Raw genomic sequence first — 112,160 nt, 5'->3', positions numbered from 1 at the left:
TGTAGGAACTAAATAAAATGAAAGCATACAAATAGTCAATGTCTTAGGAACTTGGAAGTTTTCACGAACAAGCTCGCTGGATACATTTTAATTTCACGCGTTTCATTTGTATAATTTTTCACGCGTTTCGTTTGTGCATTCTCCATTTATTTTTATAAATGGAGAGGATTTTACTCCTAATTCACTATGGCCAACTATTAGAAGATAGAAATTTTGAAGGAGTGGATGATGAAATGAAGAAAAAAAGGTAAGAGAAAAAGATGAATTTAAAATGTGTTGTTTTTTCCTTCTTCAATCAAACCTTAACGAAGAGAAATGATAAATTAGCTTCTGATGTGAATCTAATTTTTTTAAGAAGGTAAATTAATTCATTAAAATTGAGTCTAACAAGAATCAAATATGAAAATGAAACTTTGACAAGAGCACACTTTAAAATCTTAAGTCAACATATCAGACTAATTTAAGTAGATTTTTTAAATGATTATAATATTTAAATGTCACATTAAATAAACTTGTATTTGTCCCGTGAGCATAGCTCAGTTGGTAGGACAATGTATTATTATATGCAGGGGTTGGGGTTCGAACCCCAGACACCCCACTTATTCACCTTATAAGGTGAATTTTAGCCACTAGACTACCTGACAAAAAAAAAACTTGTATTTAAATAGAATCTAAACAGCCCTTTAAAAAATAAAAGGAAACTCACCTTATAAGGTGAATCCTAGCCACTAGACTACCTGACAAAAAAAAAAACTTGTATTTAAATAGAATCTAAACAGCCCTTTAAAAAATAAAAGGAAACAATAAACAAAATAAAGACAACAATTTAAGAAAAAGGATACCTCCAAATCCTTCTACTTTAGGATAGAAATTTCATTTTTTATTTTTTATATTACTTTAAATTGGGTCAAGAAGAAATTTTGGTCTCCTCTTTTTTCCTCTCACCATTTTTCAAAAAAATTTAATCAGATACTACCTAAGTTTAAAATAATGATTCTCCTTTCCTTATCTCTTCTATTCTTCTCAAGTAAACAAACACTAAAACATCATTATATTACTTGTATGGAAAATGAGCGAGTCTTTTAATATGAATCTAACCATATATATTATTCCTTAATAAAAAAAACATATTAATAAGAGTGGGTCCATATAGTCGCCAATGAACTTAGCTCATTTGATAAGGGATAATGCACAATATGTGGAGGGGCCGAGGTTCGAACCTTGGACACCCCACTTATTCATCTTTAAGATGAATTTCTCTCGCCACTAGGCTACTTGACCAAAAAAAAAAGAGTGGGTCCATATACAATATCAGAAAAAAGAGTGGGTCCATATACAATATCAGTGTTTTTATTTTTTTTTAATTGATGTTAACATCAGGTGTTTTATCGGGATGTTCTTACTTAATTACTAAATTAGGCATACAATATCGGTGCATTATTTTACACAAGATAGTCGAAATGATAAAGTCATTATAAACTCACACACATAAGTGGAGGCGTCAAGATTCGAACTCCGATCATGACGTCCGACCTAACAATTTCGACATTTTACGAGTTGAGTTAGAGGTTCTAGACAAAATGTCAGGCTTTTTACTCGCTATACATTTGATGCTAAATTTTGATGTTGTTAACAATTGAGAAACTTATATGACAATCGAATTGATGATTTATATTTTAGTGAATCCTAACTTAGCAATTCTTGCTCAAAAAAAAAAACTTAGCAATTCGTTTTCATGGCATCAAAATATACAATTGAGAAACTTACCAATTTTGATATAAGATATTGTCTAGTTAGTTGAATACTCACTTAAAAACTCATTTTTGGTCACAAACACATTTGACATATAATTTCATTTATGCTTTTATATATGTTTAGTCCCTGCAAATAGAGGTTATTTGAAATTTGGTCCCTGAACTTACTAATTATTTTAAATCGCCACTGCAAAATTTTTAATCATTTGAAATTTAGTCCCTCAACCCATCTAATTACTTGTGATTTACTTGAAGAAATTGGGCTGAAATTTGTGCAATTGAAGTTTGGAGAAATTTGGAAGAGAGAGTTGAGTTGTGTTGTGTTTCTGGAAAATGGGTTTACTGATGTTTATGTTATGGTTTAATTCTAGATCTCAGCGGTAGTTAACTACAGCCGGTTTGCTCTACCGTTGAGGTAGTTTCGTAACTTCCATGTGTTTTTAGGAAGTTATTGAAGTCAAAAAAACAATTTTCTAGAACAAAAATGAGTTAGTGTGGGCCTGTAACCAAAGGGTCTATTGTGATATTCGTTGGTCATGAAACTATAGTTTTGTAGACATTCTGACAAATGGAAAGATGTTATGAGCAGCGAGGGATTTGAATACTCATTTAGAGATTATCATAACACGATTGCCAATACCGTTGAAAAATCCCACACTTTATCGAGTGTTCAGATTGTCATCGCACAATTGAAGTGTTAATCGGCTACAGGTGCTGCCATAATGGTTAGCATTAAACAGTTTTGTGGATTTTAGCATTGGCAAAGTATGTACTATGTTTGATTATTGCATTTTAAAAAGGTTTCTGTGGTTAGTTGTTTGAGTGTGGGATCACTATGTACCCCAAGAGTCGTGCATTATCGTTGATCACGGTAAGATCACGAATGCAACTAAAAGAAAGCTGTTTGTTAACTTGTCTAATCATGTTATATGAATTAAGTGTTATTTACGTTATGTGTGCACTTAATTTCACCTTTGAAATTTTTAACTCTGCTTCACGCTTAAAGCAACATGTTAACAAGGGAAGGTGATAATTCACATTTGCAATTTCTCCAGATATAAGATGTTAACAACTATTTGTGACACCCGACTTAGCCAACGCCCTTCCTTTGTTGCAATAACAAAGCAAAGGGACATAGCTAACATCGTAATTAAGGAGCAGAATGAACTCTCCAGATGAGGCTAAATAAATTTGTAAAAAAAGGATGCAAGAAGAATATAAAAAGTACTATCTGAGCTTTTTCCAAAAGTAACCTAAAAGACTAAGCTTAATGATTTAAGCAGGCAAATAGTGGATACTATGCCACCAACATTCAGCTAAAATATTAGCTGCTTTGGTTATTCAATGAAAGCAAATGTACCACATTAATCAAATAAAATATAAGTACTCGTAAACAAAGGCTTTAGGATAGCAGAATTGACAATTTCGTCTAAAGATGCAAGAAGAATATCAATAAGAATGAGTATTTTATGTTTTATTCTAAATAATATTCAATACATTAAGAATGAGATAAATATGTCTTATTTGTCAGACATGTGTATTTAATACACGAAAAATGGGAAAAATATGTATTTTTTACAAGATATATATGTGATTTATACATGTAGTTGGTGGTGGTATTTGTGATTGAAATATATGACACCAGGAGTCATATTTAATACATTAAGAATGCGATAAATATGTATTATTTGCAGTAATATTGGTGGTTCATCCATGTAATTGGTAGAGTTGTTTGTGATTGAAATGCATGACTCCAACAATCATGTTTAATTCATGATAATTGGAGAAAATCAATTGTGTGTGATTTATCAAATTTTCAAGTTATTTTTTAATTTAAACTTAGGGTGCGTTTGGCCCTACTTTTTTGAGGTCTAAAAGTTACTTTGATAATAAAGTTGTAAATTAAAACTTTAAAGTTAAAGCTAAAGTCGTTTGGTATTTGTTGTTTTTTCCAACTTAATTAGTAAAACTCTTTAAGGTTGTCTAAGATAGACCTCTCAAAAATAGTCCCAAGATAGACATTTACAATTGATAGATGTTAAAAAAATTAGCATAAATTTTATGATAATAAAAAAACTGAAAAAATTATAGTAAAGCATAAGTTTACTTTAATAACGTTTTATTAAAGTTTGCTAAAAAGATGATGGTCTATTATTGTTGGACGGGATACATATTAGACAAAATCTTTTTTTTTTTAATATTTTCATTGAAAGTCTTGATCTTAATTGATAAAGGAAATTAAAAGATATGAATTTTGCATGTGATAAATAAAATTTCATAAATAAATTTATTAAACACACACAAAATATTTTACAAGAGTAATTATTTTGAAGAGAATTCAATAATATATTATCTTTTTTTGAAGAATAATATATTATCTATAAATATAATAATACCCTGCAACATATTTAACGATTTTGATAATTAATATTTTGATAATATCTGGTCAAGAAATTAGATAGCCTAACATGTATATAGTACTATAATATTTTCCTCAAAAGAAATTATATAGTTTTTTTTTAGTTGTATACATACGTTGCTATTGAAATTATTAGAAAATAAAAACGTTGGCGTTTGGCTATGCGTTAGCATTTTTAATTAATATAAAAATAAAAAATAAAACTAAAATAATTAATGCTTGGAGCTGGGTGGGCACCAGCAAGATTTGAAATGAGGTACACAATAAATAATAAAATAAAAGTAAAAATGTTCCATGTAGGTATCGAATGGTGAACCAAATATGTAAAATGCCGTGTAAGTAGTTTTGAAGTTGATTTCAACACCTTATTTTCAAAGTTACTTCTATGTGGTTTTCTTCCTTACAAATAAGTTACTTTTTTTAGAAAGAGTTTTATTGAAATTGTGTTTGGCCCTACTTCTCCTTATAAGTGGAAGATAAGTAGAAAATAAGGAGGGCCAAACATGCTCTTAATGATATATGAATTGTATATTTTTATATATTTTAATTAATAAAATATGCATTCACTATGGTTATTGGTTTCTAAAATACTTCTCTTTGTTAGTTGATCCAAGCAAGTTGTGAATCAATTCGCAGCCACTTTAAATGTTGTAATGACCAGTTTCTTAGCAAAATTTAATTTGTTTACATTTTAGGTCATTTAATATAAGCTAAATATAAATAAAATTTATTGGGACTTATACTTGGTCAGTTTTAATATAAATATTTTTTTGTGTTGTTGTGTTATGACATTTCTCATATTTATTTGTTTTTTCTTTATTTTAACTGAATTTTTCATGCTCTAGGAACCCCCATGTAACTCAAGGTGTCCAACCTAGCTCCACAATAAATTTAAAATTTGGCATAAAATCCTTCAGGGCACCATTAGCCCCGAACTCAAAGACAACTCTGTTGACTATATCAGGGGACCAGGAGTTTATAATGTACCATCTGGACAAGAATGAGAAGATCAACCAACATTTGATCTTGTTCAAATATCTGAGGTATTGCATTATGACTCAAGGGATGGGAAGAAGCCCAATAGATAGATTCTATTTGAAAGTGTGATTTTTGAGCTGCTCTATCAAGGGTAAATAATTCCATTTGAAAGTTGTCACTGTGACAAACTTAATATGATTCGTAAACTTCAAGTTTTCAATAGTATGTGCTAGTCAATCCATATGAAAAGACATGTAACTTTTTCACTGCATTTATTTTTTCTAAAATTTGTCATGTAATATAGAGATATGAAACATCTCTTTCGTTTTTATTTCAATATGTTGTCAATTTAAAAGAATAGTCTTGAAACTTAATAAAATTATACGAGACTTATAGGAATATATTACATTCTAAATATGTAACTATATTCCCCAATGTCAATATATTGGCTTTTCTGGAGTCTTCAATAATTTTAATTTGTAGTGTCAAAAATATATTAATAAGAGTAGATCCAAATACAATATTAGTACGTTTACTGTACCTCACGTCACATTTTTATTTCTCATTTTTTTAAATTTACAATTTTGACCGGTCCCTTAGTTTTTAAAAATATTTACTCGTTTGGCATTTAATGTTAAATTTTGATGATGTGACAAATAAGAAAGATGTTTATGTAACAATTGAATTACTGTATTGCGTGTACATCACAAATCAACCTTAACAGTCTGTTTGGTTGAAGAGAAATAAGGAAGAGAGAAAGAGAGAAGAGAGAAAGAGAGAAGAGAGACTAACTTTCTCTTGTTTGAAATGAAGAGAAACAGGGAAGAGAGATTAAAAAAGTGTGGGACCCACCACCTTTTTATGTCTCCTCACAATAGAGAAGAAAGTGGGGAGAGAAGGCTTTTACCCTTGTTGTTCCTTTTTTACCCTTGTATTGAAATATTATATCCAATTTTTTACCCTTGTTCCTATTTAATCTTGTTGTTCCTTCTATAATCTCTCGGCACTGTGTATGAAGTGTTTCTATATTACTGGAAAAGCAAGTGATAGTTTAGTAGATAGACCAACATTGGAAATGGATTTATGAGTTGATTTAGTTAACTATTTTTTTACCAGAACTAAATTATTTAAACCTTGTCAAAAAACTAAAAATAATTAATCTAATCAAATTAAAAAAAAAATTATTAGTTTGTAGTTTAATAAATAAATTCACATACATAAATAAATTAGTATATGTTGATTGAAGGATTTTAATTTGGATTTATGAAAGAAAAAAAATTTCCTTAAAATTTTTTTTTTTAATTTGGGGCATTTTAGTACTTTCAAAAGTAATCAACACTTCTTTCTTCTCTATTTCTTCTATCTTTCTCTTCTAACAAACAATCCATCAAATCTACTCTATTTCTCACTTATTTCTCTCTTCTCTTATGCTCTCTCACCTATTTCTCTCTTCACAACTTCTATTCACAACCAAACAAAGTGTAAGTGACTTATTTTACATAAAGTGGTGAACCAATAATCAAATTCCAATGTGCGAATATAGTTAGGGTCGAAATGTGTGTTTCTAAAACATTTTGCATTTTTATTCTTCTCTTACAATCACATTATTATCAATCTATTACATTTATATCACGTCTAAGTTCTAACATCTCGTATCTCTTTTTCTTATATGGGTATACGCCAAATATTTTCCATAACAAAATTCTAAAATGGAGACGACTATTCAAGATGTGTGACGCTGAGCTGAACTCATAAACAAGACATTTGCGAAAGAAACCGTGTTTCGAAAACGAACCACCCACACTTTAACGAACCCCACAAGCATCTTAGTTTATGCTCCTTGCCGTAATTATTTTCTCAACTAGTAGTATAATCTAATGTAAGACTATTACACGCGTTTTTTCACTTGTTCTTTCTTGTTAGCTTCTCACCTCTCTTCTTATCTACTCCAAGTGGAACATTTTCCATTCATACCTCCCCTTCTATTAATATTACTATTAAAATCATTACTTAATTTGTATATATATACGTATACTTTTCTCACACTTTTTCATATCACAAACTAGGACAAGTTTATTACAAGTCCTCCGTTATTTTTCTCTCGTACATCTTTTTCTTTCCGCACTTTCTTTTCTTCTCTAAATTGCTTTAGCCATGCATGAGAAACAACAACTAAACGGAGCCTACTACGGCCCAGCAATCCCTCCACCAACAAGATCCTACAACCGTCCATCTCGTGGCGGCGGTTTCGACTGCTGCTGCGGCTGTATCTTCAACCTAATATTCAAACTCATCCTCACCGTCATAATAATCATCGGCATCGCAGTCTTCATCTTCTGGCTCATAGTTCGTCCCAACGCTGTCAAAGTCCACGTCACAGACGCAACCTTAACCCAATTCAACTACACAAACAACAACAGCAACCTCAACTACAATCTTGCTCTAAATATAACAATCCGCAACCCGAACAAAAGACTTGGCATCTACTACGACTACATCGAAGCTAGGGCTTTATACCATGATGCTAGGGTTGACTCTATTTTTCTTGATCCTTTTTATCAAGGACATAAAACAACTAATTTTTTGAACCCTTCCTTTAAGGGTGAGAAAGTTGTTGTTCTTAGTGGTGATCAAAGTTTGGAGCTGAATAAAGAGAAGGATTCAGGTGTTTATGAGATTGATGTGAAGATGTATCTTAAGGTGAGGTTTAAGTTGGGAGTTTTTAAGACAAGGAAGATGAAGCCAAAGATTACATGTGAGTTACGTGTTCCTTTGAATTCTGGCGGTGGTTCGCCGGCGGGTGGTAGGTTTGAGGCTACCAAGTGTGATTGGGATCGTTGATGGATTCTTTTGGATCTTTGTGTTTGACCCGATTCTATGACTATTCTATTTGTTTTGTATGATATGCTTATTTGTTTGTAGTTTATTGGTTGGACCAGTTTTGGTCTTTTGGACATAGTCATACTTATTCTAGAGGGTTATTTCCGGGATTTTATATTTTCATTATGTGTATTATTTATATCCTCCTATAATGCTTGCATTTGGTGGAGGGTATTTTATTTTTGGCTTATCATTTATATCATATATATATATACTTGTTATTTTGTTAAATAAATAAATAAATATATTTCTCCCTTATTGTTAATTAATATTATAACCAAACCAAAGCTAAAGTAATGGGCATGTATGCATGATTCTGAATTGTTTGAGTTTTCACGTATTTGAGCAAATCTAAATCGCTTGAGCAAGATCCATCGACTCATAATACATCAATAATCATGTGGCTAATTCTAGTTGGGAGAGGCCCAAATTGGATGGGGTGATTTTTGAACGTATATCCGAAGAGGAAAGGGCGTCCTTGGTTGCTCCTTTTTCCTTGGAGGAAATTGAGGTGGTGGTTAGAGATAGTGATGGTACTAAAAGTCCGGGCCCGGATGGCTTCAATTTTACTTTCGTTAAAGAATTTTGGTACTTGATCAAAAATGAGGTTAGGATTATGTTTGATCAATTCCATGCTAATGAGGTGTTGCCGAAGTGTATGTTGGCATATTTTGTGACCCTTATTCCTAAGGGGTCGTCTCCGTTGGAGTTGAAGGATTTTAGGCCAATTTCCTTGCTAGGGAGTCTATATAAGTTATTATCTAAGGTGCTAGCGAGGAGATTGGCGGGTGTTATGAACTCTATTATCTCTCCAACTCAATCGGCCTTTCTCAAGGGGCGAAACTTGGTGGATGGGGTGTTGGTGGTAAATGAGTTGGTGGACTTTGCTAAACGAGCCAAGAAGGAATGTTTGATTTTTAAGGTGGATTTTGAGAAGGCGTATGATTCGGTGGATTGGGGTTTCTTGGAGTATATGCTATACCGGGTGGGGATGTGTGATAAGTGGGTGGCGTGGATGAAAGCTTGTGTGTGTGGAGGTTCTATGTCTATCCTTGTTAATGGGTGCCCTACGGAGGAGATAAGCATTCATCGTGGTCTTAAGCAAGGGGATCCCCTTGCGCCTTTCTTGTTCCTTTTGGTGGCGGAGGGTCTTAGTGGTATGATGAGGAAAGCTAGGGAGGCCAATCTGTTTGAAGGGTTTGATATAGGGGATAATGGTTTGGTGGTCTCTCATTTACAATATGCCGATGACACGCTTTGTATAGGGAAAGCTACGGTTGAGAACCTTTGGGCGATGAAAGCAATCCTTCGCGGTTTTGAGATGGTTTCGGGATTGAAGATTAATTTTCACAAGAGTTCCTTGATTGGTGTGAATGTTAGGGAGGATTTTATGGAGATGGCGTGCAATTTTTTGAATTGTAGTAGAGGGTTTCTCCCTTTTAAGTACTTGGGGTTACCGGTGGGTGCTAATGGGAGAAGAGTGTCTACTTGGGACTCCTTGATTGAGATTTTGAATAGGAGGTTGAATAGTTGGGGTCATAAGTATATTAGCTTTGGAGGTAGAATTGTTCTCTTGAATTCGGTTCTTAATTCAATTCCGATTTTTTATTTGTCTTTCCTTAAGATGCCGGTTAAGGACTTAAGGTGTGGAAGAAGATTGTGCGAATTCAAAGAGAGTTTCTATGGGGAGGTGTTGGAGGTGGGAAGAAGATTAGTTGGGTGAAGTGGGAGACGGTGTGCCAATCCAAGTCTAATGGAGGGTTGGGGGTTAAAGATATCCGAGTGATGAATGTGAGCCTTTTAGCCAAATGGCGTTGGAGATTGTTAGATGGGGAGAGATGTTTGTGGAAGGATGTGGTAGAGGAAAGGTATGGGCCGTGTGTTGGGAGGTTGTTGGAGGGGTTTAACTATTCTTGTCCTAGAGGGGCATCTCTTTGGTGGAAGGATTTGTTGAAGTTAGGTGACGTTGGTGTGGATGGGTGGTTTAACTCGGAGGTGGTGCGTAGAGTAGGTAATGGTATGAAGACTAGCTTTTGGAACGATAAGTGGATGAGTGATCCTTGTTTTAGACATAAATATCCTAGATTGTATTTGCTTTCTACTCAAAGAGAGGCTATGGTGGGGGAGGTGGGTGGGGTGGCGGAAGACGGGAGGGAGTGGGAATTTGTTTGGAGAAGGCGACCATTTGTGTGGGAGGAGGAATTGATTTTGAGTCTTAGGGAGGACTTGGGTGGCATGAGATGGTCCACCGTTGAAGATGAGTGGAGGTGGAGTTTAGAAGATACGGGGGTTTTTTCGGTTAAGTCGGCTTATGAGCGATTGTTGAGTTTGTTGGTTGTGGAGGATCATTGGGGAGTGGGTGAAAAGAGGGTGTTTGGGACTCTTTGGAAGTGCCCGGCTCCGTCGAAAGTGGTGGCGCTTGGTTGGAAGGTGTTTCATAATCGTGTGCCGACGAAGGATAATCTTGCTTTGAGGCATGTTCTTGATCCGGGGGTGTCCTCATCTTGTGTGTTATGTCATGGAGCCACTGAAACATCTTATCACCTCTTCCTTCACTGTCATTTCGTTACTCGGTTTGGTCCTCATTGATGCTTTGGGTCGATTGGTACTTCTTAACTCCGCCTAACCTTTTTGTCCATTGGGAGTGTTGGAATGGGAGGGGAGGCTCTAAAAATAGGAGGCGAGGATTGGGTTTGATTTGGCTAACAACGATTTGGATGGTGTGGAAAGCTAGGAATGATAGAATTTTTAAAGGGATTAGTAGAGAGATTGATGAGGTTGTTGAGGAGATAAAGGTGTTGTCGTGGCGGTGGATGTTGGAAAGAATGAATATTCCGGCTTGTCTTTACTACGAGTGGAGTTGGAATCCTATCCTTTGTCTTGACAGAATTTCGGTGACTGTGTAGTTCTGGTAGGTGTGGCAGCCTGTTCTGGTGGTAGGTGTCGCTGCTGGGTCTTGTGTGCGGGGTTCTTTTTGGTGATGTGCAGCTGCTGGTGTTGCTGCTGGGCCTGTTCCCTTTTGTTGTGGTTTCTCTGGCCGAAGGTTGTGGTGTTGCTTGAGTTTGGTGTGTGGCGGTAGCTGGGCAGCAGCTGCTGTTCGCTGGTTTTGGAGCATTTTCTCTGTTTTTGCTGGCAGGGAACCTGGTGCGGATCTGGTGTGTTTTTGTTGGCTTTGGGAGGCTTCTGCAGGGTTTAGGAGCAGTTTCAGGCTGCTATTGTGTAGGCTTCGTTTGTGTTGGTTTTGACGCAGGGGTATGCTAGTGTTTGTCAGTTGCATAAGCCTGCGTCATTACTTTTTTGGGCTGTGCCTTTTTGTTTAGGGGTGGTTTTTTAGGGGTTTTTGTTCGAGCCTGGTGATTGTTAGGCAACCGATTTCCCCTTGTATTCTTTTTTTCCCACCCGAGCTTATTAGTGCTTCTTGCACGGGCTCGTTGGTTAATAATATTTTGCCATTTCAAAAAAAAAAAAATGAAAGGAAAAGGCATTTAAATTTTTGAATGGCCAAGATAATCCTGAAGTCCCGGTGACTGCAAGGAATCCAATTTTGATTAAGTTACACTTATTAGTATTAGCACACAAAAACTCGGGGTCATCTAATATGGGTCTAAAGAAATTTAAACGTCGACCCTTATATGATTAACTTTTTTAGTAAAGAAGGTAAGATAGAGGATTTTATCTCATAAAAAGCTTACCATTGTTGTGATCCAAACTCTAAAAATAATTACTGCAATTTAGGCTCCAAAAGTATAGAGATGTTAGTTAAATTCTAAAAAATACATTAGTAAAAAAAAATCTAAAATATATACACTCGTATTGTATGAATGAATGTAACGTCATATGGAGTTTTTTTTTTTTTGAAAGCGTTAATGGAGTATTTAAATAGTAACAATAAAACCCACAAAATAGTTGAAAATATTTAAAATAATTTTAGTTGATTACTGACTAATGCCAAACCGCCCACTGAAATGAATATAGTAGTTTAGTACTACTTTTATTTTTCTTACAAAGGCAAAAAAGTCCGTATGTAACATGTTATAATAGCGAAAGACTTTGCTTATGTCTACGGCTAATATAAAACCTTTTTCTTTACCAGTGATAACTAGATTGATGACCCGTGCGCCGCACGGGTCTTATGAGCTGTAATGCATTCACTATTAGTAAAATGCAATAGTTATTTGAAAATAGACTTTTGACCCGTGCAACCCATGAGTATTTTAGATTTAAAATGATAGTATTTTTATAACAATTGAAAAAGCATGGATAGATTTGAAATAATTAATATATGATTTCCAAAATTCAATTAGAAACCGTGCAAAGGAATGGGACAATTTGATTTTTCCGTTTAGCATATTCTTGTGGCTGTAATTTAGAATACTATAATAAAAAATTAACTAAGGGACGTACACCTAATTTAGATTTATCAATGTCATCTAATGAACCATTGTGACAAACAGTTGTTGTGCTGTTTTTGGCAAAACAGTGTCAAACAAATATGTAGTAGAACCACAAAACAACCTTAACAATGATTGATGATTGATCACTACATCAATAAGTTAAAGCACAGTGTGAATTAATCATAGAACAAAACTGATTTTGAATATAGGATGGACACATAGTCAATGGAGCGCCGAAGACAAAGGATTCATGTTGCTTAACGATAAAATCGTATTTGTAGTCTCGCCACCGGAATATACATAACGAAAAGTAGAGAAGAAAGTTAGCGTTCACATAGATGGACCTCTCAATCTAAATCTCAACATTGGTAACACTCCAACATAATCAACACTTTTATAAGATAATCATAATTTCTCATGTATCTTTGAATGCAAAATGAATGACCAAATAAAAATGAATGACACATAGAGAAATCAAAATCACAAACTCCCTTGCATTCTGTAGATGCTTGAACCTCAATAATACATATTATGATGTTGTTGTTATAGCACAAACTCCCTTGCATTATATGAAAATAATTTCAAGCTTGAAGACTATATCATCTATGTTCTCAAAAAATCACACGATGACTAAAACAACTAAAAAGAATTAAATCTAGAAGCATTTGTTTTGTCCACTGAAGCTATAGACAGAACAAAAAAAAAAAACACACAAACTTTAAAAAAAAATATTAACAGAGGAAATAAGTGAGTTACGAACACTTCAAATTATTTCATATCATTCTTGGCTTCCTTTATATCTGCCTTCTAACCATCCAACCTGTCATATACAAAAATAAGTATTTTCAAATTAAAAACTTAGAAAATATAATATCATTAAGATTTTGGTTTTTAATTTGCAGTTTGTAGGAATTGAATTCTAAATCTCAACACATAATGGATATTTAGCATAATTAATTATATGGTGGGATAATTTGCAAGCAAGATCCTTCATTACATGAAGCACATATTTAAAATGCAAATTAGGATGCTTGAGAAGTAGAAAACAAAAATAAGATAGACAGTAGACCCATTAATGTAACAATTATATTTCAACTAAAGAAACTAAGGTATAGGTGGTTCTACCTTTGTATCTTTGTTTCGAATAATGGCTGTGGGAGAAGAAATGTCAAACTCAAAGCATTTTTAACCTCCATAATCTGAGCATCAATATCCTTAAGATTCTTTTCAAAAACTTCAAAATGCTCTTTCAATGCTTCCTCCTCAAATATCTCATCAGAAAAATTTGGTCGGTCCATAAGCAAAAACGGTTGCTGCAATGAAATAAGCATGCAATGATTATGTAATGCAAAGTTTCTATGAGAGGCACAAATCATATGGAAGGACAGAATAACATTCTTTACTGAGTGGATATTAAATGTGTTAGTGTGCATGGGGTATTTCAAGGGAGAGGAATAACAGAAGCTTATGTTTTGAAATTCAAACCGGAAGCTAATTGTGCTAAAAGAATTCCTTAATAAATGCATAGAAAGTGGGATGTGCGTAACAAATGCTACCACATTGTTTTTTGTATATGACGATCCAACAAACACTCCTATCACTAAGGCTCAGTTAATGCTCACAAAAAATAGGAAAAATAACAGATTGCAATGCAAAATTTTAAAATTCAAATTCAAACCTAAGGAGGGAAATATTTTTAGGGTTGATTAGAAATTAATGAGATGTGATTTAGAGGGAAAAAATTAGGTTTAGTGATAAGCTAGACCTAATAAGCTTTAAGGATACCTGGTTATGTTTGAAGAAAATGAAGTGCATAAATATTCTCGGTATGGAAGATTCAAGGATTCAAGGAATAAATAATGATGTGTTTGATTCCATTTTGTTTTGGAAAGTGGAGAGGGAGGGTGGAGAGCTACATATATATGCTTTGGAAACAACTAAACGTGTGCTGAGTGGAGATTTGAAATTCAAGCCTCGGTAAATGGAAAATAACAAATGGCAAGGCAAAATTTGAAATTTAAATTTAACATATAGAAGGAGGGAAATATTTGTAGGGTTAAAGTGATTAGCAATTAATGACATGGAATTAGAGGGAAAAAATTAGGTTTAGTTGTAGCTAGACCTAATAAGCTTTAAGAATAAGTGATATAAAACTATGTCTTACTGAAAACAACTGATTATATATGCATATGGAAAAATTACATATCTGTTTTTTCTTGCATATTACTATGTAGTGTATAAATATAATAAGGTTGACTTTTGGAAAAGGTTCGTATATGGTACTGTACTTCCAGAAATATTCTTATACATACACTTCCCCAAGAAAGGTTTTTTTTTTCCTTCCATTTCTTAGAAATATAAATATAGGCCAAATACCACTTTTGGTCATTTTAGTTTGACAGAATTCCCAAGTTAGTCCTTCGAGTTTCGAAAGTTTCAATTATGTCCTTTTAGTTTGACAGAATTCCCAAGTTAGTCCTTTAAGTTTCAAAAGTTTCAAATAGGTCCTTTTAGTTGATAAACTATTTCACCGTCACAGTTTCAAAAGTTTCGAATAGGTCCTTTTAGTTTGGAACTTTTGAAACTTAAAGGACTAACTTGAGAATTATGTCAAACTAAAAGGACCTATTTGAAACTTTTGAAACTTAAAGGACTAACTTGGGAATTTTGTCAAACTAAAAGGACATATTTGAAACTTTCGAAATTTAAAGGACTTACTTGGAAATTCTATCGGACTAAAAGTGGTATTTGACCATAAATATATTTATAATTGGAAGAGATGCCAAATTTTTCGTATTGTGGGCTGTGGCATACATATTGAGAACTTCTAATGGGGGAGAGGTTGTGACTGCGTTTTCAATGTTCTTAGCATGTGTTTGGTTAACTGCAGTTCGTAGTTGGTGTCTCGGATTTCAATTGATAGTTTATAAATACTTTGTTTTGGTGATTAGTCATTTTGTTGAAAAATTAAACTTTTTTTTGGAATATATTAAAGAGGATTGCAAGTTTACATCCACTAACTAAAAAAATTGCTGATCCATTTGGGCTCATTTTTTATTTTTTAAAAAAAATAACATATTTGGGATCGTTCGATGGCGGTCGCTTGAAACTTTTGGGTGTGGTTCTTTCAAAGTCTCAAGTTTGATTTTCTTTGATGTTAATTTTGGTGGTCTAGTTTGACTTTTTAAAAAAATACTCAAAATTATTAACTAGTGATAGATCTAGAAATTTTCAGCAGTGGGAGCACTATATATACAAATGTTTACCAAGAAACATATATAACAAGCATAAAATATACATCGTAAACATTAATTGATTTTCTCATTTTAAATATCGATAAAAATATATCTTTATATGTAAGTAACTAGATAATAAATAATGACTAACTCATTCATCTCATGCGATTTCGCATCAGATTCTCGAAGAAATTCTTAGCAGCGAAAGCTCTTTCAACTATTATATAGTTGCCAATAGTAATATAAAAAATATCACTACTAAAAAACAAAAATTAATGAGGGAAATTAAGTGAGGGAAAACGTGAAATCCCTCTCAAATTCCATCACTAAATTTTGCGACCAAGGAATTTGTGAGAGATTTCATTTTTTCCGTCACTAATTTTCCTCCCTAATTTTGCTTTTTCTAATAGTGTATCTCTAATAATACATATATCAACAAATATAAAACATTTTCTAGTTTACATATACTTAGAGAAAAATCACTATTCCTCATTTTGGGCTTTTTGTGCCACATACATCTTCAATTGTTTGGGAAAGAATTCTGCTCTTTAACCAAACGGTTCTGCTCATTCCCAAAGTAAAAGTCTAAAATGCCCCTACGCAACTTAACTTGCGCTAGTGTATTCTGAGCTTATGTTAAGTTGTGGTGAGAATACACTAGCGCAACTTAACATGAGCTCAGAATACACTAGCGCAACTTAAGTTGCGCAACATGAGCTCAGAATACACTAGCGCAACTTAACATGCGCTAGTGTATTTCTGTTTTATTGCTCAGAATACACTAGCGCAAGTTATGTTGCGTAGGGGCATTTTGAACTTTTATTTTGGGAATGAGTAGAACCGTTTGGGTAAAGAGCAGAATTCTTTGGGAAATTAGTCCAACTTTATTTTGGATAGAAAATTTGGTTCAACTTTCATTCTAAAGCATAAATAGATGATGATATGTAGAATGTAGCAGTACTTACGAACAAATTATTCAAAACATAGTAGGGGCACCAACCCCCATATAACATGGCTCAGTCTCCGGTGGGAGACCTGAATAGGTCTCCTACGGTAGGAGACATGGTTTTTTTTTTTTTTTGGTAAAATGAATATGAACCATTAGATAAGGATTGATCAACCTTTGGATTATAAAAGTCTATGAGTCTTACTATATGCTATCAACACTCAATAATTTCTTTTATTTCATCATCATTGTCTGAGACAATTTGTCTCTCTCCTATCATCTCTTGTGCATTTTTTCTTTCTCTGTCTTGACAATTCTGATCTGCAGCAACCAACAACAAAGAGCTTGGATCATTGATGGTCCAGTGGCAAGAAACATGCTTGAATGGAGGGGATGTTAGAGAGGGGCGCAGACTGCAGCTAAAATCTGCACCAAACAATATGGGATGAAGAAAAATGCTCTCTTTAATTGTTGAAAGATTTGCTTTTTTGGTAGTAATTTTTATGGGATGTGTTCTTGATTGCAGATGTAATATTTTCTCTTAAGTGTATATAAAAGTGTGAATCTTGTTATTGCTTTGTTTTTTTATTGCATATCAAAGATTTGTTCTTTTATCTTTTAATTTATTTATGAGAGTGTGAATCCTTTTTAAGTTCATGCCATATCTTGGCACTAATTTTCCATACACATGGAAAATTAGTTTAATACAACGTTAGATTGAACTAGAACAATGAAGGCCAATATTGAATTTTACATGACTGATAAATCTGCATTGAATGTTATTGATATTGTGGAGGAAAAAAACAGGTGGAGAATGAGATTGAAAGGGATGAATGAACAGTGATCTGAGAGGGATTGCAATGGAAGGACCGATGTTGTGGCTGTCTCATATAACTCAACTAGTGGGAGACAAATAAAAATAATCAAGTGTATTTTGCTTATAGTATAATCTAGTGTGCTTGATGAATCTAATGGTTTTAAAAGGTCATGCACCGATAGGAGACCTATTAAGGTCCTCCACCCTAGACAGAGCCACATAACATAGATCCGTCCTTGTTACTAGCCGATGCTTTTCTTGTTTTTTTTAATTAAAAAAATTGAGGTGTGGGTTGAGTCACGGGAGTTCACCTGAATCATGACATACCTCAAGATTTAAGAGTGCTAGGAGAGATGCTTAACGAAGTTCATATTTACAAAGACAGCAGGGACTGAATCCACCATTTACATGATATGAGTCAACTACTTATTAACTGAATTAATCTCTTTTGACAAATGATACTCCCTCCGTTTCAAAATGAGTGTCGCTTTAGCCAAAAAAAATTGTTTCAAAATGAATGTCACTTTCAGATTCCAATGCAATAATAACTTTTTCTTTTCAATTGTACCCTCCAATTAATACTCTGCACACTACTTCCAAAATATTACTTTTAAAACTAACCCATAGTTAATAAGGATAATTTGGTAAAATAACCATTTGCTTTCTTTTAATCATTGCATTTCTTAATATGTGTGTAAACACCTAAAACGACACTCATTTTGAAACGGAGGGAGTATCTATTATGACACACATTAGTTATAAAAATTAAGATTAAAGATTTTCATTGAAAATAAATTTTGAAAACCAGAGATCCATTAAACCAATGTCTAGCTAGTCACAGAGGTGTCAAACTCCTACTCACTCTCTTTATGTTGATGAGATTACGATTTTTGTCAAGATACTTAAAGGAATTTAAAAAATGTTATGTCTTTGTTCAAGCTCAATGGTGACACAGCTGGTCAACATGTTAATCCTCAAAAATACAAATTTTACTCTAGTGTTTTGTCAGCAAGTAAAAGCATGATATCTCTGTATATCATTCTTCGCGCTTTGCACCTGGTGAGTTTCCTTTTAATTACCTTGATGTTCCTATCTTCAAGAGCAAGCCGAAAGAAAACACTTTGTATAATCTTGACAAGGTTGCCTTTTGTCTATCATGGGTAGAGTCCAATTAGTGAAATATGTTATTCAAGGCATGACTTTATACACTTTTCACATTTATGCACGGCCTAAAAATCTACTCAAGGTTCTCGATACTTAGGTGAGAATTTTTATTTGGTCATTAGATATTTTTACTAGGAAGGTTTTCATTGTTACCTATAACAAAATGCGCCTCCATGTAGATAATGGTGGTATATACATCAGACCTCTAAAGCAAGTCATTGAAGTTGCATGCTTGAAATTTTGGTGGAATGTTTACTCTTCTACCAAAAATTGGGCTTTTTTTTGTAGACCTCAACTCTTGAAAAATAGTAGTCCTAAACTTTATCATGCCAAATCCTCTATATGGTCCGGCATTAAAAAGGTTTTTGATATATAGTTTGTAATGGAGCTGTTTGGAAAATTGGCAATAGAAACAAAGCAAAATTTTGGACAATCAAGTGGCTATCGGAACCTATTGCATACGCCACTAACCTGTCTCATATAATACTGCATGTGGGCTGAGCAATCTAATATTGCATTGGTGGTGATATCTGATTTTGTCTTCAATGGCAAAATTCAAATCCCTACTTTAATTGTTGAAAATTTCCCTAATTTAGCCTAGGAAATGCATAAGTATATCCTTCCTAACAGGTTTGTTTACGTTAAAAAATACTTTTGGATCACCACAACATTCTAATTCAGGTTTGATTTGAAAGTAACAATCTCTTTGATCCGAATAACTACTTTTATGAGAGGATCAACAATAATTGTATAAATTAAATTAAAAGTGATATTATTTTAATATAAAAATTACATCATTTGTAACGGCTAATATAATTACAAGAGAGGAAAAAAAAAGTAAAAAACATCATATCTATAAACCGTGTAGAAATGCAGTGTTAAGACAACCAAATTGGATGTCCTTGTAACATTAATGACACTGCAAACCAAGGTCCCTCCTTTTAATTTGGATACCTTGGACGAATCATAAGATGGTGTCCTGTAAAAAAAATTAACAAAAAATACACAAGGATAAAAGAAATGAACCAAAAAGATTATTGCACATTTTCATTTGTCACTATGTAAAAAGAACACAAGTATGAGTCTTTAAAATGTGAACCAACTGACATATACTCCAAAGTCTACACTTGACACTTGAAAATTTATTAACTAAAGAGAGCATGTCTTCCACAATAGTACACATTGATCACAATTCAATGTTTATATTCATAAATAAAGCACTATAAAAAGACTTCATCTTCTTCCTCCTACTTCTTCTCTAAGAAATCGTTTGATTTTTTACTAATATATCTATATAAAAAAATTATATGACTATTAAATAAATAAATGGATCGTCATGGTACCTACTCTTAAGAAACTATATTATATGTATACGACGCCGGCACTAATGCTTTTGGCCGTTGTCGAATGTCAATGACTTATGTTCTTGTGTTACCAAAATTGAGATGGAGAGATTGAAGATTAAGAATTAGAAAGAAATGATCACATAAACTCGGGTAAAATAATATGACTTTAGAGTGTTAATATATAAGACCTAAAAATATGAGTCTTAAATTATTCATACCCCGTATAATTATTCTAATTTTAGTGCCCAATTGTTAGCAAGTATTTTATATAATTTAAATAATATAAAATTCTCTTCAAAGAGAACTTAGTATTACCCTTTAAAAATAAACACTTTTTTTAGAGGAACAATAACAATTGTTTTGATGAAATTGAAACTTGGTACTACCCTTTAAAAAGGTCTTACAAACAAAAAGTTTCACTCAAAATTCGTTTTAAATCTCAGAATGGATCCTCTTAATTTGTTTCTCTCAAGTCTCTCATTTTATAGATCTCACCATTGAATGAGAAAAGGTGCAATGAGTTTTAATATAAAAATTAAGAGTATACAAGTTAGGAAAATTTTACAAAATCTAGATTTGAGAACTCGTAAATTTTTTTTTTTTGAAGTAACTCGTAATTTTTATAGATCACATATTATACTTTCATTATATGACATGGTAGTAAAATAAGCTGTTTTCTTTCAAAAAAAAAAAAGTAAAATAAGCTGTTTTAATCACACACGTGAATCCAATCCATTGTTTCAACTCCTAGCTTGTAAGCCAGGCAGAAAGTGTCAACATGTGCAAACGGTGACAAAAACATAAGAATTGTTTTTAGCTGTGCAGCACGTTATGTAGGGAACCCTCGTCCCTTGAATGTCCGACCCAGCACTACTATTTGCACCCGTACCTTCCCACACTATGAACGCATTTAGTCATTGTCTATTTATTTGGGAATTTTTGTGTTCAACTGTTAATCCTCCTGCTCCTCATAGAAAAAGGGTCATGACTAATCTAGACGTAAATATAAGTAAAATATATTTCATAATATATTTCTGATAATCAATGTTGCATGTATCATTTGATTTGTATTGAATGGATCCAGCAACCAATCAAACACTTAATTGAACGGTTAAAAAGGAAGTGCAGTGCACACTTTTCATTAGGGATCAAGCATTTTTTTAGTACGCTAACATCATCATTTTCAATATATGCATCCAATGAAAATGTTAAATGTGTGCAATGTGAATGCACACTTTATGAATTATTAAGTTGGATTCCACTCATTTGTCAAAAGTTTGTAATTATATGATGAAAATCGTTAGATCAAGATTAGACAGTGGTTTTTGTGGAGATTTGTTGGCACCGAATTATTAATCTGACAATCTGTTGTGTGATCCTTGTGCAGATCCTAAAATGCTCACATATTTTTTAGGAAGGACACAGTTGGTGGATATGGTTAAGTTCATCTCATGGAAGTGGTTTTTAGGAAAATATTCTAGTTACACATGTTCCTTCTATGAGTGCGATGATGAACTCATTCTCTGTTGGCACAGATAGTGTCTTGTGGCGGATTTGTCTAAGGGTTGGTTGACTGAGGGGTTTTGCTCATAATCTTTCTCTTGTTCGGCTGTCGTTGGATGTTCCTATTAGGAGTTTTGAGTTTCCGTTGTGGTTTTAGTTTTTGCTCTTGTTTTTCTGTGGGAGCGATTCATTGATTTTGTTATCGCTTGACCTACGTACTTCTTGTACTCAAATTTGTATGTATGATATATGAGCAGTAAATTCTTAGCCCTACATTATGTTCTTGAAAATTATGGTCAATACATGATATATGAGCGGAGACTTCAAATTCAGAGATTAAACTTACTCTAACCATTTTAGGTAGGGTAGAGTTTGTTAATTTCATTTAACCACTCAAGCTATAAGCTAAACCTCGCTACAATCCAAACAGATGCCTGTCTTTCCTGCTACAACTACTATACATTTCATAGCATTTTTCTGAATCATTCGATGCAGTTAAAAAGTAGTGATTGGAATGACTTGTGCTTCTGCTGTATATATATGATCAAGTCACTAGACGAAGTAAGTTATAATATGTGCATGTGACAAATAGCAACAAAGTAGTAATTTGGCATTGTTTGACCTAGTATGTCGGTATCACATAAAACAAAATAATACTGCTATGCCATACAATGACTACATGTAACGTTTAGCAACATGGAGGACCGCATCTATTATTAGTATTGCCATTCTCAAATTTGATATCTAGCTGAAACATGAGCTTACTATATCATGTGACAATTTCATTTATTAGAGTTCAAACAAGAAACGCAAATAACGCAACACAACACAGAAGCCACAATACAACAACGAATAATAAGGAACTCACCGCTTTACTTTACTTACCTCACACGTGAAAGAAAACTTTTTTTTTTCTTTTTCGAAAGAACATGCTCTTTTAGCTTATGTATTTCATAAAGGAAAACGCAAAAATAAACTAAGAATATGTTCATGACATGTGCAGCAGGTCTTTTTTGGGAATCACTCCATGCCAGGCAATGATCATAATATCATTCTTTTTTTGACTGAGATCATAATACCATATTCGTTTCCTCTGTTTTACTTTTTTAGGTTGTGTTACTATTTTATTTTATTTTTTGCTCAAAAAAACTTACTACTTCTTTTCAATTATTGAATATTTAGGATGTGAAAAAGATTCAACTAGTAACCTTTTTTTAGAAAATTATTATCTTCTTATTAGTTTATATCAACATGATTTTATTCAAAATAGTCTCTCCTTCTCCTTTCTTCTAAAATACGTGCATTTCTCTTTTGATTTCTATTTAGAGAAAAAATAAACACAAATCGTAAATGAAAGAGATGATTCCGCTCCAATTTTATGTGGTATATCACTTTGTCTAAGAGAATTAAATAAAAATGCTTTATATATATATATATATATATATATATTGTCCATTATTAATTTCTCAACTTTAAACACCAAAAGTAATGTTACATGTTCCTACTTTATATATACTTGATTTGATTTGATAAACTGATGAGTAAGCATACATTTATTTATTTATGTAAATTTAAATTAACTTTTGGTAACTTTATGCAAAAGTAAATAATTAAAAAAAAGTCAAGGGGGTAATCTTATGCTTACACCATTGACCCAATAAACAATAGAAAAAATCATAAATAATAAACTTAGCCGCCACGCCGCATCGTAGATTCGATGACCACCGTGATTTCATTTTCAACGGCGTAGAATTAGCTACCACATGTTCACATGCAACAGTATAATTTCCAATCTGTCATCAAAACTTAAAAAAAACTAAGCACTTTTTTCACAACTTTGAGGTCCAAATCCAAATCTATCATTTTCCAAATCATACTCAACGTTAAAATTCTGCTGCTGATAATTCCCCAAAATAATCGCCGGACCACCACTTCTCTCCGGAGCTGAAACTCCGTCGGTTATAACAGTCAAACAAGCAACCTCACCATCACCAACTAAAGAAAAATAATTCTCAACCGGTAACTTCATTTTTGCACCCCCCTTAAACTGAAACACTAACTCCGGAAACGGCACTGTTTTCACTCCGGTGAAGTTATAACAAAGACTCAACCCTGATTCGCCTTCAACATCTTTCGCTCTAGTGAAATTCGAAAGCTGTTTTTCAAATTCTTTTGCCACCAAATCGTAGATTTTACGTTCCATGAAAGTGAACGTTGATCCAGAATCAACGATAGTGCCACCATTACCGTCGGTTCGAATTTCCGGAATCTTAACACGTTTTCCTCCGATGACGACACTACGTAGATTCACGTAATAGTATTCAAGAAATGCAGTGTTGCTCGTTGATGGGTTTTTTCTAAACGGTGTGTAGCTTAATCCGTTTGTTTTTGTATCGCCGGTGGAAGAAACTTGCAAAACGAGGTTACTGCTTTCCGGCGAGTCATCGAATTGATGAGAAAGTAAACAATAAGAGAATCTTTTAAGACCCATTTGCGATGGAAGAGAATCTTCTCCACGACCAAATCCAGCGATGCCAGAGGGTTGTCTATCAGATACCATGGAACAACCTAGGAGAAAATTTGCTACGGTTTTGCTAGGAAAGTTGAGGTTGTCTAATAGTAAGACACCAGCGGTTAAACCTAAACCGTATTGAACTAAATAAGAAGGGCAAGTGATGTTGTTACAGTTTTGTGTATGTGGATTGCAACCTTGGCAACGAGATTGGATGTCGGGTCCGAAAACATAACCGCATTTGGGGTTTGTGCAGCCTAGGATTTTGGTGGTTGATGACTTTCTTGGGATGAAAGCTGGGATTTTTGTTGGGTTGATGTTTGGGAAGTTGCAATTGGAACATAGGTAGTGAGAGGTACATGGGGACCAAACAAGGCTGCTACCGGTGTCTAGGACAAATGATAAGGTTTGTGGTGGTGTTCCAAAATTGAGGTTTATTGAGTAACCACCATAGCTTTTGGCGAAAATTTTTGTGTTGGCGGAGGAAGATGATTTGGATTTGTTGTGATTTGATTTTGGGGTTTTGAGGTGGTGTGCTCTTGTTAGAGAAGATGTAGCGGCGGTTTTGAGAGAGTCCAAGAGATTTGAGGATGGGGATTTGGTGAATAGAGGGGAAAGAGGGAGGGTAATGGTGTTTTCGTTTGAAGAAGAGAATGTGAGGAGGGGAAAGAGAAGAGAAAGGGTGAAGAGAATGTTAGGATAAGCCATTGGAAACGGTGTTTGTGGAGGGAGTGTGTGTCCTTTAATTTGAGAAGTGTAGATAGAATGGAATGAAATGAATTATGGGATTTCTGTTTATAAATGCATTATTAGTTTGGGTTTTTACATTAGCAAGCAGCCAAGCAACCCCAACGGACACATAAGGGAATTATTTTTAGGGGAATTAGTCACTTTAGTCCCTGAATGGAAAATGAGTTGTCACTTTAGTCCCTGAATGCAGAGAAATTGCAAAATAGTCCCTGAATATAGACTCTGTTAGTCAATTTCAGGGACTAAAGTGACTAACAGAGTCTAGATTCAGGGACTAAATTGACTAACAAAGTCTGTATTCAGGGACTAAATTGACTATCAGAGTATACATTCAAAGACTATTTTGCAATTTATATGCATTCAGGGACTAAAGTGACGACTCATTTCCTATTCAGGGACTAAAGTGACTAATCTCCCTTATTTTTATTAATAATAAAAATTTAAAAAAATGGGTATCATCTATGAGCTATTGTAAAGATTAATAATCTTCCAAATCGGATATGGTTGTAATGGATAACATAGATCTTCCTCAATAGTTTAACGTTTGATTTTTGAGGATTAGTGGTTTAAATCTAATTCATTTGATTAAGTTGGAAGACATACACTTTATCATGTTAGCGTTCTTGAATAAATAGAGGAGTTGTTTAATGAAAGAAAGAAAAAATATTGGGGAATTAGTCACTTTAGTCCCTGAATCGGAAGGGATTCGTCATTTTAGTCCCTGAATGCAGATAAATTGCAAAATAGTCCCTGAATGTAGACTTTGTTAGTCAATTTAGTCCCTGAATGCAAACTTCGTTAGTCAATTTAGTCCCTGAATGTAGACTCCGTTAGTCACTTTAGTCCCTGAAATTGACCATGCAGGGACTGTTTTGCAATTTCTCTTCATTCAGGGACTAAAGTGACGAATCCTCTCCCATTCAGGGACTAAAGTGACTAATTCCCCAAAAAATATTAAACTCAAGTCTTAGTTGAATTAAGATAAAGTCAGATTAGAGTTTAGAAAAAAAATGACATTCATCATATTAGAAACCAATTTTGTTAAGATAAGTTAGTCACGATATAAAAATAAATTTAATGTGGTATCAAAGATCAATTTCACCCACCAAAAGTTATTAGAGTTTACAAAAATTGATATTATTCATTTTATAAATCGGTTTTGTAAGAATAGATTAAATCCAATATATATGGGGTTTGGGTATTTGGATTTCGGTCAATTACTTTTTGTACATACATTTAGACGCCCCAACGGTAACAGTGGAATTTGAGGTTTCACGTTGTTGTTGCTATGGACTCGAATACTGAGTGCTAACACACTCTGAATGTACACATGCACCTCTCCATTTTTGGGTTCTATTGCAAGATAAAATTGGCATATCCGTCAATTAGAGATGGAGATTAGGAGAACTAAAAAATTACTACATGTGCTATGAGGAGAAATAAAGATAAATGGGATAAATGATAGAAAAAGATGTGTGAGCATAAAAATACGATGATATTTATTATTTATAAAGGACAATCACTTCCAATTTTTTTCATGATCGTAAGTTTGAAACATTCAGTTCAGGTACTTTTTATATTCAATTCATGTTCACTAACACACATAATGTACGTGTGTTCTTAAAAAAAGAAAACATAATGTACGTGTGTGTACACACTTAACTATGCGTATAAAAATCAAAATTGATAAGTTATTTGTATCACTTACTTATAAAATCAGCACTTTATACTATCAACAATGGATTTACCGAAGTTGTAAATGACTTATATTAAGCAAGTGATTAAGAGTTTGATTTCTATTTTTGCGTAAGGAAATAATCGACTGGGAGGGAAGAAAGTCAACTTATGTGACGAAGATTAATCATCGTCAAATATATGTGAAAACTTCATATCTATAACATGATAAATAAATAACCTCTCAAAAAAAAAAACATGATAAATAAGAAAGTAAAGTATAATTTTAAGAGAAATGATATTTTGACAACCATTTTTTGACAACTTTTGGACAACTTAATGTTGTTATCCTCTCTCTTCCTTTTTCTCTCTCTATTGTTTTTGACCAATAAGAAGTGAGAAAAACAAGGTTGTCAACAAAGTTATCATCAAATAGATGTCAAAATATCATTACTCTAATTTTAAAGATGTACGTCAAGTGTTTAACCTAGTGATAAAACGACATGTTTTAGAGATTTCACGATTGAGTCTGCTAATGTTATTGGAGGAAGATTTTTTTTTTTGAGCAAGTTATTGGAGGAAGATAAATATAAACCATTTGGTAAGTTTTCGTTCAGCTTAATAAGTGGAATAATATGCACGTACTCCCTCCGTTTCAAAATATAAGCAAAATTCACTTTTTAGGTTCATTCATTTAATGATGTATGTGGTTCATAATATGGACCACATACATCATTAAATGAATGAATCTAAAAAGTAAATTTTGCTTATATTTTGAAACGGAGGGAGTATGTTATTAAGTTCAACTCTAAATTTAATGTAGGTTTTTCTGTTTGGTTACAAAATTTAATGCACGTTGAAATGTATGACTTGCTAATTAATGTACACCTAAGTAAAAAGAAGGAGCAACTTATTTTTTTCTTTGACAAAAGACAAAATGTGCGTGACTATTAAGGATGAGAATTGACCACCCTACAATCTGGCCTACGTGTACGTGAGACTTAAGTTAGGTTGGATTTTCTTAGAAAAGGTTAAGGTTTTTTTTTTTAGATGTCTGTTGTTTAATTAAAAAAAAAAAAAAAAACTAGCCACGAATCGTCGTAAGAAAAGTATTTTAGGATGACCATATCGGCATATTTAAGTAAATTGGCAATATTTTTTTTACTATTATTATATTAAATTTTATACTTTTAATTAAATTATAAATTTGTTAAATTTTTAAATTTAATCTTATTTCTTTTTTGGGTTAATTATGTTTCTAGTCCCTATAAAATAGCGGCCTTGTAAGTTTAGTCCCTACTTAATTTTAATAGCATTTTTAGTCCCTAATTTTGTTTTTCTGCACTGAGTATTAGTCCCTACTCAATTCAAATTTGCTTAATTTATGCTTAAACTCTTAAATTTTTGAACAATTTTTTGCAGACATGTTTAGAACATTACTAAAAGTTCGTCCGCAAAAAATTATTCCAAAATTTGATTTCTACATCCAGATTTTATTACTTTTTATCTTTAACTTTTGTCGTTTTAAAAAAATCATATTTAATTCATTTCATGTCAGAAAATTCTAAATTTTAGTAAACGAACCTTTCATAGTTTTCTAATCTTGTCTCAAAAAAATCGTTCAAAAATTTAAGAGTTTAAGGATAATTAATCAAACTTTGTTTTAGCAGGGACTAAAATTATAAGTAATTTTTTTTTATAGGGACTAAAAATGCTATTAAAATTAAGTAGGGACTAAACTTACAAGGTCGCTATTTTATAGGGACTAGAAACATAATTAACCCTTCTTTTTTTTTAAGGAGAATTTAAGCTTATTTCTCTATATTAGTTTTCGTTTATTTAAATGTATTACTGTAAACTAGAATTAAAATATAATATATGATATCAAATATGTTCAATTTTTTTAAAATATCATGTTAAATATCAAAAGGGTGTTCGAGCGCTTTGATCATTTAGTTTGTCAATCTGTTTAAATTTATATCAGATTACTTATTTAAATACATCTATATGTTATAGTGTTGTAATCAGACTAACAAGTAATATCATCTTGTCAAAAAAAAAAGTAATATCATATTTTTTAAAGAACTCATACCTAAAATACAAGTCTTTGACAAGCTACGGACCATCTTTAGAACCTAGATTTTTTGATAGATTAGACTTTGGTCTTGCAAAACTTAACTCAGTCCAGCCTAGGGGTGTTCATGTTCAATCCAATCCAATGCAAACCACAATAGCCGAACCGAAAAACCAAAAACAAAAAAAAAACGCACTTTTAAATGGATTGGATTGGTTTTCGGTTCCCTTTGTATAAATTGATCCAATCCAATCCAAACCAAAATATATACTTGTATATATATTATTATATGAAATTTTTATAAATGTTTCCTTAATTTACAATCTTTTAACTATTTTCTAGACTTGTACTTTAATAATGTTGATTTTTTTCTTTCTTTTAAAAAATATTATTAATTTATGATTTTGTAACTATTTTACTTAACCTGCTATTTTATTTGCTTTATGTCACTTTTATTTTCTACTTATTAATCTTTTTCGTAACCTTACATTCTTATGAAATGTTATAAAATTATACAACAATGAAAACCGAAAACCAATCCAATCCAAACCGAAAAAATTTGGATCGCATTGGATTGGATTTGATTTTAAAACCAAACCAATTGGATGAACAAATAACAAAATCGAAGTAGTTGGATCGGATGGTTTTTCCTCCCAAAATCGAACCAATCCAATCCGCGAACACCCCTAGTCCAGTCTATTTCCACCTCTAGTGACTATAATTAATCCACAAATTTAAGATAAAATAAAATCAAATAATTGGTAATATGACTTGTAGAAAAGTAGTTATCATTGAGATTTTCATTTCAAATAAAAATATATCAGTTAATTTAAATATACAATATTACGGTTTAATTTGTATAACGTAAACAATTGATTGTGTTAAGGAATTAAAATATAAGTAAAAATAAGTCATTTAAAAAAATTGATTTTAGGAAAAGAACATTAAATTGATCACTAAAGCTTTAGATAAATATTTTCTTAGTACAAAAAAACTAGTTTCACCTACTTTCATCTATTATAGGGTGTCCCCTATAAATTAAATACTAAAAGAGTTGTCCCCATAAAATATAGTGTTCCCCTACTATTTCTAGAAAGATGAGTGTTATTTGAACAACCAATTTGGTGACAACTTACTTGACAACCATATTTTACAAAGAAAAAAGTGGTATTGGCACGGAAATCATAGCAATGGAGAGATAAAGTAAAAAGTAATGTGAGTATGAGAGAGAAAGTTGTTGCAAAAGTTGTCATTAAATAGATATTCAAATATCATTTCTCTTCTAGAAAAACTATTTCCATCTGCCCTATGTCACAATTTTCTAAAATATATCCAAGTCTTACACATTGATCATGACTTGCGATTATTTTTATAAGTGTGGAAAATACAGGATAGCCCACCTCTAGGGTGTGCATGGTTAACCAAATCATAGAACCAGTTTTTCACAAGGGTTTGTCTAATATGTGCAATATTACACATGTTAAAACCATTAATAGTACGGAGTAGTAATTTTTTCTTGGAAAACAACAATAATTTATTCAAAATATTTATATTTAATAGTAAATGTACAAGTTCCAATACAAAATTTCTATTGTAAACTTGTTAACGTGTGCATGGAAAAACCATTTTCATAAAACCCGATTTATGAACAAAGTGATTGCAATCCGGTTCAAATCCAGTCCAAAATAGACCCTGATTTCAATACCACAATTTTATATTGACTAATACCTCAAATTCGTCCTTGAATTTCAAAAAATCGGCCAAATTCATCCCTGAATTTTACAAAATAGCTATTTAGTCCCTGAATTTACAAAATGTCAATCAAATCAGTCCCTCTGTTAAGTTGGTCTGTTAACGGAGGTGACGTGTAACGTTAACCTCTTACAAGGCTTATCACGTGAGATGCCACGCAAGCAGGGACCAAATTTGATTGATTTACAGAAAATTGCCAAGGACCAAATTGATGGATTTTCAGAAAATTGCCAACGGCTCTTTCTCCTCTTTCTCATTAACGGTTCTTTATCATCTTCCTCATTAACGACTCTTTCTTCCCCAAATATATAAATTTGGAACCCTAATGTTATAATTTGTCACCTAGAGTTCAAAATCCCCCAAAATTCTTCCATGAATTGATGTCAATGTTTTTCCTCAATTCAAAAAACTTCAAACCTTAATTTTTTTTATTCAATTCGAGATTCAAAAATCAGTGGTCATTGTTGAAGATTCGGTGTTCAGAAATGATGGGTGGTGGGTGTATGGGCAAAAACAATTACAACAGTCGGTCTTCATCTTCGAGCTCTATGTACAATGATGAGGTGAGAGAGCTTCAATGTTGGTGTCCTAGAATTTGTGTTGTAAGAAAATCCAACACTGTCAATAACCCAGGAAGGCCTTTCTATGCATGCCCTCTTCTAGGCCTTCATCTTCAATGTTGGCTACAATGATGAATCAAACCCTTCTGTCAAAAAATTTCAATTAAATTGGTCCTTGAATTATATGCATATCCATTATATCGATCCTCAAATTAGTGAAAATACCATCAAATAGGTCCTTGAAATTTCTCAACAGATATCATTGTGATCCTTGGTTCATACATTTGCTTAACAAAGTAAAAAGTAATAGACAGACACTTTGATTATAAAAAGACAGACATTTGCATACCATCATAAGTCATATATTTGATGTTCATAAGTCATTACATAGCCAAAAAAATAACATTACATAGCCATCAAGTCATCAAATCATTTGATGTTCTTAAGTGATTACATATCCAAAAAAGCATAAACTAAACAAGTCCAAAAAACAATAATTAAACTTGTCCAAAAGCATAATTTAAACAAGCATTAATGCTTTGGAAATCCTGGAGTTGGGATAAACTCCATGTATTGGGGTTGAGTAGAAGCGGATGACCCGTAATTTGGATTTGGAACTTTAATAACTCCAGGAGCAGTTGGATTTTGTGGAGCATGACCCCTCAGTGGTGTTTGTTTATGCCTGTCATTTGAAATCACTGGTCATCTCATGCCATATTTCCTTGTACTCATTCCCTAAAATAAAATCAATCAAATCAGACCTTAAATTATAACACTATCCATCAAATCAGTCACGTGTCTGCCTTGTTGACACGTGTACAGGACAACACAGCATGCAAGAGGACACGTCATCACCACTAACGGAGCTTTTGGACGGAGGGACCATTTTGATGGACGTCTGTAAAATTCAAGGACTAAATAGATATTTCGCAAAAATCAGGGACGAATTTGGCCGATTTTTTAAAATTCAAGGACGAATTTGAGGTATTAGTCATTTTATATTAAACAAAAAATTTAAAACTGTCTTGAGATTTGAACCCTCCGATCAATTGAATTCCACTCGAAACACAGGAGAAACCAAAGGAACCATGGCTAGAAAATGCGAGCTTAGGAGAGCACTTTCATCAATTGTGTAATGTGACTGAAGATAAAGAAGTAATGGTATTAGATATTTGTCAAGTAGGAAATGGGAGATTGGAATGAACGAGAGATGGAGGAGGCAGCCATTTCAATGAGATGAACAATTATTTGATGAGCTCACGACAGTTGTGGGCAGAATGGAGATGATGGTAGCAGGCGATGGCATTTGGATATGAAAGGAAGGTTCGCTGCAATATTTTGCAATCAATATAGCAGGGTTGAAACAGTTATAGGCAGCATGTTTTCTTTATGTAGTGTAAGGAATATAAGTTGATTGTTATCCTCTGAAGTCTGAACTACATTTATATCAGTCATTGGTACATTATGGATCAGGCAAAATAAAAGTGCTCAAAACAGAAAACGAACTAACTAAACCAAAAAAATAGTCCATCAGAGAGCCATATGAACAATCTACCAAATGAAAATAAAGAAAACCATAACAAAGTGCACTATAATTACAATTCAAAACAAAAACCAAAGAAGTAGAAGAAACCTATCTGCAAATAATCTTTTATAGGAACACATGATATCCTTATCACTCCAACCCCTATACCGTTGCCCAAATCACCAAGTCACCTTATCACTCCCTAGCCTTTTGATCAAATGATACCAACACTTGTATCAATTAAGGAGACACAAGTACAAAAAGAAGATGGTAGAGAACTTCTTCCAAGGGGAGTACCAACCTCATAATCAGTGTGAAGGGGAAACAAAAGATCTTAATCCTAACCGAGTAATCTCTCAGCTTCATCAACACAGTTTCATCACAATTTTCAGAAGAAAATAGACACTGATATATGGTCACCAGTTTCATATCTAGGAAAGATCAGACCGAAACTATCACCTAATTTATTAAATGTTCACAAATAAAAAGCGCAAGATGTGCTTATAATAGAATGAGATAACATAATAAAGTTGTTATGAGAAATCTCTCCTGTGATGTTTCCATGATAACATACTCTCAGATGAAAAACTTTATGTATTTTGAGCATTTACGTATTAACATGTATACAAGTTCAAAATGTTCTCTACTACTTATAGTACTTGCTAAGAAGCTTGAAGCATCAGTGGAAAACTACATAATATTGCAACTGCGCATCACAACTCTCAGAGTCAATAGTGAGAATCCCCTTATCCAAGCTTCTCAAATTGAGAAGGATTTATTCATCATCGTCTCTCATACATGTTTAGAAGTACTTTCATACCAGAGACTGCATAGTCGAGGAAACAACAACTCTTAAAAGGTGCAAGAAGCTTTAGCATCCTAACTGCTAATTAAAACAATTTCTGAAATAATCAGACAACTCACCTTTTGAGTTTGCATATTAAATTTGATTTACAATGTCAGTGCGTAACAAATAAAATCAATGAAAAATTACAATAGAATAATGTATATAATATCGAATAGATGTATTGGCCTAGCGGCAAAGTTGTTTTCATTGTCCCTGTGTTTTTGAATTGAATCCATGTTGCGCCGCTTTTGTAATTTTTAAAAGCATAATTTCTATAGTCACGTCACTAATCAAACTTGGCCACATTAACATTTCAACGCCTTCAACGCCTCATTCAGACATTCTAGTCTTGTCAAAAAAAATTAATGCATATAGGCGAACATTAGAAATGTGCAGAACTAAAATGAAACTTTAAATAAAACTTAAAATCAACTTAATTGACCAAATTTAGATTTCTTTTTTGACGATCATGAACTAAAGTTAGATGTGTATTTGCACACCCTCAAATGCATACAGGGCCACAGTTAATATTGATACATAAGGAAAGTGAAACAAAAGTTTAAACAAAAAAGTGATGATAATAATGAGAATGAGAATTATGATAACAAATAATATGTAACAAACATTACAATCACATAGTAAATACAGCACAAATATGCAGATATATCAACCTAAAAAAAATAAAACAAAAACCAAATAGTGGCAAGCCGTGCGTAATATAGTACCTTAGAAATTCTCAGGACTATCATCCAATTGTTTTTCGTTTTCTATGTCAACCTCTAAAATCTCCTGAAACCAAAACATAAAAAGTAAACAAGTTTTGTAATCTTGAAGTTTGCTTTTGCATTTTGGGTGAAAAATAACAAGACTAAGAAAGAAGCACAAGAGAGAAGAGGCTTACAGGAATTCTCTGTTTGAGATAATTAGCAAGTCTGGCAAGGACAGTTGAACGTTTGTGCCAAAACCGACCCTTCAAGCTAATGGTCACGTAAGGTCCATCCAACTCAACCAGTTCAACTACACCTGTCATACCAACAGAAGTGTCAAAGATCTGACCAAGCTCACCTCGAGCATCGACCAAAGCCTGTCTTACGTTGTCTTCTGTGAGGTCAAGTGGCGGTTCAACTGAAAGAGATGCTGATAAAGGCTTCAACTTCCTTCGCAGTATACACCCTGTTGTACTCATGAGAAGTGGATAATTGAGCATGTGGGTGTTGGGTGTCATGAATGGAGGTTGTTGTGTAGAGTAACTGGTAGGGTGGCATAGTTTAAGTGAGCTACAACACAGTGACAGTGCCTTCTGGGATAGAGACATACTCCTTCAATCTGCACTTGCTATATGCCTGAATTTCTATAGCAAGAGTTTCAGACACGAAACAGCTCAACCAAAGGAGTGTTGGGAATAGGATATGGATAATGAACACAGAACACCCGTAAGCACTCAACTAAACAAAAGTACAACTGTCTGACTCAGCCAGTAAATAAGTTCACTAAAAATATTACTACTATCTTTTTAGTTTTTAAAAAAAAAAAAAGTGGGGTTTTTCTCACAAATGAGATCAAAAAGAATTTTGAGTAATTAAAACTATTCTCATAATGCGTTCGACACATCTTCGGTGGGTCAAGATTATACGGTCAAAATTTTAAGCTCAATGTTTACTATTTTAAAATAAATTAAAAATTTAATTGAAATATAAATTGTTTGATCTTGATTAAACGATCACAGATGTGTCAAATATGTGAGCGCAAAATACTTTTTATACAGCCTAGAATTTGATTTACTCTAGTTTGTAGGATGTTCAATGGAATCATTGGTAAGTAAGACCGTAATTTCAATGGATTCCAACTAATAGTAAATTGTTTCATTGAGTGATTTGAAAGAACATATGATGCTTAAAAGATATAAACACTGCCAAAAGAGAAGACGTTATAGATAGTCAGATAGAGCCTAATGTAATAACTACAAGCACCGTGTGGCGTAACCCATCGTACTTTCAGAACATATGTTAACTACAAGCACCATGTGAACTAGTCAAGGAGAGAGTAACGATAAAGACAATGACCTACCTAGTTACACGTTACATGTACTTACCTGGTAGTGGTGAGCGGTAACATTCTTTTTATTTTTCCGCATAAGTTACTTACACATGATGTAGCTTCTAAGTACACCTAAAATTGGTTTCTTATTCTTTAGATGAAATAGCTCCTTGCTTACTTAAATCACAGAACAAGGGCAACTTAAAGTTCCATTATAAATGAAAGTATTATTCGTACACATTCATGATATACAGATAAGAACAGAAGAAATGGAATATTAATACATAATTCACTCCAAAATCAAGGTGTACACCGATATGCTTTAATAACAACACTTTTGCGCATCATAACTTAAAATGGCTTGAATTAGATAAAACAAAAACCTTTTACATCCCCAATCGATACAGATGAGCAGTTAATACTCTTAAGTGCTACTATTAGCCACACTACACCGCAGAAAAGTACTCTTTGCTAAGTTTAGGGTCTGGTTTCATGGACTTCTCACCAGGCTTCCACCCAGCAGGGCAAACTTCATCGGGGTTCTCCTGCACGTATTGCAAGGCCTGCAAGTCCAATGCATATATGGGGACAAACATATTATTCAAGAGTAGAACATAGAAAGATAAAAGGAAGAAGAGAAAAAAAAAACAGATGACTAAATGTGGTCATTCCTGGTATGGTGCATTGGTGCAAGCTACATATAATTACCTGGAGTGTTCTCTTTGTCTCATCAACACTTCTACCAATTCCGAGGTTGTTGATGGTAGAATGTTGGATAACCCCTTCCTTGTCAATAATGAACAATCCTCTCAATGCTATCCCCTAAATCATCGAAACATTTGCAATCATCGACACAGATCCGAAAAAAAGTGGAATAAAAAAAACAGTTCACAATGTCGCATTTGAAGCTACAGCCTAGACAAAGCTATTCACTACTTCATGCAAGATACTAAAGCTATTACCTTGAAAGCATCCTATATTTCATTCCAGATAATATATTGAAATTAAAGTACAAAAGACATTGAATTTGATAGGAAGAAAATGAATAGACCACAGTTTAGATCGTGGTGTCAAAATTTACCTGATCAGGAATGAGAACACCATAAGATTTTGATATGGATTTGGTGACATCAGATACTAAAGGATAGTTCAAGTCACCGAGACCACCGGACTTTCTGTCTGTTTGAACCCATGCAAGGTGCGAGAACTACAAATATAACAATAGCACCGATAATCAAGAAGAAGCAGACTTTAGGAGTGCCTTTGGATTGGACATAAAAAGATAATTGTGACTGTAGACATAGTATAACATTACATAATGCATGCATGTGCTAGTAGGAAATTTGTGTCACACTACATCTGTAGTCAGAAGATCAAGGAAAACACATTTGCAATTAACAAATTTTGAATGAGTTCACCAACTGATATTTTGACTTTCCATTATTTAGGAAGGAACTTCCCCAAACTATTCTATTCTTCCATACGGATGTAGCCGGTTGCAGAGGAAAATTAAAACTAAGGAGTCCAGTGGCGGAGCTTGATTGAAATTTGTAAGAGTGACATATATATATATATATATATATATATATATATATATATATATATATATATATGAGTTAGGATCCGTTTGACACCAGGTGTCAACGAATTCGTTGACACCAAATCCTAACCATTCTTTGTTTTGATCTTAATGGCTCACATTTATTCATTTCATTGTTAAGGTGGGGACTCTTCAAAGAAAAACATATCACACTCTCATCTTCTTCCTCCCTATGTCTGGTATCCTTACGGTCAGGTTCTTCCACACAATCAAATACCAATTGATCATAGCAAAAAAAACAGATTCAATATAAACAGAATCATAGCAATAAAATATAAACTTATTACGTTCTTTCTGTAGCAATAAAACGTGAATCTGCTACCATAGTTTCATCGTCTTTCTTGCCTACTCAAATCCAATTCCTTAATTTGATCCCAATCTCATAGCTCCCATGTTTCTTAATTAGATTTAATTATTTTAATTGAATCGAATAGTGGAATCCCATGTCAATAATAATACATATTATAACTTTTTTGCAATCAAATATTGAATTGATTGTGGCTATTGCACCACACCACCAGTGAAGAAGAATCTGAATTGTTGTTGGCCATGGATACACGAAGTTAATTCTTACAAAGTAGAATTGAGTAATTCATGGACGTTGGTGTGTCTCCAAAGAGATGGTGTAGAAAATTTTGGGGATAATTAGGCGGAGATTAAACAAGGCAACAACTAGTATGCGAGTCACCTCACATTAGCAATTTAGGGAATAATTAGACACCATTAGATTAATTAAATGGATGGATCAGATTTGGTGTCAACGAATCCGTTGACACCTGGTGTCAACGGATCCTGTCTCTATATATATATATATATATATATATATATATATATATATATATATATATATATATATATATATATATATCAGTATTGCTTATTATTTATAAATTAGTTTGCTGGTCTAGTGGTTAGTTTTGCTGCGATTTTAACCTATACAAACTGAGTTTAAAACTGACACTCAGCATTTTTGCTAAAGAAAATGTAAATAAAAGGGTTCAGACTGACTTGAACCCTCAACCTAGAAACTACACAACGCACTTAACCACTGTCAGGTGCAAATTTCATGTCACAATTTGCCTAGATTAGTATATATAAAAAACGTGAAGGGTGCCACGGCATTAACCCGGCCCATAGAAGCCCCGCCACTGAAGGAGTCCATGCAGATTTCCCTAGAACTCCTAATCATGAACTATACATGTGCGGAAAATATGTAAGACAGTAAGTGGACCAAATCTTTGAACACTCTTTATTTTCTTCGGTAGCAGATATGCATAGGCATGCAGAAGTAACTCATATCAAGATAAGAAATGACAGCAAGCAATGACATTTTTCACTAGACAAAATCAGCAACATGAACCAACAATGTCATATCAATAAATTATAAATGTCTGGGGAAAAAATTATATATAAGAGTTAACAATAGAAGGACTAATTATTAAAATTAAGGTCAAAACTAACCACACTGTCAACTGAAACACCCAATATCTCTGTATTAAGTTCCGCAAATTCTGCATGGCGGTCACTGAAAGCAGTGATTTCTGTAGACGAGAAACAAATGTTAGGGTGAACAAGAAAATATTTGGCATCTACAACTATAGTTTACTAAAGGGTCGACCAACCTGTGGGGCAAACAAATGTGAAGTCCAATGGGTAGAAAAAGAGGATAACATATTTCTTCCCAATATATTCAGATAGTTTAACCTGAAAAGACATTGCTTTAGTTAAAGATAAATAAATTATGAAATAAAACAATTCATAAGCAAATGTCTGTCTACCTTGATAAACTCCTGATCAAAAACAGCCTCAGCTTCAAAATCTGGCGCAGCGTTCCCAACTAATGGTAGTTCGCTCTTTGATATAAAAAAAATAAAAAATTAATTCACAGATAAAAGCAAGAGAAAAAGTATGCTCTATAGCTTGTGCTCTCAACTTTAGTAATGAAGTTACAACAGTCAATAATTGGAGATGAAGACCAGCACGCAAATGAATGAAATATTCTAGAGATTCCATTTCAACGCTTATAAGCCTCAAGGAGGAAGAGTCGGGAATGCCATCTTGTTTTTAATTATTCAAATTCTAATTACAAAATTTACAATCATTACAAAAAAAAAATGTATTCACTGCAATGCAACAATGGCTCATATTTGTTACGCGTCTCACATTGGAAGATATAAGGTCTGAACATGGGTTTATAAGTGAGTGCAATCTTCACCTTACGAGTCGGTTTTGTAAGGTAAAGTTTGTCCCAACCTAAAATTCTAAGATGGTATCAAAGTCTATCCAAAGATTCATTGGGCTACCTAATGTTGTGCATGTGTCCATGAAAGCAATGTCTCTAATACGTTTTCATTTACCATTTTACCCTATACATCTTAGCCTCTATTTGGTAAAAGTTAGCGAATAGCTGATAAGCTAGCTTATAGCTGATAGCAGATAAGCTAGCCGATTGAATTTGTAGTGTTTGGTTAATAAGCTAGCCGATTGAATTTGTAAAAGATAGTAAATTAGCCGTTGTACTAGCTTATAAATATGAAATGACATAAAGATAATATATTTAGTTGATATTTATTTTTTTTCAATTAAGAATACATGGGTAAAATTTGAATAGATAATGATAAGTTATAAGCTATAAGCTTAAAGCTACTTGAATTAGCTTATCAAAAAACGTTATAAGCTCATAAGAAAGCGATTGTTACCAAACGGGTCATTTTTAGTCAAATGGACTTATAAGACATAAGCTATAAGCTAAAAAATTGGACTTGCCAGATAGACCCTTATACTACATTATAAAAAGTCATACAAATTACTCATTCAAAAGCACTTTTGATAAGTACTAAACAAATTACATTATGTGATACATATAATTGAGAAAAGTTATCCAAACTCATTTTAATGAAACTTAATTTTGCAAAAACAAGTATAACCGAAAGTAATTTTATAAACTCAAATCCAAACATAGACTATCGCATCTATCAATTGATAAACTGGACAATGCTCTGCAAACAGAAATTCAACCATAACAAAACACATAAGCTCAACAAAGAGGGGTTGTTGAAGAGCTTACAGAAGCTTTAACGACGAAACTGCGGCGAGAAGAAGAGGAGCGGTTGAGGGAAAGAGGGAGGGAAGTGCGTAGTTTAGGGAGAGAATTGGAGGAATTGGGGATGGAGAGAGAAGAAAGATGTGGTGGAGAAGATAATTTGGGAGAGAAGAGGATGTTAGGGTTTGAAGATAAGAGAGAAGCAGATGGAGCTGAGCAGGCCATGTTTGAGTGAGTGTGATGAGCCTGTGAGGTAGAAGAAGCCAAAGATAGAGAGATAAAGTATATTATACCTCAGAGGCTCCAACCCCACCTAAAAAATAAGATGGATGTTACTATGCTTCACCTCCACCCATTCGGACACTATTTCAAGTTTCAACTCACTTTGTTTCATCAAATACTCTTTGTCTCCTAGGATAGCACGTTTAACTTAACAATTTCGGCATTTTTTTTTTATTAAGGTAGAACTTTTTTTTTTTTTGACAAGATTCAGGTGGAACTTGTGAACTCCCTTACTAGAAGTATTTGTTATTTGAAAAATGGTGTTTATACAACCATATAAGAAAATTCTCAACAACAAAAAAAATAGTTTTATTTATAAGAAAATGTCACAATTTTTAAAGTATAGTTATTGTTTATAAGACTTTTGTATCCTTTATTTAATGACTGTCTTTTTAATATTAATGGATGTGTTTAATGTTTCACAATTTTTTACTATAAAGGTATATTTGTAAAAATATTCAAAAAGTTATAACAATTAATAATTGTATTGTTTTTATGTTTTTGTTTTTCTTCTTACGATAAGAACCGAAGGGAGTAGTATATTAGTAGTATCTTAGAAAAATTCACATAAAAATGTACATATTCACTAACCATTTTTCAATAGTCGTTGGTGTCACTTTTTTTTTTGTTACAATATTGCAAACAGAAACAGAAGAAAACAGGAAAAAAGAAAGAAAACAGAAAAAGAAAAAAAACAGCTAGCTCCTAATAAAGAAGGTGCCTAGCGCATCAGCTTGGGGAGGAGGTCGGCTGGAGGCGATTGGTGGACGACAATATCAACATCTGAATTAGCTCCGAATTTAGCAAAAAAATCTGCACATTGATTTCCCTCTCTTAGAGTGTGATGAAGAGAGATGTTCCGGTTAGCTAGCAAGTCCTTGATATTTTGTATAAGAACGGCGTAGATGTGGTATTTCGGGGTGTTATTCATGATTAGATTAATGGCTAGGAGAGAGTCCGAGTAGCACATTAAATCATTCATGTTCGTTTCAATAACCAAATTCAACCCTTGGTAAATAGCAGTTAGTTCAGCCAGCAAGATGTATGTCGCGTTTGGGATGAAACCAGAGAAGTCTGTGATGTAAAAGCCCGCGCTATTGCGGACAATACCACTGTAACCAGTGCGAGAAGGAGTTCCTATGCAGCCGCCATCAACATTAAGAATGTAATTTTGGTGATTTCTGTTTTTCCATTTAACAAAGCGGTCAGAATGTGTCGAATTGTCTTCACTTTCAAAAGTCGAAATGATTGCATCAACTGTTGAAGTATTGTTGTTGCACAACTGAAATAGAGACAAGTTTTCATTATTAAGGCACATTAAGTTTCGGTGTCTCCAAACCCACCAAAGATCGGTTATACTAGTGCGGGAGCCAGATATACCGAATTTGATCCAGTCATAAGCTGATGACGCAATGACGAAGTCGTTACCTGAAAAACCAATTTTCTGCCAGATGCACCTAGAAAATCGACAGTCCCTAACACAGTGGATGATCGTTTCTTCTTCTTCTCTGCAACGAGCGCAGGTGGGAGAGGGAGCCATGTTCCTGTGGTGAAGCAGGGATAGAGTGGGAACAACATTTTGACAGGCAAGCCAGATGAGGAATTTATACCTCTCTTGAACCTTTAGGCTCTGTTTGGTAAGCCCACCAAATGAGCTTATAGCTTATAGCTTATAAGCTCGTTTGACAAAAAAAGCTCTGTTTGGTAACGATCTTTTACCACGAGCTTATAGCTTATTTCCCGAATTTCCACGAGCTTATAAGCTATTTTTCAGAAGCTACTTCAAGTAGCGTTTGAGCTTATAGCTTTTAGCTTTTTATCTTTTGTTCCATTTTTACCCTTATTATTTTAACTAAAAGTCATATTTGCCCTTTATCATTTATTTATTATACTTAAAAACAACTGCTGCTGGACGGCGTACATGCTTCTCTTTAACATGTTCGGTATCACAACAACGCTAGTGACATATGATTTTCCTAAAAAAAAAAAATGACCTATGATTTTTATAGGTATGCATATATTATAGATTGCGTATTTTCCCGTCAACTTTTTTTTTTTTACGTAATTTATGTTTCTGGTGCTATTCTTTTAACACTTATTTCTTTTATCATTTTGAATCCTATTGATAGAGATTACGTATTTTATGTTTTTGTTGCTATTCTTTTAAAACTTATTTGTTTTATCATTTATAATCCTATTGATAGATTATTATTTTTTTTGGTTTTATCCTTCGTTTTTTTAACAATTTTTTAATCTTATGAATTGATTATTTTTTATTTTATTCTTAAAATAAATTCGTAAACTTTAGTTTTTTTATTAATGTATAATAACTGGAAACTGAATCGAAATAAATTGAAAATAATTTTTTACCGAAAAACAATAATTTAATAAAATACAAACAGTTATTAAATTTAAAATATTTAAATTATCAAATATCTTAGTATAAATTTTATATGAATTAATAATGTCCTTTTATGTAATTTTACATTTATCAGCTAGTTCAACCGCTATTTTACCAAACACTTCAACTAGCTTATCAGTCATCAGCTAGCTTATCAGCTATCCGCTATTTTTACCAAACAGAGCCTTAATCTCTGAATCCAAGACCAAGAGAGGTGAGTGATGGGATCAGATGTCGGATCTCTGTGAGTGATAAGCCAATTGTAGCCGCTTTTTGTGGAGTACGTGCCATTTTTGTTTTGAGACCAGATTAAAGCATCCTCAATGTTGTCAATAAACTGAATATGAATATTGTTTATGTGATTCTCGACAGCTGATGGGAGATTAGTGTAAAGCATCTGAGTGCGATTCACATTAGAGGGAAGAACATCTCTAACAGATAATTGGAGATCATGAATAACAACGGCAGGAACATAATTACCAATTGGGTCGTGAGAGTTCCAATTGCTAAACCAAAAAGATGAGGATCCCGAACCAATACGCCAAGTGTACCCCTCCTTGAGAATATTTTCGGCACGGATAATTGAAGACCAAGTTGGGGAGCTATTGTCGTTGGTGTCATTTAGCACAAAAAGGAATAGTAATAAATCTTATTTTCAATTTAAAAAATAATTTTTATTATTTTGTCAAAATAATTTTTAAAATGAAACTTAAAAATTTTATGTGAAATATAAAGGGACAAAAGTCGCACATAGCTCATACAACAAAGGCCAAAAATATAATTAAAAAATCAAAATAATAAACATTAACATGAAAATACAAATAACATTTATTTTTTAAATGGTATGGAAAAGAAAATAATAGAATGGAAAATGTTAACTTGTACTCTTAAGGTACAAGTTAATGAGTCAAAAGTGAAAATATTTTGTTGTAATAAATGCATTTAAATTTAATTTTTTCACTTTTAATTAATTAAATGTGCAAAATTTAAAATAATGTTTTTATTTTTTGGTTACTTAACATGTGCTCTTAGGGCATAAATTAGCATGACCTTGATGAAAAAGGTGTTTGTGCTTGGAAGGTCTATTATTGAGTGGCTTCTACATTATTCATGTAAAAGATCCACTATCAATACAAGCTGCAAATAAAGAAATCAAGGAAACTTAAGACACTGATATCGCACCATTAAATGATTGTTTTAATAAGTTTCATCACAACATGCCTTTCCTTTATTTTGTACCAGACCACAATGTATTGGGTTAGCTAAATAACTTTGTATAACTTTGTACTATTTTTTAAAGAGTAAATAGTAATTTTACTTTCTGACTCTGTACCTTGCTGTCACAATGTATTGCTCTCACTTTAGCCTCTAACGTTAAATAATTCTTTTTTTGAGAGAACGTTAAATAATTCTGTTAAGTAATAATGTGACACAAGTTATACGATGACATGACATATGATATGTCATATAGACCAAAATGAAAGTAGAAAATAGTCATTTGATCCCTAAACCAAAAATCAATATCCCCAAATTGAAATATTTATTTATAAATTTTCATTTTCTTTAGCACACTTTGTGCTAGGAAAGCCTTTTTGATGTGGTAATATATTTCATTTTAACCTCTTCAAAAAAAAATATTAATTTGGTAAAATTGTTTTTTTTTTTGAAGGAATAATTTGGTAAAATTGTTGATTTGTCTATTTATTTATAAATTTTCCTTTTCTTTTTTTGACTAAATTTATAATTTTTCTTTTTCTTTTTTGGGGCAAAATTTATAATTTTCTTATTAGGAAAAATAGATGAAGCGAATTGGAATAAGCTTTAATGGAAATAAGCTATAGTAGGAAAAATAATAATCCGTGACGAATCACAAACCAATCAAAATTGCCAAACACGTGATTGAGAATCTGAATTTAATTAATGCACCCTTATTTTAGAATTAGTAATAGTATTCAACTTGGAGCGTAGAGGAGAATCTGAATTATTATGGAAAAAAAGATAAAGACAAAAATAAAAACATAAAAAATAATTCAAACAATTGATAAAGACAGCATCAATATTTTATATTTATTTAAATATTTTCATTTTCATTGTGCAGTATTTATCACCGTGTCTTGTTTTCCTCATTTTTTGTTTCATTCAGTCATTCCAAATCACGTGTTTCTCGCAACTTAAAACATGGCTGATTCCACCACTGCCACCGCAGCCGTCAAATCACCCCTCCGCCGCCATAACTCCATATCGGCGATAACACCAACAAAGCCACCAATACGCACATCAAGCTTGGATTTAGAGCTTCTTCTACTCAAATCTCCTTCTTCTTTCACTTCATACACATCACTCAGAGACATGCTTCCTTCTCCTCACGCCGTCAATTCTCCGACCGCCTCCTCTGCCACCATGAACTCCGGCTATGAGATCTCAATCCGCAACCGTCTTGTTAAGCAAGCTGCTAGGTCTTATCTCCAGCCCATGTCATCTTCCGTCGGGAACTCCTCTGCTCCTAATTTCCTCCGCCGCCTTTGGTACCGTCTCTCCTCCGCCAACCACCTTACGGATTGTTTCAGCTCCATGGTTTCGGGTTTTACCCAGATTTTTTATCGGATACTCCATGCTTTCAGTGGCCAAGTAAGAACATAGCACACTATCCTTCATAATAATAATGGAGTGGAGTAGTGGACTCTTATTTTGTAATCCATTGCTTTTTCTTAGATTGACTTTCAATATTGAAGAACATATACGTTATGTTTCTCAATTTTTATTTTTATTTTCTACTATTTCCCTTTGCATAGAGTTTGTATAGTTTTTGCATATGGTTCTCAATTGTTATTATGCCTCAAAATCAGAGTGAAATCTAATAAAAGAATAGTCATTTGATCACAATTCACAATGGAAATGGACAAAAACAAAAGAAATCAATCAATCTTCAGAAACACAATGTTAATGTTGCTCTTTACAAGAAAGCATCAGCAATGGTCAAATGGTCAATTTTTTTTTTTTTTCTTTCTTCCATTGCTGGGCTTGATTTGAGTATGTACAAAAATGTTACACTTCAACAAGAAGTGGACTTAATAGGCTTCCAGATTGGGCTGTATCACTGTATTGATGTGGGTTAGTTCAACTTAGTTGGACTTTGGAGGTCCCTTACTTCTTCTTGCGGCCCACGAAATCATTTTGGTGGAGTTCAAACAATGCTGATCGTATTTCAGGCAATGGTGGGGCACTAGGAACAGGATTCATCCCATCTTTTTTCTGCAAAATAATATTATCCTTAGTAACAGTACTGGCAACAACGATTTAAACATTAAAAAATGACAAGCAAGCAATGATTTAAAATTGATGGTCAAATGTATGTAATATACTATGCTTGTTCTGTGATTGTGACCTGATTCAGTATGTTTTGTTTGGCAACTACTATGTTTTTTTGTACTCTGTTATTACTTATAGACAGTTGAGATTAAGCCATTTGGAAACGTTTTAAATTAGCTATTGGCTATGAAGCACTACTGGACAGGTTGAGTCGTCGACACCGGTGATGATTTTAAAAAATGAATTAATTGAATGTAAGCATATGTGTTGATGTTATGTCGGTGTCGGACACCAACACATGTCGAAGTGTCAGTCACGAGGTGACTTTGCTTCATTAGTCAATTTAAAAATGGTTTAGAAGTTTCTGCAACTCACCTTCTTGGAGGATTTGCCGGATAATCTCTTGGATTGAGCAGCCAAGTGATCAATAACTTGAAAAAATGCAGTTTGCCCCAACTCAGTGCAATTTTGCCAGTAAAAAATTGCCAAATCCCATCCTCTAACTCTCCACTCTTGAAACTTCTTGTCAAAGTCAATTTCATTCTTAGATACATATGGTCTCAACACTTTATTATAAACATATCCTGTCCCCTACATCAAGCAACATTTATCTCATTATCTAACTGAAGATTAAACATAACTTTCACTTTCCTTGGTAAATGTAAAAGAAATTAAACACAAAAAAGTGTTGAGAAAAAGAGAATATGTTAAAGTTGCCCAATAGTTACTGTCTTAAGCATATGTTATGTTCTTCTTACCTTAGTTTTGGGATACCACATGTATATGAACAGGGCAAGCTTCAATTCTCCATACATGGGCAACCTTCAAAAAGTTCCAACGTTAATTTTTTGTACAAATCTTATTAATCAAAATTGATCAATATACAAATGACTAAAAAAACTCAAGCACTCACCATCCAATAACCACATCTGCAAACTTTTCCAGTACTGTGAAAAAAGCTACAATGATCCTACAAATTAAGGATGAACAAACACATAAATCCAACAATGATTATTAACTCCATTTGCATAGCATATAATTATGCATACTACAACTAAGTGCTTAAAATGAATACTACCAAACATGCTTCTGAAAAAGGTGCACATGGTTCTATTCAATGATTGAACCGCTTTTTAAGTTATTGACCTTGATTTAACCATTTAAAAAGCAGATCTGTTTCTTGGCACAAACTCAGGGACTTATTCTTAATCATTAGTAAAGCTCTTTACCTATTTCTTTTTACTTTAAACATTCGCTGCAAACATGTTTGCCACGATCCACAACAATTTCAGTGCAATTTTATCATGTAAATTTATTTAGTGACACTAATTATATCAAAACAATCACACAAACAAGAACATTTCAGAACTGTATTTTCAATGAAGATGTAGAAGAAGAAGGTGAATGATGATTATATTTATACCAGTATTGACACCAGAAACGAAGTTCATCCATTTCAACCTTGTTTCTCTCAACGGTTTTGTAGCATTCAAATCCAGGATATGCATATCCAAGAAGCAATCTGAAATTAAAAATGAAACAAAAGCTTTAGATTATAATTATACATGTAATTAACATCATCAACATTTAATTTATTGAACTATGCAGAGAAGAATCAGAAAATGGAAACAAGAAGAAATTGAAAAAGTAGCAGTATACTTACATAAGACAACGAGTAATGAAATCCCCTAACATTTTGAAACCTTAGAACAGCACCAACAACAACAATTCATCAAAATTCCGAAACACAAAGCATGAAATAAATAGTATAATGATGTTAAGCATTTACCTGTTGGTTCTTTTGTTTATTTATTAGTCCCACACGCGTTTGACAGAGTCCGAAACTGAAACCGCTTAACTGTTGAAGAAAATTGACAAGTTCAAATGAGAGTTTGAAACTTTGGATTTGGGAAAAAAGGTTTAATAGTCTTGTATTATTCTATATGGAAGAAGGCCTGATGAAGAGAGAATGAAAATGATAAGTCAGATCAGAGGAGGAATAACTAACTTCCACCGTCTAATATATAAAGGAATTTTGTTTTACTTTTCTCAATTGAAATGATAAAATAAATTAAAAAATCAAAAGGAAGAGAGAGAGAGAGAGAGATTTCTTGCCACGTACGCTTTGATTTTCTTTAATCTTAGACGCCACTCTTGCTTGCTTGGGGTTTTGGTTTGGGGATATTCTTTCTGTTCGTATCATAGAATCACCGTTTCGCAGTTAATGCACGTACCGATCTATTTAAACCCCATTTCGTATACATTATACAATTATCACTTGTTACTTGTGAGTTTTGTTTGTTAATCATTTCTACCGTTTCCTTTATGACAATGATGTTTTTACATGTATACACGACACCGTATAAAATATATTGGCACAAAATTGACATTAAAATACGGTGTCAGTGTCAAATTCTAATGTCTAAAAAATGTTCCAAAAATACTTTAGCGGGTCACAATTAAACCCCTGAAGTGTATATTTTGGTCTTAACCATATGATTTTTAGGGAAAAGAACTTGTGTTGAAACAAGTTTTTTCCTTGCTCATAATATTATTTAAAAATGAAGAAAATGTCCACACACGTAAAAATAAATGGAATTGGCTTTCTTTATTTAAAAAGAAAATTAAATGGAATGGATGGAGAGGTTAGGTTGGGATGTTGGGGGGAGGGCGTGGGTGTGGAGGCGCCGATTATTGGCGTGGGAGGAGGAGAGTGTGGTGGAGTGCTCTGTTATGCTTCTCAACGTTGTTTTGCATGAAACAGTTCAGGATACATGGCGGTGGCTTCCCGACCCTATTCACGGTTACTCGGTTCGGGGAGCTTATCACTTTATCACTACTTCAGGGGCAGTTGTTGACAGACATTTAGTTGATGACGTTTGGCATAAGACTATTCCTTCGAAGGTGTCGTTGTTTGTGTGGCGTCTCCTTCGAGACAGATTGCCTACCAAAGATAATTTGGCAACGCGGAGGGTCATTCAAGCAACTGATACGGGGTGTACAGCAGCATGCGGCAACACGGAAACAACAAAACATTTGTTTTTGGGGTGTGATATTTACAGTTCTCTTTGGTTTTTAGTGTTACATTGGTTAGGGATTTCATCGGTTTTTGCGGATGAGCTTCGACATCATTTTTTGCAGTTTATGCATATGGCTGTTTGCCTAGATTTACACATAATTATTTCAGAGTAACTTGGTTTGCTTCTGTTTGGGTGATTTGGAAGGAAAGAAACAACCGCGTGTTCAATAACGTGGCACATATCCCTTCTGTTCTCCTGGAAAAGGTCAAGTTAAATTCTTTCTTATGGTTGAAATCGCAAAAGGCAGTTTTTAGTTACAGTTATCATGATTGGTGGAAACATCCGCTCTTGTGCATGGGTGTCCACTAGATTTTTTGTCTTTGGTGGGTGTTTTTTGTTAGCCCTTGCTATGTAAATATTGTTGGGTGTTTCACTCTTTGCACACCTTGTGCGGGGTGATTCATCGTTGTTAATATATATCATTTTAGTTTGTTAAAAAAAAAAAGACTAGACTAAATCAGTGTTGTTTTAGGAAGGTAGATTAGTTAGTTGATATAACGCGCATTGACTTGTTCATAAAGAGAAGGGTTGTTGAGCCAACTAAGCAACTATATATGTCGTATAATAAAGCTTTTTACTGGTTTTTGTCATTACGTGTTCGTCATCACTTACCTTCATATATCCATCGTAGCGGCGAAACCCAATAAAATTGTGTGATTCGTTAAGTTATTAGAGTATATTTAAGTGAAGGATAGGGATAATAAAAGTTTCATTCATAAGTTATTATAGTTCATGATGTCATCCTAAACACAAGATAAGTATCAAAGTTGGACCAGTGATTTCAACTTGAATTGAAGGAGAAAACTTCCACGAACTTTTCACACAAAATTATGGAATGGAATAGTATATAATAATGCATGAAAATTTTAAATTTTAGTAGTAAACTTCCCCGGACCCCGAAACTTTCCCACGAAAGTCAGTATTATTAATATGAGAAATGTTAACTTGTGCCCTAAAGGCACAAGTTAATGATTCAAATATAAAAAAAATTTATTGGAATGTGTGTATTACATTTAATATTTAAATTTTTAATCATTTAAATACACAAAATTTTAGAGAAAATTTCTTCTTTTAGGTTTCTTAACATGCGTCCTAAAGGCACAAGTTAACACTATCCTATTAATATATACAAGTGGTCTATTATACTTATGGTTTTCGGATAATCATTGTTGGAAAAACATAATAAAAAAAGAAAGTGGTGAAGATGACGAGGGAGCAATTTTAATTGTATAAGAGTTCATTTTAAGACTTGTTAATGGATGAGGAGGACTATGTTCTCTAATTGAGTATGAGAAATGATATTTGTACAACCAATTTTTGACAACTGTTGTGACAACCCGCTCTCTCATACTCACATGTGTTTTTATTCTCTCTCTTCTTCATTCTCTCTCTATTCTTTTTATCCAATAAAAAGAGAGAAAAAGGGTTGTCACACAAGTTGTACAACAATTGGTTGTACAAATATCACTCCTCATTGAGTATTCCAGTATCTAGTAATGAAAGGTCGAATGATATTATTACTTTAAAATGTCAATGGTGTTCAGGTGGAAGGGGTGTCAAATGTTAGAGCCATTGTATTGAATTTTTTTCCTATTCATTTAACCTTACATTCAACGACTCCAATTTAGAAGGTGGCGGACTCATTAGTCTTGATGGAATTAAGTATGATGGAATTTAAAAACAATTATTTTATGTTAATTCTTTTAATTTTAATTTTTTGGTTTTGGAGTGCCATGTGGCATGAATTAATTGGGCCACGTGGAACTCTGTTAGTTTTGTTTTTTTTTTTTTAACATTGAATTAACAGAAGGACTAAAACCAATTTTTTTACAAACTACAAGGACCAAAACCAAACAAAAAAAAGTGTAGGGACCAATCCCAAAAACTGATGAAAATGCAAGGACCAAACACACATTTAAGCCTATTTTTAATGCTAATGGGGTGGTGGATGAGACACGCAAATTAAAGGAGTTATTGTTATTTAAAGTGTATTTTGAAGAAGTTTACAATTTGGTTGATTGGAATTGTCTCCAAGTGCTATCGAGGAAAATGAATTTTCCAATGTTGCGGCATAAGTGGATAATTGAATATGTGTGTCTAGGACAACAACATCGATTCTTTGTAAACGGTAGTCCCACCAATGATTTTTCTTTGGAAAGAGTGTTAGGACAAGGTGATCCTCTATCCCCATTTTTTTTTATAGTAGTTGAAGGGTTGAATGTAATGTTAAACACTGCTGTAGAAGTTGGTTTGTTTTCCGATTATATAATCGTTTAGGCAGAGGGGGTGAGAATCTCTCACCTACAATTTGCTGACAGCACTTTAATCGGATAAAAGCTAAGAAAACGTTAGAGCTCTGAGTGCCAATCTCTTTCTCTTTGAATAATTTCGAGACTGAAGGTGAATTTTAATAAAAGTATATTGGTAGGGGTGAACGCGGACAACTCATGGTTGACTGAAGCGTCGATGGTTATGAATTGCAAAATTGATTGCATCCCTATTGTGTGTCTTGGTCTCCCAATTGGTAAAGATTATTGTTGGTTAAATTTTTGACAACTTATGCCTGATCGTAATAAAAAGAGGTTGTTTGGATGGAAAACCATAAGCAATGATTATTTACACGTTGGATATTTGTTCTGCTTGCAATACGAGCACCCAAAGCATGAAGTTGAGATTAGTTCTTTAGACATGTAGATGTATTTTTTGTTTAGTGTGAGAGATCCTAAATTAATTTTTTTTCATTATTCATATTTCTATCATGTTGCACCACACACGATGACAAAATAAGAAACCTTGGGAGCACCACCACCTACTCATTTACAACCAACACCACCTTCATGACCACCTCCGATCAGAGTTTCATTTCTAAAGTATGATGCAGGAACCAATAAGCCTGATTTTATGTCGTTTTTCTAAATCTAGGAAATCAACCTAAAAATCCTATTCATGATAATAGAGCTTATATTTTTTTAGTGATTGTATTTTGGATGATTGTATTTAAGTATGACACTAGTATTTAGACCCGTGCGATGCACGGGAGGTTAGATATGACATTAATTAATAAATAAGGTAATCGTAAATGAAACAATAATAGTTGTAAGTGAGCATGAATTAACGTGTCCAAAATAAAACCAATAAAACCCTGAAGTAATTTAGAATTCTCATTATCACATTGGATAGACAAATAAAAATAACCAAATGCAACTACTAATATAAGTTTGTCTTGAGTAATAATATACAAATTTGTGGATAATAGAGACGTATCAATTCTCAACAATTGAATCGGTAAAACTCAGTTTTGTGTCCATGACTTTTGCTGATTCCAAATCAAAAATTCATCATAAAGATGATGATCAACCTGGCATGAAATAAAATAAATTTGTATGATTATGCACGATTATTTTAAATGGCATAAGGTATAAAGAGAAATACAAATTACATAACCATATAAAAAAGTATAAGAAAAATGCATAACATAATGTTAATTTGTGAAACAAATTTAGTTGATAAGTTTTGACTTTTTTGTCAACAACAAAATTCTAAATATTATTTTTTACACACGCGTGTGCGCCCACACACACACACACACACACACACACACACACATATATATATATATATATATATATATAGTTCGGAAGAAAGGCATTATTTTAAATAAAAGTGTTTTGAAAAACATAGCTAGATGCACGCAACAATAAACAAATAAAAAATATATACGAATATGTATATGTGTAAATTACCTATCTTAAATTCTGAAAGACTTCTTTGTAGACAACATTATTAGTTTTGTTGGAGACACGTCCTTCGTCATCGCAAATCAGCATCATCAACCCAGCACGTGAAGTAACGCGTGAAAGAGCAACATATAACTGTCCGTGTGAAAATATGGGTTTTGGAAGATATATTCCAACATTTTTAAGAGATTGTCCTTGGCTCTTATTGATAGTCATCGCAAATGAGACCATAATAGGAAACTGTTTACGTTGAAACGTGAAAGGAAGTTTTGTATCAGATGGAGATGGAGACAAAGTCAATCTTGGGATATATACCTTTTGTCCAATATTGTTCCCTGATATTATCTTTGCCTCAAGTACGAAATTCCCCATTTGCATAATTATAAGGCGCGTACCATTGCATAATCCTAATGGTTGATCAATATTTCTCAATAACATAATTGGAACTCCAACCTGGAGATTTAACTCATGGTTTGGCAAACCTGAAGATTTGACGGTGTTCAAAAATTCTGGAGTGAGAATCTGATCAGGACCATTAATATTTTCATCCTGTGTAGACGGACTATCAGCACTTAAGTATGTTTTTTTCTCACCAGGAATCATCGATAAAATGTAATTGTTCAGTGAATCATCAATATCATTGGTAGGTGCTAAAATTGCCCTATCTTGAAAAAATGAAATATCACTCATATTCTCCAAAAGTGATGGATATGTGCTATTAACAATTGAAGAAATTAGGTCACCTGAGTTCTTGATCAACATGTCATCTGGTATTTCAATTTTAGCTTCCCCATCATTGTTGTCTCTAATATTTCCATCTCCAACATTTAAAATCCAGTCAGCGAACTCTTTGAGTTCATTGACATCAGAACATGAAGAACCAGTTTGAAGCCTCATGTTTTTGGTCAATTTTAGGACTCGCCAATGTTTCCAAAGGCGCGATGAATTAATGCTAGCATCAACAACATCATGTCTTGGTGCTCTTGGAATGACCGGAAGAATTTGCCTGAAATCACCACCCAAGACAACCACTTTTCCTCCAAAAGGAATATCCGCACTTCCAAGATTAGAGTCACGAAGTATATCCCTAAAAGTCTTATCAACTGCTTCAAAGCAATGCCTATGAAGCATCAGAGCTTCATCCCAAATAATAAGTTTTGACTCAACGATTAGTTGCGCTAAAGGATCATCTGGCTTGATAGGGAAAGTCGAATTCTCGAATAAGTAATGTGTTGTCCTGCCACCTGGAATAAGTAATGCTGCTATCCCATTTGATGCTATCGTCAAAACAATTTCTCCTCTGGATCTAATTGCTGCAGATATCGCTCTCCAAATGAAGGTTTTACCGGTTCCGCCATACCCATCAATGAAGAAAAAAACCACCGATGTTCGCATCCACAAAACTCATGATTGTGTCGTATATGCTCCTTTGTTCTTCAGTCATTCTGGAAGTTAATTTTTTGTGCTCCAGAATTAGATCACGATGATTATAGTAAGCTCGTTAGAAATAAGTTGATTGTAAGATTCAGGATTCAAAGGCATGTTCACTTGAGGCATGGTTTCAAAAAAAAAATAGACTTTTGTTCCTTCTCCGCAACAATTTTTCTATCTCCACCAAAGTTAAATTTTTCAATTCATCTTCAGTCAAAACCAAATCTGTTATATAGAGTAAAAACATAAGTTAAATATGATAATAGTAAAATTCAATATTATAAACAATGAAGCAAAAGAAATAATGAGAATTGAATATACCTGGAATTTTCAGGTGTCTTCGTTGCCTATATAAAATGTCATCACTTAAATACTTTCAGGTATTTATCCAAACATAATCTGGACTTGGAATTTCATTTGACAGCAATAAAGTTGTAAATAAGATCCTTAGAAAACTACCTGTGCCCCACTGAGCTGCTTCTTTAATTACATCAATCTGCTCTTTGTCATCAAACAAAAAACAAATAAGATTATGAAAGAAAAAAAAACAAAAAAAAACAAACTAAGATTATGGAAGAAAAAACGTATTTAGTAGTTTATGGCACAAATTAAACAAAAGTTTGTTCAATTGCTTAAATATATATTATTAAATAGTAATGTGAAAGAAAAACAAAATAAAATTATGAAAGAAAGAAAAAAAACAAACTAAGAGTATGGAAGGAAAAAAAACGTATTTAGTAGTTTATGGCACAAATTTAGCAAAAGTTTGTTCAATTGCTTAAATTTTTTTTAGCAAAAGTTTGTTTAGAAAAACATAGTTAACAAAAACAAAAAAACATATGGGGATCGGTGTTTATATTGCCAAATAGATAGAGAAAATAGCACTACCAAAAAAATAGAGAAAATAGAAAACAAACTATGCTGTCCATCAAACAAAAACAAAATAAGATTACGAAAGAAAAAAACCAAAAAAAACAAACTAAGATTATGGAAGAAAAAAAAACGTATTTAGTAGTTTATGGCACAAATTTAACAAATGTTTGTTCAATTGCTTAAATATATATTATTAAATAGTAATGTGAAAGAAAAACAAAATAAAATTATGAAAGAAAAAAAAAGAAAAAAAAACTATATATTATTAAATAGTAATGTGAAAGAAAAACAAAATAAAATTATGAAAGAAAAAAAAAGAAAAAAAAACAAACTAAGATTATGGAAAGAAAAAAAAACGTATTTAGTAGTTTATGGCACAAATTTAGCAAAAGTTTGTTCAATTTCTTAAATCTTTTTTAGCAAAAGTTTGTTTAGAAAAACATAGTTAACAAAAACAAAAAAACATATGGGGATCGGTGTTTATATTGCCAAATAAATAGAGAAAATAACACTACCAAAAAAATAGAGAAAATAGAAAACAAACTATGATGTCCATCAAACAAAAAACAAAATAAGATTATGAAAGAAAAAAACCAAAAAAAACAAACTAAGATTATGGAAGAAAAAAACGTATTTAGTAGTTTATGGCACAAATTTAACAAATGTTTGTTCAATTGCTTAAATATATATTATTAAATAGTAATGTGAAAGAAAAACAAAATAAAATTATGAAAGAAAAAAAAAGAAAAAAAAACAAACTAAGATTATGGAAGAAAAAAAAACGTATTTAGTAGTTTATGGCACAAATTTAGCAAAAGTTTAGCAAAAGTTTGTTCAATTGCTTAAATCTTTTTTAGCAAAAGTTTGTTTAGAAAAACATAGTTAACAAAAACAAAAAAACATATGGGGGTCGGTGTTTATATTGCCAAATAAATAGAGAAAATAGCACTACCAAAAAAATAGAGAAAATAGAAAACAAACTATGATGTCCATCAAACAAAAAACAAAATAAGATTATGAAAGAAAAAAACCAAAAAAAACAAACTAAGATTATGGAAGAAAAAAAACGTATTTAGTAGTTTATGGCACAAATTTAACAAATGTTTGTTCAATTGCTTAAATATATATTATTAAATAGTAATGTGAAAGAAAAACAAAAATAAAATTATGAAAGAAAAAAAAACAAACTAAGATTATGGAAGAAAAAAAACGTATTTAGTAGTTTATGGCACAAATTTAGCAAAAGTTTGTTCAATTGCTTAAATCTTTTTTAGCAAAAGTTTGTTTAGAAAAACATAGTTAACAAAAACAAAAAAAACATATGGGGGTCGGTGTTTATATTGCCAAATAAATAGAGAAAATAGCACTACCAAAAAAATAGAGAAAATAGAAAACAAAATATGATGTCCATCAAACAAAAAACAAAATAAGATTATGAAAGAAAAAAAAAAACAAACTAAGATTATGGAAGAAAAAAAAATGTATTTAGTAGTTTATTGCACAAAGTTAGCAAAAGCTTGTTCAATTGCTTAAATATATATTAAATAAATGATAATAATAATGAGATGTCAATATTAAATTTAGCAAAAGTTTGTTCAATTCAATTACTTAAATATATATTAAATATTAAATAATTAAATAACAATAATAATGAGATTTCAATATGAAAATGACATAATTAACCTCAATTTTTGGCTCCAAAAAGTTGTTTAAGACAACTTAAGACCTTTTATAAATAAGATGTTATACTGGATGACTCTATTTTGGTGATGATTTAGATTTGTTTGGATCATGTATTTTGCAATATTGGATGACAATGTTACTAATTATCTCTATATACTATTTCTTTCATCTCTTTTTAACGGTTACTTTAGCATTTTTTCTCTGCTATAATTGTCATTTTAGAATATTAATATTATTATTTTTCCTACTAATATACATTTATTTATTGAATTTTATCAAATTTAATTACTCAACTAACTGCAATTAATCAGAGTGTTTTAGTAAATCTTATTTACTAAAGCTTAACCCGTAAAGCTAACCCTAAACCTAATTTTTTCCCCCCATTTTTTCATCCACTTTTCTAAACCATTGGATCTTGCGCATTTAGGCGCCATTCAATTTTAGCCATTGATCATATTATATTTATCTCTTCTATTTTCCGAAACAACTATTTCGTATTTATCTCTTCTATTTTCCGAAACAACTATTTCATATTTATCTCTAATTATAATTTTGGTCATATCCGAAATTTGTTATCAATTCACTTAAATCCGAAATTTGTTTTCCTATAGTTTTGGCCATCCGAATCCTTATTTATTAATTAACCTAACAAATTTCCCTTTCAAAAAAAAAAATTAACCTAACAAATTTCATTCGTATCCTCCTTTTTTTTTTTTGAAACAAATATTTTCTACACTTTTACGATTGCAATTTAACATAACAAATTCCATCTAAAAAAATGCATCGCACAAATTTTATTCTTATCCTCGCCTATTTTTTATGAAGCAAATATTTTGGTTATATATACGAAGCCCTAAACCTGTTTCTCTCGATAAAAATAAACCCTAAACCGTGGTAAATGTTTAATCCGTAAAGCTAACCCTAAACCTAATTTTTTCCCCCATTTTTTCATCCACTTTACTAAGAACACAAAGGTGTTGTTTGTTACTTCTTTCTTTCATACGGTATAACTATAAATACACATGACCATGGCTGTGAATGTCACCTTCATCCTTGAATTTTCTTATCCATGAAAAAGAAGAAGAAATGGTAGGTGAGAAAGCATGAGTGTGGCCTGATAAATTCTTTCTAAAGAGGACCATAGTTTTTTTTTTCTTTTGATAATAAGTGGTTTGTTGTTGTTCATGTTGTAAGATGTTGAACTGCTGACATCGTTGTTTGTGTTTTAGATGAAGATTGTCACGTGCGCCCCTTCCCATTACCTTTTTCTTTTTTGTTTCTTTAATTATAATATACACATGTGGCTTTTTCTTTTAAATTTAATTGAAAAATAATGCATGTGGCGTCCAACTCACTTAAGTGATGAGCCACGTGGGCGTTGATAGAGTCAAGATTAAGGGGACCTTAAAGTTGAAAAAAATGGGTAAACTTAGGGGGTTAAAAAGTGGTTTTTTTAACAGGGGACCAAAATTGCAACTATGATAAAGTTAGGGGCCAAAAGTGCGTTTAAGTCTTTTAAATAAGATTTGGGTAGAAGAAAATCCAAAAGAAATTTGGGATCCATTTCCAATTAATATAATCCTTCTTTTATTTTTCAAAAAAAATATATAAAATCAATTCAATCAAACTCAATTTTGGTTACCGCATAATCAAACACATGCATAGTAGCTTCTAAAATTGTTTAGTTTAAGTCGATTCTCCAACATGGGTATAATCCGTTTGTCGCCCTTTTTCATATTTATATTCATGATTTCATATTACTATGATATTTAACTATTGTTATTGTCACACTAAATATCGTATAAGAAATTTTCCCTTTCTTAACCATTAATTAAAATAATATTTAAACGAATTTAAAAACACGGTAATAAAATATAGTATATATAGACATAATTATATTTTTAATTTTTAATTTATTTACATACTTTATATTTAACTTATTACAATTTATAGTTTCTTTATCTATATCTAATGAAATTTTATGTTTATAAATAAATATGTTTAGTTCCTATAAAATCACGACATTTTTAAGTTTACTCTGGAATTTTAAACGGTTGCGTGACTATTCATTTGTTTGCTAACAAATCTGTTTGCTGGTATTCTCCTAATATAATTTTTGGTATACTTTTTTAATTTTATAATTGAAACTATGGTTCCCTTACTAAATTAGTTACTAATCAATCAATGTATGGTAACTGATCTGTTCGGTGAGGAATCGATGGAGGCAACAGTGGTGAAAAGTGTTCTGATACAGTGGCGATGAGTCTTTACGGTGGAATGGAAGGTGCATGCAGGCACGTTAGCTCTACGAGACTAAAGTCAGTAGAGAAACAAATACAATTAATAACTCCGATGATGGATCTGTTGTTGAGCTTAGTGTGGATTGTGCTGCGCCAAACAATTCAAATGTTCAGATGGTAATTATTACATTAATCTTTCATGAGTCCGTAAAGGTTTAATCCGTAACACAATTGATCAAATTGTTTGCCGCCAATGTCTGCAGGATGTACTAGAGGCTGAGGACTCATGCAGCAATACATGTGTGATTGACACACCAACCACCAAAACAGGTGCTAAGAGGTCCTCTAATAGCATTGACTATGTGGCTGTTGATGATGATGAAGCTGGCCAGACGTCGGCCACAAAACCTACCAGAGTTGTTCGTGTCAAAATTGAGCACAAGGACGACAAAGATGTTTAGCTTGCTCGAATGCTAGAGCCGTTTGCTTTGTTATCGAATTCCTTCAATCTGCATAAATCAGACATTAAATAATCTGTGTTTTTTCCTTTTGTTTTTTACAGTTTGGTTTTTAATTTTCTTCAAGTTGCTGTGTCGGCTATATTTACTTAGCTAAGGAAACTTTTTCCAGTCCACCTAAATAAATTTATTCATTGCCATAAGTATTAATTCAACAATTTATTATCATTATCTTTTATTAGCGCTTCGACCTCTAAATGTACGAAATTTATTTTTAGATTTACCTCCGGAAGGTGTTAATATTTTTCTGAATGTTAGATAGTCATTCACCAAGTTGGTATGCTTGATGAAGAAAACCCAATACTGATTTGGCTTGAGTAACTAGATCCCACACATTCACATGTTAAATTAAAAGTACAGATTGATAAAACCAAGTTAGTATGCTTGCCTTTGCTTAGTATGTGTTTAAGCGAAGAAACATTTTATAATGTTTTAAACATGTATGTAACAGATCATTAAAAAATTTAAAATTTTAAGCATAATTAAATAAATTTTAATTTAGGCTTAATTGCACTTTTGCCCCCTATATTTTGCCAATTGTGCGATTTTGGTCCCCATAGTTTGAAACGAGCGATTTTGGTCCCCATCGTTTTCCCCCTTTCTGATTTTATGGTCCCCATGACATTTGGTGCTGATGTGTCTTTTTTTAATCAATTAATGAGTGCCACGTGTGTAATTCTATTATTTAAAAAATTAAAAAAATCTAAAAAACGAAAAAAATACCGAATTTTTTTTAAAAAATTGGAAAAATTAATAAAAATGAAAACAAAAATCTGGAAAATTTTAAAAATAAAAAATAAAATCTGGAAAATTCTGGAAAAATACCGAAATTTTTTAAAAAAATTGGAAAAATTAATATAAATGAAAACAAAAATCTGAAAAATTTTAAAAATAAAAAATACAATCTGGAAAATTTAAAAAATAATAATTTTTTTAAAAAAAAAATTCTGGAAAAATACCGAAATTTTTTTAAAAAAATTCGAATTTTTTTAAGGATGTTTTTAAGGGAAAATTGTATAATTATTAGTATTATTATATTTCCTAAAAAAGGTATTTAAATATTATATATTCCTTAAAAAAATATATATAATTATTTTTTAAGGGAAAAATGTATAATTATTATGTTTTTAAGGGAATTTTTTTAAGGGTGTTTTTAAGGGAAAATTGCATAATTATTAGTATTATTATATTTCCTAAAAAAGGTAATTAAATATTATTTTCATATGAATTAAAAATTATTGTATTAATTAAGAAGATTTGATGTACTTTGCCAGACACATTTATAACTAAAAAAAATAATTTTAAAATTTATTTAATGTCGAATGTATTTGATTTAAAAATTGAAAAAAATTCTGGAAAAATACCGAAATTTTAAAAAAAATTCGGTATTTTTTTCGTTTCCAGAATTTTAAAAAAATTATTTTAAATAATTTTTCCAATTTTTTTAAAAAAATTTCGGTATTTTTCCAGAATTTTTTTTTAAAAAATTATTATTTTTAAAATTTTGCAGATTTTATTTTTTATTTTTAAAATTTTCCAGATTTTTGTTTTCATTTTTATTAATTTTTCCAATTTTTTTAAAAAATTCGGTATTTTTTTTTGTTTTTTAGATTTTTTTAATTTTTTAAATAATAGAATTACACACGTGGCACTCATTAATTGATTAAAAAAAGACACATCAGCACCAAATGTCATGGGGACCATAAAATCAGAAAGGGGGAAAACTATGGGGACCAAAATCGCTCGTTTCAAACTATGGGGACCAAAATCACACAATTGGCAAAATATAGGGGGCAAAAGTGCAATTAAGCCTTTAATTTAATAGGGACTAAACTACGTGCTGAAATTTTTTATAGAAACCAAAATCTATCAAAAAAATTTACGAGGACTAAAAACTAAATTTGATATATTTATAGGGACTAAAAACTTTATTAATTATTCGTTTTATTATGTATCAAATTATTCCGGCCCGTGAGACCCGTGCGTTGCACGGGTCGGCGTTCTAGTTATAGTAATAATTTTACCATTAAAATTAACACAACTAATCATTTTCTTACAAACTGTACACAACCTTAAAACGACTATTAAAATAAGATGGAAGGAGTACTTACTTAAGTATATTATTGCCATAACCTTTTTGACAGTGTCACATAAACAGATTGTATTAACCAAGCAAACTAATGGAAGGGCTAATTAACAATTTCATAAGTATTTTTGCCTCTTCTATAATTTGAAGAAGGTATTTGTAAGCATTTACAATTTTTTTTTTTTTTGGCTATTTATTTATTTAATAAACTTAAAACAAACCCCCTTAAGAAATAAATCAATTTTTTCAGAAGGATTAAGAAATAAATTTATGTTCATTCGTTTTTGTTGCAGTGCATAAAAATTATGAATTCCTCCTTCAAAAAAAAAAAAAATTATGAATTCCAGATGTTAAACTCACGTCTTGCATATTGGACTACTCGACCAAGAACACTCTCTCACTCTCTTCCGCTTTTTCCTTCTTCTACTTCCAGGTTAGATAGTTAGTTACTACCTCATTGCATTTCGAATCTGTTACATTTTCAATAACATAGAATATCCCTAATTTAATCTTTAAGATTTGTCTCATACTTCGATTCATTTAATTTACCACACAAACCTTATTATAGGACAAGGTTTAGTGCAAAGTGCTTGAAAGTGGAAATGAGTGAAGAAAATAATTTGCTTTCCAAGGATAGAAAGCGTGCTAATTTTCGATTATGCAGTTTATCAAAGTATGTAATAGTTATATTATCTTTGAATTTGACAACAATGTTATTTATTAATTTTTTTTTTATAGTTTATGATTTATGAATTACTCTGTAATTTTATTTAGTTATACATCTGAAATACTGGAGATACAAGCTGATGCTCCAAGTTTGCATATTCTCTTTGTTCCTGGAAACCCAGGTATGGCTTTGATTTGTTTCTCCGTGCAATTATATTTATTTAGCTATGTGGTTATCAAATCAAGATTCCAAGACTTACTATTGAAATTGTGAATCGAATCTTATTATGAATAGTGAGATACATTACTACTAAAAGTATGACATTTGTAAGTAAAATAAAATTACATAAACAAAATTATAAGCTCATACACCATATATGTACCTAAAAATAATTCAATGTTCAAGTCATAAATTAAACGACAAAAGAAAAGTGGTTGGTTACACTATGTTTAGGCGGTGATTCATTAGAATGAATCGAGATTCATCGTAATGAATAGGAATTCAAAATGAGATTTGTATTCAATTAAAATAGATATACATTAAAGATTCGTATTGATTGGGTTTAGTTTTGTATCAAATCGAAATACAACTCACATGTATCGTAGATACTGATAACCAATGTGACATTTGGTGTCTTTGGTTACTGCAGGTGTTATTTTATTCTACAAGGACTTTGTGGAGTTTCTATATGAACTTCTTGGGGGAACGGCATCTGTCACAGGCAAGTAATGGTTGTTCTTTTTTTATTGTTACTTATAATGTTGAACTCTGATCAACTAGTATATGCTTACTATTCGTGTTTATCTGTCACTTATCAGCTATTGGCAACGTCTCCCACTCAAGAAAGGTACATGCATTTTGTTTTGTTTCATATGTCAGTGGCATTCGTGTGTTTCTTATACAGTGTTTTGTTGCTAGGATTGGGAGCATGGACGGTTGTTCTCTTTACAAGACCAAATTGATCATAAGGTATGCCCAATATTTTGATCTTCACATATCATTAGCTGTTAAGTGTAGGTAGTTTGACAAATGAGTTTGAATGTTCATTTACTAGTTGGCAACATCATATGTACATTGGGAGCATGTGTATTGTGTACTAAAATTGAATAATTTAGTAACCAGAAGAGTTTAATTAGAAATCATCCATTTTTTGTACGTCTATGTAAATTTATTGATTTTTGAGTGGATGGTATGGAAACAGTGGCAGAATTTAGTTTTACTTGATGTATTGATGGATGGTAAGAATTATCATTCTGTAATTGTTTCTTGTAATTACAATGCAATATAACATTCCTGTATTTGTTTTCTGGTTTAACGGGGATACTTTTATGCTTACCATTTTTCTCCATTCTTGATTCAGATAAATGTACCTTAATATTGTATTGATCTGTAACAGTAGTCTTCACTTCTGTGCTTTTGTAGATTGATTTTATCAAAGAGGAACTGCAAAATGTCGAGATTCCTATAATACTGGTGGGTTCTTTTACATCAACACCTCCAATAGTTTTCTCCAGTGTCATTCTGATTTGCAGAGTTGTATGATCTATAAAACCAATTTGCTGCAAACTGATTAATCTCCTTTCCCCTTTGAGGATAAGGAATGAAGGATGTATCTAGAAATACCGAATTCAAAACTTACTTGCATGTGTCAGCTAACATCCGTTTATTTGTTAAAAGAGAACAGTGTTGGATAAAATGGACCAAACAAATGTGGTTCTTAGCTAAACTATTTGAAAGCAATTGTCATAATGTCATCTGTGTTTTCCCAACATAAATATCTATTGGATTAAGAAACCAGCAACTTTTTAACAAGAGGGTTTAATTATATTCTTCAAGTAAGGGTTTAATTATATTCTTCAAGTAAAACTTGTTTTATGACTTTTATCCAAAAAATGTTCTGCATACAGAAAAGTTTTATAACTTTTATTCAAATGAAGTTTTGATAACTAATTTAGAGTTTTCTTACCAGGTTGGGCACTCTATTGGTTCATACATATCTATTGAAATGTTCAAGAAGAATCTAGGGAAGGTGACTGGATTTCTGCATATTTCATTAACCACGAACACATCATTCCACCTGTCCATAATTTCTGATCTTATTGAATTGTTTGCTTGCGTTTTTCCTGGGATCTGCAGGTGAAATACTATGTTGGACTTTATCCATTTTTGACATTAAACCCACACTCAACAACACAGTTAATTATTGCAAAAATTGCACAGTAAGTGTGGCATTTCCTCTTCAAAGTCACTCCTCAAAGTCAAACCCCTTTGATATTGCCTTTTTTGTCAGATATGACATGAACTAGTAGTGATATTACAAGCTTAGATATAACATTTTTGACATGGTTCACACTCTCTTTCTTGCCTCATGAGTCATGAGATTCAATTTACACATAAAACAATTTTTATAGTTTAATCTGACTAATGGTTAATGGGATTTCAGATCCCAAATTCTAGCTGCTGCTCTTAGCTACCTGACAGCATCATTAGGATTGTTACCGGCCAAGGCTTTGAGGTTTATTGTCAGAAAATCTCTTGGGAAGTCATGGTCTGCCAATGCAGTTGAGGCTGCATGCTCTCACTTGTCACAGGTTAGCTTTACTCCTGAATGAAGAAGGGCTTCAATGTTAGATCACATAAAACATGTAAATTACTCTATATTTCAAAACTTTGGTTGTTTAAAGTATTTGCACATAGATTAACAAATTACTTAATCGATGTGTACCAATACCAAAATACCCCTTTTCAAATCGTTAAATGTTTTACAAATACCTAATTATCTCAAATAATCTTGCAAAAAGCAAATGATGTTAATCATATTTAGTGGTATATTTGGAAGGAGAAAGTCAAATATGTCTTGAATTTCTAAAAAACACAAAGTTTTGTAACAAAACTAAAATGCTAAGACAGCCAAAGTTTTGGAATAGAGGGGAGTTGTGGTTTACCCTTTTTTAGTATTTTGATCCCTTTTCTTATATAGTTATATTTGCATCTTTTTTTATGATGATTTTCTGTAACATTGTTAACTTAACAGTACCATACCATGCGGAACGTCCTCTATATGGCCATGTCTGAATTCAAAAAGGTAAATTGCTTCCACCCTATGAATGTCTCGTTTATATTTACCATTTAGCATTTTTTTTTTCTTCATAATCCTTGTTTGAAACAAAGCATCATAACATTGTTTGACCCATGCAATTAATCTCACTGTGGGAAAATTTTATTTGGTGTTGTATGACATTGTTTTGTAATCCCTTAGTTCCACAATGAGTAACCCATTTGACTATTTCACACTCATTGATAAAAATGTATAAATGTAGGAGACATAATAATACTTTTACTAATTTACCCTTATCAATATTGATGTATTCAGCCTTCTTGTATTCTGGAAGATCAAGCGTACAAATCTTTTTTTGAAGTTTGAACACAAATTTAGTAGTGCTTATATTTGACAATGTTAACTGCATTGATAGTCATGTCATGTGCTTACTTTGTTAGTTAGCGGAGACACCAGATTGGACATTTTTAAGAGAAAGGAAGGGTCAATGTGCATTTTTATTTGGTGTTGATGATCACTGGGGCCCACTTCATTTGCTTGAAGAGGTATGTTATAATTTATTTTGGTCACTGTAATTATCATCTGGACAGCTTTTGCATCTTCTCAAGGAAGATTTGTGCCTCAAGCATAGTCCGGGACCTCGAGTGGCTCCTTCTGAGTGTTTGTGTGTGTAGGATTACATGCTTGAGTTTGTATCATAGTCTTTGGTGATCATTTATGGTCCCAAAAAGGTGCAACAAAATGATTAAAGTTGAGTGTCCTTTTTGTCATTGAAGAAATATTTTTTGTATAAAAAATTGCAGAAATTTTCTCCCTAAATATTAAAAGTAAAAAAAGCAAGAACCTTTGTTTCAACTTGAAGCAAGAAGAACCTTATCTTTGGTTTTTAAGAATAACTTTATAGCTATAGTTTTTGTTTACAATATGTAAGCTTACAGCTGTCCATACCATTAAGCTGAAGGTTTGGTTTGTGCTGAGATCTTTACCAGAACTATGATCTGATGATTCTGATCTTCCCCATTCCTCTTATTTCCCTACTATAAGCTGTGGACCTTCAACTATACACAACGAGAGTCTAATTAAATTTCTCCATTTTCAGTTTAGTCATTAATATTAAAATATATAAAATAACAGATGCATGTAAAGGTGCAATACACATGGTACTACAGAATATACATTGACGATGCCTGAAGCACTTTCTTTTTACCCATTCTCTTTGTTGTTTCAAAGAAATGGACGTATGTAGTTTGGAAAAACCAATGAACCGCTGTTTCGCATAAATGATACTGCCCTAGTCCCCCAGCTGCCCAAAGTTGGATATTAGAGGGTGTTCCAGGGTTACTCTACATCACCTTTCATGTTTTCTGAGTGAATTAGGCTGCTGGTTAGAGTAAAAACTTTCTAGTAAAATATTCATACTTTCAGGAAGAGAAATGCAAATCATCATGTTCCTGATTTTATTTTAAAATTTTGCAGTGATAAATGCCGTGTTAACATTAAATTATGGGAAAAGAGTGGGTAAATAATTTTTTGTAATAAAGATAAGCATTGATTGAAATTCTTGCCATGATTGCAGTACTTCTGTTTCTTTCATAAGCTTCCATAGTAATTTATGTTTGTTTTCAAGTCTTATTCGTTGTTTTTGAAGTATTGAATTATTATCACCACATAACTTATAGTTTATTCTGGTCACAGATATCAAACCAGGTTCCGGGTATTGCTTTATCCGTTGAACGAGAAAACCACACCCATGGTTTCTGTTGCACTGAGGCTGGTTCACTTTGGGTGGCTCAGCATGTGGCAAACTTAATTAAGAATCAGATGGCATGTACAAACTAACGAGGTCCGACTCTTTGGCTATTGACTTGTATAATGTGAGCTTCCAAGTTAAAAGGATTGAATATTTGATAAATTTCATAATGATAGCTCAGAAAAGCTTACTTGAATTTCTTCATCAATGCTACTAGTGCATTTGTTTTCTTCATGCTTATCATCACGAAGAGTGTTCAATGACTTTATAGCTCTCATCTCCTAATGTAGTAGTAAAAATCAGAATTTGACTACTTAAGAAAATGATGGATTTTGGAGGGTGAAATGTACAAGTACATTGTTGATTGAAAAACCAACAGGGTAGAATATTATAATTTCATAATTTGTTATACTACATTACATTTATACAACAATCAAAGCTATTAGGGTTTTTGAAATGAAGAGAATGTTTGAGAAAAGTGAATGAAGTAATTATGTGGTTTTATTTGAATAAGAAAAAGGCTTAATTGCAGTTTTAGCCCCCTAACTTTTCCAAAGTTGCGATTTTGGCCCCCTAAGAAAAAAAACTACAAAACCGCCCCCTAAGTTTTGCAACTGTGGCAGTTTTGGCCCCCAGGGCCAATTTTGACTCGGTCTACGCTGACGTGGCACCCTAAGTGAGGTGCCACGTGTCATTTTTATTATTATTTTTTCTGCCTTGGGGGGCCAAAACTGCTACAGTTGCAAAACTTAGGGGGCGGTTTTGTAGTTTTTTTTCTTAGGGGGCCAAAATCGCAACTTTGGGAAAGTTAGGGGGTAAAACTGCAATTAAGCCTAAGAAAAACCAATCCAGATGAATACCGAATCAATATTTAGGGGGCGTTTGGAAGAGTGTATATATACTTATCCTGTGACTTATAAGTACTTTGTAAGTGTTTAAAAGAACTTCTACAGATAGCTAAAGATATGGCTATAGGTTGTTTCCAGTTTATTTTCCTAAGCTCCTTAGTTAACTTATAGAAATAACTTATACAAAATCTATGTAGAGGCTACCCTCATTTCCTAAACTCTTATAGAAGTGCTTATTGAAAAACGCTGAATTAAGTTGTTTACTCAAACACCTCTTTATAGAGATACAAGTAGTTTGCTTAATGCTCTAATTAATTGAATTCCAACAGGACTGTAACAGCTAATAGAGTTAGCTAGAAGGCTTGGTACCTAGGAGTGTGCTCCTCTCTAGGTCTCAGGTTCGAATTTCCTAGGTGGCAACGATTCCTGTGTTGGGATTCAATTGAGCCCTTCGCTTGTGGACGGTGGGATTGGTCCCCCCGGAGTAGTCGGTCCTTGGACTGGATACCGAGTTTCCAAAAAAAAGTTAGGTAGATCTACTAACTACTCAAACATGAGCAACTATACAAACGCGACACACACTATCAGATGCCAACTGCATTCTATGAAATTGTAGCTCCCTGTCGTAAAAAGTGAAAACCACCTTAGTTGTAAAAGAGTGGGGTAAATACTTTTGTAGTAAATACAACTAGCCATGATCATTGTGTTTCTGTTTCTTTGATAAGCTCCCCTAGTAATTTCTTTTTGTTCTTAAGTTTTTTTTTTTCCTCATTTAGTATGACATAGAATGATTATTGTGGCATAATATATAGTTTATTCTTGCCAGAGATTTCAAAGCAGGTTCCAAGTAGCAGGTATTGCCATATTGCAGGAGAAAACTACACATGTGGTTTCCATTGCACTGAGGCTGGTTCTTTATGGGTGGCTCAACATGTGGCAAACATTATCAAGGATCCGACAGCATGTACAAACCAATAAGGTCTGATTCTTTTGCTATTATTGGCCAATGTTATGTGAGTTTTAAGTTAATCACAAAAGATTGATAAATTTGAAACATTTATAGCTTAAAAATGAGTTACATTTCTTTATCGGTGTCAAGAGTGCATTTGTTTCTCACAATTTTAATATTTTATCATGGCCAACTTTATTCTACTGTGACAATGTTGGTGTCGTCTCCCAGTAGTAAATCACATAATTTGAGTAAATCACATAATTCAGTATGTGTCGGTGTCGGACACAACACATGTCCGACACCGGGACATATTTAATCCGAGGAGTGTCCGTGCTTTATAGTCTCCCAATAGTAAATTTAGAGTGAAATCAATTGAAAAACCAACTGGATAAATTTAAACTTCAAAGTCTGTAGGCTGAGCACCACGCACTTGTAGAATTTACCATTCTTTGACAAGTGTTACTGCGGGTAAGTTTTTGGTGGCAAACACCACAATAAACTCACACAAAGTGGAAGATCCCGAGTTTGAATCCGAGACACCATGGAAGATATCCAACCTAACAATGTCGATTGTGCTAGGCCTTACAGATTTTGTAGTATCATCTTTACTTTACAATTTATGCTCATTGTAATATTTTGATAACAAAATACTAACTTGATTCCTTCAAAAAAAATACTAACTTGATAAAAGTATTAATTAAAATAATGACCTAAAATAATTAATGCCATCAATGACAGGTAACCAAAATTGGTGATGAAGATAAGCAAAATCACGAGTGTCTTTCAGAAAGCTTAATCTAAATTAGCTTGTACCCCGTGACTACATGTGATTGTTCAAACAAAATGTTTTTTTTAATTACCTTAATTTTTCTTTATATGAGTAAACAGGATTCCTTTCTAAATACATGCATGCACGCATAGGCAACAATAGTGTGTGACAAACTAAGGTGCTTTTTTCTTTTAATAACATTAGTAACAATCAATTCATTGTCGGCTGTTCATGATGAGAGTAACTTACTTTGCTTTCTTTAATTGATCACAAATTTTCATCAGTTGGATCTTTGAGAAATAAGTCTCCAATTGTGTCAAATTGGGCACGTGAAATGTATGGCTGCCACTTATAACATTGAAATCGGAATATTTTGGAAAACTCGTTTGTTGCTGCTTACAAGCAACGAAACAACGGCAACATGATCACCAAAAAAAGGATTAATCACATTATGTACACCGTTATAAAAAGAGCAATGTTATATCTCTAGAAAAATAACATCAAGAATTCTTCAAGAATAAAGAGTAGCCAACCACAATGCACTATTTGCCACAATTCAAGGAGGTGTGGCTGGAAAATAGGAAGTGGACAAATAAATCATCCAATTAAAATTTGTCAACTGTGTCTTGAAAAATTCTTGAAGCTATTTTTCTTGAAAAGTAGCATTTTCCTTATAAAAATGATATTTTTTTTGTATTCATAAATAAATGATTTTTTTTTTTTTAATGATACCCTTCTCATTTACGTCAAGAAAAGACTCCTCAAATGATCCTATTCAAGTTCAACGACTTCATATTAATGACGTTTTACTATGCACACATAGAACTGAGTATGGAGCTGAGATACTTCTCATTTTTCAAAAGAAATGAAGAGCACTTGTACACACATAAAATCATATTGGAACTCCATTTTTTAGAAATAGAATGGATCTATACTGCAAAGTATACCATGAATGAATTGTACAACTTTCTCCTTAACTGTAATATAACCTCTAATACGAAGCATTGATATATTTTAGGATTGAAGTATATCATTTCATTCATGATATTTATTTACATGCAATAATTTCTATTAGAAATTACACACAGGACATAATTGTATTAATCCTCAAATGAAAGTCTAACATTTAAAAGGAAAACCAACTCAATAGATATTTTATATATTTAAATGAATAATTTTGGTTTTCCTCTTGTATCTAATGTTTCATTCCTCTGTATTTTTACAGGCTCTATCATGGCCACAATATACAGAACTGCAGTGCGATTATCAGATTTGTTTTTCTTTCTCCTATCTTTGAAAGAGATCGAATTAAATAACAAATATCTAAAAAATATAAAACAAAACGGATATTCCTATCCGTACAAATTTTAAATATTGTGAAGAAAAAAAAATGCCTAAAAATTTATATTGCTCTGCTGTCATATCAGCTGTACTTGTCATTAAAGACAAGATCTTCCAAATCTCATATTTAAATTCATAGTTAAGTAGGCATTTTTTTATTTAGGGGAAGTAGGCATATTTATTATTTTCAAAATCAAAACCTATCACGTTAGCAAGACAATTAAATGACCACCTTGTGAATATTCAATTCATACCATGCGCAAATGCCTCTGATTCTCAATGCATGCCATCAAATGGCCAAATCTTTTAGCTACATCTATCAACTTGGAGTATTTTATTTCAAAGGAAAAACGAAGTGGCCATATTTTTGTCCTTAAACGAGTGAGATACCGTTATTATAATCTATGAATGTATCACAATAAAAAATGCATGTCAAGTGTCTCTTTTATTAATAATTTTATGTATCAACTTTGTTAATTAAAAACATATTTGAAGGCTAGAATAACTTATAAAAAGCACAATTTTGTAATAATTAACAAACCACGCCTTTAAATATAGGAAAATGCTTGTTGGCACGATGGCCAACAAGCACGACACACACACACGGCGTTTTAGATCACAAATATTTACATTTTTTCTCCATTTATTATTTAATTTCTATCTCTATGTATTCTTTGCCATCACTATAATTTCCGTCGAATTTCTGGGGGCAATAGTGGCATGCTATATAGCATTTTCCTTAAATATATTACTATAACACATTTAAGGACTAAAATGATGGTTTCCTTTAAAAAAAATCTATGGTCCAGATCACTTTGCTGTCCACAAAGTTAACCAAGCAAATGAAAAGAAAGCATCCTTTATTAGTTCACGTGCAACACTAACATTTAAGACCTCCTTACGGTCCTCATCACAAACTCATCTCCATAAATAAATAGCCACTTTCTAAAGCAACACTATACCCTTTGACTTAGGCAACCTTCTTCCATTCCTTTTATCTCTTTTCATATTCTAATTCCCAAACAGTCACATAAAACAGAAAAACATAGCAATGTCTGGTTCAAGAAAGAAGCTTCTTCTGAACACTGTGTCGGTGAAACTAGGTTGTGGAAGCTGCAGAAGGCTAAAACTGAGTAACATATTCAGCCCAAAACCAAAATCCAAGAACCCCACTTACCAAAAACACAAACTTTACAATAACCAGTACTCTTCATCTGGTCCTTGGACTGAAGACAAATATGACAGTACAAGCACCCCAAACACTACAACCACAAACACTGCCACCACATTTTCACCATACTATTCCTCAAATTTTTCTGATTCAGATGCTTATGCAAAGGACCAAAGGAGAGTAGGTGGTTTAGGAAGAGCTGGAGGAGAAGGTGTGGCGGTGGAGAAAGATTCTGAAGATCCTTATCTTGATTTCAGGCATTCCATGCTTCAAATGATATTGGAGAATGAAATATACTCTAAAGATGACCTTAGAGAGCTTTTGAACTGTTTTCTTCAGCTGAATGCACCTTATCATCATGGTGTTATTGTTAGAGCTTTTACTGAGATTTGGAATGGAGTTTCAACTATGAGGCCTAGTTCACCCAGTTTGCATACATCTCGTACCCGTACCCGTACCCGTAAGCCACGTCAACATTAACTATAAAGTGTGTATTTGGTATTAGGGTGGGTTTGACAAATTCCTGATAGCACCGTGATTTTGTAGAAGCTACAAAATGTAGCTTTTGTAAAATCACGGTGGCTGCCAAACTCACTCTGATACCAAACAAGCTTTAAGTTCTCTAGTGCAAGGTCTTTTGTTAACCAAGTAGTTGTGTAAAAAGCTGCACTATGTACTATGTATTAGGTTGAATGTAGTCCAGCTATATCATATTAGGAGCTATGCTAATTAATGAAGTTGCTAACGTTGTATTGTGCTGAACATTTTGGTGATTATCATCCAAGTGTTAAAAATGGTACTTTTGTTTGTACTTGTTGGAAATTAAGATTTTAAGTTGCATTTGCTATCATGTAATGATGCTTAATTGTTTTTAGAATTAGAACTATCAAGGATTTCTCTTCATATTTCGGTTAAATGTTGTGAGTTTCCTTATCATTGCTCTAAACCGCAGTTTGCAATTGTAACCACAATATAAAAGGTTTAAAGATCTCCATCCGCAATAACATTGCAACACTACTATATCTGCAGTATCAAAATTTGTAGCGTAACCACAATTTAAAATCAGACTCCTTAAACTTATCTCCTAAGCCATGATTGTTTGCAGATTTTTAAATTGAAGTCTGTAATTGCAATTGCAGCTGCAATGTAAAGGATTTGAGGTCTCCACAACGGCATTGCAACCGTAATATTAATCACATAATACTCTTAATTTTAAAACCCTGTTTGCGTCTTTGCTTGACCATTCATGATAAAATTTCCAAAACTCAAGCACCAAATGGTCCTTTTGAGTGTTTAGAACGACCACATCACTAATGTTTTTGTCACTTTCATGCTGTGGTTGTAGAAACATGAAAAAAACCTTTGATGATGCGACAACAATTGTTAAATTTGTTAGTACTCCCTCCGTCCCGGTTTAATTGACCTACTTTGGTTTTTCACACAGATTAAGAAAAGTGTATAAATAAAGGGGAAAGTGGAATATATTGTATTGGGAATGATAAAAGTAGTATTATTTAGTGTTATATTGTATTGGAAATGATGAAAGTTGTATTGAAAATTGAAATGAGTCAGTTATTTTGGGACACTTTTTTTTAGAAAATAGGTCAGTTATTCCGGGACGGAGGGAGTATTAGCTAGTCCGTTAGAAATTAATTAGAAGTTAGTTACTAAATTAGTTGATATATTTGAGCTCTATATATAAATAGGACTAGTATTATGTATAAGATTTGCTACTTTTATCAATCAAAATTATTTCTTGAGCTTTTATCTCATGATGAGTATTTTTATGCTCCTTTTCTCTATTATGCGCATGCATATATGATCTATAATCCTATCATTCCATCCCATGATTCTTCACAACAATCATGGAATTTGATATTCCTTGAGTGCAAAGTGGAATTCTTCTTCTTTGTCTCATTCTTTTTGTTTACTTACAGCTACGAAGCTGAGTTGAATTTCCCTAGAAATCATAAAATGACAAGTTATAGTAGAGTAATTAAGAATTGATTAATGTGATAATTTCCTATTTTCATGGACCATGTTGTGTTTGTATACACAATACACAATGGATTAGGACCCGTATCCATGTATGTAACTGTGTCTGATTCCTTGAGCTGAGTTGAGTTTTGGCGTGTAGGGTTTTGGTCAAAGTAAATGCTTAGTTTTAAGTGGAGTATGGTATTGGTATGGTACTGCTAATACGGATGGTGGTGGGAAAATATAGACATCGGGATTTGAATTTTATAATATAAGAAGAATGGTCTGATGGACTAGGGACAGATGGTTTAATGCCCTTTCAATGAGATGAGAATAGAAACTTTAGGGTCTGACATCACTGCATTTTCCAATGGAAGATATTTAAGGTCTTTTCTGTGTTTTCAGTAATATACTTACTTGCCAAGTTGGCATAATACTTGCCACTTGCCACTTGCATTTCTCTCTCAATCTATGTGTGATTTAATTCTAGGGTTAAATAAGTAAAGGGTCATGTTAACCAGTGCCCTCGGGGCACTAGTTAAGAAAACCATAAAGAGAAAGTTTTTAATTAAAAAAGACACTTTAATCCCCCTAAAATATTCTTGAGGCTTTTGATCCCTCTAAAAATTTTCATTTATGAAATTAATCCATGCCCTAGTGTAATACTCAATGTAGAGCAGAGACTAATTTCATAAATGAAAAATTTTAGAGGGACCAAAAGTCTCAAGAATATTTTAGGGGGACTAAAATCAAATGTTGGTATATTTAGAGGGACTATTTACTTATTTAACCCTTAATTCTATATCTCATATTTTCACTTGTTTATGGAATTCTTCTCTTTTTACTAGTTTTTTTATCTCCTAATATTTTAAAACCCAAAATGGTGAAGTAGAAAGTTTTTGTGTTGATGTGGCATGAAACATAATCAGCCGGTTTGATATGAAGTCAATAAAAACTCAACAAATCACCACATTTGGTTAAAACTTCTGAGCAACCAATCATAGAAGATAGATTTTAAAAAGGAGGGACTAATTCCGTGATCGAGAGATAATAGGAGATTAAAGTTGCAGTTAAACTTTTTATGAACACAAATTTAGATGACGTAAGTCTTGAGGGATCATAAGGATCAAGAAAAATCTAAGACTTTGACAGTACTTATATAGATTCTTTTATATTAATCTTCAGGTTCTTTGTAAGATTTGAGCTTAATCTTTACCAACTTAACAACCTACATTTACTGTTTTTTGTAAGATTGCTTCAATTAAAGTATGTGTCCCAGTAGTATCAGTTTTCACTTCTCATTACTACTGTGACAGTGCATGCGTCCAATTCAACTTCGTATATTAACTTAAGCATTGATAATATATCTGCAGGAAGCTTTAATTGTGTATTTAAACTACACAAGGGGGTAGAGTGTGTAATAGATGATAAAGGTCAGGGAGCATTTAAATCATGACAGCAAAGACTTCAATTTTCTTTGTTAATTAACAATGATATTAGATTAGCTGAGTAATTTTTAATAACAATAAACAATCCACATAGATCTTTTAATGTGTTTTTTTAATTAGATTCATGATCATTAGAAGGATTGAAATATATGGTGTGTTTCCAGTTCCAACCAAAGAAGAGCATCACTCTTCTTACCAGAGAAACACTTCTATTCATAAGCTTTCATATTACCAACAAACTGAATGCAATATCAAACAAACAGTCATTGCGTGACTCAATGGTTAAACCTACCATTGGTTTGCCTCACAATCCTATGTTCAAATCTGTTTGGACACTATTTTTTCGCATATTAATTTTTTCGCACACGCCACTTGGGTTTATATCATCGGGGAATGTTAAAATGTGTTTTAAAGGCACATATTTTAGGACATATGTTAAAGAACTTAATGCAGTAACAAGTCTTAAAGTCGTGCACATAATGTTTCAAAAGTCAAAAGAACGTTTATATCAATACAAAATTGCTTCTTTTGAAATCATTAACGCATGTCCTTGAGACACAAGTTAACAAGACCCTATGTCATTAATTTGATTTAACCATTGCTTCTTTCTCAAAAATCCAAATAGTAATTAGACATTTACACTTCAACTTCGGCTACACAAATGAAAATTTCTAGCTAGTTGCAACTTAGAACTAGATTTTCCATTTCGGATCCTCCTGCTGTTGGATTTTTGAAATAATGGCAATTAATTGAATGAGGGAAAAGAAATATCATCATTTGGCATAGTTGTCGTCAGGTTCTGCAAACATTGAAGTAAGATGACAATTGATTTTATGGAAGCAAAGCATTGAAGACTATAGTTAATACATACAACTTTAATTAAAGTGAGACGGGACCTTCATCATCATGAGTCGCTAGTCTTTGCATATTTTGAGTATAGTTATTTTATCAAAAAATAGAGATGCTTTTACGTGAACTTGTGATACGGTATTAACTTTAACATTATTGTTCTGTTTAGTTTGATAGAAAATAAACTGAGATATATAAAAAGAAAAAGAAAAACGTAAAATGGTTGTCTTGTTGTTTGATATAATGAATAATACAATGTCAATAAAAATTGATTCAGTTCATAAGGATTTGAATCAATATCATGCAAAGATGTAGATTTAACTCTTGCGGTGATGATATTTTTGACTTTGATGATTCGTAAGTACTTTTATAAATGCTTTTTGAAACATGATGTTAACCTTTAACATTATTGTTCTCTCAAAAAAAAAAAACCTTGATGAGCTGCAGGACCTAACCATAAACTTTTTGTTAACCAAAATGTGACAAATAATTTTTTTTAGGAGTAGTGACAAATGAAATTATTGTTTCTTTTTTTTTTTCTGTGTAGAAAATAAAATAAAAAATATTTATGAGATTAAATAAAATATATAAATAAAAAATCAACTCTTTTTTTTAAGGAAAATAAAAAATCAACTCAGAATTCAGTTTTTAGGTACACATTTAGGTTATTAAAATTTATTATTTTATTAAATTTTCATCACTTAAACCAACTCAAGGTACTAAATCTTTCACATTACTACCGATAAACTCTACCACCTCTACTTAAAAAATTTGGGCTGCATTATAGGCCCAACTGAAGGTACTTTAAAAGTTTTTTTATGTGCTTTAAAAATGATGTACTTTAGAAATTAAAGACAAATAACCTTAAAAGTTATTTTCCTTGAAAAAAAACAAAACTTTAAAAGTTTTTTTTTTCGACCAAAAACACCCTTAAAAGTTTTATATAGGTAGGGGTGTAAGTGATTCGGTCAAAACCAACGAAACCGAAAGTCCAAACCGAACCAAACTGAAAAAATATCCGACCTTGTTTGGTTTGGTTTGAAACCGATCCGAACCAATCGAAACTGATCTAGTTTGGTTTAGTTCATGGTTTTTCATTTCGAGATCCGTGAAACCGATGAACCAATCCGATGATAACCACACTTCTTATTTTACTAATATTATCCTACCTCACATAAACTTATGGTTAGGCCCAAAATTAAAGTCCAACATAAAATAGTTTTTAATCCATTCATTTTCTCTCATCTTTATCTCATGTCATCAGTCAGCCCCTTTAATTGAAGAATGATGGATGGATGAATCTTGGATCATATGTATGAAATATTGAGTAAGGTTAGTTATAAAAAGTTGTTAGAAAAATAGAGAAAAACAATGAAATACAATTATACAAAGTTCTAACAAATATTTTGTGAGAATATGAATTTTTTTAATTGTATTTTTAAACAAACCGATCAACCGAACCAATCCAAACCAAACCAAACCGATTAGTTTGGTTTGGTCTCTTTTTTGAAAAACAGTGAAAACCGAACCATTACAAACCGATGAAGGTTATATCGGTTCGGACATTTTTTTGACTGAAAACCAATCCAAACCGAACCGTTACATATAGGAATTGATCTTACAAGTTTTTTCTTTTTTGAGGATTTGCTACCCTATTTTTCTCTTCAAACCCCTCCGTTTTTAAAGTATTTTCGTAAATACTCTCACATACGGTGACTCATGTGTGGAGGTAACTTAGCTGATGACTGATAGCTGATAGCTTATAGCTGATGACTGATGACTTATAGCTGATAAGCTAATTGAAGTGTTTGGTAAAATTAGCGGTTCAACTAACTGATAAATGTAAAATGACATAAAAGGACATTCTTAATTCATAATAAGTATTAATAATTTAGTAATTTAAAATTATTAATTTAATATCCTCTCAAAAAAAAATTATTAATTTAATATATTTTTTATATATAATGAAATTAATTTTTATTTGCTAAAATTTTATGCTCTATTTTTTATTTTATTTAAGTGTTTATACTTACAAAAACTAAACATAATAATGGAATGTATTATTTAATTTTAAAAAAATGAAATGTATTATCATCTATATGTATTTTTTTAACGATCTGTATGTATTTTTTTTTAAAGATTAACAATCTATATGTATTATTATATACCAAAATTATATAGGTATTTGTTTCCAAAAAAACTACATATGTACTATCTATACTTCTTTAAAGAAGATGTCCTTGAATAATAAAAACTTTCTACGACTATACGCTTTTTTAAAGGATTGTACATTATTTTTTTAGAGGTGGACGATTATACGTATAAAAAACGATGGAGTCCATTTTTTTTTTATAATGCATGTTTATCGAAAAAAAGGGATAATTATTGAATTATTATATTTATTTTGAATCATTATGAGTGCATTCAAAATGTCAAAAAAGTAAATGACTGCATTTATAACATACACAATTTATTTTAAATTACAATAGAGTATAAAGGGTAAATATGGATATTAATTAAAATAACAAGGGTAATAATGGAAGAAAAAACAAAAAGCTATAAGCTATAAGCTCAAACGCTACTTGGAGTAGCTTCTGAAAAATAGCTTATAAGCTCTTTGAAATTCGTGAAATAAGCTATAAGCTCATTGTAAAAAAAGTTACCAAACAGAGCTTTTTTTGTCAAATGAGCTTATAAGCTATAAGCTCTTTTGGTGGCCTTACCAAACAGACGATTTGTTTGGCTTCTTTCTGTTCAATGAAATGTCAGAAGATTTTACATTGTATTGTATCGCAACAATTATACCCACAAGCCACAACCTTATATTTTGTGTGAACTGTCCATTTTGAAAACTTATTGTGGCAGCTCTATCGTCTGACTCCCAAGCCCCTCCATTATGGAAAACAATATAAAAGCCCTAACTAGATTTTAGGGAGGGAGAATGAGGGAGAAAAAAATTACAGTGTATATAATCTATCACAAAACATAGTGAAATATATATATAGTGGTGGTACAATATGGATTGTGTATAGTCATAATAATTAATGTGACACACGCAATCACACATCTCGATTGTCCGATCAATATTAGATGATTCAAATTTAAAGTTCAATTTGTTATATTTTAAAAAATCAAAAAGTTTTTAAAATCTTAACCGTTTGATCTTGATCGGATGAGTAAGATGAATGCATATAACAGGGGCAAATGCATTATATAGCTTGGTGTGGCTATAACCACACCAAATTTTTCCCAAATTAAAACTATTTACATGCGAATGATGTCTATAATATGAATGTTACAAGTTGGTGACTCATTTTGTTCTATTTTAATATTTGTTAAAGTTACAAATGGATTTGGATTAATAAAATTAGCCAAAAAAAACTACTAAAATTATTTATTTTAAATTAAATAGTACATAATTTTTTTATTTTATTTGACTACTTTTTATGACTATTATTTTAGTCACACCAAAAACTTAGGCTTAGATCCACCTCCGACATATTATCAGACTGTCTCTAAACCAAATATGTGGTGGTGCACAATAGAATTTGCACAAGTTCGTGCAGACAAAATTTCTTTAGAGCGAACATTTCATTTTTTTTTTTTTTTGAAATTAAGATAAATGCAAAATTTCAAATCATCAAAACCACACATAGAATGTTAAAACAATCACTCTTCTGAATTTACTTTCACTTTACGTAAACACTTCTTGTTTTGAACCAATTAGAATGCCTAATACCGTGAAGCCACGTGGATCCAACCCATCGGTACAAGACGTACCACTCTGAGGGAACACACTAGTTTTGGTGTGGATCACCGTATTGGAACACACCCACTTCTCTCCCTTACACACTGCCTCCGAAGGTTCCATGATAAGGTGCCTCATTTCACAGAAGCCATTAGCGCCTCTTTCTCCTATATAAAGGTGACTCAGCGTCACCTTGAAGGTACAATTCATATTCTCACATAGACTCACACATATATATATTCAACCTCATTTTTCATACCGACTGGTGTTGGAGTGCTAACGTGCTTGCAGACAACTTTCGATCTACTGTGGAAGCTACACCGTCGATGTACTGAAGCATCACACATTACTGTTGCCTTTATCTGATCGTTACCCGATATATCACTTCTTAATTATTTTGGCCAAACAAATCACAATTTAAAAGAGTGGTAATTTATTTTACAAGATTAAAGAGTGGTAATGTTTAGTTTGACATTTCTTAATCTAAAAAAGATTTGACATTTTTCTCTCTTACTAGTACTCGTGCGTTAATTAAGTTTTTAATCCCTATAAATATTAACAGTTTTGTTTTTAGTCTCTACAAAATAAATGCTGATGAAAATTTTTGACAGGGACTAAAATGCTGATGAAAATTTTTGACAGGGACTAAAATGCTGATGGATATAGGGACTAAAAATGTTGACGGAAAATTTTATAGAGACTAAAAAGTACGATTTTATTTTATAAAGACTAAAAATAAAATTCTAAATATTTATAGGGATCATTTACTTAATTAACACTTTATTTTTTTGCGTTGATGCATGTTTGAAATCACCCAGTAACGCAATAAAAGAAGGTGTGTTGTTGTGCATTTTCCAAAAACGCAAAAGGGCCAACCTGGGATAGTGAATTGTGCTCAGACGTGCATTTAATGCAAAACTACAGAAAGCAATGAGATGAGAAACACAATTTATAGAGGAAATTATTTCAATATTAAATTTCTCGGAAAATGAGGGTGTCATTGTAAGGTCATTACCTCACTAAATAACATTGTTTATGGCATGGATGGAGTACTCAACATTAAAGTTTGCATCCCGGATTGGTTTCCCCCAAGCTCTTAATTACTCAAGTAAAACCTGCTGTGTGTTTATTTGTCTTCAAGAGGAAAAAATCATGAGTTTAGTGGAGTACTATTTGGTAAAGGGATATTGCAACATAGGTAGAGGTGGAGTTTAAACCTCAACACTTTATTTTTTTTCATTTTAAATGTGAATTTCTAATAGCTAGATTACTTGACTAAAAAAAATAATTGAATCAAATTTATTTTTTTGGGTAAATAAACGAAATGAGAAAGCATTATAAACTCACACATAAAAATAAAAATGTCGGGGTCGAAATTCCGATTATAGTGTAGTGTTCGATCTAACAATTTTCATGATTTTGTGGTTGAACCAGCAATTTAAATAGCAGTATTACTTTCTTCTTCCCTTAATATAGGCATTCAGTTATTTTATTTATAATAATAAATTGAGAAATGATATTTGGCATCAAATACGGTATTCTTTGGTTTTTATGTGTCATCCTAACGTTTGAAGAATTTTTTTGAACTTCTTCGGATTGTCTTAGGTTTAGTTGTGTTGTATCAATATTTCGAGGCACTTTGAGTTTTCTTCACTATAACAGGTTTGGTCTTTTGATGTGTATTAAGGGTTTGTGCTGTAATTTTGAGAGGGTTTACAAATATTTTGTGAAGGTATGCAGTAAGTTTGAGAGGGTCTACAAACATTTTGTAGAGAGATTGTGGATAGTTGTCTTTTTTTTCTTCTTCTAATTGTCTTTTGTAGACGTGACTCGTATATCTACAATGTCTTATAAATTTAGTCGAAGATGTGATATCTTGATTTTTTTTATCATTAATCCGTTATTATTCTTAATGTTCATTCGAACTGAACCAACCCTACCAACATTTTGAATATAAGTTTATTTTTTATAAAACTTTTCAAATTTAATCTACAAAACAAGATATCAACAAATAGTATTAAATTTGTGCTTGCCTTCCTGGATATTTAGAAGCTACTATGCGTAAAATTTTAGGTTTACTTGGGGAGTATTTGTAAAATGGATTTTTTATATTTATTTTATAGAATCCAGGTTTAGAAACTTCGATCGGTGCTTGCATAAATCATAGGCTAGGAATCTAATGTTTTAAGTCAAAACAAAGCAAGTTGAGATAGGCATAAGGGGACACTAGAATTTGGAGTTAGCAACCTATTAGTAATTTATTACTTACACTTTTCTCGAAGTTTGGTTTGGTGAAGGTATGCAGTAACTTTGAGAGGGTCTGTAAATATTTTGTTGAGAGATTGTTGATAGTTTGTCTTTTTTTTTTCTTCTCTTCTAGTTGTGTTTTGTCAACGTGATTCATATATCTAATGTTTCTCATGAATTTTGTTAGAGATGTGTTATCTTGATCTCTATGATTTTTTTTATCATTAGTCCGTGATTACTCTCATATTCATCCGAACAAAACCAATCCTACCAATATTTTGAATAAAAGCTTATTTTTATAAAACTTTTCAAATATAATCTAGTACAAAACAAGATTTATAGAATCCAGGTTTAGAAACTTCGATCGGTGCTTGACATAAATCATAGGCTAGGAATCTATGTTTTAAGCCAAAACAAAGCAAGTTGAGATAGGCATAAGGGGACACTAGAGTTTGGAGTTAGCAACCTATTAGTTCTTTATTTCTTACACTTATCTCTAAGTTTGGTTTGGTTTTCTTAATTTGTTTAAGTTCGGTGATCCCAATTTCACATCTCAACCATTTGTTTATACTGCATGCATTTTAATTGATTGTAACTAGTAACGGCCTTCTATTTTGTAAAAAGAAAAGGAACACATGCATGTTAAAATATATATTGGTCAATGCATATATTAAAGAATTATGCTAGCAACATACTCTCTAATTGGTTGGATTTTAAATGAATCCTACTAAATTTATGCGGGTATATATGATTTAGCCGGGTCCATTTAAATTTCAATCAATTTGAGAAGCTGTGTTGAAAGAATGTGTTGCTAACACTCGTCTAAATTAAACGCATTTTGACGTGGCGTTGAAAAATAGCAACATATGGTAAAGTTAAACTAATTGAAACTGCATGTGGCAGTGATTTTGTTTTTGAATTTGAATAGCTAGCTCTGTCTTAAGATAAGTTAGAGGTATAGTTTAGATTCACTTGCAAGGTACAAAACATTGAGCACAAACTCACACAAATGACAAAACTAGTATATTTTGAAGACCAATAATGCACTTGGTTTTACAAGTATTTTCATTTTACTATTTCGAGGGAGGATAGAGAGGGACTTTTGTAGGTGCTGGATTTAGTAAAGATATTTCATTGTTATTAATAAAATCATGAGGGACAGCAAATTTAAAGAGTGTGTTCCTTTCATCCTCTCAATAACATGTCGCCTCTCTTGTTTTTTACATCAACCACTAGTATTCTTGAAAATGAGTGACAATGATTTCAGTTCTTTAGCACTATTAGGTGGATAATTCAGGATAATGATATGAAATTATTCTGTGAGATTATTATTAAATTATTGTGAGAATTGAATCTATATACCATGAGTATAAAGGAATTGAATCTATTTTGTTTTAAATACAAATTTGGCTTTTAGAATACAACTTTTTTTTCAAAAAATAAAATAAAAAATAAAAACATACAAAAAGAATATAAAAACTAAACCAACAATAAATTGGTCTAAATAGTAAGGGATTTTGAGCCCTTCTACAAATAGTTTACAGTTCAATTTCTATCTGGCTTCCTTGTTAGAGATTAATTATTGTTAAACTTGGTAGAAAATTAGTACCAATAATATGGAAATAAAAAATATATAAAAACTGAAATTTAGATATGTTATACAACTAAATAAAATTTTAAATTAAAACAGATTTCATACAGTAAAAAAAAGCAGATTGACACCATGTTTTTCTGCTGGTCTGAATAATTAAATTTGTCATTTGCAAAGCTGAATTGAATGGCAGATTTTTTGTATGATTCCTAAATCTTGCAGTGAAGGCAGCTAAATATTAGATTCGAAAACATGAATTCCATTTCAAATTAAATTGAGACATAATATAGATAGACTAGAGACATATAGAGTAGAGACAATGTTTTTCAACACAAGTGGTGTGATATATATAGATAAAGGCTTATATAGATTCTGAGTTTCTTTCTCTGGCCCAATTAGACCTTGCATGATAATGTTGTTGCAGTTGCAGTTGCAGGTGCAGAGGACGTGAGTTAAGCAGGACCATTCCAAAATTCTGCGCTGGATTTGTACCCATCATTTGATAATGACTACATAATTCAAAACTAACGGCTCTGATCATCCTCATATTTTCCAATGGTAGATGTCCCACTTGTGGGGTAACTACGTACGTAAGTTTGAGTTGCACACAATCACTGTTTTTTTGCTGATATGTGGGTATTTCCTACGTAATTTTTTTGTTGTTTAAAATAATGAGGCGATAAAACTACACACACAAAGTGTGGTAAAGAGGGTTGTTATGAACTCGAGTCGTGTTCCAACATAGCAAATGTTTTCATATATTTTTTTTACCATCCCACAAAAAATGTAAATGTAGTTACAAAGTGTAAGAATTTATTTCAAAAATTACTATTTAATACATGGAATACTTCTCGTTGAGTATGAGTTATAGGTAGTGTCAAATGGGTAGAGGGCGAGGGAAGATAGCGAGTAGGGTAAGGTTGGATCCAAATGAATTGTAATATTCAGAGTGTCACTTATTTCGCAAATAATTAATCATGTGTATCTCATCTAGACCAAGCATATTGATGTGAGGTTTTACAAGATCCGAGAGTTACATGCATTTGGACAAATGTTACATGAAAACGTTTATATATACTTCATATAATGCAAATTTGTGACAAATTCAAGTTGCTACATGTTTCTAAGTGTTAAGAAGGAGTTGAGAATAATCATAAGTAGTGCAAGTAGGCATGGGAAAGTGAGTGTGGCGAATGGAGTAAACTTCACCTCTGCCTTTGTTGTTTGGCCTAACTGTTTGTTTACGGAGTGAGTGTGCACCCCCTCAGTACAGTTCAGATCAGTGTTGTTGTATTATGAACCGTAGTATTTATATAAGATTTGTAAATTGTCACTATTCCATTCAACCAAAGTAATACTTATAGGAAACTACATTTGCTTTGTAGTCAGCGAAGTATGCATAATTGAACGAATTTTGTAACCAAACATCATCATGTGTTCATTGTTTTACGACTTCCCTTTCTTTACTAACAAATATTATATAATTCCAATAAAAACTCTTATTTTTTTAATTCTTTAATAAGTGTTTGAAACTGATCAAGAATAGAAAATGAAGGCTTTGGTTGTGGTTGTACAAGAAGTTTGAATAAAAAATTCAAAAGAAATAAAAAATAAACAAAATTAATTAAAAATCAGCTATTTTTTGTAAAACTTCTGTTTTTTTTGTCTCCCCACTTAACAAAACCTTTGCCATATTTAATCATTGGTAGGACAACAAGTTACAGGTTACCCGCATGGAAGTGTGTATGTCATAAATTATTGAATGCCGTTGAAGCAAAACACTAACCTAACAATCTACCATATTCATAATACAATAATATCGTACATTTATTAATTTCTATAAATAAAGTCATGTTCGGATAGAAAAATAATGTTCAAAATGAGAAAAGAGGATACACTGTCTATCTCAGTGAAAGCAATAGAGGATTTGCTGTCATATAGCTACATAAAAAAGTATATAGATTTACAAAAGATAATGACCATACATAAATGGTACGCATGGCATAATTAATCGAGACAAAATTAGAAATTTCCACAACTATTTCTTCACATTCAGTATCAAAAGGAAATAGAAAGTGACCATCTCAAATACTCAAATCAAATATACCCTCGCACGGTTGCATTTTCAACCACACGTGTGACCACTAACACAAACTCAAATAGACATTATCTAAAAGAGGATTCGCACTCACATAGTCAATAGTCAAGAGTCAAGACATCGATGATCATTCAGTCAAGATCAGATGATCTTGAAACAAATGCAGATTATACTTCTGATTTTATTATTCAAAATATCATTCTACTATATGAATGCAAAGAATCTCGACGTGCAAATAACCAAAGACTAAAATAAAAGAGTGAAATTAACATGAAAAATCATGAAACAAAAAATGTTACTTTATAATACACTACCAGGACCATTTGGTATACATAATTAAAATCATTCCCCTCAACCTTAAATTAAGTACTTGAAGACGAAGATGAAGTTGAAGCTTGAGTTTCTGAAGCTTCAACTTCATCTTCGCAATCAATCTCCTCCCTAACTTGTTCTAACAACAAAGAAGAACTAGGAGTATCAACCTCATCCTCGCGAATTTCCGAACAAGAAACACAACGAGTGCTATAAGAGGAAGACAAAGAAGAACTATAAAACGATAAAGGAGAAGAAGGAGAACGAGAAGACGAAGAAGATGAAGTAGAAAATGACGACGAAGTTGAAGCAAATGCAAGACCAACCAATAAATCAACAAAAGCACCAACAATATAGCCATGATTGATTTTCTCATTGACCTTCAAATACCAACTCAAAAGCTCTTGAAGACCTTCCCAATCTTTAACATCATGAGCTTCTACTATTTCCTCCATAGACTTTCGAAAATCGATATAAGGATCTCGAGATTCCATAGATAAAACTACACTGTCTTTGAACGGCAAGCTTTGAGTTTCACCACCTCCTATTGCAGCAGCTTTATTATTAACCTCTAAGATGGAGTTGGTCTCATCTGGCTCGAAGAAAAACCGATCAGAAGATAATCCTCGAATCACAGTTTCGATGGAATCAACTTGTTTGGATTCTTGATCATTAGAAGCTTTTGAAAAGCTAGAATCACAGTTTGGAGAAACAGTGGAGAAAGATTCAGAAGCTTCCAAGTAAACTGAGTTAATGGTTTTGAAAGTGTCATCTTTGTTGATGTTATCAGCTCTAAAAGAGAGTGTTTTTGGTTGGTGACAATATGGCCATGGCCATGATGAAGAAGATGAATATTTGAGTTCTGTGTTTTTGAGAAGAGAAGAGATGTTCAATGTTTTTTTCTTCCCCATCTCTATAGTTTTTTTTTTTTCTTCTTAGGGGGAAGAAATTAAAGAAGGGATGGGAAATGAATAAATTTAGTTTCAAATGAAATTTGAAGGTTGAGAAGAAATGAGTATTGAAGTTAGATTGGGGGCATTAATGGCAAGTCAGATGTGGTTATCTGCTTGTAGGGGGAAGATTTTAAAGATGTGGTGGGACAATTTAGAGAGCTGTACATTACTTGCTGGGGTCACCTTACAGTAGTTTCTTATTTAATTTTTACAGGCTTTAGAAGTAAATGCATGGACAATACTACAAATATTACAATTTTTAACATAAATTTTTTGCCTAAAAAAACATTTCTATTTATCCTGTAAAATAACATATTTTTATTAATTTGTTGAATATGAAACATTTTTATTATACTTTTTAAGTTTATAAATAACGAAGTGATTGGACTCAAGTAGTATTAAGGAGTTCTATGTAAATAATTCTAAAGAACGCTAAATTAAAATTTTGAATGAAATAATTATTAGTTCGACTTACTTATTTTCTAGTCAAATTTTAGATTATGAGTGTCTCTTTCTCTGGAGAAAAAAAACTGTTAAAACCCTAAATGACATATTACATATGTGTGTGAACTGAATTAAGGAGATAAATATAAGCAGACATGTCATCATATAATCTTTCAATAATAAAAAATGTTGATGATAATTTTTTTTAAGAGAATAAAGTGTTGATGATAATTTGTACCAAAAAAAAATGTTGATGATAATGATATTGAAAGAAATGCTAACATGTACCCTTAAGCACATGTTTATTTTTAAGAAATAAGGACACATATTTTTTTTTGGTAGAAAATATAAGGACACATATTAAAATACCAAAGATGAAAATTATGTATTTGAAATTGTGCCGATTTATGTTTCAAACTTTTGATAATAATGTTTTTTAATAAATAGATACTATTGGTATGGATAAAATGTTAGCATGACCTATATTTTTATCCATATAAATATTTTACATTTATTTAACATTAAAGGATATCAAACCCCATAATTGAATTTAGTGAGGTAACTGCGTTACGCAGTTACATATCCTGACTGTCCGATCTAAAACTGACGTACGCGGTTGTTTATAGTTGATTTTGACAGTGTTTGATATGAACCCTTCAATTCAAAATCATTGGCTGCAAATAGAAACAATGTGTAACTATGTGTTTTTGCAATTCAATATTAAAGGATATCAGTCTTGCTAGGGTGTTCACCCACTACTAGAAAAATCGATTTTAGAGAGGGTAGCAATCCGTCACTAAACTACCATTATTCCCTCACTAATGAATTTAGTGACGGATTTAGTGACGACCGGTAATCCCTTAAGAATATTGGCCTTGCTAAATATTAGTGAGGGATTTTGGTTTCCGTCCCTAATTGACACGGATAAAATCCCTCACTAATTATATAAATTCGTCACTAAAATATGAACCATAAATGTTCTAAAACTAGGACAAATCCGTCAGTAATTAGTGAGGGATTCTTGTTCCCTCTATAATTGTGAGGGATCATTCCAACACTTATTACCAATATTTCCGTCACTAATTAATGATGGATTGGTTTTCCCTCTCAAATTGTGAGGGTATATTTCATCACTAATTGTAATGAAACTGAATTCCCTCACAAACTACAAACAAATTTGATTCCATAACTAATTAGTGAGGAAATTCAAACAGAAAATTGTATTATTGATTTAATATTCAATTTCCTACCAGATTTCATTAATTAATTATATTAATAATGCAAATGCATTTACTATATTAAAGCATAAGAAATACAATTAAAAACACTTGATAAATTGTCTTCATACCCATCACATACATTCATCACCGTTTACAACAATTGTTCAGCACTCTCAAAATACATAGAGTCATAAGGAACCTCTCAAAATAAGTTTCATAAGAAACACTTCCAACATTTTTAATGGTACTACAAGTAGCAACCAAGCTATCAAAATAACCATATATTATACATATTATATATCTATATATCAAGTAGATGGATGTGGATGTAGATGACGTTGAGAGACCATTTCCAATTTAGTCATTTGCTCCCTAAGAAAACAGAATTCACACATTCAAACTGGTTAGAATGGATTACTGATCTTAGCCTCTCTGCCACAATAACCACTACTGATAGCTCTACGTGAAAAAATGTTCTGCACCGACTACAATTTATCCAACTGATTAACTGCAATATTAATTCAATTTTGATTGTCTAATTAATTCGCCCTATTGGGCCTGGCCCTCATCTAATGTTTTTTTTCTTTCTAATAAGAGATCTAACACAAGAATAAAAAAATCATCATAAATTAATTATACATGTTCACCATGTTGCATATAAATTATTGAGCTCTGTAGTGGAATGTACAAAGAAATACCTTATTTTTTATCAACCTATATGCGCCATTGACTAACAATTTTTGCTATATCTCTATTCTGGCTTTGAACGGCAACGTGCTATGGGGTCCAACCTTCCTGAGAGATTATTAATAGTAAATAACCAATATACAACAAGTAAAACTGAAGAACTTATTTATAGTTAGAAAATGCTTGTGTTTATAAAAACGCTCACATTATCTGCCACATTGACACCAACGTTGTATTTGATCAATAATTTCATAGTTTGCTTTGCACCAATTTGAACTGCATAATGAAGTGGAGTAGCTCCATCCTGCCATATCAATAAATATAAACACATACTCACACTTGCAGAACGCAGTCAACAGTATATGAACATAAGTAATTTATCCACACCTTATCCTTGACATGAGGACTTGCACCTTTCGGAAAAAGATGGCTATAAGTGCAGTGAGACCTTCATGTCGATCAAATTATCTTATTTACAGCTAGGCAAATATTATGTAAAAATTGACATACATATAATATAAAAAAACGCACCTTATTCAGGAAATCAATATCATGACCACTTTCAAGAAGCTTGTCCATACTAAAAATCTGAAATGATAAGGCAAGAGAGTGCAGTGGGCTCCATTTTTCCTGAATACATCAAAATAAGAGCTCAAATGCAGATAAGAACACAAGACTCTAGGAGAGACAATGCTGAGTTATAGACTTACAGATGATAGGTTCAAGTTGGGATGTGCAAAAAATGGTACCCCCAACTAAGCTTCGCAAGATTCATAATTACCTCACATATTCAGAACCCTTTTTCATGCAATCATCAATTATTATTTTAGAAACCAGAATAGATACACACTAAACATACAGCAGCCGCAGCACAAAAACAATGAAATAAACCTATAACTGAGCACCAACAAGCAGACTGCAGCAACAACACAAGGCTGACAACCACAAACAAACATCCAACAGTGACAACAGCCGCGACAGATTGCCAAAATAGATGCTGCTGCCCACCAGAAAAACCGTAGGCCAAGGCACAGACAACTACCAGCCACACACCTACAAAACTCAGCCACCAAAGCTAAGTTGTTTATATCTGTATATCATTTCCTCAAAAAAAATCTATATATCTATATACATAACTATAAGTATACAATACAGACACACACAGAGATTGTTGAATGTCTGTTTACATGACTATAAAGTTTGACCATTGTTTATATTTTCATTTATCTCTATGGACTATTGAATGTGAAATATTTATCTCTAATTTTAGTTTGAGAATTTATTAGATTATCAGATGGTTTCTTCTCTTTCAATTGGTTTTCAAACACACTTTCTTCATTTTTTTAAACAAAAATCCAATGAAATATCATTATAAACAACCAAATTGCAGGACCTATACAATAATCTATAATCTAAAACAAGTCTCATACTACCAATCTTCAACAAAATCAAAAGTTATATAATCCAGTCTTCAACAATCAGTCAAAATCCAAAATTGAAAATCAAAATCAAAATTAATAACAAACAGAAGGAAGAGTTTGGATTCACCTGTTTCAGAGAAAGTGAGTGAGCAAGTTCACTGATTCACTTTTGGATTCAGAAAGGAGAGTGAGTTCACTGTAACCCCCACAAAACCCAAATCAGATTACAATAAATATAAAAAATTAATAAATAAATATAAATTCTTAGATTGAGAGAGAGAGGTTACTGTGAGTTCATCGATGAGAAGGAAAGATTTTAGTGATGGAAATTCTGAGTTTCACTGAAGATTTGAGATTCAGCGAAGATTTGAAGAAACGATATTGGGAGAAGGAAGGATTCAGTGAAGATTCGATTTTAGGAGTGAGATTCAGCAAAGATTTGTGGTTTACGAGTTGATTTGAGAGAGGTTCAGAGAAGAATGTTACTAAGGAAGGATTCGATTTTCATCTTTGAGATTCGATTTGAAGTTTTTAGAAGGAAGGATTCAATTTTGAAGGAAGGGTTCAATTTGTGGGTTCAGTGAATTTGGGGGAAAATTCAACTTTGCGTGGGTTCTGCGTTCAGAGGCAAATTTTTGGGGGAAAAATTTATTTTAGGGTTTGTGAGAAAACAAAAGAGGGGGAATGTTTTAGTATGAGAGGAGCGAAAGCCAAAATCTGAAATAATTGGGGGGAATAATTCAGTTTTTCATTATTATTATCGATAATAATTAATTTATGAAAATTGTTTGTGAGGGATTAATTTCCTCACCAACTATTTAGTTGACATTAGTGATGGATTTAGTGAGGGAAACATTGGAGAAGGACCAATTCCGTGTCAAAGTCCGTAACAAATATTCAGCTAATCAGTTTAGGGATGGATTTAGTGACGGATATTTTGTGAGGGATTTTTTGTGAGGGATGTTTAAACCATTCCCTCACTAATATTTGGCAATTCAATTTTTGTGGTTAACATAAGAATCCGTCTCTAAATCCGTCACAATTAGTGAGGGAATTTTGTCCTTCCCTAAAATCCGTCTCTAATTTGCGTTTTTCTAGTAGTGACCTTTCATTTATTTGCATGAAGTTATTATATATCATTCAAATGTATAACCTTATATTCAACAAAATTATTCAATTATGTTGAATCCTTGAACTGCGATTTTCATTGTACAGTATAGTGTTTATTTACTACAGTCTTCAGGCTAAATTGAATACTCTCAACAACCACATTTAATACAAAACCATAAACCAAATAACGTTATAGCTAGACGTTGGTCGATACTCCATCAATCTGTTTTGGGCGGGAAGAAGTACTTGTTTATACCTTACCGGTGAACTTGAAATTAAGTAGGTTTTCTTCAAAGAGATTGTGTATTGCCTTTTATGATCTGGTGATCCAACTCCATTCTAGCAACTAGATACTACTTATGATGCATAAGAAAATAGAGAAAGGTTAAAGTTTTGTTTAGGGTCGGACTAGTGATTTTCAATAGTAAGTGAGGTCAAAAACAAATGTTAATATATGAGACATTTTTTGTCTGCATATGAGGTATTTTTTTATTTTTTTAGTTGGTGGATGGACCTAAAATGAAAGGATTTAGTACCATCCCTTTTGCAACGACCCTGGTCTTATTTTGTGATTTGATAATAAAATGTGGCAAATGTCATTAACGGTGGATCAATTTGAAAATTCCGTAAAAGAAAAATGCTAACAGTACACACTTTAATACATTATTTCAAAAAAAAACATATTTTTTTAATACACTCTATCTTTGATTGATTAAAATTTTACATGGACTCCATATTGGGAAAAACCCAAAGTCCCACATCGGATAGATAAAACTATTGAGAAGGGCTTATAAAGAGGAGGCAATCCTCACCTCACAAGCCGGTTTTGTATGGATGAGTTAGTCCCCGATTTTCGTTACATGGTATCAGAGCTTGTCGAATTCAAGGGCAGCCTAAACCCATTCACACTCCAAGCCCAAAGAGTGTTGGGCGTGAGGGGGGTGTATTGTGAAAAACCCAAGTCTCACATCGGATAGATAAGACTCTTGAGAAGAGTTTATAAAGAGGAGGCAATCCTCACCTCACAAGCCGGTTTTGTATGGATGAATTAGACCCCGATTTTCGTTACACTCCATCAAATCATATGGGTCATATATAAATTTGATGAGACTCGTATAAATTTTAATCAATGAAAAGGAATATGTTAAAAAGTGTGCATCAAACCATGTAATGCGCATTATCATACTTTTTTTTTTTTTAACGACCATTATCATACTTAAAAAAATTTGCCTGCGGCTGATGTCGCCATTTTAAGTAGAATTTTGGGATTCTAAGCATCCTTATGACCATAAGTCACAATTTCAGTTGTAAGGAAGACTATCTATATCTACCATAAGCTTCAACTTACAAAGAGCAATACTATATGATTGTTAGAATTTTGAATAATTTTCAATGATCAGTTCACCACATATATAAGAAACATTAAAAATGAGTTGTATTCAGCTTTAAAATTATCATTATCTGGTCTGCTATATACATAATATTTATATATTATAATGGGATTTTATTTAAAAATTTATTAAGTGTAAATTGTCATTGTAAGTAAGTTAGTTGTACGCTTACGTCTTATGAAAGTCCTCTGTTTCTAAATTTTCTATTGTTAATCTTTAAAACATAATTATAAAGGATTTTACTAGAAGCCACCCATGAAGGTATCTTTTAGCAACCCACACCTTGAGGTGTGATTTCCACTTTTTAGTTATAACTTTACTAAAAGACACCTTCATAAAAATTAGTTGGTGTCTTTTAGCAAATGCTCATAGAATAAAAGACACCTTCATAAAATGTGTCTTCTAGCAAAACCCAATTATAAAGTATGAATGTATGATGATGTGACAACATTAGGAGTGTACAACAGTTTATGAGACAGGCTCAACAACTTAGAGAAGGTTCAACATTTTTTTTTAGGGACGAGGAGGAGGTTCAACATGATGACTCAAACTAACACAATTGTATTTTATTTAAATTCGTTCAAATTTGAGTCCAATCGTTTAAATTTATGATGGTTCAGGTAATAGGTTCATGATTCTAAACCCGTAAACAACAAACCCTATACACATTAAAAAAATAATGAGATTTACGTTTTTTTATTATATAAAAGATTGTTGATTAAAAAGTGTTTCGAATTAATTTCAAGTGTTAAAATTTTAAATTATAAAATTTATTTTAAGTGTTAATTTTTTTATCAAATAGAATATAATTGATTTGGTTCATATTTGACAGAAAAAATACAAAATTTTGAACAAAATCCAAACCAATGATCATATTTAAAGTTTGAAATTCTTTCTATGGATATACCTTTACATTTTTTAATTATCACATGTTTTCATTTCATTTACACTATCAAACACATTGTAACAAAAAAAAAAAAAACACTAGCAAACACATTTCACATGTGAAACAGTCAAATGATAAATTCTTCTCTTATATAGCAATATTCTCAAGTACTGAAACATCTCATATTAAGATAAATTCCAGTGTCTGTGAAATGAAACAACAAAGAAACAAAGGAATTAGAGAAAGGCACTAAGGTCTCATGTGAGTAACACCAAGTGCATCAGTCAACAACAGATGACTAATTTGAGAAATTTAGTGTACATGATATATTGCATTTACTATCATACGATATGATTTGAACGTGCCTCAACATTATCAAGCCATGTCCTACTTAGATCTTACTCTTAATCAAACTCTTATAATCAGGTTTAATAGGGTCTAGGTTTGGCTAGGAACTACAAATTTGACTGGATAAAAATTTAGGTCGAGGGAAAGTCAACTGTAAGTCCTCACTCATATAGACATTGGGCGCAAGACCCAAATCCCCTTAGAACTTGGTGGGCCAGCTAGGGCCCATGTACACAACTTGGAATATCCTTGAACATGGGGACCAGTTGGATAGAAAAGACCCCAAGCGTCCGAGTCATGCCCCTAGCTATGCCTAGCTAGACAATCTTGATTAATGATTAATTATAGGCTAAAATATGATATTGGTCCCTGCAAAATAGGTCAGTTTTGGTTTTAGTCCCTGCAAATTTTTTTTATGGTTTTTGGTCTCTGCAAAAATAGGCCAGTTTTGATTTTAGTCCCTGCAAATTTTTTTATAGTTTTTGGTCCCTGCAAAAATAGGTCAGTTTTGGTTTTAATCCCTGCAAAAAAATTTTTTTTATTGTTTTTGGTCTCTGCAAAAATTTTTGTTTTTGAAAATAGTCTCTGACCCCAATTATGTGATGATTTGTCACTTTCGTGCATATGTGGCATACGTGCTTACTTAATAAAAAGAAAATTATTTTTTATAATTTATATAACAATAATTATTTTTTAATTAAAAAATAATAATAAAACAGATACAATAATTATTTTTTAATTTATAAAAGTGACAAATCATCACATAAATGGGGTCAGTGACTATTTCCAAAAATAAAAATTTTTGCAGGGACCAAAAACTATAAAAAAAAATTGCAGGGACTAAAACCAAAACTGACCTATTTTTGCAGGGACCAAAAACTATAAAAAAAATTTGCAGAGATTAAAACCAAAACTGACCTACTTTTAGGGGTGTTCATGGTTCTAAACTGCATTGGAACTGAACCACATTAATGGATACAATTCAGTTTTTAAAACCACTTTAAAAAAAAAAACTGGTTTATTTTTCAAACCAGTTCCAGTTCGGTTTAAAACCGGTTCAGAACCGGTTTACAGTTTTGAACCGGTTTATTTATTTCGAACCAGTTTCGAACCGGTTTACAGTTTTAAACCAGTTTTTGAACCAGATTATTCTCGAACTGGTTTTCAAACCGAATTTTAGTCATTGTTTATTAGGATATCCTTTTTCAAAACAACTTATTTACGTAAAACAGCTTATTAGGATCTCCTTTTTCGAAATAACTTATTCAAAAAAGCTTATTTACGTAAAACAGCTTATTAGGATCTCCTTTTTCAAAACAAATTTTTCAAAACAACTTATTTATGCAAAACAGCTTATTAGGATCTCTTTTTTCAAAACAAATTATTCAAAATAGCTTATTTATGCAAAACGACTTATTAGGATCCCTTTTTCAAAATAACTTATTCAAAACAGCTTATTTATGCAAAACGGCTTATTAGGATCTCTTTTTTCAAAACAACTTATTCAAAACACCTTATTTATGCAAAACAGCTTATTAGTATCTCTTTTTTCAAAATAACTTATTCAAAAGGGCTTATTTATGCAAAACAGCTTATCAAGATCTCTTTTTTCAAAATAACTTATTCAAAAAGGCTTATTTACGTAAAACAGCTTATTAGGATCTCCTTTTTCAAAACAACTTATTTATGCAAAACAGCTTATTGGGATCTCTTTTTTCAAAACAAATTATTCAAAACAGCTTATTTATGCAAAACAGCTTATTAGGATCCCTTTTTTCAAAATAACTTATTCAAAACAGCTTATTTATGCAAAACGACTTATTAGGATCTCTTTTTTCAAAACAACTTATTTATGCAAAACGACATATTAGGATCTCTTTTTTCAAAATAACTTATTCAAAACAGCTTATATATGCAAAACAACTTATCAAGATCTCTTTTTCAAAATAACTTATTCAAAACAGCTTATTTATGCAAAACAGCTTATTAGGATCTCCTTTTTCGAAATAACTTATTCAAAACAGCTTATTTATGCAAAACGACTTATTAGGATCTCTTTTTTCAAAACAACTTATTCAAAACAGCTTATTTATGCAAAACAATTTATTAGTATCCCTTTTTTCAAAATAACTTATTCAAAACAGCTTATTTATGCAAAACAGCTTATGGGGATCTCTGTTTTGAATAAGTTATTTTTAAAAAAGTGATCCTAATAAGCTGTTTTGTGTAAATAAGCTGTTTTGAACAAGTTTTTTTGAAAAAAGAGATCCTAATAAGTCGTTTTGCATAAATAAGCTGTTTTGAATAAGTTTTTTTTTTGAAAAAAGTGATCCTAATAAGCTATTTTGCGTAAATAAGCTGTTTTGAATAAGTTATTTTGTAGAAAGTGATCCTAATAAGCCGTTTTACGTAAATAAGTTGTTTTGAATAAGTTTTATTGAAAAAAGATATCGTAATAAGTTGTTTTGTGTAAATAAGCTGTTTTGAATAAGTTATTTTGAAAAAGGAGATCGTAATAAGCTGTTTTGCATAAATAAGCTGTTTTGAATAAGTTATTTTGAAAAAAGTGATCCTAATAAGCTGTTTTGTGTAAATAAGCTGTTTTGAATAAGTTTTTTTGAAAAAAGAGATCCTAATAAGTCGTTTTGCATAAATAAGCTGTTTTGAATAAGTTTTTTTTTGAAAAAAGTGATCCTAATAAGCTATTTTGCGTAAATAAGCTGTTTTGAATAAGTTATTTTGTAAAAAGTGATCCTAATAAGCCGTTTTACGTAAATAAGTTGTTTTGAATAAGTTTTTTTGAAAAAGATATCGTAATAAGTTGTATTGTGTATATAAGCTGTTTTGAATAAGTTATTTTGAAAAAGGAGATCGTAATAAGCTGTTTTGCATAAATAAGCTGTCTTGAATAAGTTATTTTGAAAAAAGTGATCCTAATAAGCTATTTTGCGTAAATAAGCTGTTTTGAATAAGTTATTTTGTAAAAAAGTGATCCTAATAAGCCGTTTTACGTAAATAAGCTGTTTTGAATAAGTTTTTTTGAAAAAAGATATCGTAATAAGCTTCTTTGTGTAAATAAGCTGTTTTGAATAAGTTATTTTGTAAAAAGTGATCCTAATAAGCCGTTTTACGTAAATAAGCTGTTTTGAATAAGTTTTTTTGAAAAAAGATATCGTAATAAGTTGTTTTGTGTAAATAAGCTGTTTTGAATAAGTTATTTTGAAAAAGGAGATCGTAATAAGCTGTTTTGCATAAATAAGATGTTTTGAATAAGTTATTTTGAAAAAAGTGATCCTAATAAGCTATTTTGCGTAAATAAGTTGTTTTGAATAAGCTGTTTTTGAAAAAGAGATCCTAATAAGTTGTTTTTCATAAATAAGTTGTTTCGAATAAGCGGATTTTTATAAAAAGAGATCCTAATAAGCTGTTTTGCATAAATAAGTTGTTTTGAATAAACAGTTTTTGAAAAAAAGGTCCTAATAAAATTTTAAATTATTTTTATATATTAAAGTATTTAATTAAAAATTAATATAAAAATTTGAAGAAAAGAAAGTGTACTAAAAAAATATGGTTCAAATATATTAAACTAGTTCCGAACCGGTTTTAAAATTGAACTGAATTGTTTTTGAATTATGGTTCAGTTCATAAACCATTTAAATGGTGCAGTTTTTTTTGGTCCAGTTTGGTTCAGTTTATGGATACAATTCAGTTAACCACATTTTTTGCACACCCCTACCGCTATTTTACAAGGACCAATACCATATTTAAGCCTTAATTATATCACTCTTCACTAGAATCCAAACAACATACATCACATAAATTTATCTTCAAATTTTATTTTTGTTTTACTTAAAAATTATCTACATTGTACCAAAATAATATCTATATAGGCGACGGTGGTGGTGGGTACATGTAACAACTTTAACTTTCATGCAACTATTAGAGAGTCATAGAGGTGGAAAATGATTGAGATCAAACTATTTATAGGTTATATACATCTGAATGAGTGAAGAAGAGAGTGACCGTTGTTCCCGTTATATTGTGATTTGAGATTGAAACAGTAAATTATTAGATTATTCCAGTAAAAACACTAGAGGAGATTTTGAGACGTGAATAATGGATATTGTTTCAAATCAATTTAGTGTATGTTCCAATTATTAGAGTGCATGTTCCAATTATTAGAGAAGTTTGATAGAATTGCAGCCGTGTAAAAGATAAATGACTTTAAAGTTTCAACAAAATCGCAATGCATATGCATCGAAACAAATATAATGTGTGAATCATTATGTGTTTAGAATAACAGTAACTTTATTATAATTATAGCGAGTTGCTATAGTTTTGACAAAAAAAAACTATTTTAGAGCTTCACAAGATAAATTTGCAAAACTCCCAACAATCCAAATATACATCACTTATATGAATGGGGCAGGAGGGTAAACCAATTAAAAGATACCTCGCTCGGGTGATAGTAATATGATATGATATATTAATGTCAAAATATGATAGATTATGAGGAGACATGGATAGGTGGGGATGCATAGTTTTATAACTTGTTATTATAAGATAGCTCTTCACGTGCCTTGTGATAAAAGGTCCAGAGAGTCGATGGAGACCTTTGAGGGAGAGACACATAACTAAGAATTGACTAACTGACTTGTACTCAGCCAGAAGAAATAAAAAAAATATAAAAAATGTAAGTTCTCTTTCATTATTAACTACTTCGTTTCATAGTCTCGTATTTAATGGGGTTTTGGGTGCTTTCTGAACCTCCAAACATTAGTCACATTCAAAAAAATAATTGTTGTATCTCTTCTATTCTGCAGTCAATTCATGAGTTTGTTAAGATCTGGTATATTTATGGTTTGACCAAACCATGTCAATGCATGGCATAGTAGTTAAGGATAATAAACGGGGTTATATGAATAAGATGAATCTTATGGGACCTTATTTGTTAAGCATATGCTATAGTATTTTGATAAATAATAATCCGACAAAATTAAAAGATGGGGACCCTGTTTCTTTCTAATCCCAACATTGTAGGACATAAATCATATTATCCCCATGAAATATTTTCCACACCACAATGAAACAAAAGTATAGTAGGGATATACTCGTATGCATTTTTCCCCGGTCCCTAGCTACTACTACCACGCAAATCTTTTTCGTGATGACCATTATTTGCAACTTGCAGCTAGGATCAATTATTTTGTATAAATTGATCTTATAATTAGAGAATAAGTTGATCTTATAATTAAAGAACGAGGTAGGGATGGTCATTTAACCCTCAAACGTGAAATATATCACCTGCGTCCACCTGCAATTTGTTCATGTTTTTAGCAGAAAACACAAACTGAAATAAAAACAGTGGGAGGGCAGCCAAAGATTGGTGTCGTTTTTTCTGTCCACGGACTGTAACTTCTTTGGAGTAACTTTCTCGTCCTACATACTTCCCAAAGCTTTTGAGCATCACAAAATGCACTCTCAATCTTATCATGCTTCTTTTCTTCTTTGTTAAGGCATATCTTACCATGCTACAACTAAAGACCAGGAAAGATTCTCAATCTACTGCCTCAACACATGGTCGGAGTGTGTCTAAACAAATAAAATAAGGGACCATGAGGATTGAGAAATGCTGGATAATGACATGTCGACCCACACTGAAAGAGACATTCTTCTAATATTTTGATATTTTCTTTTGGTTTTATGAACATTCAAACACAGATGCATACACAAAATATGCCGATACTCATGCATGTGAAACAATTTCATAGCAAACATAAATCAACCCATCAAGCTGTAGCGGTAATTCCAATCCTAAAGAAACAAGATTCATGCAAGTATCATTTGCCAATCAAAAACCCCCCAACCATACACTCTTTGTTGAGGCTTGTACCAAGAAAACAAAATTAATCATATTCCAGTCACTCCTCAGCTCTGGCAGTAGAGTACTAGAGTTAACTAATTTTTCAAATAATCAAAAATAAATCCTGGACTTTTTTTTAAAAAATGTCAAAATTTATTAAAAACACAATGAACAAAGTACAAGACATAAGGAAGGGAAAAACAATATTGTCATAAACCAAACAAAAACAAAGCTAAAACCACTCCCAAAAACTCCAAGAACACAACACCAAAACAAACACAAGAAGCAATTAACCAAGAAGTGAAACACTTCTCCTGGCCACCTAAATTCAAAATTGCCCCACGAATTACCCCTGCAAACACAGAGGAAAAACAAACTCAGTCTTACTGCCAGCTCAAAAACAGCCCCTGAACAAAGAAAATAGGAGAAATGGAAAATAAGGCCACCCTATCAGCAGCAAAATACTCCATATTCAACCAATAACAGGTCGATCAAAAAGCCAGCAACTGTAACAGAAACCCCCAAGACTAGCAGAACAGACAATCAACCAGAGTACCAGACAGTGTTACATTCTCTTAAAACAATTTCTAAAATCCCAGACAGAATTCCTTGAACAACCCACAGGTGCAATTTTGTGAATAAGCATAGTAGAATTCAGATTTCAACTATGACAAAACAAATTGTCTGACCATATTCATCAATAATGCAAACCACGTTAAATAACATGGTGCAAGATGCACAAAAACATTTCAAGACATCGTCCAACAGTTTTCAATAGTTTAATGCCAAATTAGATGATGAACTTGACATGAAAATTGTGATACCATTTGACCATTCCATAGGTAGCAGAATAATATAACAGCATTAATAAATTTATCAAGCAAACTAGTATATGTTTCTAGTTTAACTAAAATTGTAATGCCATTTTACCATTCCAAAGGAGGCAAATAGTAGAGCAAACTAGTACTTCCTCCAGTACCTATTATAAGTAAAAAAAAAAAATCACTATTTAGATTCGTTGAATAATTGATGTATCTGGTCTATATAACAGACTAGATACATCAGTTGTTTGATGAACCTAAAAATTGATTTTTTTGCGTATAATAGTGACCGGAGGAAGTGCATGCTTCTAGTTAAATCCTAAACCCTAATTTAAAAAGCAAACTACTACATGTTTCAAGTTAGAAGAAAGTGGAAACAAGATACCTATCTAAGGACAAACATTCACTTTCAACAACTAAATATTCCTATAACATCACGGCCTATGTACATGCACCATAAAACCAGATTTTTGTTAAAGCAAGAAAGACAATTTGACTGTTCATGGTAAAACCCAGCTCTTCTAAACTGCATGAAATCCACCAGAATTTTCTTATGCAAGCAAGAAAGACAAATTGACAGTTCATGGAAGAAGTCTGCCCTTCCAAACTTAATGAAATCCACAGGGAAATTGGTCCTGGGCTATATCACATTTAGCCTAATAGATGCAACAAGCAACTCAAAGTTTCAATAATAGCAAGTAGGATACTAAAGACAATCAAAATAAACTTCTGATCACAAATTACATGATCCCATCTGTGACTTTTAACTTTTTAATGCTTTTACTTTATTTGGGTTTTAAAACTAGAGAGAAGTTACTCTGAAATGGGGAGTGGAATGATAAATATAAATGTGGAAAAACCAACAAAATGATCATTTCATTGAAAATGAATCACGAATAGCAAAAATGAATGAGCAAATAAAGTTATTGAACACACAGGATCCTATAAAACCATGGTGAAATTCCAAATGTCCTCAGTAAATAAGTAACATTAGACGAAGGATGTAATAGCAGACAATAAAAGCAACCCAGCCAAACTAAGAGAAAACATACTTAGGATTCCAAATTCATCTCAGTAACTTACAAATGCACTTTATCTAATCAGTAGGTAGTGACATTAACGGTGTCCATTTATCTGAAGTCAGTGATCGAACAATGTTCAGCATTTTTTTTTACTTTAAATCCCCCTCCCTCCCCCCTTGCCTTTTCCCATCGGAAGTTTGCCATAAATCAGTTATCATCATGAGTACATGCAGGAATCATGTTTATCCCAATAAACCAGCTCAAATACAAGTTTATAAGAGGCTGAAGAATCAAATAAATAAGTTTCTCACAAAAGGAAATTCTAAAGAAAAGCTTGTGTCATGTCACACCATGTCCTCGGTTTTTTAATGTGCGAGAAGCCGAAGAGAGACTAAAGGACGGTGAATGTAACTGAATGCACAGAAATTTTACTACCATCTTCTCTTTTATCAGTCAAATCAGAATACTAATAGCCATCTACAAACCTTGTTAATACTCCCTCCGCTCATGTAAGATTCAGTGTTGTCAAATAGTGGCTACTCCCCTCCGGAATGAAATATAAGCAAAAAGGGTAGTTGAAAAGTTGATGTATGTGGACTAAATTTCAAACCACATACATCAACTATTCAACTACCTTTTTGCTTATATTTTATCCTGGAGTGTGCTCACAGAAACTACAAATATCTAAATATCTCATGTACAAAAGCTGTAAATGAAAGTAAAAGACACACTGAGAATGAAAAGAGGATAACAACAACGGACGTCGAGATATGAAAAATCCCATCCCCTACGTGAAAGAACGTTTACGATAAACAAGTGGAACATATACCATGGCAGTTGGATATATTCCATGAGTATTCCACATCTATCGGCTACATTACTTACTCCTAACTAGTGAATCATACCAATGTTATCAATTGTGGATCGCGGAAAATAACAATCTGTTCAAATTCTGCTACGCTATAGCAGCTATTTGACAACACTGTCTCATACAAGATAAACACTTGAACAAATGTGAAAAACCAACCAGTGAATTAAATCACGACTATATGATGTGACCACAATTTTTAACCAAACATCTATAACCGAAAAACCAACATAACCTTCGAGAACAAGTATAAAACCAAAGTCATAATTCAAAAGTATAATGCAGGTGAGAATGAGATTTGCAGATGCTATCAAATTAAATCTAGTTATTAGTTCAGTAACAACTAATTCACCTTAGAGGTTGAAATATAAGACTCGACTGTTATACACCAAGCAGCAGCAAGCTTCCATGGTAATACTAACAGAAGCCAAACAAACGAAAGGAAGTAATTCACCTCAGAGGTTGAAATATAAGACTTAACTGTCATACACCAAGCAGCAGCAAGCTTCCATGGTAGTACTAACAGAAGTCAAACAAATGAAAGGAACTAATTCACCTGAAGTTGAAATTACGCACTAAGCAGCAGCAAGCTTCCACGGTAATACTAACAGAAGTCAAACAAATGAAAGGTGGCCAGCAATGTTGTTTCCATTTGCCAGCCATACCAAAGGAAAATTGATAGCATATTTACAGTCATGATATCATTCTCCTAGAACTGGAGGCATGGAGAAGGAGAACAAAATGAACTTCTAATCAGATCGTAGAGCACATAATTATTTGTTTTAGTAGCTTTCAAAAGTATGGAAAGACGATTATTTCACGGCCTATTTATTATTTGTCACAATAAAGGTTGCAGGAATCAAGATTACAGATTAAGGGAGCATATTAGAGAAAAAATCAAAGAAGATCAGTTCCTATCTATCACTTTCAATTTAAAAATAAAGATTCATGAAATTTGTCAAAACTCCAATAATTAAACATTCTTTTCAACAACCGTTCCATCTCTATTCAACCAATTAAATGTTTGTGAGAGAGAAACAGCGAAGACTTTCTGACAGTAAAAGACTGGATAATGGAAAATTAAAATATTAAAATAAGAAACAACTAAGAATATAAATAAACGAAGCAATGTTAGTGCATAATTTTACGCAGCATCCATGCTATGATGTTCAACTGTGAAGTTATTGCAATCCAATGAAAGAATTCATCCAAACAGACTATCCAAAATGGAGCCAACCAAAAGAAGGTGTCCCTTATACTTACCTTTTGACAGAAGTAGCTTGACATTTTAAAGATGAATAAATCAACATGAACTAAGTGCAACTTCAACATAATTGTTTCTGTTAAATAAATCACGTCTACAATAATAGTGAACAATAGGTAATGCAAAAATTCAGTCTATTGAGAACTCGGTCTAGTATATAAAGTACCTAGGAAAACACTAACCTCTAACTCAAATGTATTAACACATCCTCAAAGAATAATTGCACTGCCTCATGCCCTACTACACTATAGTCATTTAGATAAAATGCAAAAATATTAGAACCCATAGAATAAAAATTTCCTAATGAAATTGATACACCTGAATTCGGACACTATAGGATAAACAAAAAACCAAAACAAAATCGACACTGACTCAATTCCATCAATAAAAGTGAAAAATTAAATAATCAGCAAACTTCTAATCCATACAATACACCGGCATATTTGACAAACCCGTCTGCTTTCCCGAAGTAAAGCTCTCTGATATTCTGAAAAGCATGCAAAGTAAGCAAACTATCCGAACCTGCTTGATGACTCTTCCCTATAAGCCTCTCCACCTTCAAACTCTTGCAAACCCTATCCAATCCACCATGCAAATTCGTACAAAACCTCATCAAATGCTTCACATCGAATACCATATCACCGAAAAACACCTTCACCAGCCTCAAAAACTCCTCCAAATCATCCGGTAACAGCTTCTGCGTCAGCAATTTCACCAAATACCCGAAATCATACGCGCTATGAAACGTTACCCAGCTAACAGAATCAGCACAAACCAAACCGGACGACATCATCAACTCAGCAAACTTAACAGAATCAATCCCACACTCACGATTCTTCTCAAAATCAATCCCTTGTCTCCTCAACAACTCAACAGAATCAGCAGCGTGATCATCACGAGCCACATCAAAATCCTTAAAATTAAACTCCCAAATATAACTATTTTCAGCATCTAACATTGGAAGATTACCTTTATGATCAGAAAGAGTTAACCCAATCTGAATCAAATTCAACCTATCAACATTCGCTTTCAACACTGCATAGAGACACGCGCCACGGTTCTTGAACGGCGAATCACCGGAATCCGCCCTCACAATCACACCGGGAAACTCCGTGTCCATTGAAATTAGCGGATACTGATCGATTAACGATCGAATCAAACCGAATTCGTTATCAAGATTTGAACTCCACACTGATCTTGTAAGAATGGAACCATTACTGGATCGTGGTGAAAGAGGAATCGATTCCGTTAGGGTTTTTTTGCGGTTACACATTGTGTTCAAGTGGCCAGAAATTAGGGTTTGGCCAAAGTAGAGAGAAAGAAGATAAAACGCCAGTTTTTATTATCGAATTGATGCAAAAAAAGGAAATTAAGAATTAATTTGATTTGATTTGGATTTTGTTTGTGTAAAAGGTAGATTAGGTGTTTTTTTTTTTTATTTACAGTGGAATGAAAAGCATGGTTAGGTTAAACGTTGATTTATTACAGTAATAAAAACAGGTTAAACGTTTTCAGTAACAAAAACGCGTCAACGTGCGTAATTTTTGTTTCTTTGATAGATTCAGAGCTTAGGTTACTTCTTTTACCGTGGGTTACTTCTTTTTTCTAGTAAAATTGTGGATCACTTTTTTCTTAGTTTACTGTATAGATATAGATTCATGTTTAAAACGTTTGTGGATCATTTTTTTAAGTAAAAAAAAAAACTCACTTTCGTTTTAGTCATTACAATAAAGATGACAATGCGGGTCGGTTCAGTCTATTTAGGTTTGTATTATTTTGATATTAAAAAATGATGTTGCAAGGAATGAAATACATAATGGTCCTCATCCAAATCTTTCCTCGTACCTACAAAGGAGAGCACAAATTCAAGATAGACAAACTCAATTTCAACTTCAACATGATCTTGTGGAGTATATTTGGCAATGTTTTGGGAGTGATAATCAACAAGATTAGTTGTTATTTAAAATATGCAATTTTTCATCATTCATGTTATATTGTTTTTTTAAGTTTTAACTTTTTCTTGAATTATTAATAAAAATAAAATAAAAATGTTAGTTTTATTTAATAATTTATAATTAAATTATTTCAATATTTTAAAATTATATAATTATGAATGAGTATAAAAAATATTGTTAAAATGTAATGATATAGAGTTATTGCTGGGACCCAATTAATAATTATTTTGAGGTGCTGGGTTGGAGAGATTGAGTGCTTATTACGTATTAATTATAAAATGAATGACGTGTACAATCGGGACCCATTTAAGCACCAAAATGGAGTGCTGCATTGTGGATGGTCTAACACCATTAAACAAATCTCAAAATAAATACATCATCATACAGCAAATTGCAAAATAAAACATAAATGATTGGGTCAATTATTTTTTACTAGTAAGATAAAAGTAAAGACACAATTTATTAAAGAGCCTGGAGACGTAGTCGCTCCGCTACAGTCCCATTTTTTTTAATTGACCAACTAGAGGGTGACCTCAAAGCCATAGTTTAGCACGCGCTAAAATAATGGGTTAAACGGGTTTGCTTGACAGGACGTTCCATTTTGTCACCCCTAATTACACCTGAGGTAGTAATTTGATTAATGTTAGTTCGAAAAAATACAAAGGAGGAAATTTTACCATACACCCTTACATTTATACTTTCACCCTGCAAAACTATCAAAATTCCAATTTTACCCCTGCTTCACCCCTTGTTTTGAGGTTGTTATTGTTGGAGTTGTTAGATTCGAAGAAGAAGAAGAAAATAATAAAGATGACATAGATTGTGATTTGATAATGAAAGAAAAAACAATGTGAATTGGTTGCAATTGGGAGAACAATTGTTGCAGGAACAAAATGACAATTGCAGAGAGAAAGAGAACAAGATTGATTGAAAAAAAAAATCAAAATACTAAAATTTGGATTAATGAATCTTTCACACTGTACACGGTTTTTCGGTTTGCATTTTATCTCCAAGAAATCCAGTTACAATTCTTCTTACCAAAAAACTTATTGTGGGGGTGAAGTCAAATGACAAAAGGATAAAATTGTATTTTTCTAATGGTTTGTAGGAGTAAAGGTACAAGTGCAGGGGTATAGGGTAAAACTTCCTACAAAGGAATGTTAGGTCATGAGAGCCCACTTTTTTCAATGGGCTAACTGGAGGGGTGGGTTCAAAACCTTTGGTTTGACACGCCCTAACGATGCGGTGTATTATTTTTTAGAAACGGCAACCTTAAATAAAAATATTTGAAATTATTTTATTTCAGTCCATGTCAGATATCAATCATACATTTTATTTACGCCAATGTGTGTCGGACACACGCCTACATACGCTCTCCATGTTCCATCCCCTATCGAGCTCAATCAAGACGTATGTTTCCTAACTTTCATTTGATATGAATTGTCCACTTTTTTTATTGTTACAGTTTTCAACTCCATAAATTGGTTGCTCAAGTCACCGTTTAACAATTTGTACAAAGTTGAAAACATTACTCAACTTTCTCCTCCTCCCTCTTTTGCTCTACACATTTCTAAGCCATTTTTCCCGTTTTTTTTCCCTTCAGAAAAATTCGTTCCCTTTGGAATTCTTATGGTCTCAACACCATATTTGTTGATAAAGGTTTCTACCTTATTTGACTATACCATTTCAAATTTAGCACTTGTAGTTGAAATCGTGTAGAACCGAAAGACAGATAGATATAGGGCCTTAGAAAGTGTCATTACTGGATTTTTTTTTCTTCAAGCAAGTCAATTAACATAAATCATAGTTGAATACGAAACAAAACCTGCTGCCGAAACTTCAAAAACAGCTCGTAATAACCATAACTGAGAAAGTGCAACAAAACTGATAAAATCTAGAAATGAAGGGCCTCAACTTAGCTCCAACACCAATTTATGATGAAGCACCACTCTGAAGAGCTTGAGATTGATTCTTCCAAGAGCCTTGTAGAGAGCATCCACACCCACATCCAAACCTTTCGCTTCAGCATTACTCTTCAGCATTGGATACTTTTTTGTTGCATCTGACCTATTGTATAATTTTAATAATTTTAAAAGTAATATTTTATACGTGTTTATTTTAACATAATTTTTATCCGTGCATGTTTTGATGGAAAGTTTTATACCAAAAGTAAATATCTCCATTCAATTCACTAAAAAAAAATTGTCAATAAATAATTGGATGTATTTGTTCCACCTACATTTGAATGTATTTATCGAAGCGAGCAAGTTGGGGACTAGAGGTAGGAGTTAAAGTAGGCTCATGAGTCTCACAAAGTTTTAAATAAAATAGGTCTTGCATATTACTCCACGTGTTATTTAAATTTGTTTTTTCGGCAATTCACCTTTTTGAAAATTTAATATGGTTTGTTAGTCTATTTAAAAGTTTGTAAAAAAAAAAAAGTTTGTAAATTCGGGCATTACTCATCAAATTTGAGATAATTGCCACGGTGTAAGTATATAATTCACCTTTTTAAAAATTTAATATGGTTTGTTAGTCTATTTAAAAATTGTAAATTTGTAAAAGTTTGCAAATATATATATATATATATATATATATATATATATATATATATATATATGGGTTATGATAGAAGACACCTTTTATGAAGGTGTCTTTTATCAAGTTACTCTATGAGCATTTACGAAAAGACACCAACTTACTTTTATGAAGGTGTCTTTTAGCAAAGTTATAACTAAAAAGTGAAAATCACACCTTAAGGTGTGACTTGTTAAAAGACACCACCAAAGCAGGGACGGATCCAGACTTTAGGTGCATGTGGAGCTAAAATTTCAAATAAATAATACTCCCTCCGTCCCATAATAACTGAACCATTTGCAAAAAAAAAAGTCCCAAAATAACTGAGACATTTCATTTTTCAATACAATATTGATTTCTTTTTTCCCTTTATAACTCTAATTAATACTACTTTCATCATTCTAATTTAATACTCCCTCCGTCCTAAATTATAAGCAAAAAAAACTCATTTTTTTTGTCCCAAATTATAAGAAAAAAGATCAACTTTTATCATATTTAATTATGTTTTTTCAAAACATTATCTTCTCCAATGAAAAATTAAATGCAAAGTGCATTCAATTTGCTCTCTTTTTCGTTTTCTCTATAATCAACTACCAATGAAAATTGTTTTTACACCTATAAAACTTATTTCAAAGATAACACAAAAAAACTATGTTACAAACTACTATGTTTTAGTTTTCTTAATAAGTGTAATTTTTTTGTTGCTTATAATATGGGACCGAGGGAGTATATTCCACTTTACATTTATGATAGTGGAAAATACACCAATACTTAATAAGTGCACTTAAAACTATTTTTCTCTCTCCTTCATTTATACATTTTTCTTAATACATGTGAAATGAGCTTTTGGCTCAGTTAATACGGGACGGATGGAGTAATACAAACTATTTTTTTTAATCCACAAATATTATTACCTTATTGTTTGATACAATACATTACAATGAAAATCATCACCTATCCATTTGTTGAAAATGAGATAAAATGACATCATTGCTAATTGTTAATAGAACATCTCTTAGCCACTGATTACCCATTTTATTACATAGGTTACTCTTCCCAACTTTCATAGCTAAAAAAACACGTTCAACACTTGCAGTTGCTACCGTGCGTGTGTGTTATATGTGTTTTATCTATTAAAAATATAAAAAAAAATAGGGAAAAGCATGTGGAGCTATAGTCCCATATAGCTCCAACATGCATCCGTCCCTGCACCAAAGGGTGGCTTGTAACAAAACCATATATATATATATATATAGGGTGTATCAAGTGAGAGGACATCTTATTGTAAGAGATGAGAGGAATAAAAATTGACCATTAGATTAATGTGTACGGTCCATATTAGAAAGTGCACATGCTTGGAAATAGCACACAATTCTTCTTTCTGCATAAACCCTTCTCCATCCTTCCTTATTCTCTGCGGCGGTAAAACCTTCTGCATTCTCTGTACTTTCTCTCAACAAACTCTATCAATTAAAATCTCCTTCTTCCGACAAATATATAATACCTCGCAAAATTCTTATGGTGGTTTTGGTTAATCTCAACTCAGTATATATCAATTAAAAACCCCTTTTTCAAACTCCAGATCTAGCTAAAACCAACTTAGGAACTAGAAAGCCATAATCTTTTTAATTAAAATAGAAGTAACGATGGATTTTCACTTTTATTCCTTAACTTCATGATTAATTGTACAAAGCTATGACCAATTGAAGAACAATCACCTGAGAATCTTGTCGATTCCCATAGATGCATACTATCGTTCTTTTAAAGCCCAATACTTTAATTTGTGGTTATAATAATCATCAAAATCAAACTAGAAATAAAAGAATTCGATCCTGGTGATGAACTAAATGCAGAGGGAACACTGCAGACTGCGGAGAATGGAGATGAAGAAAAATGGAAACGAAAAGACATGAAAACTGATAAAAATAATTAAGTACGTGAGTCCCCAAAATAAGAGCTTTAATCTAAGCAATTGATTTTGATCTAATGGTTAATAAATGATGCTCTCATCTCTCACAATAAGATGTCCTCTCACTTGATACACCCTCTATATATATATATATATATATATATATATATATATATATATATATGGGAGATGCTACAACACACCCACCCATGTTTATGAAGGTGTGTTTTAGCATTGTCCACCTTAAATGTTTTGACTAAAAACCCATTTTCTCCTTTTTGAAAACAAGTAAAAGTGAAGGGCAATTCTGTAATTCGCAGTTTAATGTCAATTTTTTTATTAAAATTACTGCTAGTTTTATATTTTTTTTATTTTTTTCTTTCATCAGAGATTTGTAATTGACCAAAAATTTTATATTTTTTTTTTCTTTACTGCTAGTTTGAATGAGGAGAAGACCAATGTTGAATTTGGGTTTCTCTCTCCGATCTCTATTGTGCAATTTCAACTTATAATTGAAAGAAAATAATACCTCGACCCTTGTTGCTTGTTTTTCTTCAACTCATGCTTATAACCTCAGTTTGAGTGGAAACAACATATCTCAAGAGCAACAACAGGTTTCAAAGGGGCAGAAATAGTAAAGGAAAATATTATTTTAGTGCAAAAGAAAAATATTGGAAGATAGAATGAGGTTGTGAGATATTTCCAGTCCTGGAGCAATTTTGCAAGAATAACAAGGACAACGGCAGAGAGAAGGGGTTGAAAAAATTCAGGGGAAAAAGATAATGAATTTGGGAACGAGAGCTGAAATTAAAAAAATAGACATTAAATTGCAAATTACAGAATTGCCCTTCACTTTTAGTTGTTTTTAAAAAGGAGAAAATGGGTTTTTTAGTCAAAACATTAAAGGTGGACAATGCTAAAACACACCTTCATAAACATGGGTGGGTGTGTTGTAGCATCTCCCTATATATATGTGTGTGTGTGTGTGTGTGTATATATATATATATATATATATATATATATATATATATATTGGGCCATTGTGTCAAAAAAATACATAAATATTGGGCCCTAAATTTTGGAGGTCCTGCTTTGTAGAGCTGTTTGCACCCTCCAAAGGACTCCCTTGAATCTAGAGACAACT

General features: G+C 32.2%; 11 protein-coding genes, 2 long non-coding RNA genes and 1 pseudogene across 25 annotated transcripts; 5 read left to right on the top strand and 9 right to left on the bottom strand.

The window, feature by feature from the left end:
- Positions 1–7,191: 7,191 nt before the first annotated feature.
- LOC146910832 (NDR1/HIN1-like protein 10) lies at positions 7,192–8,274 on the top strand. The gene has a single exon (XM_085725690.1). It carries the CDS (start codon positions 7,306–7,308, stop codon positions 7,990–7,992), a length of 687 nt encoding a protein of 228 aa, XP_085581816.1. The 5' UTR covers positions 7,192–7,305; the 3' UTR covers positions 7,993–8,274.
- Positions 8,275–13,033: 4,759 nt separating this feature from the next.
- On the bottom strand, positions 13,034–14,406 carry LOC146910831 (uncharacterized). The gene is made up of 2 exons (XR_015018617.1): positions 13,551–14,406; positions 13,034–13,245 (listed from the first exon to the last, which is right to left on the bottom strand). It is a non-coding gene; the product is annotated as an uncharacterized LOC146910831 (long non-coding RNA).
- An 8,517-nt stretch (positions 14,407–22,923) lies between these two features.
- Positions 22,924–24,721, bottom strand: LOC146910830 (Eukaryotic aspartyl protease family protein). Its single transcript, XM_085725689.1, has one exon. The coding sequence runs from the start codon at positions 24,655–24,657 to the stop codon at positions 23,254–23,256; it is 1,404 nt and encodes a 467-aa protein (XP_085581815.1). The 5' UTR covers positions 24,658–24,721; the 3' UTR covers positions 22,924–23,253.
- A 6,378-nt stretch (positions 24,722–31,099) lies between these two features.
- Positions 31,100–34,555, bottom strand: LOC146910829 (uncharacterized). Of its 8 annotated transcripts, none has more exons than XM_085725683.1 (3): positions 34,033–34,555; positions 33,857–33,920; positions 31,100–33,479 (listed from the first exon to the last, which is right to left on the bottom strand). In XM_085725683.1, the coding sequence occupies exons 1-2, from the start codon at positions 34,444–34,446 to the stop codon at positions 33,858–33,860; spliced, it is 477 nt and encodes a 158-aa protein (XP_085581809.1). In that variant the 5' UTR covers positions 34,447–34,555; the 3' UTR covers positions 31,100–33,479; position 33,857. The 8 variants fall into 8 exon arrangements, with proteins under 8 accessions (XP_085581809.1, XP_085581807.1, XP_085581813.1 ...); XM_085725681.1 differs by having other exon boundaries at positions 31,100–31,494; XM_085725687.1 differs by having other exon boundaries at positions 31,100–31,441.
- A 796-nt stretch (positions 34,556–35,351) lies between these two features.
- On the bottom strand, positions 35,352–40,066 carry LOC146910828 (2-Cys peroxiredoxin BAS1, chloroplastic-like). The gene is made up of 7 exons (XM_085725680.1): positions 39,836–40,066; positions 38,547–38,621; positions 38,391–38,472; positions 38,230–38,309; positions 36,250–36,375; positions 35,877–35,990; positions 35,352–35,731 (listed from the first exon to the last, which is right to left on the bottom strand). Exons 1-7 carry the CDS (start codon positions 40,034–40,036, stop codon positions 35,615–35,617), a joined length of 795 nt encoding a protein of 264 aa, XP_085581806.1. The 5' UTR covers positions 40,037–40,066; the 3' UTR covers positions 35,352–35,614.
- Positions 40,067–44,596: 4,530 nt separating this feature from the next.
- Positions 44,597–45,377, top strand: LOC146910827 (uncharacterized). Its single transcript, XM_085725679.1, has one exon. It carries the CDS (start codon positions 44,673–44,675, stop codon positions 45,132–45,134), a length of 462 nt encoding a protein of 153 aa, XP_085581805.1. The 5' UTR covers positions 44,597–44,672; the 3' UTR covers positions 45,135–45,377.
- Positions 45,378–45,390: 13 nt separating this feature from the next.
- Positions 45,391–48,018, bottom strand: LOC146910826 (putative HVA22-like protein g). Its single transcript, XM_085725678.1, has 8 exons — positions 47,926–48,018; positions 47,593–47,758; positions 47,467–47,506; positions 47,227–47,325; positions 46,717–46,773; positions 46,562–46,625; positions 46,179–46,394; positions 45,391–45,746 (listed from the first exon to the last, which is right to left on the bottom strand). Exons 3-8 carry the CDS (start codon positions 47,496–47,498, stop codon positions 45,639–45,641), a joined length of 576 nt encoding a protein of 191 aa, XP_085581804.1. The 5' UTR covers positions 47,499–47,506; positions 47,593–47,758; positions 47,926–48,018; the 3' UTR covers positions 45,391–45,638.
- Positions 48,019–48,431: 413 nt separating this feature from the next.
- LOC146910825 (uncharacterized) lies at positions 48,432–48,995 on the top strand. Its single transcript, XM_085729469.1, has one exon. The coding sequence runs from the start codon at positions 48,432–48,434 to the stop codon at positions 48,993–48,995; it is 564 nt and encodes a 187-aa protein (XP_085585595.1).
- A 3,144-nt stretch (positions 48,996–52,139) lies between these two features.
- Positions 52,140–54,015, bottom strand: LOC146910824 (uncharacterized). Its single transcript, XM_085729468.1, has 2 exons — positions 52,627–54,015; positions 52,140–52,241 (listed from the first exon to the last, which is right to left on the bottom strand). The coding sequence occupies exon 1, from the start codon at positions 54,013–54,015 to the stop codon at positions 52,627–52,629; it is 1,389 nt and encodes a 462-aa protein (XP_085585594.1). The 3' UTR covers positions 52,140–52,241.
- A 7,489-nt stretch (positions 54,016–61,504) lies between these two features.
- LOC146910822 (alpha/beta-Hydrolases superfamily protein) lies at positions 61,505–72,857 on the top strand. Of its 4 annotated transcripts, none has more exons than XM_085725676.1 (15): positions 61,505–61,604; positions 61,745–61,884; positions 62,020–62,124; positions 62,226–62,299; positions 62,768–62,839; positions 62,937–62,965; positions 63,037–63,087; positions 63,541–63,591; positions 64,088–64,147; positions 64,255–64,337; positions 64,562–64,709; positions 65,153–65,203; positions 65,617–65,721; positions 66,872–67,019; positions 68,601–68,872. In XM_085725676.1, the coding sequence occupies exons 2-14, from the start codon at positions 61,757–61,759 to the stop codon at positions 67,013–67,015; spliced, it is 1,101 nt and encodes a 366-aa protein (XP_085581802.1). In that variant the 5' UTR covers positions 61,505–61,604; positions 61,745–61,756; the 3' UTR covers positions 67,016–67,019; positions 68,601–68,872. The 4 variants fall into 4 exon arrangements, 2 of the variants coding, with proteins under 2 accessions (XP_085581802.1, XP_085581801.1); XR_015018614.1 differs by lacking the exon at positions 61,505–61,604 and adding an exon at positions 70,721–72,857 and having other exon boundaries at positions 61,684–61,884; positions 68,601–68,753; XR_015018615.1 differs by lacking the exon at positions 61,505–61,604 and adding an exon at positions 70,721–72,857 and having other exon boundaries at positions 61,684–61,884; positions 66,872–67,050; positions 68,601–68,753.
- On the top strand, positions 71,888–72,857 carry LOC146910823 (transcription repressor OFP6 pseudogene; annotated as a pseudogene). Its single transcript, XR_015018616.1, has one exon. The product of XR_015018616.1 is annotated as a transcription repressor OFP6 pseudogene (transcript).
- A 13,355-nt stretch (positions 72,858–86,212) lies between these two features.
- LOC146910821 (transcription repressor OFP13-like) lies at positions 86,213–87,349 on the bottom strand. The gene has a single exon (XM_085726714.1). It carries the CDS (start codon positions 87,186–87,188, stop codon positions 86,328–86,330), a length of 861 nt encoding a protein of 286 aa, XP_085582840.1. The 5' UTR covers positions 87,189–87,349; the 3' UTR covers positions 86,213–86,327.
- A 1,653-nt stretch (positions 87,350–89,002) lies between these two features.
- LOC146910820 (uncharacterized) lies at positions 89,003–91,428 on the bottom strand. 2 transcript variants are annotated; one of them, XR_015019331.1, is made up of 9 exons: positions 91,290–91,428; positions 91,130–91,198; positions 90,473–90,634; positions 90,292–90,379; positions 90,113–90,211; positions 89,969–90,029; positions 89,787–89,885; positions 89,593–89,689; positions 89,003–89,266 (listed from the first exon to the last, which is right to left on the bottom strand). It is a non-coding gene; the product is annotated as an uncharacterized LOC146910820 (long non-coding RNA). The 2 variants fall into 2 exon arrangements; XR_015019332.1 differs by lacking the exons at positions 89,969–90,029; positions 90,473–90,634; positions 91,130–91,198; positions 91,290–91,428 and having other exon boundaries at positions 89,045–89,266; positions 90,292–90,430.
- Positions 91,429–104,635: 13,207 nt separating this feature from the next.
- LOC146910819 (putative CCR4-associated factor 1 homolog 11) lies at positions 104,636–106,062 on the bottom strand. The gene has a single exon (XM_085725232.1). It carries the CDS (start codon positions 105,846–105,848, stop codon positions 104,982–104,984), a length of 867 nt encoding a protein of 288 aa, XP_085581358.1. The 5' UTR covers positions 105,849–106,062; the 3' UTR covers positions 104,636–104,981.
- Positions 106,063–112,160: the final 6,098 nt, after the last annotated feature.

This window comes from Medicago sativa, chromosome 7 (genome assembly GCF_051527215.1).
Source record: "Medicago sativa cultivar Bolivia chromosome 7, Bolivia_mono, whole genome shotgun sequence".
NCBI classification, from domain to species: domain Eukaryota; kingdom Viridiplantae; phylum Streptophyta; class Magnoliopsida; order Fabales; family Fabaceae; genus Medicago; species Medicago sativa.
The sequence above is the reverse complement of the archived record's forward strand: the minus strand, read 5'-3'. Positions and strand labels throughout refer to the sequence as shown.

What these genes read in the sequence shown, in the direction of transcription:
- LOC146910832 (XM_085725690.1), top strand. Translation starts at nt 7,306, where the DNA reads ATGCATGAGAAACAACAACTAAACGGAGCCTACTACGGCCCAGCAATC.
- LOC146910830 (XM_085725689.1), bottom strand. Translation starts at nt 24,657, where the DNA reads ATGGCTTATCCTAACATTCTCTTCACCCTTTCTCTTCTCTTTCCCCTC.
- LOC146910829 (XM_085725683.1), bottom strand. Translation starts at nt 34,446, where the DNA reads ATGTCTCTATCCCAGAAGGCACTGTCACTGTGTTGTAGCTCACTTAAA. An exon ending in ATCTCAAACAGAGAATTCCT is followed by an intron (nt 33,921 to 34,032) that starts GTAAGCCTCTTC and finishes TTTTGGTTTCAG; the next exon opens with GAGATTTTAGAGGTTGACAT.
- LOC146910828 (XM_085725680.1), bottom strand. Translation starts at nt 40,036, where the DNA reads ATGGCCTGCTCAGCTCCATCTGCTTCTCTCTTATCTTCAAACCCTAAC. An exon ending in GTTTCGTCGTTAAAGCTTCT is followed by an intron (nt 38,622 to 39,835) that starts GTAAGCTCTTCA and finishes TTTATATCAAAG; the next exon opens with AGCGAACTACCATTAGTTGG. An exon ending in TTGATCAGGAGTTTATCAAG is followed by an intron (nt 38,473 to 38,546) that starts GTAGACAGACAT and finishes ATGTCTTTTCAG; the next exon opens with GTTAAACTATCTGAATATAT.
- LOC146910827 (XM_085725679.1), top strand. Translation starts at nt 44,673, where the DNA reads ATGGCTGATTCCACCACTGCCACCGCAGCCGTCAAATCACCCCTCCGC.
- LOC146910826 (XM_085725678.1), bottom strand. Translation starts at nt 47,498, where the DNA reads ATGTTAGGGGATTTCATTACTCGTTGTCTTAT. An exon ending in TTCATTACTCGTTGTCTTAT is followed by an intron (nt 47,326 to 47,466) that starts GTAAGTATACTG and finishes TTTTAATTTCAG; the next exon opens with ATTGCTTCTTGGATATGCAT. An exon ending in CGTTTCTGGTGTCAATACTG is followed by an intron (nt 46,774 to 47,226) that starts GTATAAATATAA and finishes CTTAATTTGTAG; the next exon opens with GATCATTGTAGCTTTTTTCA.
- LOC146910825 (XM_085729469.1), top strand. Translation starts at nt 48,432, where the DNA reads ATGGAATGGATGGAGAGGTTAGGTTGGGATGTTGGGGGGAGGGCGTGG.
- LOC146910824 (XM_085729468.1), bottom strand. Translation starts at nt 54,015, where the DNA reads ATGCGAACATCGGTGGTTTTTTTCTTCATTGATGGGTATGGCGGAACC.
- LOC146910822 (XM_085725676.1), top strand. Translation starts at nt 61,757, where the DNA reads ATGAATTCCTCCTTCAAAAAAAAAAAAAATTATGAATTCCAGATGTTA. An exon ending in TCAAGAAGAATCTAGGGAAG is followed by an intron (nt 64,148 to 64,254) that starts GTGACTGGATTT and finishes TGGGATCTGCAG; the next exon opens with GTGAAATACTATGTTGGACT. An exon ending in ATTATTGCAAAAATTGCACA is followed by an intron (nt 64,338 to 64,561) that starts GTAAGTGTGGCA and finishes ATGGGATTTCAG; the next exon opens with ATCCCAAATTCTAGCTGCTG.
- LOC146910821 (XM_085726714.1), bottom strand. Translation starts at nt 87,188, where the DNA reads ATGGGGAAGAAAAAAACATTGAACATCTCTTCTCTTCTCAAAAACACA.
- LOC146910819 (XM_085725232.1), bottom strand. Translation starts at nt 105,848, where the DNA reads ATGTGTAACCGCAAAAAAACCCTAACGGAATCGATTCCTCTTTCACCA.